This window comes from Coloeus monedula (genome assembly GCF_965178545.1).
Source record: "Coloeus monedula genome assembly, chromosome: Z".
Classification (NCBI taxonomy): domain Eukaryota; kingdom Metazoa; phylum Chordata; class Aves; order Passeriformes; family Corvidae; genus Coloeus; species Coloeus monedula.
In genome coordinates, this window is record NC_138822.1 from 84,964,740 (window position 1) to 85,095,716 (window position 130,977).

Sequence of the window (130,977 nt, forward strand, 5' to 3'; positions counted from 1 at the left end):
AAACAGCTCATTGAACAGGACTATCCAAATGCCTCAGTGTGAGCTGGTGGGATTGGTGCCACATCCTGGCAAGCACTTTGTGGGGTTGGAGCCGAATCTTTCACCCCTTTCAGAGGGATGCTGTTGCTTTCTGTGCCCGAGGATCTTCCAGGGTCTCCAGGTTAATATTATCCTTCTTCTAATGAGCGTGTTTTATTCAAGAACAGGTATTTCCTAAAAGATTTGATATGGGGACATCTCCTGAAGGAAACCACAAAAAGTCACTTTTCTCCCAAATCTTTATAGCCCTGTGCAGAAATGGTTGAAAGCTTCTTACACCTCCTTTCAGGAACACCTGTCAGTATTGTCTGACTTCACACAACTGAAACAAAGGCACAGAAATGGTAAAGCTCATTGCTGCTTTTGAGAGAGGGAGATCCAAAATCTCCCTTTTGGACAGGAACAAAGATGGAGGGGCTGAGATTTCTTGCCAAACCTCACTGAAGTAGTTTGTTATTAATTGTGTGTTTGTCACACTTTAAAGGGTCTAAAGGCCATGTCTTGGGGATCACTCCTGTTTCTCCTTCAGACATGGTCAGGTAGGACTGTGAGTTTGACCTGCCTTCAATTCCACAAGAATCAAAATCCTGATGTTGTCTGGATTTGAGGTAAGTGAATGAGTTCTCCTTTAGAAAGATGATATTAAAAGTAGGGCTAGACCTAATAATGTCTCAATTATTAACAGAAACTGACATCACTGCGAGGAGGGTTGGATCATCAAATTAACTTTCCTGGTTTCAACCCCCATGATTTTCCCCATCAATCTCTAAATTTCTGTCAAAAGTACCACTATATTCTGTGTTCCTTAGTAGATGGGAGTGGATTCAAGTGGCTGTAACATTTCTAATTTCTGAATCTGTAAGTGCTACAACAGAGGATGGAAAATCAGATCAGAGTACACCCGAGCTGTAAGAAATCCCATCAGACAAATTGAGATATCTGACTCCCTAAATATTCATGTGACCCAACCTGGACTTTTCATAGAACTAGTGGAGCTCACTGTGAGTGAGAGCAAAGCTTCAGGAGTGAACAATACAGTTACTGGCACTTGTAAATGTGCAGCTGCAATTACCCAACACCTGGGTGCTGCTTCAGGCACCGCCTTCCTGAGCACAGTGTTCAAGCACAGCCCCTCACTTGGTGTGAGCCATTTACCAACTGCCTGGGAGCAAGAGGCTCAAAAAGCTTTTCAAATCAAGAATTTCAGTGATTGGAAAAGCCAGTTGAATTGACTTGATTAAAAAAAACCAACCAAACAAACAAACAAAACAAAAGATACTAAAATGTATCTAAATCTCCTGCGTTATGTCAGTAGGATCTCAATTAAGAGTACCTGACTGACTGCACTTGGCTTTTATATTGGAGTAGTTCTAAAGTCCCTCTCCTTCCTGATTTGCTCTTAGAATCATGGAATCGTGGAATGGTTTGGGTTGGAAAATCAGATCTCCAATCTGATTTTTTGTGGGACTGGTATCCCTCCTCCCTGCTGTTCTGCAGAGTCCCCGTGCACACTGACCAGTTAATCCCATAATCCCAGTTGGAGATGAAAAGTAATGACAATAAAGTGGAAGATGTTAGCAAGTGTGATAGACTGAGGATAATGATTCCTCTTGCAGCAGTGTGAGAAAATCTGTCCTCATGCATCCAAAACCTGCCAGGAGGAGGAGGAGGAGGACTTGTCCTAACCTGGATAAACCTCCACAAAGCGACTGTGCTGCACTTGGCATTTGGAATGGAAGAAGTCATTCCGTGCCCAGCAGACACAGGAGAAATGATTGTCAGCTGCAACCCAAACAGTGGGGTTACGAAACCCAAAGTGCAGGAGAAATCTCCACCCTGAAACGAGATATGCATTCATGATTTGGAATTCCAATGGGACGGGTGGGGTGAGTGTGCTGATTACTGTTTGGGGCAGGAATGATAGAGGATTTACAAAAGCTGGGCTCCTTCCCAGAGCTTGCAAGTTTGAACACGGCAATGTCTCCTTAAAGGTCAGCAGAGAGGGATTTTAGTGCAAATTCCCTATTGATAATCCTGCAGAGAATGAGCAATGCAGGCAACAATCCGGAAACTTCCATGAGACCCAAATTCCTTTGCCCCTCTTCCCAGGGGCAGGGCTCCAGAGCTTGAGCTGACCTCTCCCTTCCTTCCCCCTTCCTTCCAGAAAGCATTGGTGCAGGATTTTCACTGGGGCTATGCCAGCCAAAAATACCCTTGAAGGATCCTGGACAAGGAATTGTGCCCTCAGTAAAAACATTTCAAGCTCATATGGAGTATCCCACCATGGCCATGTGTTGGGGTGGTGTGCTGACAGCTCTTGGGGTGGCACACCAGCTTTAGCAAGACATGAACTAAGAAAAGCCATATTTGGTGGGGTAGCCCAATGCTGCAAGTACCAAATCTGCAGCCAGAAAGTGCTTTACAGGAAGGTGCAGGTCTGTTGTCTCAGGGTTGTGTTTGTCAGGGCTCTTACTCCCAAAGAGCCACCCTGTAACGGGCTGGGAGGGGAGGTAAAGAGGATGAGGATTGCAAAGGCACTGCTTAGAACTGAAATGGATTGTTTGAAAGGTCCCACAGGTTAAGGAAAGCTGGGGAGCTTAGAGGGACTGGCTGTGCTATAGGTTTGCAGCAGGAAAGGGACTGAAGGAGGGGGTATGGGCCTGTATGAGCACAAATCTCTGGAGAAGATGGACAGCTGATACTTATTCCCTATGCACCATAATATAAGAACCAGGAGAAATCAAATTACATAGAATTATAGAGAGGCTAACAGAAGGAGGTAATTTTCCACTCTGGCCAGTTCCAGAGACAAGAGACCAAGCAAGATGAGTCTGAATGTTAATTACACCAGTCTTTTGGGTCTGGGGTTTTTCTTCCCTCAAGGGGTGAGCAGCTCAGGGAGCATTAGGGAGAGCTCCTGTCCCTGCAGTGGCCCGTGGTGTGGTGGAACAGGAGGGACAGCATTGCTAGGGAGATGCCCCAGAGATTAGAGGCTCTGGGCTTGACTCAGGCCCGTGTGACTCACCTGAACACCCGTATTCCCACGGAAGCTGTGGAAAGCTCCTGTGTCTCACTCTATCCCCAGCTCTCAACTCCAGGCCTGTTGGATGCTCTCCCTCCCTGCCACCTGCCCAGACAGGTGAGTGCCACACGCAGGTGGGACTCACACACTGCTGAGTGACCCTGACACAGTACAAATCTGAGCAACTTTACTTCCATAAATGCTTCAGGTTTCATTTTATTTTCCTCTTTTGCTGTCCTCCTCAGGGATGTCTTCCTGTGATTCTCAGTACCACACACATCCCAACAAACCCAAGGTGTATTAATACAGACAGAATGTGAAATACAAGTGAAAGAAACAGTCTGCAGAACAAATCTCATGGTATTTGGATTGCTCATGGGCTAAGCAAGGTAAAACATCCTCAGGTTAAGTACTGACCTGGAAGGAAAGCTCCTGCCCTGTGACAGCACTGCCCAGCTGGCCTCTGCCAGTGGCACTGCTGCCTGGGGACCTGGCCCCCCCACTCCCACACAATCCAGAACACTCCCATGCTGTGGGAGATGGTGAGCTGGAAGGAATTGTCTGGAAAATGGGCCACTGACTATATCAAAGGCCTTTTAGAACAATTAGCAGCCCCTTTCCAAAGGCTGTGGCACCACACCTGCAATTCTATTATTACTCTTTAAATAGCCCCAAAATGTTGGGTTTTTCCTTTCCTGTAAACTACCGTTTACTGACAGAGACACAGGACTTCTCTGGACTTCTCCAGGGTTAGTCTTTTTTTTTCTTCCTCGTGCCTGCAGTGTTATACTGTTACTGGGAACTGAGCAACAATTAACAATTTATGTTTTGTGGGAGCTCAATTCAACTTGGCTTGGCTTATAGCTTTAATGAGTTTTCTATGACATTCTCAATAATGCATTATAAAATACTGACATGTTTTTAAATAGTTATTCTTTTACTAATTTTCTGTGTTCTGAACCATGCTCAGCCCCCAGCCATTTCAATAATGCTTTAAGGAAGGTATACACTGAGAACACAGAGGCAATTATGTTAGTCCAACAGCAACCTGATAAAATATTAACATTTCTTATGAAATTTTTTCCAGAAGGAAGGAGAAAAATAATCACCAGTGAGAAGCTTTGCAGTGAGAAAAGCCTTTTTTCAGCAAAAGATTGTTAAGTAACACCATTAAATATTGAACGATGCTGAGGTGTGTCTGTACACAGCCTCCTTTTGGCTCGGTGTGATGCAGATTTTATTTCTTCCTCTGCAGAAATCATGAAACCCTGTTTTAAATCACGATGGAAGAGCCAATCAGATAAAACCTGTACCTTGCCACTACTACTTTTATGATTTGTTAAGTTCACTGGAATGAGTAATACAGTGTGAATAGAACATTTTAAATACCCCTTGGCAGTCACTGAAGTACAATAATCATTTAAAAGACAGGAATTACAAAACTCCATGTGCAGCTGGTGCCGCATCAAACCAAAGGGAGCCTTGTCTGGGTGATTTTCACCTCCTGAGTGGCTGGGGACCTCTGCACTCTCATTTTGTATTTCACCAGAGCTGTTGAGAATAAATAAATAATAAACTGAACAGCAAAAAGCAAGTCATTCTGAGCAGCCTCTGGCAGCAGTTTGCTCTCATAATGCTGTTTGGTGAGCTGGAGGCATCCAGCTCATTTCCTAAAGAGCATTTTCTGCTTAGGTCAGGGCTCTATTAATCTGTTCAAGCCAATTCTATAAAATCCAAACCATCTGTATTTGGGAAGATCATGGTTTATTTGGATTTTCTTTGTGTCTGCTGTCAGTAGATTATTAAAAGTACGAGGGATTTACAGTGTAAAGTCTCTCTATTGGCATGTTACAGCGACCTTCTAAGTAGCATCTCCCAATATTTGGGTAACAGCTGGTATAGTTAAGTCCAGCAGGGAAACGAAGAACAGCCACAAATACTGGAAATGGCTGAGCTTTGGCAGTGTAGAAAGGCTGCAAGGACTGGGGGATAGCTGTGCTTTCAGTGTTTCACCAGGTGTTTTATTGGCAGTTTCTGAAGATTCCTTGTGAAACACACCACAATGTCCAGGTAACATTTTTGTATCAGGGATGCCTGGAATTTCTAGGGAAGTGGTGAAGCAGTCACTGGAGATCTGGCCCAGCAAGCCATTACTTCACGTTGTCCTTATGCCCCCATGCCCAGGTGCCATCCAGCCCCATGCTGCGGGTGGGGCAGCTGCTCCTCCTCAATGCACCACTCGCAGGGGCTGCTCCCACTCTCCACTGCTTCCCGTCCTGCACAGGTGGATGGAGCGTCAGCTCTCATGGAGAATTGCCAGCCATAAGACATACTAAATCTATTTTTCTCAGAAAATTGTAAATAATTCATGGGGCTTGGTTCTATACAGAGGCCAGTTATAAATCATCCGAGCTGCACCTGGAGATTTCTGATGTCAGCATTATCACATGAATTACATCTCTCCAGGGCCATCTATTATTGTAAGCACAATTCCAAAGAGGAATTATGCATGTAACATGCACAGGCAAACAAACAAGTAATCTTCAGCTTGGATTTGATACTAAAGCCTTGCAATCCAATTGAGTTGTAAGTGGCACTAATTGTCATGCTCTGGCCTCAGAGATCCTTTCATTTTGCTCCTGTACAGGCGTATTTTTCCCTGGGGAGCACCTGTTGGTGGGAATGCTGGCTGACTGTACACCACCAGCAGCCCAGGTGCTGTGAGGTGGAAGGAAAAAGCCATGGATGTGATTCCAGAGGGATGTGAACATGTGCTGCAGAAAAGATCTGGATTCTGAGATTTCCATGTACCGCCACCTTTACAGTGCTGGGATTACAGTCCACTTACAGCTGTTGAATTACACCCAACTGTTTCTTTTTCATACTGCTCTTCAGAAATAGAAACATTCTTGAATAGAAACATGCCAGGTTCCTGATGGTATCCAACTCTTGGTGTCAGCACAGAAAGATAAGGGAGGCAAAGAACTGGGATGTGTTTATGGAACTGAATGAAAGGACTACTAAAATCCTGTGTTTCCGTGGTATCCCGGGGATGGGAGGTGGAGGAGATGCTTCTGTTAAGGCAACGAAGTAGGTCAGTGAAAAGCAGGGGGGAAAGCTACATCCAGAGTTGGGAATGATCTGCTGAGCTTGGAACAAAGAATAAAACTGAATCTCTCTTGGCGTAAGACCTGTGCAATGAGCCTGGTGCCAGGTGCTCCTGTGCACCCAGCCATCCCAGGGCTCGCCTTGGCCAGGCAAACAGGAGCATTTTGCCCCTGGTGCTGGGGAAGCCCCGGCCCGGCCGTGCCCGGCACTGCCTGCACCACGTGTAGTTTATGGCCAGGAGGGATCCGTGGGAGTACAAAGGCTGATGTCTCCCCAGGCTGGACTTTAACAGTTCATGCTCAGCTCCAGGGCACTGCTGTCTGGGCAGAGGTCACATCCTTCCTGCCCCAGAAAGGGCTTTGGAAAGGCTGGAAAAAACGCTTTCTGGCCTACAGACTGGTGTGGAATCTCTCCAGAAAAAGGGATCTCCTTTTTCCCGTTCTGCTCAGCTCCGTGAAACAGAAACAGGTATAAAGCACCTGAGCACACGGAGGTGGGCTGCTGAAGACAGAGCCAGTGGCACTTGTCCGAAGCGCACAGAACGAAGTGCACAGTGTGTTGGGCTGTGGTGACAGATCTGTCCCGTGCCAGTGGCCCCACGTGCCTTTGGTAACACACTGTACACTTACAAGTAAATGTAATAGAGCATAAATGTGTCTGGGCACCGCTGCCATCGAACTTCCTCATTAGCCTCCACTTAAGCACCACCGCACTGCCAGGAGATACCGAGAGATCATAAATGGGTGATTAGCACAGGGAGGGGCATGGCCCGGGGCAGAGCCAGCTCAGGGGCGGAAAACAAATCAAAAGCTCATTTAGAGCTAAAGCGAGACTTGATTTTGCCCAGAAGTGCCCTCGCTCCAAGTGCCCACTGTGTTTTGTTTCCCTAAAATCCGCGGTGGCGAGAGAAAAAATGCCACGGTGAGCGACCATCTCCCACTGCTCCAGAGAGCCGCGGGCAGCGGGGACTTTGCTCCTGCTCATCCCGGGCCTGCACCGGGACACCGGAGCAGGGCCCGCCGCCCGCACGGGGACACATCCCGGGACACATCCCGGGACACATCCCGGGACACATCCCGGCGCAGATCCCGCTGCCCGCACGGGGACACATCCCTGGACACATCCCGGGACACATCCCGGCGCAGATCCCGCTGCCCGCACGGGGACACATCCCTGGACACATCCCGGGACACATCCCGGCGCAGATCCCGCTGCCCGCACGGGGACACATCCCTGGACACATCCCGGGACTCATCCCGGCGCAGATCCCGCTGCCCGCACGGGGACACATCCCTGGACACATCCCGGGACACATCCCTGGACACATCCCGGCGCAGATCCCGCTGCCCGCACGGGGACACATCCCTGGACACATCCCGGGACACATCCCGGGACTCATCCCGGCGCAGATCCCGCTGCCCGCACGGGGACACATCCCTGGACACATCCCTGGACACATCCCGGGACACATCCCGGCGCAGATCCCGCTGCCCGCACGGGGCGCGGCCCCGCAGTCCAGGCCCGGCGGCGCCGCTCCCGCCCACTGGGGGGCGCCTGCCACACGCGCGTGCTGCCCCCGCGCGCCAGCTCCGCGCGAAGCGCCTCGCGCGCCCACGCGCCCACCCCGAGCGCGCGCATCCCTCGCGCACCCCTCGCGCACATCCCTCGCGCACCCCGCGCGCCCCTTTCCCACGCCCGTCCCTCAGGGCGGTGCGGCCGCGGAGTGCGGCCCCTCCCGCGCTTTGTGCCTCTCCCCGCCCGCCCCGCCCGCCGCCGCTGGGCCGGCCCGGCGCTCTCCCCGCCCCGCCGGCGCTCTCCGTCCCTGCGGCCGCGCTCAGCCCCGGCCCGCGGCGGCGGCGGCAGCGCGGGCGGCCCCGGGCGGCCCCGCCCCCGGCCCTTTTCCGCCGGGCTCGGCTCCCGACGCCTTCCGCCGCCCGCGGGCCAGTAGCAGCGGCGGCGGCAGCAGGAGGCGGCGGCGGGCGGCTCGGCGGGCCCGGGAGCGGCTCCATGGCGACCGCGGCGGCGGAGCCGGTGTACGGGCTCTCAGAGGACGAGGTGGGTCGGCGCGGACGGGCTGGGTGCGGGGTTTGCCGGAGCGCCGTCGGTGGGAGCCGCGGCGGAGGTTCGAGAGCTGGGCGAAGGTCGAGGGTCGGTCTGGGAGGGCAAGCGTTGCCCGCCCCGCAGGGCTCTGCGCCCCTCCCGCAGCGGCCACTTGCCCGGGGACGGCCTGGCCCGGGGTGCGCTGCCCGCACCCTCGGCAGGTGCGGCCGCCCGGAGCCCGCGGGTGCCTCGGCCGGACCGGTAGCGAACAAAGAGCTGCGGCCGGCGGTGCCGAGGGCGGGGGCGGCCGCCCCTCTCCGCCTCCTCCCCCCAGCGCTGCCAGTGTCCCCCGGGAGCGGCCGCGGGGCCGGAGCGTAGCAGCCGCCGGGCCGGTGCGCCGGGTACTGTGTCAGACACAACCTGGCCCCAGTGCAGATGGAGCTGATAGGAGAGGTAGGACCCGCGATAAGTAATCACCGTGTGCCGGCTTTATCAGCCGATGTCTTCTGCAGAACCAAAAATGTCACAGGCATGAGAACAGTCCAGTTTACTTTAGGTAAATGTTAAAAATCCTATTTAATGTCTTTTTTTGTTTCCTGGCCTTGGTCGGTTGCTCCTTTTCTTAGGAGCCAGTGTCATAGAGCATCAGCAATGGGCAAGGCTGCATTACTGGGCTGTGGTTTCAGGGTATCAGCTATTAGGAGCACACATACTGCTTTTATTTTTACAGGAGTGAATAGTAATTACAACAGCATTGCTTCCGGTTTTGTGGGGCTGAACACAAAGGATGATGTGTCAGTCTGTTTGTGGTGTAGAAGAAACTAACGTTAAAAACATCTTCTGCCTTGTGAACCTCACAGACAATGTTTCTTACCTGGTGTATTTTAGGGGCACCGAATCTGGATGACTGACTGTAACGTTTAATTCTCATTGGGAAGGAGGTTCCTGGGCAGGAGTGGGTGTTTTGGGGGGGGGGGGCTGTCATTCTGTTGTTGTTAAATTATAAAGCTGATTGCAAATGCTCTGCCTGTGTGTGAAGGTAGGGGAGAGGAGAGGGCATTCCAGAAGCGTTGGGTGCTGTAGATAGTGAGCACAACAGCAGAGGAGAACCTTCTCCTCGCTGAGCTGTTTCCATAATCCTTCATGTGAGCACAGCGGTGGCTGGCACCAGTCCCCAGGCAGCTTTGGGCCAGCTCCGGTGCATTGCCCGACCCTGCAGGTAGCCGGGCCCACTGCTGAGCCATCTGCAGGGTCCTGCTTGCTCCTGCTGCCAGCGGGCCTGTGGTGATCCTGCCTGCTCTTGGGCTGGTGGGGGGGGGTCTGCACAGGCTTAGGGAACAGTTAAAGGCAGTGGGATTTGCTGTCCCAAAATGGGCACCCTAAACCATTTGATTGGGGGTGCTTTTGTGCTTATATTAGCAAGTGTGATCTGTGAGGAAAAGGGAAACCTGGAGCCATCCTGCCAGGTCCCAGGGAGGTGGCTGAGAACATCATGCTGGAGCTTGGCTGCTGCCTTCTCTGTTGTGTGTGTGCTCACTGTGTCTTTTGTCCCTGCCTCGACATATGCTGGTACTTGAACAGAATGCTAAAGAGAAACGGATACAGGGAGAAATCTGCTGGCTTCTCTCACCTTGGCTCGGAGGTGGAAGGATCTCGGGAGAGCAGGGGCTGCTCCTGACGTGATACTCAACCTCAGCTGGTGCTGGGGACCTGGCCTGTAGAGCAGTGGGCAAGGAGATGTGTTTGTCACTCATCTCCTGAGGTAAAACCAAGCTGTTGGAAAAGGAGCTGCTGGGAAAAGAAAGGCTCTGGTCTCTCAGCAGTGACCCATGTCACAGCTGCAGTGATGACCACAGCCACACTGCCTGAGGGACAGGAGACTGTGCTTTGTTTCCTGCTTTGCCGTGCATCTGCTAATGCTGGACACTTCTCAGGAAGAGCAGTGACCATCTAAAACTGCGGTGGGAGTCCACAAATGGAAATAGGATGGGAGAAAGAGGGAACAGGGACTGAGGGAGGGGTGGCATGGAGAAGGGTGCAGGTGATGCAGCCTGCTGGGCTGTAGTTTCATGACCCTGAGAGCCTGACCTGCTCTTGAGTGTCTAGTAATGGATAGAGGAGAGCACAGAGGAGGGGAGGATGATCTCTCTCAAGAAGGTGGCTGTAAGGTAGCTCTAGTAAAGAGGGCTGAGGAAGGTGTGCTGACAGTTCTCTGCATGCTGGCTTGTGTGGGTAATGACTTCCCGCTAGCATTGGCTTGGACTTGGCTCATCATTTTTTGGAAGGCAGAGCTCTGTTAGCTGTGAGAGAGCTGTGAGAGGCTGAATTGTGTATGTGGACGTATTCAGCCTATTCATTTCCTTTGTTCCTGCCTGGGTTTGAAATGCTGTTTGCAGATCTGTTGTATGTGGGTTTTGGAGGGCTTTGAGTTGGCCTTGTGCAGTGCTTCCATTCCTGGCACATTTGCTGATTGGAAAATGAAGTGATTTGCATGCAAGCTGGACTTGCTGAGTGGCTCTCCAGAGAACCAGCAATCTCTCCGACAGACCAGAGGCACAGGCTTCCCTCCTGCTTGCACAGCTGATGTGTGTGGTAGGCGTGGAGCAGGCTCGGGCTGCGTGTGTGCTGGCGTGTCTGCAGAGTATGGGCCTGCGCTCATCCCTGTGGGGAGCTGTGGTTCACAGGGCTGCCTTCCAGGGGGACATTGTTCCGTTTTGCCCAGGGACTCTGATAGGTGTTGGGATGCTAGGCAGGTTGGGGATCTGGGGATCACTGACTCACAGGGTAGGAGCCAACCATTTTAGTTTGTCGTGACAGACCACGTTGTGTTCACAGATCAACCTCTTTGTAAACCTGAACTGTAAAGTGTTTTACATTAATTAGGTAAAATTAGTTGTAAATCAGATTCATATCCTGACAATTTTTAACTGTTGGGATGACCTCAGCACTGGGCCAGGCTGCCCAGAGGGTGTTGGAGCTCCATCCTTGGGGCTGTTTGGGACCATCAGGACACAGGCCTGGGCAGCCAGCTCTGGCTTAAGCAGGGGGTGGGCCAAGTGACCTCCAGAGGCCCGTCCCAACCTCAGCCTCTTTGCAATTCTGTGAAATAATATTTACACAGGCTCCTTGGAAGCTTAGGTGCTTTCAGGCAATCCCTAAATATCAGTATATATAAAAACTTACAGCCCTTTGTAGCTGAAAATATTTGTGATTTAAGTGTACCTCTCCTTTGTTTCAGTTTGGGTTTCTTGAGAGTCAAATGTTGCCCACACAAATCCACAAACATTTTGCTTTCTCAGTGTCCTTGGATGGAAGCAAAACTTGCAGCTCCTTGGATCTTGTTTGCTTGAACAAAAAATGGAACTTCAGAAAAAAGATCCTTGAAGAAAAATTGTCTTTTTATATTTTAAAATATTAGGGGGGAAAAGGTTCATATGTGAAACTGCTCTCTGCAGTTCTTCTCTTTTCAAGTTCTATTCAACTTCTGTGACTTGTGATTGAATCAATTGGAATTAGAAGCTTCCTACTGAGATGACATTTTGTCATGCCTTAGAAATTGTCAAAAGGATCTTATGTTCCTGAAAATATCTTGATGTGTGAGATACAATCCCATATGCCTCAAATAATTCTGGGTGTAGTCACTGCAGCCTAACCTTTCATCTTAGTTCTTGTGTGCTGTGCTGGGCAAAGCCTTGTGCCTGAGGAATGAATCCTGAAGGATTTCAGGACCTCAGGAGTCTCTGTGGTGCTTCGCTTTACTGAGACACACTTTGGGGAAAAGGAAACAAACCCAGTTCTGAGTGTGATGGAAATGGTTCCTGTGGACAGGATGAGTTCCTGAAGCACAGGCTCACCTGTACTGGATCTAACATCAGGGTAAGGAATAAGCCAAGATTTGCCACAGTGGTGCTGTGGGGAAGTGCAGCTTGTGCCATGATGGATAAACTGTGTGCAAACTGTTTCAGACTGAGGCATATGGGAGGCTGGCTTTTGTGCCTTGTGTTTACATGTTCCTGACGGATTTGTTGCTCTGGAATGATCTCCCTTGAGGGTGTCTCCTTCCCTGTAGTTGAGTGTCATGTTAACAGATCCATGAGATGGGGCTGCAGGGCCTCAAGAGGAAGATGTTATTGCTCATGATCAACAAGATTTATTGGGGAGGAAAAGGGCTGCGATTTTCCCTCCCTCCCTGGACTTGGTGACAGCAGTGACATGTGGGAGTTCAGTGTTGGATTTCTCTACTTTGCATTTGAAGCAAACAGTAAACTTTGGAAGTGATGACGATGCTGAGTTGTTGGGGCAGTGTCAGTGTTGTAGATGGTTGCAGTTAGATTTCAGGTGCCATTTCCTGTTGTGTTGCCTCGGTGGTGAGGCTGTACCTTGCTGCTCACCTGGCTTCTGCACTGTGCTGGCATGGCCAGAGATGTTTCCTGAGCCCAGGCCATCCCCACGGAGCCCCTGCCAGCACTGGTGCTGGGGAGGGCCTCCAGAGCTGTGTCCCTTCATTGTTCTGGTTCCCAGCTCAGCTCCCGGAGCAGCACTGGAGCATCGAGTTCTGTGGCACTGCAAGAGCGCTGGATGAAGGACCAGGGCAGTGATGTGCCAGAGAAGCAGCTTGTGGGCAGCTGTGGCTCCTCAGCTGCAAGGTGGGAAGGGGCAGTGTGAGGGGCCAGTCTGCCCAGGGGTGCACCCCTGGCCCCAGGAGCTCCAGCCCAGCCCACTGCATACCTGAAGCCAGAGTGAAAAAACCCTTGAGTTCCTTGAGAAGATGCACCTTTTGTCACCACCACTGAACACAGACCCTTTAAATGAGAGCTCTGTTGTTTCTGCTCTGAATGTTCTGGTTACATAAAGCCTCACTCTGCTTTCTGAGTGTGAGAGGGGCCTCCCTTGGTCACAGCACTGACACTGTCTTAGCAATAAGCAATTCAGAATAGTGACTTTTTTATTGACCCTGAATTGTTTTTATAGACACTAAGTGCACTGGCTTCAGGGATAACACATAAACCTTAAATGATGATTGAAAAGTCCAGGTAAGGAAACATTTCATAAATGACAGGGCTTGCGTGTCTACTTGTATGGCAGAATAACAAAATAGGCTGTGGTTCTCAGGAGGTCAATAGATTTTTATAAAAGCCTGCATTTTAAACCTGATTTTAATGAGTTATTGGCATGTTTTGGTCGCTAGTACTGACACTAAGTAAATTCTAATTTTATTATAAAATGACTGTAAAGACATTTAAGGTGGCTTGTATTAACATGAGGGTGTGAGGGAGAGAAGGAGTGTTAGTTTTAGCTATCCCTCCATTCAGAGAGGCTCTGTCTCCCCTGGCTGCTGTCCTGTCCTCTGAGGGTGGTATGCAGGCAGTGCAACCAGTGGTTCCGCTGCTGCCTTTGGGAAGGGGGGTAAGCATTCCTTGGGTTCCGTGTGAAGGGCTGGCCGTTGGAGGGCACTGTGTAATGGGAAATGGGAACTCGAGGTTCTCTGCTCCTGCACAGAGGCCATTTTCGTGGGAAGCAAACATGGACTGTGAGCCCCACACCCGCTGGTGAGCAGGCACCTCACCCCCGGGGCACAGCTTGTGCTGGCAGTTACGGTTAACACATCTCTGATGGGGTTTGCTGCGTTTTGTTTTGGAAATATCACCAGGCATGGTACGAATGCAGAACGAGCTTACCTGTCAGAAGGGAATCGGTGTTACATCTTAGGATGTAGTGGGAAGAATTCAGCCCTGCAGCTTCTAGGCTGGAGCTGTGTCTCCAGCCAGTGAAAGGCTCTGTGAGATGTAACACTTATCCTTTCTGAACCAAACACGGCTCCTGGTGCGAGGTGGGCTGCCTGCACAGATGCTGTAGGATCTGGAGGCCACATTGGAGGTGGTGCTGTGGGTGCAGCCTGTTGGCAGCTCACTGATTTCTGCTGGATTGTGCCGAATTGACAACCTCTCAGTCCCAGAAGATTGGATTAAGACCTTTGCTTAATTAAACTCGGTGCAATATAAACTGGGACTTTCTGGGCAAGCTGGAAACCTCCAGGCCTTGTAATAGCAGTGAGGGCTGGATTATCCAACAGCTTCAGTCAACAGAAAGTCGTAGATGTGATAACAATGTGCAGAAGTAGCTTGATTTAATTACAATTAAATTTTGGTGTTGGTAATGAGAAATCTCATTAACTTCCATAAATTTCTCCATCTTTTGCTTTCACTGCAACTTTCTCTTAAATATTTCATTGTGTTGAATGGGAAGGTTTTACTGTAGCAGTAGAAGAAGTGCTGCTGGGCAGCTCTGTCCCCTTTCGGAAAGAAGTGCAGTGCAATCTTGTGCACGCTGTTATTTTGGGTAAGCTGGGTAGGAATGTGGCGCAGGTTGGGTGACTCCTACCTCGAGCCCTGGGCGGAAGGAATGTGGTTTTACTGCTGGCATGCTCAGCTCAGGACTGGAGCTGCTGCCAGGTCAGTACTAACACCTGCCAGAGTTTACCTGGGACTGGAACTGTGGTTTTCAGAAGTATTTAACACACTATCATGCCAACTTTTTCAGCACGCGGTTCTTAAACTGCCCGGTTACTGGTGCTGGAGTGTTCCCTTCCCCTGCTCCCACAGTCTTTTCCTCTCCCTTGCCAGAAAGAAGGAAGAAAACCAAATCCTCAGGAAAGGGATTGTTTTCTGCAGAGAACTAGTAATTAATTTTAGAAGGAGAGATGTGGCTAAATTGCACAGGCCTGGAAGCTAATTGCAGTTAAAATAGTTAAAAATAAACCAATCTGTAAAAACAACTCAAAGCCCCAACAAAACAAATCTAGAAACTTGATTTCTGAGATGGATTGTGGAATGTATTGAGATGCATTATGTCTGCCAGGTGATGTCTTGACTGGGCAACAGACTTGGTGTGTATATTTTTAATTGTTCATTTTTTTTTCTCCCTCCATTTGACCATAATTCCTGTGCACTGGAAGGCTGTAGGTGTTTGCCAGAGTCCTGATTTCTAGGATTTGGGAACCTTAATCAAATTTTGATTACCTGTAATCAAAATAAGTATCTCTGGTTGTGAGAACACTGTCTATTCTGAGGAATCATTCCATGAATGAGTTGGGCTTTGCCATGAAGCCACAGTGCTCTATTGTTGTGCCTCACTGCATGGATCAGTGTGGCTGTGTTGGAGTCCTGCCAGCTCAAGTCAGGTTTTCCTGTTTCCATGTAGTTTATCTGCTGGAGAGGAGCAGAACAATTTGGAATGGGGAGCGCAACTGTGCCATCCTCTCTGCTTTGGCAGACCCTAGTGTTGAATAATGCTGGCTTGAGGGTGGAAGTATGTTCCTGTAATCTGTGTTGGTTTTAATTGAAAGCAATTCAAAGTCTGACTCTCTTTAAGCATCTTTATGTTATGTAGATGATCACACTGAATTCATGGTGGGATTTTGGAGAGATGGGAGTGATGAGCGGTGTGCTGGGAGGACTCCCTCATGGATGGTCTGTTCGGACATTGGTGTGGTGGGGAAAATCTGCTTTTGGCCTCTTCCTGGTGGGACTGGGCGTGAGGTTTGGAGCATGCTGCTCTGGAGGCTGTGGCCAGTGTCCGTGTGAAGGTGGTCATGGAGGTCATGGTTGTGTGTAAGTTCTCTGGAGAATGAAGAAGCTTTTTTCTTCCAAGAGTGAAGTGCTCTGGAAGGTGAACTAACAGCAAGGAAGAGCAGTTTGGGGGCGTGTTGGAGGGAGGAGAGCCCAATGGAATTTTGTTGGCCTCATGCTCTGCTTGCCATCCTCCCTCTCTGTTTATCCAGCAACTCCAATGAGAGACGGTCTGTCAGGTCTCCTTCACGCCGGGGAGTAACTGACATAAACTGTCTTCAACTTTTTACATAAATTAACAGACGTATTGGACTTTTTAATCACTGAGAAATTACAATAGAGACACTGCTTTACCTTCTCAGGGTTTGATTTTTTTTCTGCAGAACACCAACCAGGCTGCTTTTCTTCCCAGCTTTTGGTGTGTCTATGCAATCTTTGCTTATTGCTGCTGCTAAATGAAAGCTGAGACATTTCACTCAAATGTTTTTGCCTGTTTGATTAAACAGGCTTGATAGATGACCATTTTTTTACTTGACAAAAATTTCTTGGTAGATTTTATAACTTTTGGCGCACCCCTCCATAGACCAGGTAGTGATCAGGTGTTCTGTCCAGTGTGGGGAGTAAACATAATCTGCAGTCATCAGATCCCAACTCTATGTCCAAAAGAAAAACTAACCAAAACATCTGAAAGGAAACAATGGCTGACTTGCTGTTACAAATAGATTGCCTCATTCCCTTGGGCTGGAATTTGGAGTTACGGATTCACCTCTCAAAGGTCCTTGAGCCCGAAGTCTGGGTGTGATACCATGGTGATGTTGGCAGGTGTTGGCTTGTATCTTCTCTTTAGTGTTTGCTCGTAGTTCTTATTGGAAGCCATTTGCTGGCCCAGTTGTGCTGTTGGCTGGTGTAACTACCCGTGGGAGTTAAAGGATGTCTCTTTTGTCCTGGTTTTTCATATTTTATTGTGTACTTTTGTAACATACATCTCTAGAACTGAAATGGGAAAGAGTCTGCTCTGGACCAGGTGCTGCGGTGGGATGTGCTGGGTGAGCACATGGGTTCCCTGGGTGCTGGCACCCCCAAAGCAGGGCTGGACCCACTTGGTACTTTGGTGGGGGATTGCTGGGAAGCTGCTGTCACTGCCCAGCTGTCCAGAAGCCTCAAAGCTTTGGCAGGGGTATATGTGTACTAGTTTATATATGGCCTTGTCATCTTGGATCTCGGCTGACACTGTGTGTCTGGTAAATCACAGCATCGCTCAGAGGTGCTACTAAAGGCAAAATTACTTCTAAAGCTTTCAGTCCTACATGATGGTCAAGTGGACATGTCAGTTCCTGCTGGTGGGGAGGAGTTGGTGGAGGGAGGTGTGACCAGGTGGCTCCAACATACAAGCTCTGTGCCATGTGGACAAAAATGAAGTCTCCACAGAAGTGTTGGGTTTTGGGGTGGGAAAGAGGAGGCCAAGCTGAGACCATCGGTGATGTAGACAGCCCAGGTGCCTGGAAATGAGGCTGTACTGGTTGCTCCCATCAGAGGTATGTCAGCCCAGTTTATTAAAATGAACCAAATGTGGATTTATGGGTTGGGTATACTACAGGGCTGCCTGTTGTGACTGCTTCCTTAGCACTGGGCCCTTGTGGCACAGGTGGGTGTGTGGTATGCTGAGGACCTTCAGCTGGTGCTGGTGTTTGGTGAGTGCTGAGGACCTTCAGCTGGTGCTGGTGTTTGGTGAGTGCTGAGGACCTTCAGCTGGTGCTGGTCTCAGTGGTCGATCCCAGGACAGTTCACTTGCGACTCCACCCTCCACTTGGGCAGAGGGAGTTGGGGCTGATGGCTTCTGGAGCAGCCCACACAAATCCAGTGGATTTGCACTGCTGAAAGGGAGATGCTGCTTTCTCTTGTACACCCTGGGAACACCCGTGGCCCAGTACAAATCTGCAGACAGCCTCCTATGTCTTTGTGGGGCTGTTGAATTGCAGTAACTTCTGGAAAGGTGATCAAAGTCAGAGGTATGTGGCAGGAGCTGCTGGGGGTGATGGTGGAGGGTGTGTGTAGAGGGAGGGCAGGGCACCTGCTCTTTGGTGGCTGTGAGCTGTGGAGTTGGCTGTGTGGGTCTCGTGAATCCAGAGCTTTGGCTAGAATCCTGACCCTGATGAAGTCTGTGGTAAGTTTGTCTAAAAGCAGCTCATCTGTAGTCATATAGGAATGTTAAATGGATGAATTCCCTAACAAACAGGTGGAGCTTTTAACCTTTTTTTAAAGATTTCTTGAGTTTACCATTCCTGCTGTTTGTGGTGAGAGGGAGAAGTGGTGTGTGGACAAAACTGTGAGTGTGGGCTTTGTGCTTGTGCTGATTCAGCCTCATTAAAAAAGCAACAGCTTTGCTGCTCAGTGAAGAGCAAGGAGCAATGGACTTGCTTCTTTAGCCTCTGCTCTTGGTACAATGATGTTTGATGTATTATAAAATATTGGCTTGGCCATTGTTTGTAACTGTTGAGCTGAAAGAACTTGAAAATTCTTTCCCTGGACAGGTCTTGCTTTAGTGAATTGAGTGAGAGCATATGGCACTGATGTACATGCAACTCCATTTTATAGCTGTGGGAATGGCATCACTGTTTAGAGTTCAGGGCTGCTGGATCACCTCCCTGCCTCACTTCATATGTTCCTTCCCCCCGCCCCCTTTTTATTTTAAAAAGCAGTCTTAGAGCTAAAGTTTACACCCACCCCAGTGGATGGGTGGACACTTGAGGTGGAGAACTGCCTGATCCAAGGAGTGGTGAGTTGGGCAGCTTAGGTGCTGTGTGCCACAGTGAGGGGCATGTTCCTTGCACAGCCTGCGCTTGTTTCGGATAAGTGGTGGAGGCACATGTTTGGGTGGATGCCAGAAAGATCTCTGTATTTATCCTTGCTGGCTATTTGGTTTGTTTCAGTTCCATCTGGTCAAGTTTGGTCACGTACTATTTTATTCCTTATTTCCAGTGTCCACAGAAAAACATTCACTCCTCAGGGTCAGGTAAATTCCTGTGCATGCCTGGCCTGGACTGTGTGTGAATAACACCACTCCTGCTGCCATGGCCTGAGGAGGCACTTCTCCTTTCTATTCCCTGTGGGAGGGAGCCTTGCTGTGTGGTTTTTCGTGGCGGGGTAGGCTTGTCCCAACAGTACTGTGACACACCTGGGTCCTGACAGTGTCCGTGCTGGTGACTCACCGTCCTTGCTGTTGGAGCAGGGGCGTGTTGGGGAGCGCAGTGAGTGGGATGAACCTTGCTTCGTGCCTTCTCCCGTCGGCAGTGCCTCCTGGCCTCTGCACCTCAGCAGGAGGGCTGGCTTCTGCGCCATCCTCGCCTCAGTTGGCTGCAGTGCTGCTTCTCGCCCACAGTTCTGGGGCTGATCCTCTCCTCCCAGTCATGCTCGCTAAGAGGCTTGTAGGAGACAAGTGAGAGCATTCTCATTAAAAACCAGCTATTCCCAGGCTATTGGTAGCCTGAGAGTACCAGAGGTGTGTTTTCCTTCCTCATAAGCTGCTCTCTGGTTGTGGCCACGAAGTCAGGACTCCAGCAGTGCCGCTGAGTGCTCACTGGAGGCGCAGCAGCCTGAGAGCTGGGCAGGAACAGGGACAGGCTTCCCCTGGCCACCAGCGAGGCTGGCTGAAGGTCTGGAAACCAGAGCTAGATGTGGGCCTTTAGGAGAGATAATGGGCAGGGAACCTGAATGGATCGTTCTTCTTTTAAGGTAGCACTATGGATATTTTTTTCCAAATTTTCTTTTTTGTACAAAGTGGATTATCCTGATGCTTCTGATGCTCTCATATCCAGGAGCTACCTTCTCATTCTGTGATCTAATTAGCACAATAAAGAACATGTTGCATTTTCATCCCCTGTGTTGAAGCTGAGATTTCACTTGTCTCTATTTAAGCCCCAGCTGCATCCCAAGGGTGGTGGCCGTGCCACTCTGGAACTCCAGAACAGGAGAGGTGGGTGCAGCAGAGGCCAGCAGACCCCCCCTGTCATGCAGTTGCTGTGCTGGGCAGGTCTGGCCAGGCTGGGAGCAAGGTCAGAGTAGTGTTTTGTAGGGACATCCTGCAGCTGTACCAGAGGTTGTGCCAAATCAAGTCACACAGTCAAGTTTTGGTTTTGTCTTAACTAGTTTCTGTTGTAGTTTGAAAGTCAAACATTGTAAACCAGACTGTGCTAAGTGGTTACAGGCTGGGTGTGGGTTACCTGCCAGGTCATTTGCCACCGTGTTCCTGCATGCACCTAACGCAGGATGCTGATAGAGCCCCTTTGGAGGCTGTTGAAACCACGGGCCCTTCACAACTGTTAGTGACTGGCCTCAAAGTCTGCAGAGTTAAGATGCTGACGTTTGTAGCTAATGTGTTTTCAAGTCTTATGGTGACCTTCTCATATCTTGTGCCTACCTGTGTCACTTTTTTCCTTAGAATGTTGTCCAAATTTTGGCTTGGAACTAGTGCATATTTTTAAACATTTCAGTCAAAGCTTTAGTCACTGTTTTAATTGACATTGTTATTAAAGAAATGCCTCTTAACACTACTTGAATTGATTTATCAAAACCCTGAGTGGTTTCTTCAGCCTGCTGACATCATGAGAATTTACCTTTAATCCCTTGTGCTGCTGTCATGGAGCCTGATTTTATTTTGAGTCTGGTCAGTTCAGTTCTGAACTACTTGTACCTGCATTTGTATTTCTTCATTTTACTCCGCTGAGAGATGATCAGCTGTAATTCAGTGCAGACACCCGTACCCCAGGCCAGTGCATGCCACATGGCTTCCAGCTGCAGCTCTCGAGTGTCTGCCCTATAGAGAGTGAAGTTGTTGTTTCAAATTCCCAAAACTTGGACAGGAAGTAAAGCCTGTGTGAGAGGAAGGTTGGAGTTGAGTGCCGAAATGACTGCTGCAGCCTGTACCTGGTGAGGGAAATCACTAAACACTCACCACTTTAGGTCACCTCTGTGTGTTGGACACCAGGACTGTGGCATTTGGGAAGTGAAGTTGGGGTCCCCAGCCCGGTGTCACTGCAGGCTGGAGCGCGCAGGGGTCCCCAGCCCGGTGTCACTGCAGGCTGGAGCACGCAGGAGTCCCCAGCCCGGTGTCACTGCAGGCTGGAGCACACATGCCAATAGATAGCATTTGATAAGGCTGGAATGTGCTACAGAAGCTCTCAGTCATTGCTGACTGTTGCTGTGGAAACTGGCTGGTTTCGGTGGTTTAGCACTCGGCATCCTGATGTTTATCGGGACGGTGAGACGGTGCTGTAGCTGATCCCCCCAGCGTGGAATCGCACGCCAGGGCTGGTAGATGCCAGGGTCGTCACGCAAGTGTTGCTGGATGTGTGACCTGGAGTAGCTGCCGTCAGGAGGTCAGACAGGTTCCAGCTGTGTCCTGGGGCTGGCTCAGCTCCCCAAGGCATCTCCTGCTGGCTTATCTCTGGGGTGTTGGCCCCCGGGGCTGGGGCTGCCATGGGGATGGGCTCACCCCAAGGCACTGTCCCTGTCCCTGTCCTGGAGGCCAGAGCTGGCAGGAGCTCCCTGCCTCCCACAGGTGGCCTTTGGTCCAGACAGGTTGTGTGGGGAAGAGAGCTGGTCAGGAGGAACACACATTTTGTGTGTGTTCCCTGTGAGTGTGGTATGTCTGAAAATCTGGGACTGCTGTATGGAAAAAGCTGTTCACAGATCTTATCTAAGGGGACTTCCTGAATTCATCTTGCTCTGGCATTCACCTGGCTCTTGTGTTTGCCTAGCAACAGCTTATTCATCTGAGACACTTGGTTTTTCCTTCCTGTGGATTTGGTTGGTGGTCTTGGTTCTGCTGCCTATTGTCTTCTCACTCATGTCCCTGGGGCTCAGTGTTAAACTCAAGAGTGAGCAGAGGCTGAAGGGCCAGCATGGTGGTCTTTGCTGTGAGGGGCTTGTGCCCAGCAATGGGGGAAATTCTTGACCTTTGGATTTAATCTGTGATCTCTGGTTGCAGTCTGTGCTCTTCCTGTCTTAGGTAGAGGTGGTACTCCCTGCAGTTTTCAGGAGAGGTTTAAGCCCTTCTACACTGTCAAACTTGCCATTAATGCCTTGTCAGTCCTTGGAGTGATGCCTCTCAGACTGGAACATCCTTGCTGTTTCAATGACACTAAGGAGATTTTTTTTTCTGAGAAATCTAGAGTCTTCCAGTCAGATGGAAAGACAGGATTGTAGGTAATTGAGACAGAGGACAACCTGCACTGTGTGATCACCTCTGAAAAGCTTTTTCATGGAGAAGCTCCCCTTCCCCCTCTCCTCCCTAATATTCCATAAATGCTTTCAGTGCTTGAAAGGTGCTTTAGAGGCAGGAGGTACATGATGGCATAGGACAGGGAGTACATTGATTTACTGTTTTTTACAGTTTTGTGACCTTACTTGTAGTTTTTAGGGAAGGCTGGATGAGGAAAGAAGATGTCCAGATCACTGTTTGAGGGCTAGGAGTGTTGGAAGAGAGAGCACTTTGCTGCTATGGATGCAGAAAGATTGGATATTCCTATCAGAAGATAGTACCAAATTACATAGTAGGCTTTATGTGCCAGTGAAGGTGTCTGCTGGGCTGGCCAGCACTCTAATTATTAAATACAAATTACCCTTTTGCATTCAAGCAGTGAGTTGGGAAAGACTAATTGTGAGAATCTTTCATTATTCCAGCTTACTCTGGTTTAGTGGTAGCTCTCGGCGATTATTGGTTACATGGGAGGAACTGGTACTTTTCCTCTAGCATCACTCTGAGTTCCTTTGTTTGTCTGGGTATTGGAGTTTTGGGCGTTTGTGGGTTTTTTTTTCTCATTATGAAAATGCTTGGGAAGAGAGAATAAATCCCTCTGCAGGATACCTGTTCCATACAGTTGTTCCTTGGCAGGCTGTTTCTCAAGGCCAGTTACTTTCAGGCTGCTTCTTGACAAAGCGGGCTGCGATTTGTGCCACGCAAGTTGCTGCCTTTTCCTTTTCCTTGCCCAGGGCTGGAGCCACTCCTGTTGTGTCTGCAGCCTGTGTTGGAATGCAAGCTGGGATTCAGCAGATATTAGCTAGTCCAGCATGCCAGGCTGATTCTTTGGGTTAGGAGGCACTGCCAAGGCCCTGCAAGAGCATACTCTGTGCTCACTCATGTTCTTTGCAGAGCTTGGGATGAGAGGGGAGCTTAGCACACTTGGAAAACAGACTTTGCCTCAGTGGTGCTGTCTGTGTGTGTGGGGCTGGTTCTCTCCCTCAACACACTCTCTGAACTGGGAGAATGCTGCTCTTTGGGTGACATTCAGCAGGGAATGGGGAGTTACCTGCATGCTATAGCAATTGTGTGACGTTACCCGGAAGCCACAGCAATTCCAGGAGGGTTGGGGTTTTTTCCCTTTTTTGCATTGAACTTTCTGCTTGCTGAATAAATCTCAACACAGCCACCCTCATTCATATTTTGGGTCTTGTGCTTTAACACAGACTTAAGTCTTCATAAACCAAACTGCTGACCCCAGTGTGATGGTTTGGTTTGATTTAGTTGCCCTCAGGGCATTGCTGTGTCTGTCAACTTTGCTTCTTGATGACCACTTCAGCACTTTTCTTAGTGTCACAAGTTCCTTACCAGCATTTGTGTTTTCTGGAGCTGTTACCTGATCTTTGGAGCAGGTTTTGCTGTATTCAGTATAAGCAGCTGCAGTATGAGCTTGCATACAGGACAAATACCATGGCACGGAATGTCTAACGTTGTATGTTGCTGTGGAGCTCCATTGGGAGCCTGTTAAAGGAGTCAGTTCTGTACCATTGCAGTTTGGGCTCTGCAGCTCCAAGCTGGTTCTCTCCCTTTGCTTTGTACAGCATGGTCACCATTTAGAAGCAAAACTGGACTTTGTGTAGATCATCTTGTTACTTCTAGAAGGGGATGTGACTTCACTTAAACCTGCCTGGAGGAAACCGAGTTTGTTCTTCAGACTTTTGTTAATTTGTGTGGTCCCAAGAGCTCTTCACTACTGTACTTCAGTCACTGTAATATGCATTTGTGGTCTTGGAAGAAAAATCGCGTTCTTTGTTCCCGAGGTTGTTGACTGAGCTCTCTAGAAGTCCTTGTGGTGTCAGGAGCAACCAGCCCTGTGTGTACCTCATCATCTCTGCCGGTAGCAATGTGGTACAGGGTCAAGAATAAGCAGGTAGAAGCAATAATTTCTTTATGCAACTGATTGCTGTGGAAGCTGATCCATTGCCTATAACTTGCCTGAGGAATTCAGCATTGCTGTGCCCTCTGCTCCCTTCCTTTTCTGCCTCTTTGAGGAACATGCATCTGTGCTTCCCCAGGACAAGGTCCTGCTTTGGGATGCTGAATGACTGACCCTATTGCAGCACTTCTGCAAAACATGGATTGTGAATGTGCCTTTTGTTTGGGGCGTTGAGCCCCAGTTTGCATCCAGAATGCCTGGCAGGACACAAAGTGCAGCCTTTGTTTTAGATAATGAGTGGCGAATATTTTAATGAGTGTTTCTTAGTCTAGTCAGTGTCAAGTACCATTCTGGGAACAAGTGACTGAGCTAACCTCTGAGCTTGGTCCAGCAACAATCCATTTATTGATAGAATTTCACAAATTTTGAAGGAATTCCCCATAAGCAATTAATACAACTAAAAACCAAAACAAACAGCCACCCCAAATCCAAAAACTGATGCAAACAACACCCCAACCCCCCCTAAAACCTTTCCAGGCCTTCCACCATCAATATATGTACAGAAATTACTGATACAAGTCAAAAAAGCACTCAGTATCGCTATCACAGTATTTGTTTTTCTTTAGAGTCTGTTCTTTTACAGAGTGTAAAAGATAAGCATATTCCATTAAAAGAAAAAAAGCCTTTAAATTAAGATAGTACCTACTTTTCTTCCTCCTGAAAAGCACCTTCAATGCATGTATGCTTAGGAGAGAACTTCTGCAGCAGAATTACTCAGTCTCCTGCATTGGGCATATTCTTGTTAATTTTTTTTTTTTTTCCTCCGGTTATTTTTCATACCACCTTAAATTCTGTTCTCATCTTTGACTGTTCATAACCTATCCCTGTATGTCAGTGGATGCACTGGAGAAGGAGTGAAGAAGACGTCCACTGTGGGATTTGTCCTTCCAGCCAGGAGGGGCTGTGTTTGTTCCTGCTGAATTGCCCAAATCTAGTCAGCCTTAAGCCTGGATTAGTAACTGAACGGTTTTCTCTTTCTTTGTGAGACACCATAGTTCTCAGGAGAAAGAGCCTGCTAGCTCTAGGCTATCCATTTAGATGACAAATAAATACCCATAATGAACAAAGAGAGTCAAATCTTTGTCAAGGGCTGCTGTGTTTGTAAAGCCAGCAGGAAAGGAAGGGGGAGAAGGAGGTAGAACATGGAGTGTAAGTAGGTTGGAAACAGTAGGACTACAACCAGGATCCAAAAGCCTGACATGAGATGTTTCTGGTGAGAGTAGATGCCTTCCCCCTTAACTTGGCCTCTGCACTGGTTTGAGTGGCTGTTTTTTCTCCCCTGTTCTGGGCAGAGGCTGTAATGGAGTGATTCTTCCCCCAAATAAGAAATGCTTGGGGAGCAAAGCCTTAATGGAGAAGAGGTACTGCTAGAGGCTGTGACTTGTTATTCTTTTAAAAAAAGGAACTTGCTCAAGATGAAGAAGAGAGGCCAAAGGAGTGAACTGCTGGAGCGACTGACAACACCACTCACTGAAATGTTAATGTGTTTGGAAGAATTTCTTTACCAGGGGAGGTTGGAAACTCATACAGTAACATTAATTATTAACTGCAGCCAAGAGCTGGAAGTTCTAATTTAATTTATGGTTGGATAATAGGATGATTCATGCAACAAAACAAACTGTGTCAGAAATTGAAGTGTCTCTGTGAAAACTGACATTCCTGACTTCTGCTCTGAGCTTAAGCTACTGCAGGTAAGCTATTACAGCAGCTAAAAAGTGAAAAGTACAGGCTGACTTCCCTGCAGATGTCAGGCTGTGATCCATAGGAATTAAGAGTTACTGCCTTCTCCAGTCTGGGCAAACCCACCTCCCTCAGCTTTTTCTGCTTCTGCCCCCAGCACCCTTTGCCCATTGAGGCAGTCTCACACAAGTAAATCTGTTTTTCCCAGTCTGTAGAGCAGTAACAAGAGCAGTGGCTCACATCAGACACTCTGTGGGCTGTTGAGAGGTGACATGTGGGTTCTGGTATCCCAAAGTAATTGCAATGTAACCAGCTCTTCCCTCTGGCAAGCTCTTCTCCCAGTCTGGCACGTCCCAGCTGGCTGAGTGTCCGTCACCCAGGGTACCCGAGCCTTGTGTCTTTCTGAGACTGAAGAAGTTCAGAGGTATTTCAGGTTTTAAGAGTCACACTGGCATTTTCTTGTCAGTTGGTGTAGTTTTCCTGCTGTCAAGGTTTTTCCAGCAAAGCCTGTTGAAGCAGCTCCCTGTCCTGTCTTTCTCCAGGTGAAAGAGGCAGTGGTGCAGCTCTGGGCTGTGGGTGTGTGCCGTGGAATCAATCCCTGGAGTTATCTGGGTTAGAAATGAGCTTCCAATCACAGTTTATTGTTGGATTACAGTTTTATTGAATGTGTGTTTTGTCATTAAACAGTGCAGCCACTGACTGTTTATGGTCTGGAATCATTAAATATCTAACAAGAATATAGATTGTGGTTACGTAAACATGTTTGCATGATCTGTTGGCAACTAGTTGGGCTACTGGAGTGAATGCAGCTAAACCTCCGCTGTTTGATACAGGATCTTTGCTTGCTCTGCTACGCCTTCCTTCCACTAGACCAGGTTGCTTAAAGCCCCGCCCAGCCTGGCCTTGAGTTGGGAATATTATTAACCAGAGTAACATTGCTGCCGAATTCGGGCGTGGTGGTGGGGGTGTGCTTTGGCTGTATCAGGGTTGTGTGGCCACTACAGGAATGTAGGTGAGTTCAAGTTTGTCTGCTGAGCGTCTTCCTCCTTTTCCAGAAAAGGAACAAGTGATCATCAAAAAGCGGGTTTATTTCCTCCAAGAGGGAAGAGCATCCTTTAGAGATTCTCTTCTCATACTGCCCTTCCACTGTGAAAAACTATAGATAAACCTCTTCCTATGACTTATTGAAATGTATGATCCTGATCTTCAGACACAGCGAATCTAACAAAAAAACAAACCCCACAATCAGGAACAAACCAAGCACAAAACTCTGCAAACCAAACCAAAGTCCATCTCCAAGTGTCTAACAAAATTGTGACACAATTTGAGCCCTGCTGCCTGGTGCTGCTTGGGCCATGCACACAGACATTGTAACTTCCAGCCCAGTCGCCACCATCAGATGGCAAGTGGGGAACTTGTGCCTGCCAGTGTGGAGATGGGAAGCAAAGTCACAGGGCTGAAATCACACTGGTTCTGGTTGTCCTGGGCCCTGGTGGCTCGTGGTCAGGTAGTGCAGAGTATGTGTGACACTTGCTCTCTGGCCTTATTTTAAACAGTCCAGAGATGTACCTGGAGTTGTTGCTGTTGTGGCACAGCCCGAGACAGTCATTCCAATGAGTAACAGCCAAGTGCAGAAGCATCAGCTAAGCTTCCTTATTTTTTCCCCTGAACATAAGCACAGTGGTATACGTGAAGGGTTAACCAGACCTTATTCCAGCTCCATGGCTTTCCCTGTGCAGTTCACAGTCAATAAATTGCCCCAGACTCGCCAGCCTGGTGAGCCTCCCGTGTGGTTTTGAGCGGTGATGCAATGATGGGAGTATCTGCAAATTCAGTTTATACCAGTAAAGCTGGAGTTAGTAGGAATTTGGTGCTGTTGTGGGTGATGCTTTTGCCAGGCAGGAGGGTAGCAGAGCCCAGATACAGGTGGGCACTCCTAGCACCAGCCAGAGCTGGCCCTTGGCAGAGCAGCTTTCACTGGCATGGATCTGTTTGGAGCCGAGCACATCACTGCATTCAGGAGAAACCTGAGCTTCATATTCTCCCACCTGCCTGTTTCCCAGCCACAATTGTTTTGAAGTAATTTTTCTGGGAATTCCACTTTTATCTGCTTTCAAGTCTTCTCATTGTCATTTGTAGTGTTATTATTATTTAAATTTGCAAATACTGCCTTCCCATTCGTGTCCTGGTCTAAATTGCTGTCTGGCAGCACACTCTGAGATAGAGGTGATAGAATCCTCCAGAACTTCATCTGACCTCATTCTTTCTGGGAGGCTCTTTGAAGTTATGTCTGCTGTGTACTGATGGAGGCTCTTGGATAAATCAGTGGATTTTTGTGGGAACTGATAGTCTAAAATACAGTGTTACACTGGATTTGTGTGCCATTTCACATAGGAAAAATGAAGAGGATTGTATTAAGTGTAAGGTGTAATTTTTCACTTTTAAGAAGTTTGAATGTTAGGGCCCTAGTGCATTTCATGAGATCAAGAAACACCAGTTCAAGATGTTTAATGATTTTTAAAAAAAAATAATTAAAATACAAGTGTATCAGAGGTTTATTACTGTATCCTGCAGCCGTGGGGAGGAGAGGAGAGATCCAACAGGCAGGAATTGTGCAGCAAGATCGATGTATTTAATTATTTTGCAAACTCTTTCATAGACTTTTTTTCTTCATAGTCTAATTGGACAAAGGATCAGCCACCCCTGGGTGGATTGGCTAGAAATCCTAAACATCCATTGTCAAAATATTTTTCTACTGTACCATAAACATAGTTCTACAAGGTTGCAAGTGTTCATAGTTTATAGAACTTCTGCTAATCTCTTCTTGAGAGAGAAAAGTATCCCACGGGCTTTGAAACAAGCAAGAAAATTGTTGCTAGCAGCAATATTGTATCCACAGAGGTTGATTCAGTGAAAGGTAAAAACTTTTGTGTTGTGCTAGAGCAACTGCTTTGAAAGCAAGTCCTCCTGTCTGGTTCTTCTGTGGGTCCTTACTGCAGGCTGCTAATTGGGAATTCAGACCCTTTCTCTTTACTGGACGTGGTTGTCAGACATCCACTGGGGAACATGGATTTTTAGCGGTTCTCTTTTGCCTAATAAGTTTTGAAGTACTGCTGAAAAGTAATGGATCAGTGTGGGTCCTAACCTGAGGATAATGAGGATTTGAAATTAAACCAACCTGCCTTGTTCTTTTGCCAGTGTCAGGACCAGTGTCCTGTTGTCATCTTACACAGAATCATCATTCCTTTGTTTTATGGTGCTTTGTGCATGTCAGAAAGTGGGGTACTTGTTTAAATAAAACCTTGAGGTTGTAATTAATCAGTTTGGTTTCTCTATATCCAAAGGGAAGGAGATGGAGTTCTGTCAGATTTTTCTTCAGGAATTCTCTGTTGAAATTCACAGTTAATGTTCAGTTTGGATGCAGATGGTCTTGGTGCTGGTGTCTCATGCAATATTAAGATTGAGTGTGGTTTTTTGGGGTGGTTTCATGGTTTTTTTTCATTTTTAAAGCTAAGTTCATATAGGAGAGTCACTGTCAGGTCACAGGTTGCTGCAAGTGCACTACTTACTCCTAGTCAAAGCTTTGTTCAGGTTTTTAATAGCAACATGTATGAAATGCTTTTCCATTTCTCTTCTCCCACCAAAGATTAAACACTTCTCTTGTCCAGAGAAAAGAAAGCAGATAAAGGTTTCCTTTGGGAAGAGAACTTCCTAGACTCCAAATGCAAGGCATGTACAGATAATTCAGCAAATATACCCTCCTGCCACTAACTAGGGTGTTAGTGGGCATTGTGATATTGGGTTGAAGGTTGAACTTGGTGATTTTGGAGGTCTCACCCAAGCGTAATGATTCTGTGATTCCTGCATGAGACACTGGAGAGCTCAGTCAACAAGGTTGTGCAGAAAACAATGCTTTGCTTACATGAATTCTTTTAATGAGTGATATAAATAGCTCTAAAAGTTAAATAAGGAGACTAAAGTCTTGTGTGGTACAGCAAGTCCATTAAATTAAAGTTCTTTTGCATCTTCTTAGGTATTTCCAAAGCTCACAGGTGGCCTGGTTCAACACGCTTTCTAAAATGGCTCAAGTATATCTAACTGTGTGGAGTTCAGTGGGTTTCTATTAAAATAGATCACAATTCACTTGGAACACTTAGTTTTTTAAAATATGCGGTAAAAATACCTTGTAGGCAGATTTTCCTGAGGGCAGTACTGTGGTTTGAACCTGTTAATAGTGTGCTTTTAGCATTGGACTGGGCATCTGGAGTCCTGGTCCCACACACTGTCACTGATGTGCAGGTACCTTTGATCCCCATCCACCGCTCCTGATGTCTGTGTTTTAACTTGCTCATTCCAGTTTTGTGTGCTCTTTTCTGCTGGTTTGTCCCCGTGGGAGAGCAGCATCATGATAGTGTCCCTCTAAGATAAACTTGTGTCGTGATGAAATTCTGCCTAGTGTTTTTTTTTTCTGCTGACTGTGTTATTCCAGCCAAGGAAAACATGAATACAGTCCTCCTTCTTTAGAGGTCTGAAGTCCTAGAAATAGGACCTAAATCACTATTGTAAAACATTTAATATTTTTCTGTTGTATGAGCTTATGAATACCGTAGTTCTCCAAACTCTGCAGTTCTTTTTATGCCTTCTGGTGTTTGCTTCATCTTTTGATTCCCGCTGCGTGAGAATCCTTGCTCAGCCAGGAGTACTCTGGAGGACCATGTATGCTCCATGAACTGACCAATGCATTGTAGCCAGGAGGGTCTTTCTGATCCAAGCTGCACAGCCTTCTTTCCTCCAAAAGCTTTTAGGTTTAGTTGCTCTAGTTTTGCAGTCTCCTGTGGAGAAAATAATGGGTTTTTTACAAACACATTGCATCCTCCAGCAAGGGTTGAGAAGTCCGTGGGTAAGAAAAGGCACAGTTTGATTTACTCTTGGAGGGGGAGTGTGGCGAGCACTTGCAAGGACAGAGTTCTGAGCTGGGTTTCCAGGCTGCTTGTGGTGAAGCGTCTGAAAGGAGATTTTAATGTCCCTGCTTGAGCCAGATAAGTTGTAACCAAGTGACCTTTTAACTTTGTTTTCCTTTGCTGAACTTGCAGAGGAGAGTGGAGATGCGGGTCATAGCCCTGGTGCATGGTTTTGTTTGCATTGCACAACTGAGATTTTATCAAACACTGTTGGCAAAATTGCCACTGACAATTTCAAGATTAGTAAGATATTGCAAGAATTATAGTGAGACTTACTACATTGTGTTGCTATGGCCTTCAGAAAGTCCCTGTGATGTCATCAGAGATCAAGCTGTTTCCTTGGGGTGCTCTCAGCTGCCTTCCCTGGGCGTGATGGTGACAGCCCACCAGACAGAGCACCCCACTTGGGTTCTCCCTCTTGGGCTGCCCAGCATGGTTTGATGTTAGGGAGGACCCAGTCAGAACAAGGTAAACCAATTTGGGAATACTCTGTGCAGGAAGTTGATGTGGAATAGCTTCCTAGAGCACAGTTTTTTCACTCAGCCGTATGTGGATTGGTTTAATCTGCCAACAAATCAAAGTAAGAATCAGCTCAACTTTTCTGCCATTGAACTTGGTTTCAGTTGCTGGGAGATTTAGGAGAAGCCTCACATGGTTTTTAGGCTTGCTGTGGCCAACACTGGCCCTTAAGTAGATGATGCATACTTTATTTTACTTTGGAACTACAGATCCTGGTTGATTTTTTTCCCCCTGCAAATGTGGAGAATTAAGAGCAGTGCATGTTCGCGTGACTGCGTGTGTGTGGGTTTTTATTCAGGGAACCAGAAGTGCCACAGTTAAAACATTGAACTAAAGGTTTGTTGTCTTTTCCATTCGGATTTGTTTTGCCACCAAAACACTGAGTTAAAGATCTGTTATCTTTTTTAATATGTTATGTTTTGCAAACTTTCAGATATAATAAAACTAGAGATGAGGTGCTCAGTGGGTAAAACCAGATTCACAGAGTCTGCGTGCAGGTAACATTCCAGTGGGATCTGGTTTCTCTCCTCACAGTCAGTGGAAATTTACCTTGCTGAAGCCTATCATGGGTTGGAATCAAAAATGTCTCTACACAGAGAGAAGGGGGAAAAAAAGCCAAACTGAACCCAACCAACACTCCCCCACTGTGGCTCAGGCGAAGTTCTCTCCAGGTGAAACCCAAGCTCGCTGGCCTTTCCCCTTGTTGCCTTGGTGATGGTCATTTATTGCCTCTGTCAGCTGAACTTCCGCGTGCGCGGGCGGAGGCGGCGGGCGAGCGGCGGTGCCTGGCGGAGCTCTCGGCGTGGGGGTCCCGCGGTAAGTGCAGCTCGTGAGGGCCGCGGCGTGACAGCGGGGTGTGCTCTGCTGCCAGGTGACAGCCTGGCATCCCACACGGGCTGGCTGCGGCTGCGTGCGCCTCAGGAAATAGGAGAATAAATCTGCCCGTCTTGGGGTGCTTGACTCGGAGGCAGTTTTATATAGCTTTGGAAAAACACGTTAAATGTTTAATCTTCCTGGTCTGAATGGCAGCTGTTCAAATATCGGCTTGCATTGATCCAGCCGTTGTGCCTTTCACACTTGTCCGTTCATTGAAACGAGTCAACCTTCTAATTTTATACCCCCATCGATTGTTATTTTAGGCTGTTCTCTTAATGCGTACGCTACATGTGTCATGGGATTGTCTGTCCTGTTGGAAGTTGACATCTGCAGCTTTCCTTCTTACACCAGACTGGATTGCTGTGGCTTTCTTTCAGTGTGCATTTAGAACATACAGATGCGTATTCCAAAGCTTGTTCAGGTTGGTTTTACAGCACTTCCATGTGGGTTCAGCTGGTGTGGGCTGAGCTGCATCTCCTGGATCACCCTTTGAACGGGCAGCATTTGACCCTGCCGGTGGGGGAGAAGGCAGCTTGGGACACTGTGTTTGGCCTGTGTTCTTTCTCTTCTGCTGTCACAACTCTTCTCTAAACTCCCCAGCTCCAGGATATTTTACTGATCCAAGGGCAGGACTTAGTAAGTTTTCTTTTTGTGAGTGTTTTAAGGGGTGTTAGAAATTACTTGGCTTTTCAGAGCAGCTGGAGAAAGTGAATGTGATGTGTGTTTAACAAAGAATTAACAAAATGTGAATTGTACAGATAAATATACATACAAAAGTCTCCTAAATCTGGAAATGAATCTGTGTTCCTTCATATTTTCTGAGGTGAATTGAGGTTTGTTCACTGTTGATGAAGTCTGGGTTTTGATCTATAATAGGCTTCCAGTTCTACAGCTTAGTTCCACCTAAGTAAGCCAAGTCCTCTGAAACGGCACTGGGAACTGCAGCTAAGAGAACACAACCTGTGTAGAGGTTATCCTTCAGCAAAGAGGAGAACTCTGTAACCTTTGACATGTTTTGGGAAGGCAAGAATACGCAAACTTCACGTTAATGATTGGACAAAGTAGAAGTCAGCGTGGACGTGGGGAGCAGTGGAGCTCAGCACTAATAGGTAACCAGGCCCTTCAGGGCAGGCTGCTGCAGCACCTGGGGAGGCTGTGTTTGGGGGCAGGACAGGAGCATGGGCAGGGAGAGCTGCTGGAATGTGCACGTGGAGCTGCCGAAATGCTCACAGCCCCATGGCCATCCCCACCTGCAACACAGCCTCGCGTTCCCAGCAGCCTCACCAGTGGATTGAATCGCAGTGCTTGGGACAGCACTGCTTGGAATTCCTGGTTGTGTTCTGCGTTGTAGGCGCCAAACCCGAGCGAGGCAGGAATGGAACTGCAGCATCAGTTCTGGGGCTGCACAGAGCACAGCCTGGCCTCTGGAAGCAGGAGCCACCCAGAGTAGGGAATGGCAGCACCTGGAGCCCCTTTCCAGGCTCAGAATGCTACAGGCAAGGTTGAAATAGGATAGAAAAATATCTCTGTGGGGTGAGCTGAACTTCTCTTTCAAACTGTGCTTCAAAAAGCTGCTTAGGATATGTGCTTTACAAAACACAGGGAATTCAGGAATACAAAAATTGCAGAGTCAGGTGTTCACTTCCTGCACAGAAGGTGAATACAGTTTAATCTCACCACAAGTATTTCTTTCTGCTATATAATTTCAACTCTGAGCAGAACCAAAGATTCTTCCTTGACAAATGGCATCTCAAGTGGCAAGTGACTTCTGAAGCCTTGTCTTCCATTAACTGTTCCCAGCTCGCCGTTTCCTGCCTCTGTGATGTTGCAAGGAGGAAAATTTGGCTGCTTATGGAAGGATGGGGTGGGATGATAAGCAGATGAGGGTGGGTGCTGGTCTCTTGGGTGCAGGAGAAGGGGAAGGAGTACCCCAAGATTGTGTCCTGGAGCGTGCAGTTGCCTCTGCTGCTTGCTGACTCAAAGGGATATTGGATACTGTTGCCAGAAAATGGGAGTTTGTGTTGGGAAATTGCATTTTAAGAATGTTAGGTGATTGATCACTGATGGAAGTCTTTCAGTCAGGATACTTAACTGCCAGTAAATTGTGCTCTGCGGCTTTTGTGTGGATCAGGTCATGGTCTGGACAGTTTGAGGCTGAGTGTGTGCTCAGCAGTGTCAGCTCATGTGGGACCTGAAGCTGTTCAGCTGAGAGAACTCAGGGTTACGCCATTGCTTCTGGAATCTCTTTCCTTTTTAAGATATGGCTGGGCTAATTAAGCAAATGCTTTTTTAGAGTCCAACAGGAGAACCATCTTGCTCCAGTCAGGGACTCGTCCCTCATCAACTTTCACTTTGCATCTGATGCTTGGGGCAGGGTGCCCATGGTCGTTCCATGGTGCTGCCACAGGTGCTGGAGGAGGCCCTCATTTCCCTCGGCGCGCTGCTCCTGTGGTGTGTGTAGCTGCTTCCCTGACACGAGTCCCGCAGAGCTGTGCTGTGTCTCTGATCAGCCTTGTTGCCCTGCTTTGCTTGCTCGTTTGTTTACTTGCAAATTAGGACTCCAGCTGTATGTTTGTTATCCTTCAGCCTCACTGTCTGCCCTGTGTCAGTTCCCTGCTTTTTCTTAATCCTCCAAATCTGTCTCCTTATCCCATTCTCTGCTTGTGCTGGGGATCACTTTATTATTTGGGGTTTGGATCCTGGGTCTTCTTGCTCAGAATTTTTCTGTGGTTAGTGATCTTGTCTTGGCTACTCTCTGTCATTGTGCCCTGGGTGTACAAAAAAAATGAAAAAAATCCCAATTTTCTTGTACAGAGAGGGCTGTGTGGAAACCTGCATCAGGTAATTGGTGCTCTGTGAGTCTCAGGCTGTGCCCAGCCAAGCAATCCTTTACCTGATTTTTTGGTAGACAATGAGGTGAGATCACCTCGCTGTTGCTGTAATAATTTAACTCCTTTTTTACCTAGACACAGCACACTTGGAGATAAAGGAAGAAATTGGGGACACAAGGAGCCAGCAAAAGTTAATACATATGGTACATATGGTAGACCTTATCACTAATTGAGGTGGTTTAAATTTTTTTTTTAACATTACATATATATGTATACATATTTCATGCATATGAAAATTGGAACAAACATTTGCAAAAGCTCTTGTTCTGCTTGTTAAATTGGAATACTGAGCAGAGGCTGAGCGCCTCCTCGCAGGAGGGAACAGGATCATAGCTTCTGGGCTACTTAAAGTGGGATGCGACCCTTCAGGTGTGTTTTTGAGAATCTATTTAGATCACCTGGAGCATCATCTTTTGTATCTTGCAAAACTGATTTAGGGATCCTCCAGTAGTGGGACCTCCTCTTGCCTTGTTTTCTCTTTTAAAGATGGTGGGGGGGGGGTTGTTTGTTCATTTGGTTTTGTTTTTCTTTGATTTCTTTTGAATCAGCTAATATGCAGAAGTGCCCTCAGTGCAGGAAGAAGATGCCACTCTAGCAAAGTCGGTGTTGGACTTTGTTAGAGGGAATCTGAGTAGCACTGTTAATCTAGAAACAGCTATGGCAACTTCTCCTCTAGTTCTACCTCAGTGAGGTCCGAACAGTCTGGGTTTCTGCTTGGGTTTTTCTATACTGTCTTCTCTTATTGAATGAATTATCTTGATCACAATTTGCAAGTTCATTGCCTTTTGTATATTAAAAGCCCTCTAGAAAACCAGGCACATGGTACATGGGAAAAAACTTCAATATCCACTAATGTGAGTCCACTGAATTGTTCTTTTTCACATGCTGTTTTGTTCATCTCTCAGGTAATCTTTGGGCTCTTTTGGGGAAAAAAAAATCCTGTTCCCTTAATTAGAAACTACCTTGCAGTGTTAAGTGCTGCTGGGGAGAATACCAAACCACAGGTTTACAGGAAGGATTTCAGTCTCAAGTGTTGTTTTACGGCAGCCCTGTTCCTCAGGCAGGACATGTGCCAGGGTGGAACTTGTCCTCCAGACAGGTTCAATGGGACTGTTGTTTTCTGATCCCCTGTCCGTTCCTCCTTCCAGAGGGGTGAGTTTGGCTGCCCAGGTATGGCTTTTCTTCGGAGCTGGTCCTGACCTTCCTCTCAGTTGGAAAAATCCATGCCAAGACAGCTGACAAAGCTGTGTCTGGCTTTCAGCTGCCTAAAGCAAACAGACCAGGAGAAACCTGTGGGAAAGTGTGATTGTTTTCTGAACCAGCTTCAAGGAACGGAGTCTCAAGTTACTGTAATTGAATCCGGTATCTTGCAGCTCTGGGAGGCTTATCAAAGAAGAGAAGGTATCGCTGATATGGGGGACTGCAGAACCTGTTTCTGTAGAAGACTTTCCAGGTTTCATTTTGGTGACCTCTTTGTGTCGCTCAAGCAGGGGGAAAAAATAAAGTAAAAAAAAGGCCATTTTTACTGATGTTCCTCAGGCGCTTCATGTAATGAAGTGATAAACTGAGCATCAGGCTGATGCTCCAGTGATGTGCATCTGCAGGCCTTGCCATCTGTCACTGAACACTGGTTTTGAGCTCTCCACATACACCAAGGTGGTGAGACAGGCGTAAAAAACTCATTTTAAGGATTTATTTTAACCGTGCATCCTTGTTTTTTACACCACAGACATCTCTCATAACTAAAATGTTATGAATATTTTCCCTTGTGTTTGAAGACCTTTAGTGTCAATGCAGAATGAATTTGTGGCATACGGATCACTTAGGATGTGAAATGGCCCTGTTCAGCAAATCCTCTTCTACTTTTATTGCTGTTATTGTTACAGTGTTACTGCTGTGATGTTATTACTGTTATCTACTCTTACTCTGCCTTTGTTGAACTCTTAACAGCTCTGACTGGAGTCGAATATTCCTCATGGTTGGATTCAGATAAGCCTTCCAAGAGGTGGTTCTTTTCCAAATCCTCCCTAGGAGAGACTCCCACTATCTGTTAGCCTCTTGCCAACTGTTGATCTTCAAAGTGACCTGAATAATAACCATTAAACCCACTTTCTTTTTTTGTCGCAGGAGGAGTCTCGCGTCCTCAGGGTGAAGGTGGTTTCTGGCATTGATCTGGCGAAGAAAGACATCTTTGGAGCCAGGTGGGTGTTGTGCAGTGCCTGTGATCCTTGGAACATGATCAGCTTGGCGGGGCAAGGGCCCTGCGAGGGCTGCAGCCCCTGCAGATGCTGGGTGTGCATCAGCACAACTGTTAATGCAGCTCTGGCTGCTCCTGCCCTCTCCTTGCCTCAGCTCTGTGAGCACAGGAAGCAGCTAAAAGCCCAGGCTTGCAGAACCCAACCAGGTAATAGCCGGGGGAGAAGCAGATTCTGAAGCTGAAATGAACCCAAGCCCAGTAATTTTCTTTTTCTGAAGGTTAATTCAGGCTTGACGTTCCTGCTCTATTAAGCCTAAGCATGACGAAATGCTCTACTGCAAACGTTCCAATCTACTTAGAAGGGTTTTATCAGTTTGAAATTAGTGGTATCCAATTTTAGCTTTTATTGAAATGACTAATTTCTTAATGTATAAATGAGCCTCCCTGTGGGTTTTCCTGTATTTCTTTAATGATGCTTACAAATTGTTCATTAACTTGTGTATCTGCTTAAAACTACATGAAAGAAGCAATTTAAAGTTTAATCAACTTTGATATTTTGGGTGAAATTTGCAACAAGCGTTCCTTTGGTAGCTGTGTGCAGAACATGGTAAACCAAAGCTTTTTTATTTTCTTTCTCCAAATGGGCTGTTTTGACAAACAGTTTTTGATGCTGACCATAAGCAACATAACTTTTATCTTTCATAATGCATGAAGCTAAATCCAGGCGTAATTTGTACTGAATCGTGTTGATGTGGCCCTTAAAATATTTCAAGGAAATTGGTCTTGAGTCAGTAGGATTTCCATAAAAGCGGAGAGTTAAAAACATATTCCCTACATGTATTTTTAAATCTGTTTTAATCATTCAAATGAGTTAATCTACAGTCATTTGAAAACACGTTGGTGTTGCAGAGTTGCGGCCCCAGCAGCTCCTGTTCCTTAGCGTGGTGGAGCCGTGCAGGGCTTCAAACTGGGGCAGAACAGTTCCCGTGTTCCTTCCTAACTGTGAAAGATTAACTACAAGGCATACATTGTGTTTTGCATCTCAGTGGGTTGTCCTGACCATTTTTAATCAACTTTACCATTATAAAACACTGCCTGTGGGCTTGCAGAATCTGAAAGCCATTTCCTTCTTGATTAAATCTAAGGAAAGTCTCTTACCAGTGTAGAGCACTGGAGAAACTTGTACTTTTCTTCTGAAGATTGTAACGGTAAAGAAATCTCAGTGCTTTTGAGGGTGTTTTTTTGGGGGGGGGTTCTTTTTGACTTAGGAAATCATTTCCCTAGCAAGTAAGGATATCTAAGGACACTCAGAGGAAACCACCTTGCTCTCCACAACATCCTGACAGGAAAGTGCTGCCAGGTGGGGGTCAGGCTCTGCTTCCAGGGAACAAGAGGAAAGGGCCTCAGGTTGTGCCAGGGGAGGTTCACGCTGGGTATTAGGGAAAATATCTTTCCGAAAAGCACTGTCCAGCGCTGGCACAGCTGCCCAGGGCAATGGTGGATTCCCTATCCCTGGAGGGATTTAAAAGCCGTTTAGATGTAGCACTTGGGGACATGGATTTGTGCTGGACTCAACGATCTTAGAGGGTTTTTCCAACCTCACAGCTTCCTATGATTCTCCTAAGAGTTCAGGAATTTATGGAATTATGGTCGCAATGACACAAAGTAACTAGAATGTAGAGTGGAATAATAACTGTGAGCACCCTGAGGTGATGGTTAAATGTGGGGAATTTCATCCGCATAGGTGCAGTGGAGGTGGATGTAAGAGGCTGGTTGGTGTAGATGTAAGTGGGGGTCTGTGACCTGCTTTATATTTTGCCCTGTAAAATTACAAGTCTGTGATATGTGTACTGATGGCTAACAGATACTGCAGACTGGGATTTTGTGAATTTAATATCAGCTTGCATGTGTGAATGTTTGACATTTATTTCCTTTTAATTCCCTTCCAACTTCTTAATTGAAGTGTCTTAATAAATTTCATACAAGAATCCAAGTACTGGCTGGAATCAGAGATTGTGTGTATCCCATAAAGCTACAGCTGATGGGGTGCCTTAGTTGCTGTATTTTGCCTTCTAAATCATGAACTAAGGGAAAATTGTGGCTGTCTGGAAGTTGAAAAAGTAAAGTGCTTCTCAGTTAAAAATGTGGATGTTTTTCATTGTCAGGGAGCTGTGCCTCTAGTGACATAAGTTTGTTATGGGTTGCCTCTGGTTTTATTGCTTTTACCTGCTCTTTTCTGAAAAGCCCTTTCTCTGGTTTGATTTCCTGTGTCCAGGATCCATGATGGAGCTGGGTAAGGCAGGCTCCAGGCTGCTGCTAGGATTGTAAGTCATGCTGTATACTCCTGTTGTGAGCAAGGCTGCTTGAAATGTGGCTGAATTCTTTAATTCATGTGTGTCCTGTCACTGGTTCACAGTGGGAGGAGAGCACATGTGGCTGTGGCTTTGCAGGTGACAAAGATAGCAGATGTTATAGCTATTCTTTTAAGTCCGCTATCACTATTTCTAGTCTGCTTTGAGTTGTGGTATATCTGGTTTTAACTATTGAAAAAACTGTGGTGATAGCTGTACCCCTGGAGCCATCCCCTCCAGCACAGGTTGAGGTAACAGCCTGTTCCCCTTCTTGTACTGATGGCTCCTCTGATCAGCAGAGACAAATCCATTGAAGGGAGTTGCTTTCATAAATTAATCGAACCACTTAAAAAAATAATCTGGCTCCTGAATGCCTCTTCAAATGACCTGCCTCTTCAGCACTTGCATGTGTGCCGGAGGGAGAGTGCTGTGTGCATCCCGGCCGAGAGAGGCCCCGGAGGTGGAACAGAGCTGTGACCGAATTCCCAGAGCCACTTGACTGGAGGGCAGTTGCTCAAGTAGGAGAGAGTTCATATTCTGTTGTTACTTCTTCCTTTTTCTAGCTGATTTGCAATGGAAGTTTTTCCAGTGTAGTGGAAATGAACACATTATTAACAGTGTGGGAAGGGAAAGAAACCAGCTGAGAGCTTCCTGTGATCTAGCCCTAGCTGGACTTTGGAATGCGAAAGTGGCATCTGCACTGCTCAGCAAGCACACGTGGCTCGTGCTTTCCCTGTGGAATTAGCGTGCTCCCATAAAAGCTGTGGGGTGCAGGCAGGTGTTGAGATGAGCTCAGTCACTGCTGGATGCAGAGCAGGGGTGTGTCCCTGCCTGGGAAGGAGGGGAATGGGTCCCCACAAAGGCAGAGCCGGTGGCTTTCCAAAAGCGGCTGTTGTCAGTGGCAGTGCACCCCAGGGCACTTGACGGGCAGTCCCAGGAATGGCACGAGCCAGAACTGTCTGCTTCCCCCGTGGAAAATGCTCTGGGCTTGCCCGAAGAAAGCCCTTGACGGGACAGCGAGACGAGGACTTGCCTGAAGTGTGTGGCCGGTCTAGGAGAGGCTGCTGGGATAGGAAGAGATGAAAGGCTTCTCATCAGAAATATGCTGGATAATCGATAGTTTTATTTGTGAAACCTTAATGTTGATGCTCATACAGGTGCGTGAAATGAATATTGGGCCGGCAGGCGTGGGCACAGGGTATCGGTGTGGCCATTGCAGGGCGCAGGCTTGGATCGCGGGCGGGGCCGGCAGCCCGGCCTGCTCTGCGCTGTGCCTGGCAGCAGAGGGCGCCAGAGAGTGTCCACAGCTCCCGCCGCGAGCCTGGCGGCTTCCGAGCAAAGCAGGCTCTCCGGTTTTTCGCCAAAATTAACAGATTTTTACCCGTTTCTACGTCTTATGTTCTTTAGGATGTACTGGGTATATATTTCAGGAGCTGTAAATGGAGAAATGGTGCTTATTCGAGGATGTGGTCTTGCTGTGTAATGAGGACTTGGTAATAATTCCTGACAGTTATAATGTCATGGTGAAAAATAATTCTCATCAGATAATTGCTCAGTGGAAGAATTTCTTGGTACAAATACAGAAATGTAAAATGTTTCTTGTTCCTGGAAGAAAGAAGTACCTCTGTTCAGCTCCTCAGTCTTCCCACCTGCCTACTATCTACTGTGATCTGTGAGTTTACCTGAATCTGGTATCTTTAAAAAAAAAAGGGGCACGTCAATAAAATTATCTAAGGAAAACCCTTTGGTCTTAAATATTTAAGGTAGAACTTCTGTCTTTATTCCTCTTTGCTGTCACATAAAATCATTAAGGGGAATGGATTGAAATAATCAGCAGCTTCTACTATTTATATCTGTTAATTTTTCCTCCTAGACTTAGTGATCTTGTAATGGAAAGATTGTCCATATCTGATAGTTCCCAGGATGCATTGATTCCTTGGTGGCAGAAGGACCAGTTTGCCTGACCTGGACCATGTCATCCCATGGATGCTTTGACTGTGTCACCCTTCCTCTGAACCTGCTGCTCGGTTGCCTGAGGTGCTGCCTGAGGGCTGGCACTCCCATAAGCCATGACCCTGTAAAATGAGGTTTTGCTTGCTGTCCTTCAGCTGCTGTGTTGTCAGGGAGGCCTGCACATGCCCACCTGGGCTAGAGGGACCAGTGCCAGCTCACATCCCATCCTGTCATATGCTGCCCTTTGCTCATGCCTTGATCTGTTGTACCTCCTCTCACACTTGGGTTGTGCCCTCTTAAGCGCCAGGGACCATCTTTCTGTTCTCTGTCCAGCATGTGGAATTTTTGCATGTTTAATAAACACCATGGCAATCTTTTTATTCTTTTACAGAAATCACAATTGAACCAATGATTTATGTAAGCGAAGACAAAAAAATAGTTGAGGTTTGAGTGTCTCCTTGAGTGACAGTAAGGCGTGGAAACTTGTCATGAGACTAATCCAAATGCTGGGAGCCGAAGGCGACTGTGGCAGAAGTGAGGGAGCCCGGGGCAGCCGTGGGAGCTGTGCTGGTGCCCCAGCACAGGCAGTGGATGACCCAGGAGGGAACAGCTGGGGCAGCAGCAAGCCCAAGGGCTGGTGAAGGTGGTGTGGGGGACACTTGTGTCCCCCCAGACTGGCAGCTTTGCTTTTTGTCCCAAGCACTCACTCGCCCCTCTTTCAGTTGTCCAGATCTTCAGTAGTGGGTAAAAATTGCAACATAAATAAAATCAGAGTTGATGTTTTAGGAGGTAATAAATTGTGGATTACCCCTCTAAAGTGAATGTTTTGATGCAGATTTAAGCAGGATGCCGTAAGTACTCATTGCTGTTTCTGTCTCAGAAGACTCCCAGGCTGCAGCCATGGTGTTGGGGTGCACAGGCCAGCCCTTGCTTGCTGTCACTGCCCAGAGCAGGCTGGGGGTGCTGAGGGCAGTGTCTTGTTCTGAGAAATAATGTCCCTGAACTATTTTACCCGTAGAAGAAATAGTTAGAAAATACTTCAGTGACACTGATCAGGAAATGTAATGCCAAATTTTCAGCTTTGTAGCAAAAGCCCCTGGGTGGGTGGTAGAGGTTTGGCTCTCCTTTTCTCTTCCCTGCTCTTGCAAGCAGTATGAAGAGGAATGAAATTTTGGGCTCCTTTGTAAAGAGCTCTGGAGCAGATAGATGGGAGTGTGTTCTAGAACTATTATTTTGTGAATAAATATATAATACTCTAATTGAAAGTAAATGTGAGCAAATTGATGCAGAAACAGATCAATAAATAATGCAATGCTATCAAACATAGAAGTTATTTTAAGCCTGTGTTGGCTTTAAAGTGTTGCACTGTTGTTTACAGTTTGTCAGATGGTGCTGTTATTCTGGTAACAGGTAATACCTTTTTGGCTTGAATACTTTACCAGAGAAATGAGCACAGCCTTAATGCATGACTTCAGCATATCTGGATTTTAAGAATTTTCTTATGGTTTAAAATGTTTAGATTTAATTTAAAAGTTTGTTTCCCCTAATGTGGATTTGGAAATGGAAACCCAAGACCAAGGCTGTTTTTCAAGAGTTGATTCTAATTTGATGGTACAGAGTAATCCTATTGTTAGTGGATCCTCTTCTCCAGATGAGCAGACCCAGATGTCTCTGTCCCAGTATGTGCGGGTCCCTTAATCATCTTTGTGGCCCTTTTTTTGACTTTCTCCAGTGTGTCTCTGTCCCTCTTGCACTGAGGGCCCAACACTGGACCAGTCCTCCAGGTGTGGCCTCACCAGTGCCCATTATTAACACAGTAAGCTGTGTCACTTTAACATGCTGTGCTGCATGTGTGTGTTTTATAAATTTATGACAATTTTATAAAGAACTACAGAAAGTAGAAATAAAATGAAGAATGAGGCTTATTCAGGAGTCCTGTATTTGAGAGATAATGTCAGCCTATGTGATCTGAGTTGGAAAACTAAGCATTTTGAAAGATGACTTCTTAATTTCACCAGGAGATGTGTAACTGTTTACTGAGTGGGACACTGTGGGCTGATGTGAAACTGTCCTGTGGGGAAATCACTCATCCCTGCCTCTATTGTCCCTGGTACCTTCTTTGCCAGAAGGAGCAGTCTGGTAAGGGGAAGGTGTGTGGTTAATCTCATCAAAACCTCATTGCAGGTATGAGTAATAGCACACCAGAACAAAATTGAACTCCCCCTCCCAGCCTGTTTGATTAGTGTTCTTGGAGCTGTTGTTGGTAATTCCTGAGTGCAGCCTCCCTGTATGATCTGAGGGCAGCAGCCTTTTGTGTCACAGGAGGAGCTGCAGAGCTGTGACAGGCGGCCGCTGACCCCTGCACACAGAAGCTTTGCTTAAATCCGTCTCACTGAGCACATTCTGATGACAAATCACCAGCCTGGCAACCAAGAGCTTACTCTTAGGAGCTGACTCATGGCAAATTTCCTATCATCTCTAAATTAAGGAAGAATTTTCTTGGTTTGATTTGGTTTTGCCTTGGGAGCAGCCACCATCCCTGTCGCCCTCCCATGCGCTGCCCTGTGCTGCTCCCACTTGCTGGACCACTTCAGTTCCCTTAACCAGGAGATTTTTGGGTGGCAAATATGGGAGAAGACCACTTGTTATTAAGTTTAGTTGGCAGAGTTGTGTTGATGTCTGACAAGTGTCAGAGCTGACACAAACTGTAGTTTCTGTCAGTGTGGCTTGGAGCACAGAACTTATATTCACTGCAAAAATAGCTTAGTACAGGTGGAAAATGCTGTGGAATACTAAATAATCTCCAGAAAGTGGGTTTTCAGTGTATGGGTGTGTTGAATGCCCATGCCAAGGTGCTGCCATGGTGCTGTGGGGACCCTGAGAGCACTGGGGGCACCCAGGGCCAGTTCCTGCCAATTTGGGAACGGTTCTCACCAGTTTGGAGCATCAGTGCCAGATGGGGGCAAGGCAAGCTGGGCACCTCAGGAAGGGCTCCTGGAAGGAGCTGGACAGGCAGGGAGTGAGGGCAGAAGTGGGAGATACAGCCCTGTGAACATTCAGGTAAGAGAACCAGCACCAAAAGTCACTGTCTGGGGGTGGGGTCTGTTTTTTCCTTTTCTTTCAGTGCTGTGGTTGCTGAGGGTGACGGGGAGCAATGGTGACCCTCAGATTCCACAGGTGTGGGGGGACAGGATTGATGCTGCGGAATAGTCCAGCACCCTGGAAGTGGGAGCCTCAGGAAAGTTGGTGAGGAGATTAATCATTCAGCCTTCAGAACAGGACTGGACTCGGTGTAGAATGAACTGGGATGAAGCGAAGACTGGGCAGGCATTGTGTGTGAGGGGACGGAGGCAGGTGGGAGGTGACTGTGCCCTGAGGAGGACGGGCAGCCAGGCCCTTTGTAATGGCCTTGGGAGCAGAACAGCGGGTTTAATGTCAGCCTTTTTCATAGAGGGGGTGGGGGTCAGCTGCTGTCAGCTGAGGGAAGTGAGGTGGGTCCGAGATGTGGGGATGAGGGAAGGACCATCCCAACCCAGGTGTCCCTCGGCTGGGTTACACTGACTTGCACTGGCCTGATAGTTGGTGTTGTACTTGCAGTCGTTTAGTAGTAAAAAACTTATTTTTAATTAAGCAGACTTCCAGTGGCACCCACAAATGCTGAGTTTTGGGAACTTCTGGCAGCTTATGGTTCCTGTCTGCTCTTGATGTAGAAAGAAAATTTAAACTGCAGTCTCAGGAACTATCACATAGTAGCAAATGTGGGTTGTCTTGAAGCTATAGCTGTGCCTGCACCAAGAGATTAAAAATAAAAATTTTCAGGTCAGGGATCAGTTCTGAGCATCCCTTCCTCAGGGCTTTCTCTCAGAAACGCAGGAGATGCATACTTTTGAACGGAAGTTCAACCTTTCCTCAGACTGCTGGGTAAAGAGGAATGCTGCATTCTTGAGGAGGAACAAATGAAATGGTGTTTCTGGCCACAAGCACATGATACCCCATCTCCTGTGATGTCCTGGTGTTGCCAGCTCCTTCAGTAGTGTGAGTTAAAGGCTGGCTCTCCAAGGGTTGTGGCTGAGAGAGCACACCAGCCTGGGAAACCACAGCCTTTGCCAGGTTCAGGAAAGAAAGTAGTGGCATCAAATATTTCAAGGAGAAAAAGCAGAGTTTGACATTTACCTGGCAGCCAGGGGAAACAAAAATGTTCGTGTTGTGTCACAGTTTGGGCCTTCTGCTGACTACAGCTGCTAAAGGCTTGTGGCACAGGGCATTTAGGTGTTGATGTGGCTGGGCTTGGCAAGTACCAGCAAAGGATGAGGCTGCCCAACCTCTGCTGCTGGGACTGTGGCTCCTTCAAACAGTGGAGGCCAGGTGTCTTCTGCAAGGTGTTTGTATAACTCTTCATCAGTTGCTGGCACGGTAACTGCTGGGGAATTTAATTCATTAAACCCAGCCCTCGTTCCAAGTTCCCCTCCTGCGGTAGAGGTCAATGGTTCAGGTCTCTTAATGGCAGGGCTTTTGTGCAAGGCAGAATTTGCTATTACCCCAAGTACACAGAAGAGTAAGAAACTTTTCCTTCTGCTGCTTTCCTTAAAATTTAAGCATAATAGAAGTGTCTTTTGCCGTTTGAACTTTTGCTTTATGTCTCCATCTGTGTCCTCTCTGCCTGTTGAAGGCCAAGATTTAAAAGATGTTTTTGTGTTGTACGACGTAAATAATTAATTCTTCATTCTTTGCTGTATTTTTGTGTCATTTGTGCTTATATTCAATATGCTACATTGGGATCACCCCGAATCTTACTACCAGTAGCTTGTCTCCATTGAGTGTCCTGAATGCTTTATGTGATTTCACATGCTGATGATCCAGCTTACACTGTGCTCCTGTGGAATTAATAATACCGTGAGTTATTTAACACTGAGGAATGGTGTGTCCAGTCAGATGAGCAGTTTCAGCACTGTGTATCTTTAAATTGAGGCTGTCCTCCAGTTCTTTGTTTCCTTTCTTTAAGTGAAAATAGATTTGGTACATCAGCTGGAGTTGAAGGTGAGAGCAATGGATCAGGACAGAGGGTCTGCAGGGGACTGTTCACTGCTGGTGTTAAGTTCCTGAATAGTGCTTTTATTCCTTTATTTATTTATATTTATTTTGTTTCTTTATTTTGCCTGTTTGGCATTTGACTTGATTGTATACAAACCTTCTGTGGCTGGTTATAACAAGGCATCTCTCCTGTTGCTACTGCTGAAATACACCTTTTTGGTTAGAAAGTGACACTGGATTCTGAGACCATCAGTATGTGGGAGTTTTCTGAAACTGAGATCCGGTTTTTAGTGCCTGGAAATAGATGTAACATTACTGGTTTTATTGATGCTCACCTGAGTTCATCAGCTGGCACTTGTTCAGTTCATTTTGTGCACACTGAGGATGACGCAATGAGAAACACCATAGCTGCTTCTGCAGGGTATTTGCTGGTGCACTTGGCATGACGTTTTCAGTGATTTTCAGTGGTTTTCAGTGACAAGTTGGAAGTCTTAGCATTCTAGGCTGTCCCATTAGAAGTTAAGAGTTATTTGGGATCTAAGGCTAAATTTCATTAGGTGAGGAGTCTTCATTTGCCCTTTCCATGTGACTTTATCATCCATAAGACTTAGAGGTTTGAAAAGATAGTCCCTTTTGCATCACTATCTATCAGACCTCTGTCTTTTTCGCTTTTAGCAGAACTTAACTTGTTTCTGTTGCTTTTAGGATAGATGTTCCCAGTGATCTGAAAGCACTCCAGGTATGTCCTGCAAAACATTAGCCAGGCTGTGAGCTGAAGCACAGCATGCTGTGTGTCTCTCAGGCCTGAGCCAGCCCTGGGGGTGAAGATAGCTGAGCTGCCTGCACACCTCTGGAGCTTGTGGTTAGAGCTGCTTTCAGGGTGGCACCTGGGAAATGTCTTTCCAGGAGTAATCACATAGCAACACTTTGCTCTTTGGGACATTGTAGGATACAGGTTTGAATGGGGCTGAAAAAGTGGAGGAATCGCTGTGAAACCTGTGTGCTCTTGGTAAAGCTTTCCTATGGGAAGGGGATAAAATAGCTGGAAAAATAACCTTCCTCCCTGCCTGTGAGGGTATTATTTCCTTACCTAGTGGCATGTTGCACAATGAAGATCGGTGAATATATTTAGATGAAAGATTGCCAGCTCCTTGTTATGCACCAAAAATCTCATGTTTAGCAGACTGTCCTGAGTTAGCTTTTCTTTTCAGCCCGGATTCAGGGTTTTTTAAATCAGAGGCTGCTGGAAGTCTGTCCTTCACCATGGTCTCTACCACCTAATTCAGCCTTGTACTAGCAACACAGTGATGTGATTCTCAGGGGTTTGGTTTTACCTCAGTAGCTGAAGAATAACATGAGACTTCAGGCAAGTGGATTCAAAAGGTTTTGATGTAATTAGCTCATTACTCTTATTATGCACATGGCCAGTTTTGTCCCTTTTGAACCTGGCTAATTCCTTAACCACAGTGAATTCCACAGACTAATTACAGATTTCCTTTGCTTTCTGCCTTCTTCTGTTGTCAAATGCCATTCTGTTGCTGTGCTTGCCTGCAGCAGCTGAGGACACGGTTCTGCATCCGTGGGCGGGCGAACAGCTCGGTGTGAGCCATGCTTTCTGGGAATGGGATGACAAGTTACACCTGCTAAATCCATGCTGCTGAGCTGTGCTCAGACCACTCTTGCCTCTGCTGAGCGCAGAACCTGGCAAAAGTCGCTGACAGTGCTCTGCAGTTGTGCCCTGTGCAAGGACTGCCCTTGGTCCACACGAAGCACTTGTGAGGTGCTGCGGTGACTGAGATAAGGACCTGGCCTGGGATTAGGGCAGCCCGGGCTGAAGGAAGGAGGGAAGGCTGACCCAGGTTTAATCCACATTCACTTCCCCGCCTGTTTCATCTCTGCAGTGCGAGGTATGTGCTTGCTGGCAGAGCAGGGGACAGGATGGGGACAGAGACAGGGTGGGTGGTGAGTCAGCTCCAGCAGCAGTGCTCACTTAGGTCCTTCAAAATGCCTTGGGAACTGGGGCCTCTGTGTAACAGGCTGTGCTGGCTAAGCCTGTTCCCAAGGACAGTCCATGCATGTGGCATTCATGGTCAGGGATGCTGCCTGGAATTCCTGTGCTGAGTTTTTCTGTTCCAAAAGCCAGGTGTCATGGGGTTTTCGCTCTCCTTCCCCACCCCCGCTGGATTTTGGAACTTGTTAAGATATTTTGGGAGTGTGAAGTGGCATAGGAAAATCTATGCATACATCAGCCCCTCAGCTCCAGGGGCTGATGTATGCATATTCTGTTAGAGCATTTATTTAACCTTTGGAAAAAAACTGGCCTCAGGGAGGGAAGAAACCCCATATTTACACTTCCATCTGTTTTGGAAGATTAAAATATTCTTTATGCTCTGGGGGTCTTCCAAGAGAGCAAGAATACAAAAGGAATCCATCTCGTTACCCTTTATTAGAACATAACATGGTAAAGGAAGGTGGAGACACTGGAGGTGGGGTTTGAGGTATAATTTTTAACTCCTTTTTTCACCCACAGGCACTTCTTCGCAGCTGTCTATGATGTGAGTCATTATCTCTAGCGCTCTTTGGTAAAACCTTGCTACATTTCTTGTAGAATCAGATGACGTGTGAGCCTTTCTTTGGGAAATAAAACACTAGAAGGGAAATGGGAGGTCTGTAAAATGACTCTGGGATTTGGCATGGAGGAGTGAGATTTTGGGATGCTTAGGCACAATGGATTGCAAGTTTGGCTTTGCGGTGAAGGGTAAGGTAAGGTTTTGTTTTCTTTTCGGAAGCTGATGTTCCTGTATCCTTGTATGATCAGACACTTCGTACTTTGCTTTAGTCACAGGACCTGGGACTTGTATGACAGTGAGGTCAAAATCTTCCTTCTCTTTGAGAAAAACTCCTAATGGATGTTACTCAGTACAGGGAGAAAGATGAAACCCAGAGGGCTCGTGCTAAAATAAAACCAGGGAGCACACACAGCCGATATGCTCTGGAGCATTCCTTGTAGTTAATTGCTGTGTACTCTTATTGTACTTCTCCCTTTTTACAGTGCAGGAGTGGGGAAAGTCACTGGGGCAATGGTTATTGGGATAAAATGATAGTGACTGTAAGAGGTTCTGCCTTAGAACTTTATCTTTACTGCTCTCTGTAAAACTTGGTTAGAAGTATCTCATTATAATTCTAATCTTTTTTAATGATGCATGTTTTGGGCTTTGTTTCCCTCATTTCTTTGAATCTGAAAGTGACTAAGCAAAACCTTGGAATTTAAAAAAATCTTTGGAACTTTTTAAGCTCCACTAAGTGCATGCACAGACAGAGTTTCTCTAAGTGTGTTTAAATTATTCTGAAAAACATTTTCGGGTTCACAGAATTTCCTCTCGCCAAGCATAACCTGCTTTTCAGCCCTGATATTAACTGCTGTCCATGGGGCTCCCATAATTTTCTGGAGATTCCTTGAGATGAATGTTCTTGAAGGTGGTGTATGTTGCTGATCTGAATTTGTAGATGGTGGTCTTGAAGGCATATTGTCTGTAAAAGCACATTTCCAGTAGTACAGGCTGCAGTCTGCAGATTTACCGGAGTGTCCGTGCAGAGCAGGTTGGCTCCTTCAGTGCTGAGCTGCCGTGGGCACCTGGACACGTCTGCCTCTGTACCTGCCCATAGGTGGAGGGACCCCCAAACCAGGCAAACCCAGAGCCCTCAGCCATCCCAGTGCCATGGGAAAGAGGTGGCCTGAGGTCTTTCACTGTTCTTGACAGAAATCTGAAGGTGATCATTTTGGGGAATGTTGAAACATTCAACTTCTCTGACTCGGGTGTACAGGGAGGCACGTGCCTTAAGGGCTCGGTAAGGATGTTTTTCTGTGTATACCTGCACTGACGAGAACGCAGGTAGATTGGATGGGTTGAGGGGGTGGGAAAAGGGGATGGATGAAGATTAACCGACAGCCAAATAGAGGACCCCTCAAGACCAGGGAAAGAATCAGATTGGGATGTGGCTTCAGGGAAGAGGCTTCTCTGCCTTTGTGTTGGAGTGTGCTGGTATTTCTGTAGCCAGAATTACAGGAGCTGTTGATTAGTTCTTTCACATATGTGAGGCAGAAAAGGGGCAGCACAAAGGGAATGGTTTTGTGTTTCTTACAGCAGCAAAATTATCTGGTGCAAGACTGTTCCACAGAAACCAGTCAGGCTATTTTGAAATGCAAAGTTTGCCCGCACATGACAAGCCTGGCATTCACGCACTTGCATAACAACTGTTACTAAATTTTATATGTGGGGAGGCGGTTTCAGCTTTTAAAATAAAAATAGAGCCATGTAGGCCTTAGTAGTTCCATTGTTCTTTCACGTGTGCCTGTGCTCTCCACCCCCTTCTTTTGGAGCTTAAAATAAGTAAATAATACATCATGTCACTGGCAGAAGCTAGTTTGAGACTTGCTTTCAAAACTGTTTCAAAAGTATAGAGCAAATGTGATTCCAGACTCAAGTGAACAAATACGAAACTATTCATGGGCCCCAGTTTCACACTGCTCCAAAGTAATGTGATTTTTAAAGGAGGCTGATGTTCCTTAAGATTTTTTGCTGGAGTTTTTAAGTCATCAGTGCTTTTGTTGTCTTCCAGAAGAAGAGCTGGAAGCTGCCTTTTCATGCAAAGATTCACATGAAAGATGATAATTATGTATCTACAATTGCTTGAGCTTTAAGAAAATGCCATACACTGCAAGGTGGCAAATACGTGGCAAATAGCTAGTTCGGGATGTCTGAGGGATTCCAGAGGTCAGAAAAAGGATTTCTTAAGACCTCAGATTGTTTTGATGGCTGTTGTTCTGCCAAACTCTCTTTGTACTAACTTGTGATTATGATTAACATAACTTTCATTATTAGCATCATTTTCTTAGGATTCCCTTTTATTCTTCAGAGAGCTGTTATCAGCTTCAGGGTTCTCCTGATCTTGGCAGGCACCGATGTTCTCTTTAGGTTTTGGCCGATCATGTTGGGATAGATGACGTTTAGTGCTTTTATAATTTTCAATTTTATAGCGAGGAGCATTTTAGATAGGTGTTCCACAAATCAACTCCCCTTCATCTCCAGTCACTGGTATGATGGTGACTGGGCTTGTTTCTCTTTTAAACACTACTTGGTCCTTTGAATGTCTGATAATACATATGAATATATGCACTGACTTCTCCTATGTGATGGCATTGTCAGGTGTAAGAAGTGTAAAGCATTAAATACTGTACCTTTGAGATTGAGTATAGCTGTGCCTTCACTGCACATGGAGCGGGTTTTACCTGCCTTGTATTTTGTTGTTGCATTTTATTACGAAGATTTATTACCTGGATAGAAGGAGCCCTATAGTGGGTAAAAGAAACCTGTATTTCCCCTCCCCAGTAAGCCTTCACTGCAAAACCAGCTTCTCTTTCACTGAGGAATACCCTCCCAGGTAGAGGGTGTTCTCTTTGTTGCCCTCAGTGTAGGTTTACGATGTCCCGCACTACAGTTGGGTCACCTCTTGGGCACAGCGACCTCGCTGCATTGGGTGGCTCTCTGTCAGTCTGTCATGTCCTGGTGTTGGTGTCCCTGTGGATGCAATACTGTTTGAGTGCTGCCAGTGTAACTCTGGGTATGGGCTGGCCATCTGTAGTGTCCCCAGGCTCCAGGCTTGTGGTTCATTTTCTGTATCCATTTCCTGGTATTGCAGGGGTTCTACCAGAACACCCCATAGATTCTACCTGGATATTTCCTACATTAACAGCTTCCTAGCAGTCCATGACTGTCAATTTGTTGTGCTGCAGGTTTCATTAAGATGGCATTTTAACACTGGTACCAGTGTAAAAATTCATATAGAGGTAGTTTTCTACTTGTAGTTTTCTGTTTTGCAACATTTCCACCTTTAATTCTTTATCCTCTTCCCCAGGCAAACCCAGTACTTTTCCTCAAAGCAACCTCTGCAGCAAGTTTCCCTAGCAAAGTGCAGAACGATTGGTTCCATGTGTCATATACATGATGTCATCCACAAGAGTGGAAGGGCTTCACTCTGCTCATCCAGTGTCACACTCCTAAGTTTTTCCAGCATCCCCTTTTAAATCCTGATGCAAGTCAGCAGTTCAGGGCTGAGACTGACATTCACAAGGAACTGTGGGATGAGCTGCTTTATTTTCCACTTGTATTTAGAGCACAATGAAAGTATTCATGCATCACTTGGAATGGTGCTTTTCAGGAGTGCCATAAGGGGGGGGTTTATAGTGATTTCTTGAGGAGTGAGTGAGTCTGCCGGAGGAAAGTCAAGAAAGCAATGTTTCATTTTAATCCCTGTCTCCCCTGCTTTTAATCAGTCAGTTTCAGGGTGAGAATATCTGGCAGGTACAACTCCAGACCGATTCAAGTCTGCTTTCTGTGCTCAAAAGTTAGAATCATAGAACCATAGAATATGTTGAGTTGGAAGGAACCCATCAGGATCATCGAGTCCCAGCTCCTGGCCCTGCAGAGGACATCCCAAGAATCTCACCATGTGCCTGAGAGCATTGTCCAAACTCGTCTTGTTGGTTTGTTGGGGTTTTTTTGTGCTTTCAGCAGGTCTTATTTATTATTGTGTCTTCTGACACCTGAACCATCAGGATTTTCTTCCTTTTACACATCTGCAGACACTGCTGTCAGACAGGAATCTGGTATTTTACTGCTTGTCTTCATGTCTTTTTCATTCCAATTTGTGGATAGGTTTTCCACTGAATTTTAACAGACCAGATGCTTTATTTCTTTGTTTTGCAAGTTTTCCTCAATTTTACTGATGTTCATGTTTTTGTCTAATAACTCTTCCATGTCAGTACTGATTTTCCCTTGCAAAGATGCCGTGTTTATCTGGAATACTTGCTGTTAGTTGGGTTTTCAGGGTGCAATTAACCATGGTAAAGTTCCCTCAGTGTTTCTGCTGCTGCTTTGACATGTAGTGTCTGTTCTCTGGGATCCCAGTCATTTTGTTTTGCTGCTGTAGTTATGTTCTTAATTGGGGTTCTGCCTTCTTCCATTCTGTGCCCATTCTCCGATTCCTTCAGCAGTTTGTCAGTTACAATGTCTGCTCCCTAGGAAGTCTCAGCTGCTCTGTGTTATTTTCCTGGTAGCTGTATGGATCCCGGGAGCAGTGCTTGTGTTACCTGCAGAGCAGATGGCAGACCAGGATCCAAATAACTGGGGCTGTCCAGACCCCTGGATTTCACCTGAAGCTGCTCAGTTAATGGCACTTGCAAATTAGACTGCTTATTTAGTTGTTAGAATCTGAGCCTGATTCTAAGTAATAAGTTTCTTAAAAGCTTTATGATGTTTTTTATTTACTGACTTCTACACGTAAGAATTTTAGTATTGATCAGGTGCTTTCTAGTCACTAAGAGCTCCTGTAACTGCAGCGTGAAGAACTGTCTGACTTGTACTGATGACTTCTGTGTTCCCCATGGCCTGATGGGGCTGGGAAGGGACCCCTGCATTCCTCATGGCCCATTGCCTTCAGCTGGTACCCCTCCTCTGCAGCGTTCCCGTGCAAGCTCTGTGAAGAGCTGTTCTGCCACCGGGGGTGGGCAACCTGGGGGGCAGAGCAAGTGGCCGCAGTGCAGGGCTGTGTGGCACTGCTCCACCTGGGGCAGTGTCAGCTTTCCTTGGCCTCCAGTCTCTGTTCTGCTACGTGTTTGTTTTAAGTAAACAACTGTGTGGAAGTAAACAGTCTCAAATATCCAATTGTTCGAGTAAACTCCAGCCTCACCTTCAGGACCGAGAGCTTGGCTAGACAGCTCAGTCTGACGCACTCTGTCCTGCTTTTAGAGCAGGCAGACATGTCAGTAGTCTGTTCAGTAAAGGCAAAATTTCCTTACTGAAATTTGTAATAAACTTAATTATTCTCTATTTTTTTAAAATAGAAATAGATGGGAAAAAAAATCTTCTGTGCCACTTCCATGGTTTTCATTTTCTGTAGGCAGAAGATTCATCCTAAAAAATCTTAGCACTAAAAAATTGTAGTATGTCTAAGGGTTCCTGAAAACAACATTGCCCAAATATGGATTGATATCCTAAATCTGGGGGGATACCTGTAAATATTAGCACGGTACATCAAGCAATTCAAAGCAGCATCAGCATTTCTTTATAATCAAAGTGATGCTTTGCTTTCTTCTAAACCTTGGTGCTTAATGCTGAACTTAATTGCAGTTTAAGCAGGTGCATTTATGTGCATGTACTGATAGAAATAATCAATCCAACATGATGTCTTGTTTATTCTTGTTTCCACCTTTGTGGCACTTTATATTCCAAGTACATGGAGTTTTCAGTATAATGAACATGCAAGCACTGATTGTTCTGTAGTGATACTGTCACAAAATAGTTCCTTAAATTTAAAAACTATCAGAGAATATTTTGATGGCTTGGTTGGTAATCTGAGTGTCTGGTGGTATTGTGAGTGTCTCTTGTTGATGCTTTCAAGAAACCTTGGATCAGCATTAAGCTGAGTGTGCTGCAGCCTTGAGAGGGAAGCACCAGAGCAGGTCAGGGTCCTGGTTTTACTCAGGCACCCATTTCCTCCCTTCAAGCAGAGGCTCTGCTCCAGTTCCACTTCCTGACATTGTACCCGTGTGAAGTTCATCTGTTCCTGCAGGATGCTGTTTCTCCCAGTTTAGAGCACAGAACCATGGAATGGTTTGTGTTGGAAGGGGCCTTAAAGACCATCCCAATTCCACCCTCTGCCGTGGGCAGGAACACCTTCCACTAGAGCAGGTTGCTCACTGCCCTGTCTGTCTGAATCACTGCAGCTTGGTTTTATGGCTCAAAACAATTATAACCACTGCTTCAAAATACTTCCAGTTGCACTTCCAGTCAGCCGCCAGGGGTTAGTTACAGCCAGTCCCTTCCAAACCTCATGGCTCCTATTTTTCCCTGACTGGTTTTAATGGACTACCATGGGCGTGCTCGTGGGCAGGAGCTGTGTGGGAGCAGGCAGTTCTTGCCCCCAGCAGGGACAGAGCTGCAGGGAATGATCTCTGCTGTCATGGGCAGTGTTTAACTGATCACATTCCAACACTTATTTTCAATGTGTGAGCAGCTTACTAGAGTTCCGAGGTTTCACTGAAGACAATTCCACTAGAAGTGTTTGGAGGTGCTGTTGTCATCCAGTTAACTGAAAAATTCCTTCTGCAATGCTCTTTGGCTGTACAATTATAGGCCATTAAATCTTATGTCTTCTTTTGCAGTGACCCATATGTGAAACTTTCCTTGTATGTAGCAGATGAGAACAGAGAACTTGCTCTTGTGCAGACAAAAACTATCAAAAAGGTATGTAGATACTCTTTTTAATTCCATGGCTTTGGAGTGATTAAGAACACGGGCACACAATTGTATAACACAATGCAGCACTAATTAAAATCGTTATGTACATGTATAGCAACTGCATAATGTGGTTTTTCTCCAAACCGAAATGAGAGAACGAGTGCCTGCAACCTCATTGTGTCTGGCCTGGAGACACCGCCTAACATGTTCCATATTGTTCCCTAAAGCTTGGCTTATCAAATCCCACTGCACCATTCACAGGTTCTTTTATCAAATTCATATTTCACTGAAAGACATGGCTGAAATAAAGGACTGAGAAATTCTGCTTTAATTATCATCTATCTGACTTTTAGCAAAAATGATCATTCTTTAATATGTCTGTTCAGAATTTCCATTTTCAAAATTATTTTCTTAATACGGGAATTTAAAACAACCAGATGACAGAACATATGCTGTAAGAAAAGCCTGGGAATTCTTACATTTTCAGGTAGAACCAAAATTGAGTTTTATTTCATTTCTTAATTTCAATCCTCACAAACAAAATTCCACCAGGGGATATTTGTCATTATCAGGACCTAAGATTTTGTAAGGATATATATATTTTTCGAATTTGCTGATATTGGTGGCAGAGAGAAAAAAAATCATAAGCTATATGAAAAGGGAAAATAATGAGTTGTCATTTTTTATGGAGGTATTTAGAATCAACAGGGTTTCAGTTGAAATCATTGCTGCAAAACAGAATAGTGAGGAGAATTTTGTTGTTGAAAACACAAACCAGGATGATGTGGTTCTAAAACCCCAGGACATTAGGTGTCATGAGAAGACCACTGTGAAATCCTGGAGGTGTGTAAGATCCAAGCAGAACTTGTCCTGGAACCAGGGCATATTTGATGTGGAAAAGGAATTTTTCAAAGATGTCCTGGTTAGCCGTTGGTGCTTGTTTCATTGCCTGGACTGCATCTGCCTTTTTTCACTGTTTTGTCTCACTGAGTCACTTAAAGCCTGGATGTTCTCAGTCATTTCTGTAACACTGGTATTATCTCATATGTTGGAAAGTTGTAGTTGGTAATTTCTGGTTTGAATTGTTAAATTCCATCTCAAGGCAGAGTTCTTCCTGTGCAATTTGCAGTCCTCTCTCTATTTTGTAAATAGCAAACACTATTATCTTATCTTGGTTTTGAGTTAAAATCATTAATAAAAATGTACTGAGTACAATCAATCTGAGGAATGACTGACTGGCAGTTACCTCCTTCAGCTCTGTAACTGTGTCTAACCCTTCACAAGTTTCTCATTTTTCTCCTCGTTTTTGTGTTCCTCAGTTGAATGGGTAACTTTGTGTGGCACTGCCTTGCCAGGAGTGCCTTTGGGAAAGCAAAAGGAACTGCAGTGTCCCTTTTTTGTTCTCCTTTTCCATGACCTGTGCTGTTGTCTGATCTGTATCCTACTGCACAGCTGGACTGTGCCTCTGAGAGTGCTTCATTACGGCCAAAGGGGTTAAATGCACATTGTTTTCTTACTCTGAAAAAATAAAGTTACCAGAAGAATGTCAGCTTCATGTGGCATGACCTGCCTGGGTTGAATTTCTGAGGCTTTTTGTTTCGATTTATCTCCCTCCATTGTTAATCCAGCTGTAAGGTTTGATTAATGCATTGTACTTCCTTTTGGAGCTGTGTTTGGAATGCCCTGCTGGAAAGGATGTCTCTGTAGTAGGGAAAGCTGGATTTGCTGTTTGCTGCCTTCTGATCCTGTAACATGGTCAGTGTGTGCTTTAAATTCCTGCTGGAATTTAAAAGTTTGGATGAAAATTATCCAGTTTCTTCAATTTCTTCACCTTGACTGCGCTGAGCTCCAAAGACTTCTACCTTTCCCATATGGAATATTAAAAATAGTTTTCTGTCTCTGAGAATGCTCAGTCTCCCCATTGAGCTCCAGTGCTCAGGAGCATCGTTTATCTCCATGTCCTCATTTTCTGTGTAGGGTTGAAAACCCTTCTGGAGTACCCGAGGAAGGTCCAGTTCAGCTTGGCTCCTGGCAGTCCTTTGTGCAGCACTTGCCCTTTTTAGGATGTAGCTCTTCTTGAGGTTGAGTTTCTGTTATTGTTGCCCTGCTCATGTCCTGTATGGAGCTATTGCTGCAATTCCTTCTCCTTTGGTGGCACTCAAGTCTTTGCACTTTCAGCGTTGGCCCACTAAGAGTGGGACCTGTAAAGATGGAAGAAATTTCTGTGAGTTACCAGGCATTTACCAAAGACTGCTGCCTTTCCATCAGATTTCCCTGAACTTTGTGGTTAAGCATCATTAGGAATTAATGGGTTATCAATGGGCAGTAGTGCCCTCAAATTCAGTGTTAAGGCAGTCCTTGCTTTGGTAAATTGTATGTACCCTCTCTTGCTGACAGCAGGAGCATTTGAGGAATACAAGTGTTTAAAATGTAGCATTGTTTTTCTTACTGCTTCATTTTAATTTCTATTTTTCTGAATACATTTGTGCTCCTTCAGGGAAAAAAAGCTGGAAGTTTCTTTGTGCCCACAACCCCCATCCTTACCCTTCCCCTCATCCATTCACCTGCCCTTTACAGTGATCTTTTCTTTACTGAAGTATTTCCTGCTCTGCCATGAGGTCCTGTATTCCCAGTTTGCAGAGAGATGCAGTATAGTCAGCCCCCATGGCCTGCACATGAGGAATCTATTGGATCTATAGCAAGGAGTAAGATAAACAGCCAAGATTCCCCTTCTCTGCTAGAACAGAATTGTCGTGGGTGTAGAGCCAATTTTTCCTGTCAGCTCTGCCCGTAAATCTCTGCTGTGTGAGAGCATGAGGGAATGATTTGGCATGAGCACAAAAACATTGGACACATTGTCCAATTGTTTTTATACTTACCCAAGCTTGAATTGTCCAAATTACTGTTTGTAGTTCTCATCTCTTTTTTTAATCAATTTATTATGTCATGCTTGAGCTCACTTCAGCTTGCAATCTATATGCACATTTATTCTGTGCATTTTAGTCAGGTTGTTAAAATTAAAAACCTCGGGCTGGGAAGAGGTTGGAATAATATCGTACCTATTCCAAGGAATAACCTTTTCTTTTGTTCTTTTTTTATTTTTCTGTTTCTTTCACAGTAAAAATCTGAGCATATTTTTGTAGCCTTAAAGTTACCTTTGTGTTTAAAAAATACTTTTTTAAAAATTTGGGTTTAAATTAATCTTGAGTATGAAATGTCTTCAGGTTTTATTTCTATAGGTTCTCAGTGATTTTTCTTTTAATCATCAAACTCTATTTATATTTAACATCTATTTTAGGATCATCTGACTCAAATTTTATCATCCCATGTTTGGTTTACTCAATAGAGAATTTCTAGATGGCAATATATTTTTCAGTTTCTTTTATTACATGCTTTTTTTTTCTCTTTTATTTCCCTAGAAAACTGTCATTTTCATGCATGTTTTTATAATTGCAAACCAGAAAACCTAAAGAAACTTTAGTATGTAAATACTGTTATTTCTTTTACAGACACTGAACCCAAAATGGAATGAAGAGTTTTATTTTAGAGTAAGTGTCTCTTTATTTGCGGTCATTATCAGAACATGCACAGCTAATCTTATTTTATATTTGTTGTTCATGTGTTTACTTAAAAGACCTGCTTGCCCTGATGTACTTGCTGTTGTGTTTCTGCAGGGATGGAATGCTCAGCAGGAGCTGGCACCAGGTTACTTAGAAACAGTTTCACAACCTGCCATTATGTAAATGTGAAGGACAGTAACTTCGCTGCTTAGTTGCAGACAATATTTTTCCAAAGAGGAATGGTTGAATTTTAGTGTAGCTGTAGCTTCCACCAAAGCAGGTCAGGTAGAATTTTGGGGGGTTTCAAGCATTAATCTTGAGCAGCTGCCCGAGGGCAGATGTGGCAGATTGTTCTGGGCGGGAGTTGTGCCGGACACGGGGAGCTGGGAGAGCAGTGCCGTCAGTGGAATGTTCAGTGCACGGGCCTCAGCTTCATGGGGAATGCTTATTTGTACACATGTACCAAACAGCTTTTCTGGGGTTTGCAGCTAAGTAATACAAATCTAAAATCTCAGGGAAAGGGAATGCACAAAAGTGCTGCAAAACCTCTGGTATGGTTCATAGAAGCTCTGTTAAAACATCTTGACAGTCCTAAGCAATAATGGGACCTGTCAAGTAATTTAGACCCTATTTTGTGTGTCACAGTTCTCTGATTTTCTCAAAACTGACAAGTCCATCACCAGCCCATAGCATTATCAGTGCATTGTGGTATATTATTTCTAAATTTTCTTAATTAAATGTGCTGGTCATAGTAACCTGGCTTGCAAAGGCTTTCTGAAAAAATATATCAACTGGATCAAACACTATAAAACGTTTTGTTGTTGAATAGCAGCTGTTTTGTCTTCCTGACAGAGTTCTTTTTATTTTTGTTTTTGTCCTTTTAAATGTTGGCAGTCTTTCTGCTTCAATTTAAGTAAATGCAAATAAGTCTCTGGAGGTATATTTGCTGTTTTCAGGTGTTGGGGAGACTTCTGTTGAGTGTTCCAAGACCATGTATGCTAAATGGGCTAGAGAATGGTGAGCGATGGACAGTCCGAAACTTATCTGAATGTGAAATTCTGAAGGAAATTCAGCAAAACTCTGCTCCTCATAAATCAATCAATCACTTAGTGAAGGAGCCCTGATAATCTGTCCAGCCTGGGACTGGGGGTCCTCTGCCAGGGAAATGCAGTAACTGAGCACAGCAAATGAAAGCTTTCATGTCAACTGCCAGGCCCTTCCCAGTTGCTGCAAGGTTCTGGTGCTCCAGTTTAAGTAAAGATTTACATCAGAGCTGTTAGTCCTGTCCTGGTTGCCTTGGTTTAATTGCTGCCTGAGCTAGTACGCAGACACTGTTATTGTCCAGCTACTGAACTTCCAGTGACATTTGGATTTTCTCCCAGGTAAACCCAACCAACCATCGGCTCCTGTTCGAGGTGTTTGATGAAAACCGACTGGTGAGTGCTTGTCTTGGTTGTGTTACACCAATCACAAGGCTCTGTGTGCTGCAGCTGATAGAAATACAACACAGCTTAAAGGTGTCTTTAGTCTGTTGTTTCAGTGAGCGTGCCAAGAAATGCGGATAGATGCATAAAAACCATTTGGGTTTGGGACTAAAAGGGCACTAAAGTAGTGCCCTGCTGGGTCAGACCAAAATAGTCCTCCTCACCCAGCCTTCTGACTGCAAAACCCTCACTCTATCCTTCTGTAGGCCTCTCCACTGCAAACCAATTAAGTCCTGACCTTTTTAGTCGCTGATAAAGCAGCTCCTTCAGCCCCTGACCATTTTAGTGTGCCTTTGTAGTCCTTTAATGCTTCTGCATCTTGCTTTGGGAGGTGGTTACCAGAGCTGCACCTTGTGCTCACGAGGCACGTGTGAAGGTTTGAGGTCGTGGCAGAATGATGCTCTGTTGGGTTTCAGTTCTCTGCCTCACAATGCTCACGTTAGTGGGTTTAGTCTGCCTGCATTTGGCCGATACAGTAGCTCTTCTGGAGGAGGCTTTTCACCTCTGACTTCTGCTTGCTTTTGTTGTAGTTATGATTCATGGGATAAGTGACAGTGTTCTCTGTACATCTGGGGTTAAACATGCCGGTGCAGTGGCACACTGGTGGATGGCTCTTGGGGGTTTGCCTTTTGAACACTTTAACACCATCTCTCTGTTCATGAGCTCAGGAATTAATGTTCTCTGGGCTGGGGGCGGTACAACCTTTACTAAACTTGTTCACTTTCTGAAAATTAGGATCAGAGTTGCAAGGATACTTTCATTTTTAAAAACCCAGTGTAAAAACATCTGTCTTCAACAAACAGGTTCTTGCCTTCTGACTTGCTGATAAATAAAGAGCAAAGGAAACCACACAGGCTGTAATCTGGGGAGAAAGAGGACTTGGAAGCCGAATGACTCGATCTTTCCTCAGGAGGAAGTAAATTGGTGAACCAATGGCACTGTGCCTCTACAGTGGGCTGACTGGGAGTGTATTTATTTGTATATAATGATCATAAATGACCACTTGCACTGTTCAAACTGCCATGTGCCATTGGAACGCAAAGGTGCCATGGGAATGGGGACATGGGTTAGAGGAAAAATTTGTATACAGTGACAGCTGGGGAATGACAGGTTTGAGATACCCATTTCAGGCATATTCCTTTGGGTTTTCAAGTTTGGGTGTGCAGTACTGGCCTTGCCCTGGTAGTTTCAGCACTTTTTATTGTTGAACCAATTTGTGTGTGTTCTCCTTCTGGTCCTACCTCCAAAGTCAGTCTGTCCTTGGGCTTGGAACCTCCTGGCCAAGGCAGCACCTGGGGTTAGGAGCCATTGCTTTCCTTCCAGGAGGCCTATGGCAAGGCAACTACTTTGGGGAGTCTGGAGTAGCAGGCTTCCATCAGGTTGTGTTTGTAGAATGAGGAGACACTGAACTGATTATTTTGGCTTTACTCTGACATACTTATTGTCAATACTTAAATGGCTCTTACTGGAAGGACTTTGTTCCCGCTTCCCAAATTACCAAAGTGCACTCTATCTCTGCAGGTGTCCTTGCCTTTCTGTTCCCCAATCTCAACAGAGTAAATGTGATGCAGCTTCATTTTGGGTGCAGAGAACGTGTTCTTGAGTAATATGTTTTAGCTGAAAAATAAGATGAAATGATACCAACACCTGTGCTTCTGCAAGGCAATCTCCAGGACCATTGCTGCGTGGAAGCTAGTCCCATTTTTGTTGTGGCTCATAATCCACATAAAAAAATGGGGGATTGTGCTGGCTGCTGGCAGTTTGATCAGTTTGAGCTGCTATTGCTCTTGGGATTGGTAATTTTCTGGCTTTTGAAAGCAAGCTGCTTGCAAGTGGATTTCATTTGTCTAGGCAGAGGACTGACCCGCCACAAAGATTTTCAGAGCTGTTGACAAGATTTAGGCTTTCCAGTTCTTGCAGGGAACAGCTGTCCAGGCCCTGAGATGGAGCTGCGCTTATGGGTAACCACTTTCTTTTCTGGTATGTGCTAAGAAGTGCACGCACCCTTCACGTGTGAGTGCCCTCGGGGCACTGAGTATCTGCATTGTAGCAGAGCCGACTTAGGGTGACCGGTTCATGTTCTGGTGTATCCTGTCTGCCTGTCCTTCTCCTGAGCTCTTCTGGCTCTCAGAGAACGTAACTGTGCTCCGTGCTGGCAGTGCCACATGTGGTGGCATTGCTGACTCCCTCACTGGAGGCCAGCCAGGAGCGGGCAGTTCTGTGCAGGGTCTGAGACAAATCAGTACAAATGGGCATGCAACACCTAGCTCTGCTTTTCCCTCACCTGTGCTGCCTGGTAAATCTGGAAAAGGAGCTTTGTGTCCTGCTGTCCTGCACATTTCTGCTGGTTTTACTGTGTGAGAGATCTTTGCCATAGGTATGGTTGCTTTGTTTGTAGTTACTCAAAGAGCAGTGCAGGTTATATTGCTGCTGGGGCTTTTTAAAGGGAAAAAGGTTGTTGCTTAATTGTGTTATGAGCATGGTTAAAATTGAAAGCATAACCATGCTATATTTATTCCTCTTCTGCCATGACAGCCCAGAGCTGTAACGCACCAAAATGTTATGCTTGAAAGAATTGTCCTCGTTTGCGTGTGGTGTTGACTTAAACTTTTAACACAAAATGGAAGTGGTTTTGTTGTAGTTACATTTTTCTGCGAATGCTTTCTCCAAGTGTGCTGTGTGAATCTGATGTGGTTTAGATTTATAGCAGTGCTGAGTGTGTTTGCTGCCTCAGTCAGCTGCGAGAGCTGTCCCGCTGGGGCTGCTCCTCCCTGATGGAAAAGGAGCAGCTGGGAAGGTGCTGTTTCAGGCTCTTGCTGGCATTAAAAAAAAAAAAAAAAAAGGAAAAAACAAACTCGCCACACGCTTACATTGGAGAGGGGGAACCAGGCCACGTGACTCCCACCATCCTACCCTATGTCACCGTGTGTGTAGGAGCGCTGACTGCTCCTGCCCAATCATGCCTGGAATGCTGCTTGCCACTTGGGCTATTTCTGCTATCTGTCGCTCCCAGGGCTGCAGTGCTAACCGTTTGGCAGATGGGACACTTTTTCTTTGAGTTTATGTCTTTGGTTTTTAACTTCTGGCAGTGCCTGAATTGTTGCTGTTCTCCCTCTCCTTTTCCCCTCTCTGTAAAACCATGGCCCATCGGCTGCGGTTTCATTTTGGCTCTGGGAGAAGCAACACAGCCCCTGAATCGGAGATCCTTGCCCGGGAGAGAGAAGATGACTTTTTCATGGCATTCCACACCTTGCCGAGGAGAAGCAGCCCTCACGTGTTCTCGCGGCACGGAGCGGATTACAGCGGTGACGGAGATTTGCAAGAAGTGGGCTCCTTGAAAAGGAGCACATCCATGTTTATCCCGCAGCTGCTGAACGGCATCGACACGCGCCCCACCAGGAGCTCGTCCATGCAGATCTCGCTCCAGCGCAAAGCTGCCAACGGCTGCACCGACGAGTGCACAGCCCTGGAATCTCCAGAGGAGACGCTTCCCTGTAAATTCTCGGACTTCAGGGAGCATTATGCATCCCCTGTTGAAAACCACTCTTCTCCGAGCAGTCCGCAGGTGACTCCTGAAAGTTCTCCACCCAGGCCGATGGAAGAGTTGGGGCAACAGACAGATGGAACTGTTTCCTGTAACCGTAGAGTATTTCGTAGTATTCCTACTAATAACCAGAGCGAGGAGGCTTCGCTGGCTGCCCAACCAGAAGAAGCAGGTGAAGCGGCTTCAGGTTTAAACATAAGTGGTGTGAGGATTCAGCATCGGGCCTCAAGTGCGGATGTGCCTCAAGTTACTCTACTTCCCTTTGGTCCTGAGGCTCCAAATAACGCTCCCACCCCTGAACCCCGGCGTTGGTCCCTGCAGCATGTGCCGGATCTGTCAGCAAATTCAGGGAAAAAGTTCTTTGTTCTCCAGTTACAGCAGCCACAGACAAGTGGTACAGGCTCAGGAGGTGGATGTAACTTTGGCTTTACTGGAACAAAAGGGGACAGATTGGTCAGGTACCCTCGGATACGGCTGGAAAGGAGTACTTCCTACCCTGTCCAGCCACCAGCAGAAGCAATTAGCCCCATAGCTGATGGGCTGAATTCGGAACTGCCTGGAAATGGCAGGAACAGGGCAGAAATACCTAGAAGCAATTCAGTAGAGCGGATGCCTCAAGGGCAGGGATGCTTGTTTAAAATCAGACCCGATCAAAACACGAGGCAGCAGCACTTCAGGATTCTTGTCACACGTGGGCCTGAAGAACAAAGTCAGGGTGTTGGTAAAGAGGGTCACAGCACCCCTGGTCCTACAGCAGCTGGCACTGCAGTAAGTACAATGCTGAGTGTGCTGTGCTGGTAAAGTACGTGTGCTGGTAAAACACGGATTGCCTTACAAAGGCTGCCAGACTAGAGCCAACTGCAGCACTTCCATTGTTAGTGCTGGAATGTTCTGCATTTCTCTGGAGCAAGCCACGAATCATCTTTATTTCTAATCTAATGTAACTTTGCTCTCAGTTATGATTACATCCAGTGTAATATTTTCAGATCTTACTGTCACATGTTTCTTAATTCACTGTTACGTCAGCTGGAAAGATTTTTTAAAATCAGAGCCTTCAAATAGCAAATTAAGTGTTCCTGTTAGTTTAGTTGGCTGAGACCTTGCTGCATGAAGAACTATTCATGCAGTCTTGGTTTTAAAAACAAGTACTTTGGCACTTTCTAAGTGTGATGAACACACGTGTACCTCTACACACTTTAAAAATTTGTATTGTAATGAAATAGTTGCTAAGACTGTGGGAATCTTAGGGTAATTTCAATCAAAATACTGGCTTAGTTAAGGTACCAAGAAGTCTGGGGGGAAAAAAAAAAAATCTTTGTTATAGTAATTTCTTTTTGTCCTCCTTCTGGAAGTGAAGAACATGTCATACTTTTTGTATGCCACAAGTCCTGATCCAAGTCCAAGTGGCTTGGCACAGCTCAGTAAACAGTCTTGTTTGGATTTGCCTTGATTCGGTGTTAGGATGGCAAAATTAATCTCCTGTGTTTGCTTTGTTACAGCGGGTGAGGATTGATGGTTGATGTTTTCCAGCCACTTTTTCAAAGCCCAAAGTAGGAACGAAACTGAAGGGTTTAGATTAGTCATTTGCTTAAATTGCTTTGCCGTGCAATCCAACACGGCCCACTCGAGTTCCCAGCTCAGAGATGCTGTATTTAGCATAGCGAGCTCCGGCTCCAGCTGTGGTACAGTCACCGAGGAGATTTCAGGCTCCATGGCTCCTGTGCTCTCAGGCACTGAAATGCAGCACAGGGACAGCTGCTCCCTGCAGCAAGGCCAGGGGTGACTCTGCAGCTTTCCCGTGGAAAAGCTTATGAGCTCCATGTTTTTCTGGTATAACCTTCTTTGGAGCTCTTCAAAAGAGTAAAATAAAAAGAAATCCCTTGCCTGGTACAGGTTTGGTTTCAGGACACATCAGGGAGCAGATAAAAGTGTGCCTGATTTTCCCTTTTCTATTTATTATCCGTTGTTCCTCTCCAAGATCAGCTGTTCATGGAGACCCACCACAGCCAGTTCTATAAGTAGCTGTGGGATGCCAGACCTAGCACAGAGGCAGCAGAGGTTTGCAGAGATGTGCCCTGGGGCCTGTGCAGCAGTTCTCATTTTCTTAGAGGATCTCCCCCGCAAAGTCCCTGCTTTCAACCCCCTGTAGTAACAATTCCCTTACCAAAGACATGCTCCTGTGTTTCCAGAGGAGAATGAGGAAATTTGTTCCTCCGTGCTCTTGGTTTGAGCGACCGTGAGGAATGGATTGAGGCAGCCGTGCAGCATGGCAGGCACAGAGGCACTCAGCCCACGTGGCACTGTATCCTGCAGGGCAAAAGCTCTCAAAGGAAAAGAACTAATTGAAACTTAAACCTTTTTTGTGGTGTTTCTCATCTTTGTAGTAAATGCAGAAATACTGTGGGTAGAGGTGACGGACTGGGCAGGATGTCATGGGTAGTGTGGGGAAGAGAAGCATTTTGGTGCAAGTTTTGTTGTATTTTTTGACCACAGAACATTCCGTGTTAAGGTGCCATTTTTAATCTGTCCCACAGAAGTTTGTTTGGAAGATCTATGATGTGAGTATCAGGAGTGCCTGAAATATCTGATTTCTTAAGCTGAGGGAAGAGGTTGCCATGGTTTACAGTTGATAGCATGAAAAAAATAATTGTGGTGTGTCCCAGTGCAAGAAGTTTGTGTATGTGATTGATATAGGGCCTGGGCCAGGGCTGGGAGCAGCAGCTGCTGCAGCCTGATTTATCTCAGAGCAAACATCTGAGCGGGCGTCTGCAGTCCTGCTGCTCCGAGTGGTTGTGACCTTTCAAATATCTGCTCTTTTAGACAAGTGCTTTGGGGCAGGCAGGATGTCTTTCATTACCAGGCAAAGTAAAATATTAAGTAAAGGCGGAGCTCACGTCAAACTGTGAAAAATTTTATTTGGAAGCCTTGTTGCAAATTCTTTTGCCTGCTCTGATTTTTTATATTCCATGCAATAGAATGTCTGTGCACTGTGCATATCCCACATACTGCTGTTGTTTATCATTGGGGACTGTGAGTGCAGAGCTGGATTTGTGGGAAACATTTCAAAAATGTATTGGACAACTGTTGGAGAGAGCTGACAAAGGCATCTTTGTGAGCAAAATACAACGTGCCGTAACAAAGTGTTGCAGGAGTAGGACTGAATTATATTTAGTAAACAAACAGAAGCAGCACCTCTGCGTTCTGCAAGCCTGCATTTCTCACAGCTCAGCTCTTCCTCTCCTTTCTTAGAAATGATTTTAGAATAAATATTGTTATGAAAGTACAGAGAATCTATTTATGCTCCAAAGATCCCAGCTGGGATTGTGATGCATAAACCAAAAAGAGCAAGCTCAGATAAGGGGATGGGAACCTTCCTCTAGTGGAAGCTATCCCTGCCCATGGCAGAGGGCTGGAACAAGATGATCCCTTGCAACCCACCCCATCCTGGGATCCTCCTGTAAAGGCAGCTCAGCAGTCGCAAAGGCCAGAGTGCCGCATTGCAGCGTACCTGGCGGTCTGGCGTGGGGACACCAAAGGTGGCTGCCTCGTCCCAGCTGTCATGGCAAACCAGAGACTGACTGCCTGAACTCTGGCTAAAACACTGCTCTGGCAACACTTCCTTTCTATCAAAGTGGAAGCACGATTGGGTGAACATGTGCCATGCACATGATGGCTTTCATACAGACTCCATGGAAGTGGTTAAAAAATTCATTTGAAGAATGTGGAACTCAGTGGAATTAAGGTACTGCATGTGCTGCTCCCAGGCTCTGCCACTCCCAAGGGCTGTGACATCCCTGGACAAGCCTTGCTTGACTTGAGATGTGCCAGTGGTGGTCAGAGGTCATTTTTATCACCCAGAGCAGAGCCAGCTGCTGTTAACAAAGCTGTGTAGGGGAAAAGCTGTGTTTGCTGGAGTCCTTCTCTGACAATTACATGACTGCAATGGAGATGAGGAAAAACATTTACTCTTTTTCAGAGTCATATCATAATGTATTCTGTTCACAGTGGATTTTGACAGTTTATTTTTCTAGAGGGGATGGATGCTTTCTTAGTCCTTTCATTCCACTCCCCATTTTTGTTGGTTTCAATGACACCCCTTCAGCACAAAAAGGTTGCTGGTAACTTCTTTGTGCCTATGTGACATCCTGTGGTTTGGAAAAGACTTCTACCAGGGCAAAACGTTGGAAAGAATAGATAGCAATTCATGCAGAAAATCACTACTACAAGGCAAGTTTAAAACCTGGAACCATCCTCTTTTCTATCTCACTGTGAGACCTGTGAGTGGAATCAGTTTATTCATATTGAGGTTTGTCTATTTGTGAGTTTGACCTAAGAGAAAGTAGGTCAGTGGGTTTTGCTGATGGACTTAGAGGAGCTGCTGGGGACTGTTTTCTGGTGTCCAGTGTAGTATGTTATGAACATAGTATAGCTAATGTTAAGTCATGAATATCTAAAATAGACATGTTTCTGCCCTGTCCAGGATTAGAAATGTCTAAAGAACTCAGCACTTCTGTAGACTTTCTTGCACAGGGAAAGCTTCCTGCAGGATTTCTGCCTTGGTTGGACTGTGGTTGACATCAGCTCTACAGGGAGCTCTGTTCAGGAGTGCGTACAGATTCTTCCTGCAGAATAGGCTGTCTAGCTGGCCCATCAGCTGTGGATGTAGTGAGGAACTGTCAGGAAAGGGATGTGATTGTGATGTACTATATCACATATTATCAAATGAAAGGGAAAACATGCCTAATAACTCACCCTATACATTGGTGTTTACTGTTAGCCTGATTTGGGTCAAAAGCTTTTGACGTGCTATGCTCCCAGATATTCATAGTTTATGATATGGAAGCCTTGGGGACAGCATTCTCTGTCCTTATCCATGTGTTTCCAATTTCTTGTCTTTCTTGGATCCAGTGGGTTGGAAAAGAAGAATTCCGTAGCAAGCAGTTCCACCCCATGGCTCATCCAGCTGGAGTGATGAGGCAGCACATGGCTGTGCTGGCCCTGTGCTCAGACGTCATTTTTAAAGCGCTGCCTCTGGGGACAATTGAAAGGGCAGCGCAGTAACAACAAATCAAGTTTTTCACCAGTGTCATTTGCAAAGTAAGAGAGATATTTTGGTTGGTATGAAATTCAGTTCCAGGTTAATATTCTGTTTTTCTACTTTAGTACATAAAGTGAACAGTGTGATTAAAAATAAATGTCTATGTTTCAGAGTAAGCTCTGGCTCTTTCCTGAGTTGTTACAAGACACCAAATGCTTTGTGTTTTGCTGATCAGCACAAGGAAAACTGATGGGAATCTTCATTGATTCAATAAAACAAAAAGGGATTTTCACCCCTTCAAATCACCATGACCAGTGGTGACTGTTATTTGGTGGTTAATGCAGTTTAGGGAGGGATCTTGGTTTTCTCCTCTAGTGTTGCCCTTCTTGCCTGTGCCACTCCCGTGGTCAGTCACCAGCAGTGTTCAGCTCTTCATTTAAATCATTCATCTCCTGATGTCCAGAGACGCTGGTCCCCTGCCGGTATGCTTTTAGGAGTTGAGTTGGTGTGGGTTCGTGTACGGTTCCTGAACCCCAAATCTAAATGTCTGCCAAGTCCAAGGAATAAATAGACAAAAATGGGACAAATCCTATTCCTAAGGAACTTGTATCTAGCTGCTTATCTGCCTGGCCTGTTTCCCTGTGGATGATACTGGAAGCAGCAGTTACTCCATTAGGATCTGACATGCGGAGTGAAAGCAAACTGGTCTTTGGAGACTTGCTCAGGATCAGGGTGGTTTGGGTTGGAAGGAACTTTAAAGTTCATCCTGCCACAGGCAGGGACTCCTTCCACTGTCCCAGGCTTCTCCAAGCCCTGTCCAACCTGGCCTTGCACACTTCCAGGGATCCAGGGGCAGCCACAGCTTCTCTGGGCACCCTGTGCCAGTCTCACCACCCACTTGAGCAGAAAATTTCTGCCTAGTATCTGATCTAAATCTCTCCCCTTTTAGTTTAAAATGATCCCCCCCCTTGCCCTGTCACTGTGTGCCTCTGTAAAAAGTTGCTCTCCCACCTTTTTGTAGGCCCTCTTTAGGCACTGGAAAGGGCTCTGAGGCCTCCCTGGAGCCTTCTCTTCTCCAGGTGAGCACCCCCAGCTCTCCCAGCCTGGCTCCAGAGCAGAGGGGCTCCAGCCCTTGGGGCATCTCCATGGCCTCCTCTGGACCCACTCCAACAGGTGCACATCTTTCTTTCACTGAGAACCCTAATCTGTATGCAGTACTCCAGGTCTTCCTTCTGTCAGTGTGTCCCTTCCAGGCCAGCTGGATTGGTACAGCTCACCTGCGCTCTGACATTCTTGGGAGGCAGGTGTGTGGCAGGTGCTGGGCACCATCCAGGGGCTGCTTTCTCCTCAGAGCTGCACAGGACTGAAGCAGCTCAAGGGCTTTTCCTTCTGGATTGCACATATCTGAGCTTGCAGTCCTACTTCAAGGGTTGGTGCCTGGATTCTAACAGGCATTTCTAGAAAATAATTCATGTGGCCTTAGCTGGAGGTTTAAATGGTTTAAATGAATAGTGCTGTGAATTTCCTGGCTCTCCACTTGCTCTGCAAGGAGGGCAGATCACCATCTGGAGAGCCTCTGCTCTCTGTGGATAAGGACTTTGTTGACAGCTGCAGATAGAGGATGATGAATTCCATCCCTTGGGTCTCTTTAGCTTTTCTGTTAAGGACAAAATCAGTTCTTCTCTCCTCAATGAGGAATCACATGCTCCTCTTCTTAATTCTAGTGTCCATCAACTTGCAGATCTGTTCTGAACCATTCTGGCTGTTGGGGAGGGGGCAGGTGGGCATGCTCAAACCCAGGCAGAGCAGGAGGTGGTTTTCAAGATGGGAAGTACCAAGGACCTGAATAAATTTTGGTGGTTTTTTTCATCTCCTATGAGCAGAGGACAAATAATTCATGGCAGGTAGTGTAAATTAGCTTGCAGAATCAAGAAACTCATCTGTAATTTTAGTAAGGTTTCGGAGAGTCAAGAATTTGCAGTGCTGTCTTTTTACCTCATCCCTCCACATTCCCAGAGCTCCCTGGAAAACTGTTCTGAATTTTGTGTCAAGCATTTTTCTTTTTCTCCCTGAAAACTGTATCTATTGATATTTCTCTGTGAAGAAACCAGGATGAAACTTTGAGCAGCAGAGATGGAAAAAGTATCACTTTTTAAAATAGCAGTAATAAACTCTTTGCTCCTGCATGGAAAAACTGTATGTGAGTTTGGGTACCCAGCAATCTCTAAAGTGGGGAATTTATAATGGAAATGCTGACACGGGTTTAACGCTGCAGGTGCCAGCCAGAGCTGCCTTGGTGCAGATCTAGCCACAGAAAATTACAGATAAGAAACCAGACAGAGAATCTTGATTGCTTTTTGTGCTGTTCAGCTGGTTTTCTATTTGAGAAAAGCTGTCAAGTAATGATGAGTTTGGGAATATGCATGTTTTGTACACATAAACAGAACAGAAGTTGTGCACGTGAACCGAAGTTTCTATTTCAGCATCTATTCCAAAGCTTAATCTACCCTGTGTAGTTAGTTTCCAGATTAAATCTCATTGTAAAATTTATTAACTGCATCTCTTCATCTGAAGTCCCATGCTTTTATCCATCTTTTCATCTACCGGAAAGGCACTGGGAGCTCCCAAAAGTCAGCAGTTATGTACAGAAAAATAAATTAATTAAACCAGCATGATGACCAGGAGGGTTTTTGTCTCCAAAAGGAATGAAAAAATTAAAAGGGTGTGTGTGGAAGAAGCTAGTTCCAGAGCTGAAGGCAAAGGAGTGAGATGAGTTGCTCAAATAAAATAAAAACTGCACCGTGTTCTGTGGTGTGAGTCCAGAGCTGTCGGTGCTCTGGTGGAAAGCTGCAGCTTCCCTTTCAGCCTGGGTTGGAAATAGCAACTTCCAGGCTGTATTTTATGGATTCTAGAGAAGAATTTTTACAACTTTGTTGTGAGAGTTTTATCTTCAGTAAGAGAGAGCTTCAGCTCTGGATGTCCATGGCCTGACGTATCTGTCAGCTTTGTCTCGAGTGTTGTCGTTCATCCCTGTGGACAAAGGGGAAAGGAAGATCCAAACCCCTCTGAGCTGTAAACTGAGCTTTGACCATGCCTGTGTGGGAAAGAGTGTTGTGCAGGAGTGCTGCCAAAGGAAGGGAATGTGCTCAGGACGGTTGTGCATCTGGAAGAACAGTCTGTGCTCCCAAAAGGTTGCTTCTATTTGCATGGCAGCCATCAGGGAAGGAAAACCTGCAAATCCATCTGCATTTTCCTGGTGTTCCTGGGGCTGATACCCCTATGCAAAGACAGGCTTTGCTGGTTCTGTGGCAGTGAGTTGGCTATGTACTGAATATTTGCTTACTCTATTGAATTACATTTGGAAGTATGTTGAAGATTTTCTCCTGATTCCAGGATGAACAGTACTGTGAGATTGTTGTTCAGCAAGCACCTCGAAGATGTTTTATTTAAAGACTAATCTTCTGATCATGAATTTTAGAAAACAAATCTGATGCCAACTCTGTGGTTGCTTCTGTCTCTTACCGTGTGTCCATCGAATAGTCAGTGTCTCTCCTTGTTTCTGCCGTTTTTGCTCACCAGTCAGTGATGTGCAGTCACAGCTACAGCATTAAAAAAGAACAGGTAAAATGAGAAATATTAGGAATTGCACATCAAGTAGGTTAAAACGTAATTAATTATTAGCTTGGATGTTATCCAGGGCCTAAATATACTTTTGTGAGTCAGCTCTGTGCATAAAAATTGCATAATGAAATAAATGATATCTCCCTTTTTGAGCGGTTGCCTTGTCTCTGATGTAAGGATACCAGCAATTTCTGAAAGGGTTTAGTAACACATGAAGAACGCAAAAGAGGTTTTCAGAAATCACTTAATTTGTAGTGACATTATTTGAGATCTACTACATGTTTTTAATTTACTGTGTAAAAATATCTGATCTTAACGGAGCAAGTGAAATACAATTTTTTTGTTGTTTGCAAATGTGGCTGAGTAGGGAAAACCTTCCAGGAACCATTTCACTGTGGGAACTGGTTTTAATAGATTTGTTTTGGTCTGATGTCACCATTCTTTAATATCTTTTTGGCCTTGCAACAGTGCCCTAATGCAAATGTCTTAAAGGAAGCAAACCTTACCTGCTTAATATTTAGTGAGAGAGCTGAAATCAGTCTACTCTTGCTCTTGCCATCCCCCCAGTTAACCTCGCAGTGTTTTTTCTTCGGGAATTAATGTTGCATTGTGTTGGGGTTTGGGTGTTTTGTTGTCCCTTAACCAAGGTTAAATTAAAAAGAGGAGGGGGAGAAGGGTTTCTGTAGGGGCTTTGGTTGCCCCCCCCCCCCCCCCCCCCCCCGTCTAAGCTTGTAAATCCTAAGAATTCAGTGCAATTAACCAACTGCCCAACTTTTGCCAGCCTATACATAAAAATGTAAGATACTTTCATTTCCCATTGAATTGATGCATCTTTGTCCCACTGAAGGACCTGATCTCTTTGAAATGTCTCAGTCATGCCTGTTTTTCCTGACAGTTCCCTGCCACTGCTCAAGAAGGCCTGGGAGGGGATGGCAGCCGAAGCAGGTGGGACGGTTCCTCGTGCCCCCAGGTGCCGAGCTGGCTGTGCTGGGCAGTGTTTGTGTCTCCAGCAGTTCCAGAGGGCCAGATTGGGCAGCTGACATCACTTGGGTTCCTTGTGCCAGGTGCAGCCAAAACAGATGCGGGAAGAGGAGGGAGGAAAGAATGCGGAGCCGCCAGTTGTCAGCGCCGGCTCCATTCTCCACGGAGCTGATGTGGGAGTTGGCACCGTGTGTTCCCTGCCCAGCACAGGCAGGCTCCTGCAGAGGGTTCCTGAGAGCTTGGAGCTGAACAGAGCTCTTCCTTGCCTTTTGTTCTGCTCCTGAATTTGATGGGGATTAGCAGTTCTGACCAGACATTTGCAGCAGATAGTCCTGGAGTTCTGGCTTTTCTGGTTTTGGCTCTAATCAAATCATTGTGCAGAATTCCAGAATACAAACAGATTTAAAAAAAAAAAAAAATGTGTGTAACAAACTTTTCAAACTTTTTCCTGTGTTCTTTATTTTTCACCCAGAGAGTTTATATTACCAGTTACCCACTGGATTTTTAAATGACTGCAATTTAAATTACCCACCATAAAAAATCTGGCAGCAAATATTAGTGACTGATCCACATGAAATAGTCAATGTAATCTTGGCTCTCCTTTCTGTTACAAACAAATGTGTTGTTTCTAACCTTGAAGATTGAGCAGGTGTGAGGGTTCTTGGTCTCAGCAAAGAAAAAGAGCTTGAACATGTTTAGGTGTAAACGATGATTAATTTTCAGATATTAGGACTAGTTAATGTCCACTAATTAGCATGTCGGTGGCCTAAGCGTGAAGTACCTTACTGTTCTGGTCAGGGCACAGCCACGTTTCCCCTCAAGATCCTGATTATTACCCAGCAGAACGCAGTCTCGTGTCACAGAAGTGGCCTTTAGAATTCTTAGAGTGGATCTTGTTTTTTTCCATAACATTAGGAAAATCATTAAAGCAAAAATAGGATGTCACATATTGCCAGGCCTAATGCCTTCTTGAGTATAAGTGCTGCTGGGATCAGCCAGTTGAAAGAACGTACTTAGTACCTTTAGAAAATTCAGGCTGAATAAATGTCAGCATGCCTTCCCCGATTCCATTCCAGCAGTCTCATTTCCCTGCCTGCAGAGCCTTTCACGACTTTGATTTCCCTACCACCACTTCTCTGTTGTTTAACCTCAGCCCACATACCTAAAGCACTGCATCATGATCCAGAAAAGTGTGGTGATGCTCCTGATGTAACAGAGCTGGACACTTGGCAAAGGTGCTGGCTGGGGCTGCTGCTCCCGGTCATCCCTGGCAATTTATAGGGCACTTGCATGCTGTTGGGGGAGTAGAGTTTTTACAGCACTGCTGCAGTTTTAGGATGTCATTTTTAAACAAAGGCCTAGTCCTACATTATTACTGAGGTTGACTTAAACTGCAGTTTTCTGGACTGTTGCTAATAAAGATGTGCACCCTCAGCTTCCCCAGACACGTGTTCAGCTCAGCACACAGGGAGCTCACTTTGTGAGCTGGACACAATCACCACACCAGCATGGGAATCACAGCTTGTATAAATGTGAGCTGTTGTTGGTGTGCCCCTAAGGGTTTTATTGGGGGTTCATGAGGGGCCAGATAAACATTTGGTTCCAAACTGTCCCTGGTCCTGTGAGCTTGGGGTGTCATGCTCAGGTTACAGTGGGGATTACTGCGGGTGTTTGAGGCTGTTCTGAACTGTTGGGAGTGGCTGATGCCCCAGTGCGTGGTGTGGATAAGGAGAGGGTGGAATGGCAGAAATTAGTGTCTCTGCTGAATGGAAAACTGAGGACTTTTATTTTGCCATGAGTCATTTTATATTATTTTAGTGCTGCTGTGCAATAAGCAGTGTACATATCAAGGAGAGCAAATTCAGGAATAGTGCTCAGTAATAAAGGATGTTACGTCAGTGTGATGGGTGTGATGGATGACTAAAATTTCATTGTTCTTCAGGAGCAGTTCTTTTCTGCAGAGTTCTTGACATGAGAATTATTCTAATTTGTATGAAGAATGCCAGTAAATTTGACTAGAATCATGGAAGAGCTGCAGAGAGAAGAATCAGTACTTAGAAAATTTCCAAAGTGCATGGTTTTGCTTACTCAGTGTGTCTGTGCAGAATTTATACACGTTATGCCTCTGGAAGTGATGCACCACTGATCCCTCTATTTTTCAAGCTGTTTATTAAAAACAGCAGTTCCATTTTTGACTAATTTTAAGAGAGAAATTATGGATTTCTTCAGTTTTGTCTCTGTTCAATTCCCACAGAAGTCGCAGTCTGAACATTTTTCTTCTTTCTCAGCTGCCTTCTTCAAGAAGCAAGAGGAGGTGAAAGTGTTCCCAAAGAAGGTGATGACCATTTTTAACCTTCCTGTTAAAACCAGCTATCCTGCTGCTCATCTTCCAGCACACTTGCAAGAGCTGCATATATTCTGCATCTCAAGTCCTTCAGATCTCAGTTGCTGTAGTTCTCTGGGATATATTAGAAGCAGTGGAATAACTTTAGGGGGAATACAAATCCCCCTAGCACACTGGAGCACTTCTAGTCTTACAGTACTTGGCTTTTCTGAGGGTTGTATTTATTAATTGCTTTCTGCCAAGAAAGCACTTACACAGAAAAAGTGGTCATGACAGATGTATAGTGGAATCCAAAAGTCTGAATATATCCAAAAATCTGAACTGCTGTTGATGAGAAAAAGAAGCAGAGAAAGTAGGGCATTTCTTCGAGCAGAAGGAAAAGGTAGGATTAGATTAGTGCAGAGGAGAGAGGAAGAAATGGTAGTGGAGACAATAAGAGGTCTGTTTGAATAGTTCGTGGTGTCTGCAGCAAGACAACATTAATGGGCAATTTGCCAGCTAATTATACTCCTTTTGTTCTGCTCAGTGCTGCACAGCATAGCAGAGCTTCCCCAGCCTCTGTCACCTGCTTGCCAGGATCTGCAGGAGCAGGTCCTAGCTCCAGGTGCCCTTCCCTCTGGGAATGCTTTTTGGGAGTCCTTGGGTTTCAGGGGCGCTGTGGGGCAGCCGCATTTGCTCTGCAGGAGCACGTAGTGCTGCAGTGTGCTCTGGGCACCCCCCCAGGCAGGAGCAATGCCAAGGATGAGGCTGAGCAAATGAAGAATTTGGGGACCTCTGTGCAGGTTCCAAGTAGTAAAATGCAGCTGTTTGTGCTTTGGAGAGCCACCAGCCCCCCTTCCTTGGAACAATCCTCCTGCTGTAAACCTGCCTTCATTTTGCTTGCTGGCTTTACCAAGCTGGCCTCACATCTACAGTTTCTCATCTTGGAATGCCATGTTTTTTGAAATTCTGTACCTTTTAACTCCTCAGCTGTCAAGAAGTATGCAGGTGTTTGTGTTACACACCACGTGCTGCAGCTCTGCACGTACTCGATGTACTTTGCTGCTGCTTCATAAAACACGTTTCTTCGCTCTTTTGAAGAGCAGCATTTCCCAAACTTGATATGAGTCTGTTACTTTCTTCCATTATGTTCTGGCTCTGTAACTCAGGTAAGGAAGGTGGCTCGAGGGCTCTGAGCAGAGAGTCTCAGCCAGAGTTCTTTGGAAAACTGTTCTTGGAGCGGTGCCCTTCTCCTGCCGTGACAGAAAGTGCATGGAGTGGGCAGGGGAAGGTTGGCCTCTGCTGTTGCAGAGCTCTGCGCATGAACTGCCACACGTTTACGTGTGGGTTCAGAGACATGAGCTTCTCTGGCCATGTCAGCAGTGTCCTGAGGTCTGTGCTCCTGCCCGTGCTGCAGCTCTGGGACTGTTATGGGGGTGCTGTGTGGGTATCACAGGCTGCACTTACATGGATTGGAGACGGCAGGGGTTTCTGTTACTCCGCAAAGCAGATTATTGTGCAGAATGTTTAGAACTTAGTGGTGCTTACTGACTATTGTATTGGGAATCTGAGCCCATTCCATTGTGCCTCAATATTCTTTCTTGTGAAGTTACAATGAAACTTCATAAGAAGATCGTTTAATTTTTGTTCTGAGAGGTTTTTTTCAATAACTCCTTAATTTCTTACAGAACATGGGATAGAAGCTGTCCTAACACATTTACTTTGTTCTACACTTTCTAGCTGTTCTTTCACTTCTGTACATTGAGTCTGTTCCTATTTTCCACATACTCTCACAGCTCAGGTCTGTCTTAAGTATCTTGGGCATCAACTCCTTCTTCCTGCCATGGCTACTCCTTCTTCCGTATTTGGTCTGTTCAGTGTCTAAGGAGGAATGGATTCCCATCTTTCCAGAGGCTGTTGGTAATGTGGCAATGGTAATAATAGTAGATATTTGCTCTGTCTGTCACAGACAGGGAGGCTTTGATAACTGAGAGCGAGGAGCAGCCTCCTATTTGCAGCCCTCCTGTGTCTCGCACCTTCAATTACAATGGGCAGCTCTCAGTAGGAAGCCATTTTCCTGTAGTGAGCAGAATAAGGCTGAACTGGTTGCTTTTCCCCTGACATTGTCCAGAGTTTTTTTGGCTGTTACTGTGTTTCAGGAGTATATCAGATCTTGGCGTAGGTGCTGGGTGGTTTTCGTTATGTTTAAATAAGCAGTGGCAATGCAAGAGAAATAATTCAGAATTTGAATAATTGATGCTTATGTCTTGCAATTTGCTTAATCCGTTTAAGAACTGATCCAGTTGTGGTTGTCCATGTGTGCGAGGAAGGAGACATTTCTCCCTCAGCTGTGATGATTTTGGAGCACCACTGCCTCATCTGGGAAGTTGCAGCTGAGGACATAATTCATAAATCTCAGTTCTGGTTTGGCTCCCGGGGCTGCCTGCGTGTTCCCTGGTTCTGTGGTGTCCCAGGCTGGAGAGCCAGGGGTGTGTGCGACACTGGGAGCCTCCTGCAGTGCCTCGTCCTTCCCTGTGCTCAGTGCGTGGCACTGACACCCCGGTGGGCAGTAATTGGGTCGTAAAATGAAAGTTGAGAGGGAAGGCATCAGGGAAACTGTAATCTGACACTGTTGTATTAAGCTGCCTGGAGGAAAAGCCAGCGTTTGTTTACTCCGGTAGGAAGGAATAACAGGAGATGGTTTTTTAGGAAATAACCCACCTGTGTAGTTTGTTCTACCTGCGCTTAGAGGTTTGGAATAGGCAAACCACCCCTACACACACATCAGTTAGGGTTTTTTCCATGGTTACAGTGCAGTATTTTTGATTAAGAAAATATCAGTAAAAATATCATAGCCGCGTTGCAGAGATCCACTGCAAAAGTATAGTAAGTTGCCATTATTAGCAAATGAAAAATGGAATTTTAGTTATGCTTGGGAAATGCTGCTGAAAATATTTTGCTTAAGAAGGAAGCAGTGATAGTGGCAAGTGGCAGAATTTCTGAAAGTTTATATAAATGAAAAGAGTTTTATTGCAGTTCAGTTAGTAAGAAGAAAAATTACTGAAACTTGCCAGCTAAAAATTTTAGTATTCATTTCATCAAATGATAGAGGAATATCATAAAAGTATTGTTGTAGCTTTATTCATGAGAATGAGATCTGGGAGTTGATAAGCCTTAGATGTAGAGAGATATCTGTGATGGCTAATTAATACTTTAACATTTTAGTCAACAGCAGTTAAATTTGCTTTGTTTCAATTAACAAAGCTGTGTTTTGCTGCTAGTTTTTTGGGGTTTTTTTAAATAATTAACAATACTTATGTGAACAGAAATCCTCTTTGGTTTTTTGGGGTCCTTTTCACTTTTAAAGCCTTTGGTAAAGGTACAGTTCAGAAGAGTTTTCTCTCCAGGTGAGATGTGTGATTTCCTGTAGCTCTCTGGGAAGGCAGCAGTGTTTTCTGCTCTTATATTTTTCCTGTTGATGTGTGCAGCTCTGTTGTATTTGTGCTGGGAAACGTGGTGCTGTCTGAGCCAGACAGTCTGGACTGCTCCTGGAGCAGTTTTCCAGGACTTGGCAGTGATGGCACATCACATCTCAAGTGCAGGGTTTAAGTACTATATCAGGAAAATTGGCTTAATTTGTGCTTAATTTTTCACTTTCATTCTACCAGGGTGGCTGCTGAGTGCTCAGTGGAGGTGGGGATGCCCTCTTGACAGCCTGGGATTTGGCTTTGCCAGGTGGGTTTATCCCACTTTGCACAGTGCCGTTGGCCTTTGGCTGTCAGGATCAGCAGGTTAAAGGCAGCTGCCATGTCCCCAAGGGCTGGCTGGGTTCCCTGTCCCCCTCTCCTGTCTCCCACCAAACCACTGCTGGCACACATACCACGTGGTGTACCCATGAGCATCCTTCACAGCTGCTCTCATCACATTCAGTGTTACCCACCAGGACTGCAGTGATTTGAAAAGTTTGGGAATAACATGGCTGTAATATATTTAGAATAAATGTGAAGAGAAGATGGACTCTGAACCTCAGCAGGCTGTTTCCACCTGGATAATAATTTAGGCACATAGTTGTGTACTGAAGCATGGCACAGGGTGGTTGTGGTCTGAGAAAGGTGCAAACTCTGGTTTACTTTAAGGCATTAAAAAACCAGTTAGATTTACTGTAGGGATCATGTCTGCCTGCTCTGAAATTAAGCAATATCTGGGTTGGAATGCGACATCTGTTTAAACAGTGCCCAGAAATAGTACGCAACAATTTTCAGGTCAGGAAGCTGGGAACATCCTGATCATCTCAAAATGCCAAGGGAACTGTAGGTGGGTGGAGTGTTATTACCAGCCTGGTATCTGGACAGGGGATCAAAGCACCTCTGAGAGCGCTGTACCCACAGTGCTCCGGACTCAGCTCCACATCCCTGGGGTGTCAGCTGGCAGCAACACAGGTTCTGGGGGACCTTTTAGCCTGTTCTTCTTTTCAGTTCTTGTCCCTGTCTCTGTCCAGTGCTTCAGTTTGGATGGGCCATGGCTCTGTGGTTTGCAGGTGTTGCTGGTTCCCAGGCCGAGGTGATGACGTTTTCACACAGGGACGTTCCATGGGAGCCCCTTTGGGATCATTCCCAACCTCCCACTCCTGCTTTGGCTCCTGCTGCTGTGCTGTGCCACCATCCTTCTCAGTTATGCCAGTGGCACTGTTCATGGAGTCAGTCTGGAGGACAGCAGGCAGTTAATGTTCTGGATTCAAACCCAGCTGCATTTCTTGGTGTAGGTGACGCAAGAGCGAGGGAAGGTGCAAGGTGCTGCGGTGCCAGGGAGGACACCGGCAGAAGGCCTGGGATCAGGAATCAGGGATGATCCTGCTTCTGTCACTGCATGCTAACTGCAGTGATATAAATGGGGATTTCCTTGCATGGACTGGAACTGGCATCTCAGTCAGGCCTGTATCTAAATGATTTTCTTGTGTTTACTCAGTAAATGACTGGATGCAGCTGTTTATACACTATTTGCAGTTTCTTGTGAACACCTGAGTCACACAGTTCTACAGTCACCTGCCTGCACCAGTCCCATAACAGCCCCTTGGTGCTGGAGGTACTGCACGCCAGGGGAGAGCTCCTAAAGCACTCACAGTACCCTGGCTGGTGCCTCTACCAGTCTGTGTCACTGATGTGAATCCACTGGCATGGAAGAACAGCCTTCAGATTCGCAAGAGTCCGTTGTGCGGCTGGCAGAATTAAGTGTATATTTATCAAGTGTTGCTGCAGCGAAAATTCTTTTTTTTTTTACTGCTGTTTGGACATTATGAAATTTTCAGGCACTTTCAGGAGTTTGTTCTGCACTGTTGGTGATCAGTTGTAACAACATGGTGTGTTGGTCCAGGTTTGGAAACAGGCAGGAAGAGTCCAGGACCAGGGCTGCTGGGAGAGCTGTCCTGATGTTGGTCTTAGGAACCACCAGACAAGCACAGGATTGCAGCTTAGCCTGGTACTGCATGGCAGCAGTAGAGCCTTTCCTTGGGAGAACTGCATATGTTGGAGGTGTCAGCTTGTGTACACGTTTGGGGGGGCTTAATAGTATTTTACACGTAGCTAAATGTTTTAATCTCGGTGAGACCTGCCCACTCCTGCAGATCCTTCACGTTGTTTGTGTGACCTTTTAGTCAAAGTCCTGACCGACCTGTTGTAGCTCTGCTGTTTTCTAACTTCTGATTTCTATTCAGGCTGGAATAAAGCTAAGTGGACTTCAGTTGCCTGTTGTAATTGCTCGTGTGCTCAGCTATTGCCTAACTGTAATGTCTGTTTTACCTTATGGTGAATAGTACATTTCACCACTCTTAGAGGTCAGGTTAAATAAAGGGTGCGCATCTGAGGTAATATTTACCTTTTATTCCAGAGCTGAAATGAGCAAGCCACTAACAGATGAGCTGTTAACTATTGGCACTTTCCCTTCTGGAAAACAACAAGCTTCAGTGTTTGAAATGAACATCAATACAACAGTTTATTCGTACTTTTCTTCTAAATGTGACTCCCATTTTGTGTCATCCCAAGTAAAGCTGAGGTGCATGTATACAATCCTGAGGCTCAGCTAAGTGTACTGCTTTGTACCGAAGTGTCAAGGGATGTTTTTCCTTTCTCTGCTGTTTTGGAGACTAAGGGCTTTTAGGGTGCTGCAACTTTATCCCAGACTTTTCTTCCTGGCTTGCAGCTTGGATAGGTGCCAAATTGCAGCCTAATTTTTACATGGATTTGGCTTGGGAGTGTCACCTTGTCACCTAAATCTCCTATGCTGAGCAGTTATTTCACATTCTGAGGTGTTTGGCACAAGTTAGAATTTCCAAGTAGTTCTGTTGGATTTTAAAGCTTTTTCAGTCGCTGTCTACTGATTACACTTAATGAAGTGTTTCCTTGTCCCATTGCCCTTAGTGATGGCTGTCTTCTAATCTTGATCTTTAATGAGATCATCAGTAAAATACATACAAACTCTACTACAAAGGGATATTAAACATGTATTACTTGGTCCAAAATCTATTTTAAGCTAGTATCTTTTTTCTTCCAGCAGTTATTACTTATGCTACTTGTCCTTATCTCCCTCCATGGCACACAGATGCTTTTCGGTATTATCTGTGTATCTAGAAAGAAAGTCAGGTGCCTGAACCCTGCCACTCCTGCTGCTCCCAGGAATGGTCCCTAATCCTGATACCTGCTTCATTCACAGATTGATCTGGAACATTTAAACATCAGATTATATTTTAATGTAAGATTGACTTATTTGAGTATTCAAGTTGGACTGTCTCACTTTATTTTTCTTTACGTTGGACATGGCATAAAATACATGTATTGTGTTGGATGTGTCCCCTGGACCTCACCTTTTTTCCATTGTCTTTCACTGGACAGCTGAGGTGCTCGGCTGTTCTTGGGATTCAGTGATGACCATGTTTCATTGCAGTGTCTCTGCAGGTGTGAGGGGTCCCTCACACACTCGGGAAAATTCAGCACACTGAACACCCGCCGTGCCTGGTGTGTGTGAGCCTGATGCTGCTTTCCCACAGGATCAGTGCATGAATGAGCGAGGTGGTTGGACAGATTTGGGTTTCCTGAACTGACAGGGGGTATTTATGTCTCTGCAAAAACACTGAAGTGATGACCTTCCATTTCAAGAGAGCTCCTTGGGAAATAGGACAGTGTCTGACTTTCTCCTCTTCTACAGTAAATGTACGAAACCAACCCAACAGGTGCAACAGGGGATGCTGAAACTTTGTAAAATTGCTCTGGAGTGTTAAAGGCTAATTAGGAAATTTTGGGATGGCTTTTATTATACTTGGGCTTTGCAGCAAGACTATAACAAAGCATCCGAGCCCTGCCCTACCCCTGCCTGCGTGTGCTTGTCCTGCTACCCACACAGAGGCCACGTTCCAGGTGGCACAGGAGCAAAACTTAGGGAGCAATAGCATTTGAGGGGTCACTCATTCTGGTTGGGAAAGTCCAATTCAAGCTATAGCTCAGTGAGCATCTGCATCCTGTGCCTTTGTTGTGGAGAATGGATTACTCACTGTCTAGGGGGGATCAGACTGGAGCAGGAGTTAGCGGTGTGATACTGTGAAACACAGCGGAGCAGGCTGGTGCCTTGGGTGGCTCTCTGGATTTTAGTGACAGAGAGGTTCTCGAAACACACATTGTTATAATGAGAAATTGGAAAAAGAAGGCAATGGAAAAAGTTCCTGTGGCTCATGAGATGCCTTTGCTGGAAGCAGGAAGCCCCAAAATGAGAATGCCTAAATATTAGGGCAGTGGAGGCTTGCAAGAGAAAATTCTTTTCACAGAACAAAAATACTGAATACTAATATTAATATACTAGCCTCCCCCCCGTTTCTTACAGATGTATATGTACAGTCAAGTGTTACATAAAGAGTGAGTTTTATAAGAGCCCTAGTTCTGGTAAGGGTGACCATATCGATGCAGAAGTAGATGAGGAAGTAATTCCACTTACAGAGATGGCTGGGACTGAGGGGTTTCCAGTTCCACTGTAAGCTACAAACATATTTTGTTGGTTCAGCGTCTTTGGCTGTTTCTAACCTACCTGAACATTTCCTGTATCCATGAGTTGTGTTTTTCTTGAGCTAAATGCTGCAAGAAGAGATGTAGCAATAGGTATATTTTCTTCAGAGTAGTTATTGGAGTGACTGTATTGAAGCAGGGGTGGCAGGTACTTGGGTGATACTTGGCAAGTACAGGTGCCAGTATTAAGGGGAAAATATGTTAATTCCCTAAAAACGGGGCATGCTACCAGGTTTTTGTAGTATTTGCTAGGAAGAAGATTAATAGTCAAAGTTCTGTAATGAAAAATCTACTCACTGTTTTTACTTAAAATTGGAAGAACTACGGTCTCCTTGGTGCAGATGTGCTTTCTGTGTTGTTCCATAGCATCCAGCACAGCAGAATGTGTCCATTCTGTGGGGATCATGAAATGTCATCCTATCTTTGTAGTAGAAACAGAATTCTTATGATGTTATCATATAAAAGGTGAATTTTAATATTAAACTTAATGCTCTGCTATGAGAAATATGTAAACTTGGCTCTGCAGCAGCAGCATGTACTTCCTGGAATTCCGTGCATAGCATGGTTATAAATAGGCAGCAGGTTATTTGGGAATCACTGGGGCTGGTATCTGGTGTCGCAAACAGTATCTGGGAGAAACTGTGTTCCCTGGTAGACGGTTGGGTTTGGAAGAGTGCAACTGCTTGATCTTGAAAATTCCTGTCTGAGTGAATCCCAAGTGTCCCTCAAGCACAGGGCCCGGGTCCCACAGCAAACACCCATCTGCCACTGGCGTCCTTTGGCCTCAGCTGCTGCCAACATTTCCATGCTTTGCCTGTTGTGAGTAACATTCGCTAGACCCAAATGCTGGAATTCATCCTGTTTGGGTGAGCTGCTCCCACAACAGGTAAGTGTAGGACTGTCAGTCCATGAAGGGTGGCTTGGATCTGTCCCCCTTCAACAGGAAACCACCTGGGGCTCCTCAGTGCTTTGGAGGGGTTCTGGGTTGGTTGGGGTGATTTCCCCCCAGGCAGAATTGTGTCAGCACCACCACACGTGCCTTGGGCTCAGGAGCCTGTTTGGAGTGTCACAGGAAATCATGTGCTGAGATAAATGAATTAGAGCAACAAGTCATGGGCAACAATAAGAGGGTAGAAACCGGTGATTCCTAAAATAATGGTACTCAACCATTGTGACTAGGTTGATGTTTATAATTTTTTGCTTTTCTGATGTAAGTTTACTTTCTGTATGACAGACCAGAGACGACTTCCTGGGCCAGGTGGATGTGCCACTCAGTCACCTCCCGGTAAGCACCAGATCTCTGAAAACCCCTGGGGCTATGTACAGTTGATTGCACACTCCACTTACATTCTCCTAAAGCAAGTGCTCCCAGCGGAGCTTAAAGGAAACTGTTATGGACAACCAAGCCTCACCTGCACAGGGACAGGGAGATGCATCAGCTGTGCATGGAAGGGATGCACTTTCTGTGCAAAAAAAGCTTTGGGATAGCAAATTTGCTTCAGCAAATGCATGGAGAACCAAAAGGCTGCCAGAACTATGTCATCTGTTCATTATTTTAGCTGAAATCGAATTCTTTGCCAGCAGTAAGAGTTCAATAGCAATCAATTGAAAGTAATTAACACAGGGTTTGAATCATTTTATTGTCTGTTGAGGTGTTTGGTTTGAGGGTGGTAATGTTTGTTTCTGTTTCTTAATTAATGGAGGAATTCAGCGTAAAGCTGGTTCTGTAACTCTGTAAAGCTCCAGTTGTCTGGTTTCCCCCCAGCAGCCAGGATTCTGCATGGACTGCAAAATTAGAGGCTAAATTGAGTGCAATTCCTATTTATAGATTTATAACTAGGAATCAACAAACGTGTACATATATGCAGTGATTGCTTTAGCCTTGGTACAAACATTTCTGTTATTATATACTGTTTTGGATGACTAACATTGACTGAATGTAGTTAATATTTTTTAAATGTTGTGCACGTTAATCTTAACATCTGTGACCTTGCAGGGCTTTTTATGTGTGAACGGGTGAAGTTATTGCAGTGTTTACATCAAAATAAGGTGTCAGTTAAGCATAACTGGCTTTTTGTGTCTGGTTTTGACTTGTTGCTATTGATGTATGCTATTGTGGGAGGAAAATGGCTTTGTAATGACTTGCACAGTGATGCTTGTTTAGAAGTATCTTTTATGGTTGATCTCCAGTCAGCACATGGTGTGTGGGGTTATAAACTTGTAACAGTGGAAAGCTACAAGGGAAGGATCACGAGCACCTTGTGGTTACAAATGCATCGTTCCCTTCTCATGGGAGCTTGTGTCATCCCAGCTGTGTTGTGCAGGATTGCTTGGTCTGTGCTTGTGTGGATATCTCCATTTGGTATCCTTATGCACAGACATGACCTAAATAGCCCTGATAGTAAATAATAGGAACAGTGGAAAGAGTCATTTTCCCCTCAGATATTTTCCCTGCCGAAGCTGCTGTGTCTCGGAGCAGTCCTTTCTTCAGTAGCTGTGGCCTTGTGGGACCTCCCACGTGCTTCTCCACCTGCTCCTGCCCTGCTCCAGGGAGAGAGTTACCTGTTGGGAAGATGTGTGTGCACACCGGCTCAGGGAAGCACGCTGTACATCTTCAGTCATCCTTCCAGGACCTTAATAGGAGCCATTGGGGTGTATTTATTAACAAATTCATAATCAGCTTTCTAATTCTGCTGATTTGTTTTGTCAAAGTCCTTTTTTTCCAATACCAGCTAATTACTATTGACAGAATTTGGGTAAAACATACAGCTCCTCACTGGGAACACGTCCCTTCCAGCTGGGCACTAAACAGCAGTGCTGAATCATGCATGCCTTGGTGCTGGTGAGCTGGTTAAAATCTGCCATCTCTGAGCAAAATGGGCAGCGTGTCTCTCCCAGAGAAAGTGGACACTGGCAGGGGCAGAGTTCAGGCCGGGAAAGGAGAGGCTGTGTGGGATTTGGCTGCCACGTATAACATAGTTCATGCTTCCAGTTTAGAATAAAGTTCCCCAGACAATCAACAGAAGTGTGCATATGGATTCATCATCTTTTTCCCTTGGCATCTGAAATTCCTACTTCTGTACCTACAGCAGCTGTGTGTTCACACATGTGAAGGATATGACTTACTTGGTAAGAAAGCTGAAATTCTCATGGAATAGGAAGTTTCCAAGGTTCCAGGCTTTAGGTAACTTAGGATTCAGTGGACATCAGAGATATAATCTGTCAGCCTGATGTGTGAATGTTTTTTATGTGGCTGGACTTGTGGGGAAGCCCTTTAATTTGCCATTTTCTCCACTGCTTACAGACTGAAGACCCAACCATGGAGAGGCCGTATACATTTAAGGATTTCCTCCTCAGACCAAGAAGGTGAGGGGAAGGACCTTTAAAACATTTGAGGACTTTCAAACATTTCTTACTTCATGATTTTTTGATTTGCAATTATTTAAAAATGAGTTATTAAATGCAATGTACCTCCTTGTCTTGTAGCCACAAATCTCGCGTGAAGGGTTTTTTGAGACTGAAAATGGCGTATATGCCTAAAAATGGTGGCCAAGAGGAAGAAAACAGCGATCAGAGGGATGACTCTGAGGTAAGGCTGGGTCCTCAGGGAAGGATTCAAGAAAAATTGTAGAGTCAGCTGTATTTGAAGGATAAAGCCCTGAAAACAGAGTTAGCAGTTGGTTCTCTTTGGCACTCAGCCACCAGGAGAATACCCAGCCACCTTTGGGAATCCCTCTTTAACAGATTGCTGGGGATTTAGCTCTTTTCTCATTGCAATGAGGTGCACACTGTAACCACAGAGGTCTTTCTCCTTCATTCCTAAGCATGGCTGGGATGTGGTGGATTCCAGCGATGCCGCATCTCAACGTCAGGAGGAGTTGCCACCTCCTCCGCTGCCTCCTGGGTGGGAAGAGAAGGTGGACAACCTGGGGCGGACTTACTACGTGAATCACAACAACAGGACCACCCAGTGGCACCGACCCAGCCTCGTGTAAGCGGCCGTGGGCTGGGGGCTGTGTGGGATGGAGAACCAGGCTGGAGCTCGAGTCAGAAAGGAAACCACGCTTTATGCCTGAAAGAGACTTCCTCGCCCCCAGCAAATCACAGAGACACAGAGTACTCTGAGAAATTCCAGGAAGTCTGAGATGGGAGGGAAGGCAGTACGTTAACAATGCACCTTAGAATATTAGGAGACAGATAAGGAATTTTTCAGTAAGTAATTTAACAGGAATAAATTACTTTGCTTATAGAGACTGTTGAAGAGGTAAGGAAAAAAGTCAATTCTATTAAGCTTTAATGAAGTTGAACAGATTAGCTTTGAGGAGATCCTGGTTATTATTCTGTGAATAGGCTTCATTCCCTGGATGTGCTATCAGAGAAGTCTGCAAGCCGTGGGAATATATTCTCCAGATTAGATTTAGAAAGCTGTGGCAAGCTTACATTTTACAGAGTGTGAATAACTGACAGTGTCAAGAGTTACACTAAAATCACGTATTTAACCCAGCACTGCCAAGGCCACCACTAAACCATGTCCAAGGAAGTGCTGGATTCCCCAGCACTGGACCCGTTCAAGGTTGGGCTCCACAGAGTGCTGGGCCATCTTGTCTAGGCCATGGTTTCCCTGCCATGAGAGGTTGAACCAGATGATCCCTGAGGTCCTTCCCAACCTGGTGTTCTGTGACATTTGTGAAGTGCTTCCAGTTTTACTTTCTTTCGACTGAGGGATTAAACAATCTCCTAATTATGAAGCTGGATATATGCATGAATAATGATTTTTATAATCAAAAGCATTACCAAGGTTTTGAAGGCAATGGACAAAGTGGGGGCTTAGCTTAACTTGGGTTATTTTCTTGTTCTTTTCTCCTTCCCATGCTGTGTTCCCCCCTCTGCAGCGACGTGGGATCCGAGTCAGATAACAATATCAGACAGATAAACCAAGAGGCAGCTCACAGGCGGTTCCGCTCTCGGCGCCACATCAGTGAGGATTTGGAACCAGAGCCTGTGGAGAGCGGAGACATTCCTGAGGTATGCCCAAGCCTTGGGCCTAAGGAGCTGACTAAACTTCGAGCTGCCATGTTTCTCACACGTGAGCCAATTACTGTGCAACACAGAGAGTCGTGGTTTTACACAGCATTTGTGGAAATTACATTGGGAAAATGCCAGCAGCACAATGACAGCACAGCCAGAGCCACTCTGCCAAGGTCCTGTGCAGCTGCAGCTGCCTGGCGGCCCGTGGACAAAGCTGAGTCCTAAGTAAATGCTGGGAGAAACATTTATCATTCCAAATTGCTTGTCATATGTACATTGATAGAAACACTTTCATATTCTGCTCTGAACAACAATGTAGTAACTTACAAAAAGAAGGGAAGTGGACTGGCTGTAACTGCCCTGTGCTTCAGTTTTCTGTAGTGCCTTGATTTAGGGGGAAGAGAAGCTGTTGTTTGTGTTGGGCACAGTGAGATGATCACACAGAAGGCAAAGGGAAAGAAGATTCAGTCTGTATAAAACCTGAACTTAGTTTCTTCTCTTTCATTAGCCTTGGGAAACCATTTCAGAGGAGGCAAGTGCCAGTGGGGATTCCTTAAGCTTGTCACTGCCACCTCCTCCAGCATCTCCAGTATCCCGGACCAGTCCTCAGGAGCTATCTGAGGAGCTGAGCAGAAGACTCCAGGTCACTCCTGATTCCAATGGGGAACAACTCAGCTCTTTGATTGTACGTAATGTGTAATCTGTAAACCTCTAGTGCAGAAATGTGCTCTTATTTGGCATAACCTGAATCACTTCATGCATGGGGAGCGATTGCTGGTCTCAGGAAAACCTGAGCATGCAGTTAAAATTCCCTTCCAAGAAATGCATCACAGTTTCACCATCGAGCAAACTGCCTCGGACAACAGAATTCCTCAGTTCAGATTTTAAGTGTTCCTCTGTGTGAGTTTCACTTCAGATTCTGCTACTCTTAGACCTTTAGTGAAACAAACTATATGAGAGTAGACCTAGGAATTTTCAAAGGAAAGGGAAAAACAGAAAAATGGTCTCTGCACTATCCATTAGTCAGAATGGGGATACCATAAAAAATCAGGATAATGTATGTACAAGTGGGGGAATGTTTTCTGTCTCTTTGATTACAAAAATAATTGTAAATATTAAACAGAACATCGTGCTCTGATTTATTTATTTTATATTCTTAGTATGATGCTATCAAGGTACCTCTGCAGTTCAAGAGATAAGAAATCATATTTACTCTTGTTCTCATCAAACAGAATCTCGATTAGGTGCATTTTTCCCAAAGAGCCAGTGCAGTTGGTCTCTGACTGATGGGAATGTCACCTAGAGGTTGGTCAGCAAGTGACAGCTCTGATGCTCTGCTGGATCTGCATGCAGAGGCGCTTGGGCTTGTGTTGAGAACTGCAATTTTAGTAGCCCTCCACTGGTTTTACTGCAGCAGTCAGTGCTGTATTTTCCTGAACACTGCTCAGCCCTGGAGTGCCCAGCTGGACTGGCAGGGAGGAGCTACATTGTAGTGTCAATCAGACATGATGCGTATCTGCTTTTTGAGGGAGGTGTTATTTCTAGTTCACAGTCATGAAGGATGTGTCTTGGGAAAAGACACAACTAATTCAGAAGTTAGAAGGCAAAGAGGAAAATCAAAACTGATTTTTTTTTTTTTTTAAATACCATGAATTTTTAAGTAAATGAATTTTTAAAAAAGACTTTGAGCTCTCATCCATAATATTTGATTTTGGATTTATTTCTTAATGCCTTATTTTTTCAATAATTCATGAGTTTATTCATGTTGACATTTCTCCTTTAGAAAAATGAATGGGCCCTTTTTTTTGTAGTGTATAGGAAGCAGAGAAATGGGATATACCACTCTGTGGTAAAGCAGAAGTAGATAATTGTTTACAGGAGATTTGCTACAAAGAGGTTAGTACCTGTAGTTACTGAATTTTCTGAATAACCATCATGTTTTCATGTTTTAAGACACCCTAACTTGGATACTTTTTTTTTTTTTTTTTTTTTTTTTTTTCAGCAAAGAGACCCTTCTTCACGGCTGAGGTCCTGCAGTGTAACAGACACCGTCGCTGAACAGTCCCAGTTATCCCTGGTAAGCCAGAGGTCCCTTCTATTTCTTCCTTTTTGGGTGGACATTCTCTGATTCTGAATAACACCTTGCCTTGGGTCAGCTCTAATCAGACACGGATCAGTGACCAGGGTGGGCATCTGATTGTCCCAAACAGCAACAGAGACCAAATTCATGTGAGCTAAAAAAGGAGGACATTCCTGAGAGAAGTAAACATTTGGAGACTGAGCAAGTCCCACTCTCCTCAGTTGTTGAACATGGAAATTTAGGTTACCGCACTCCTATGTGCAGTCAGTGGAGAGAGAAACTCCTCCAAGGGGTGTTCCCAGCTGGGGGAGGAGAGGGCAAGAGAACCAGCTCTACCTGGAACTGGAGCAGCCGCAGGACTCTCACAGCAGGTGTATTCCTGTGACCCATAAGTTGATTTTACTTGCAATATATAAATCTGTCTAAAATCCCAAAGGATTGGTGTTTTGCCTGGTTGTAGTGAAAATGAGGCTTTTGGTGATAGTCTGGTATGACATACCTGGGTAGAATTGCAGTTCTTTAATCTGAGGGTCTTAGGGAAGCAACTTCTGCAGGTTTATTTAAGGAGATTGTTCAAACAGGAGAAAATACAAAGATGTTTTGTCAACAAAGCTCTTCTCTCCCTTCAGAACCATGCACACCTCTGCTCCAGCTGACAGAAAGTGGTGCCTGTCCTACAGCCCACATGCAAGAGTTGCAGAGGTGGCAGGTTTGTTCTCTCTGCCACCTCTCAGCAGTAGGTACAGAGACCACTTAAAATAGGAGCGTGCAAGGTGTGCTTTTGAGTAAAACTAGTCAGATTGCAAAAGAATATTTTAAAAAATTATATTTTTCTTCATCAAGAGTTTTGTCTTCATTTTTTTTATTATGAATGTGTCCCATGTGAATCTGCAAATAGAAAACCTGTGCATACCAAGAAGTTTGTTACTGAAGCTGCTTGTCTGTGCATTGCTTGTTCTCTCTGCTGCTGCTCTTGGGCAAACACTTCCAGAAACCATGGAGGTTTTCTCTTGGCTGGATTTTTCCTGTGCTGTAGCAGTTATTTAGTGTAGCTGAAGCATGTCCCTGGCTCTGGGGGTGAGCAGTGGGATGGGTCCCAGTGCAGTCGTGCCTCAGCTATTGCTCTCTGTGCCTGACTGTAGGGGGAACAAGGGCTGCTGTGCTGCTTTATTGCTGTGTTTAGCACTGCTGGAGCCGGGGGCTGTACATGGGCTGGCAGGTGGGGCTGGGGAGAGGCCTTTCTCCTGCTTCTTGAGGGACACTCATTTCCTGAGCACATGTTCAAATAAGTAGCACTGAGAGCATTGCTCTAAAACATCATCTTACCTGATCTTAACCACATTTCATCCTTCCTGAGCTAATGATCATTTCTCTTCTGGCAGCTAAGTACATGTTCTTCCTTAATCCAGCGCTCCTCTGGGATTCTGGCTTGGTTACTAGTGATTGATGACTTTCAGATTTGCTATTATCCATCTAACTGCTCTCTCAGTAAATATGTCTGATGCCTTGCTCCTAAAGATGTGACAGTAACTTGTGACGTTCTTCAGTAAATATGTGTAACATTAATTATCATTCAACAGCAGAGTGGTCCCTCTAGGAGAGCTCGTTCTTCAACTGTCACAGGTGGAGAGGAGCCAACGGTAATAAAACCCTTTATCAAGCACTATCTCTAAACAAAATGGGGGGACATTTAGGTCTTGTACAATGAGGAAGTTTTGGGTTTTTTTTTTTCCACAAAGCAAGCATTCATGTATTGAATGAAATACAGCCATTGAATGTTACATTTTTTTGTCCCAGATTTTCTCAAAATTTCTCAAAACACTGCTTGCACTCACATACTGGCATGGTTTAGGGACATGGATGCAACATTGAGTTATGACGAAGCTGTGCACTAGGGAGATGCTATGGGCTCCTGAAAAATGAAAGCTACAACAGCTAATTCTTTAAAAAGGAATACTGGAAGCAGCAGGGATTAGAGACATCAAATCATTGTACGTGTAGCTGTGTTTGCATCTTGCATCTGTCTTTCCTTCCTCTCCATTAGACTAATTAATTTTAATTCTTAAAGTTGGTCTTAATTTGAGAGCCGTGGGGGTACAGTGATATACCACAGAGCTCTTAATGGTCTTACTGAATGCCAGTTTCATTTTCCAGCAGTTCCTCAGCAGTCCAAGACTGTAGTTTGATCATACAATAAAATTCTTGACGTGCTTTGCTGAAAGTGTAATGCAAGGAAAGGGGGTTTAATCTATATTGAACTTTGTCCAAAAAATCCCATTCTTTAACCTAATTAACTGTTAGTCTGAAGTGAGTTATTTCATGGAAGTCATTTACAGTAACCTATCATAAAGGGCTTTTATTAATTTATGCCCTCCTAGAGAATTTGTTTCAGAGAAAGAAATTTAATTTATACTTGGTAGGTTTGCTGTTTACATCTGGGAAATAAATAAATCTTACTTTGGGTGTTGATGCATTGTTCTGTAATACTGTCTATATTCACTGGTTTTTTTTAGTTTTAGAACCAGAGGAGCACACTTGCAAATAGCAAAGTCTAAATAAAATACCTGACTCATTAGTGGTTAGTTAATTGTGCTAGATGAACCTGCAGTGCAGTGGTACTCTCTTGGCAGAGCATCTTGTCTTGGTTAGACTTTTTAGAGCAAAATATTAATATTTTCCTGCAAAAAGCTGAGTTCAAATATCGGTGACTCATCATTAGTGCAGCTGTACCAAGATGTTTTACCTCACCATGCTGCAGTCACTAATCCCCTCTTGTCTTTGTTCAGCATTTACACCCAGATCCCAGATCTGTGGAGGAATTGGGACTTACACAGGATTCATGGTCTAAATCCTTTGTCTTCAGAGGTTCCATACTCTTGGGTCTTTGGGCGCCTGAGGCTTGCAGACGAACAACCTGTCAGCAGTAAAAGTCTCTGGTCACCTTGGTTTTGCTTTCAGAATCCCTACAGACCCCCTCCTTGGAATGGGACCCACAGGCTCAGGCCCAGAAGCAGTATCCTTCTCCCAGTATCTGAGTTGTAACTGAGACACTGTGGAGTGATTGCAGCTCTTACTGTGGCCTTCCTGACCCCTGACTGATGGATTGGCAGCCGCTGGCACAGCCTGGGCAAGGTGCTCTCCTCACTGCCTGCCAGCTCTGTGAAAACCATAGGGAAAATAGCCCTTGGCTTTTCAGGAGAGAAAGAAATGAGTCTGATAGTCTGTACTTGGATTCTTCATCTGTTTCCCTCTGTTTTCTATTCCCTGCTGGAGTATGTCAGTTTTCTGACCCATCCATTATCTTTTCTCCTTTCCTTTCTTGATTATCCCTGCAGTTCTCCAGTTCTTTGTGTCAACTGTGTTCTGCTCTTAAACAGCACCTGCACTGCCTTCGGCAGGAGCTTTGGGAAAGGTTTCACAGAGATGAAGCAAGAACAAGAATTAAGTTCATTATCTTGCTGGAGCAAGGAATATAGAGGATAGGAAGAGAGTGTTCTGGATTTCAGTGGGAGCCTTCAGAGGCCTTTACTGTTTCATGGCAAAACCCCAGAGCTTGTAGTGCATCAGCCTCTGAATTATGCAGGTCCTTCATCCCACTCGGTTCCAGTTCCTGGCTTGTGTGTATGAACTTGTGCTTGGGTATTTTGCGGACAGGAAGGGCACAAAAGAACATCAGCCACACACAGGAACATAGTTCCTGTGGGCAATAGGACGTGACTCCTCTGCTACCTGTATGCTTCTCTTAGAACAGGGTCTGACTTGTGGAGCTTTTAGTAGAAGTTCTTGTCATGCTGAAGTCAAGGCTCTAGTTTGGGGTTATCTCGTGTCGTCGGGACATGGAGCCCTGAGTGCAGCATTTGTGACAGAGCAAAATGGTTAAAATTAACTTTCTAAACCCACAGTAGTTTCTGGCAACTGATTCAAGACACCCTTGGGTAAAGAAGAAAACAGGACTTGGGAGATCTGAACTGCATGGTTATTTAACTCTTACTTATCCATTCTGATGAAAGGAACAAACCCCAGCTTTCTAAGGAAAACTCATTAAAACATAGACTTCATTTTTATCATTATGTGTAACGAAATAGAATGTTTGAGGGCGTATAAGCTTGTTTGCTGGATCTGTGTTAAACTGACCCAAAAGATTTCTTGGGAGAAAAAAGTTATTTGATTCAAAGGCACATGACAAAGAGCTTGAATTAAATTAAATCAGAAACTGGATTTTTCCGTATGGTTTTTGTGATTAAGAAGAGTGTAAGTTAACAAGTTGCTTTTTTTTACAAACAACAGTTTGAAATGTTTTTTAGCTATTATAAAATAAGAATTCAGTGATTTCTTGCCTGAGCAGCCTTCTGTGGCCTATGTGCACACCACGCCTGGCTTACCTTCGGGCTGGGAGGAGCGCAAGGACGCCAAGGGTCGGACCTACTACGTCAACCACAACAACCGGACCACAACGTGGACACGGCCCATCATGCAGGTACCCTGCTGCATCCAGGGAGCGAACACTTAGCTTGGCTGAGGGTCATTTCAGTTGAAGCAGCTTCCAGAAATCTGAAATTTAAAGGAAAAATCCTAAGCAATACAGATGAATCATAAAAAGCTGCAACAATTTGGGATAGTTTTGGTTACTTATTTTAACTGTCAAGGCACAGGTTAAGCTGATTGCTGCAAGGGAAGGAATTTCCAGAGGTTCAGAAGAACTCTTAAAAGGAGGCAAATGTGTTCTTAGGCTTGAATTTGAAAGTTGGCTCAAGTCATTAATAGAACCATATGTTCTTGGTCCTTCCAATGGAATTACATTAATTACTTGGCCTTTAGGGAAATAAGTTTAAGAAGAATAGTAGTGATGATAACAATGACATCAGTTTTAACATGTCCTACGTGTGGGCGGTGTTTGTGACCTGGCTTTGCTCTGGCGCAGCTCGCCGAGGACGGGATGGTGGGGCCGGGCGCGACCAGCAGCAACCACCTGAGCGAGCCGCAGATCCGGCGGCCCCGCAGCCTCAGCTCCCCCACTGTCACCCTGTCAGCACCGCTCGAGGTGAGCCCCTCCCGACTGTTCCCGACTGTTCCCGACAGCCTCTCCTCAATCCTTGTCCTTCAAATGGGGGCTGCATTTCTTTTAAGTCTCTCTCTAAGTAATTCCAAGTGCTGTGGACTGATGTTCACTGTGACATGGCTACAGAATAGCTGAAGTGGCTCCTTACATAATCAAAGCCTCTGTGTGTTTGACTTCTGACGGTGTGATTCAAACTCTTGCTTCAGCTACTCCTGGCTGTGCTGAAGAGAGCCAATTCTTCAGATTTCCTCTTTACACCTAAGAGTTTGAAGAGCTGTGGCTCACACAGCCTTGCACTAAAAGGCTTTCTTGTAAATGAGATACATTGCCCCTGAAGCACAAAACACTGCTTTTGTCTTTTCCTTATAAAATGAAATATGGACACATCCAGGGTAGGTGCAGGGGAAGGTACAATCAGGTGTAAATACTGGGGACACTGTCATTGCAGAGGAAGGCACAGAACACCTTGTCCTTCACAGCAAAAGACTGGGTGTGTTAGAAGGCACAGATAGAGCTAATTAAGTTCTAGTAAATCAGTCCCAGCACTTAATTCTAGTATTAATTACATCTGGAATGAAAAGCTATTTGCTGTGAAGCTGAGTTGGATTGGTTTTGCAGCCCCAAGTACCATGTGAGCAATGGTGCTGTTTCCTGCTCCGCAGGGCATGAAGGACTCTCCGGTGCGCAGGGCGGTGAAGGACACCCTCTCCAACCCTCAGTCCCCACAGCCGTCCCCCTACAACTCCCCCAAGCCCCAGCACAAGGGGGCCCAGAGCTTCCTGCCCCCGGGCTGGGAGATGCGCATCGCCCCGAACGGCCGCCCCTTCTTCATCGACCACAACACCAAGACCACCACCTGGGTAAGGGCACTCTAGCCAAGGCACCGGGGGCCATGGTCCCATCTCTGTCTTCCTGCCTGCATGCCCCCATTTTGGCATGGCACTTTGTGTTCTTAAGAGCCAAAAATGTGCATGTGGTTCTGAAAGCCCTTGTGGAGTGCAGGCATCCTAAGAACAGGGCTGTGGTTTTTGAAGAATATCCCTGGACATAGCACACTTAGTGGAGTCAGGTCTTACATCATCCTAACTCACTCAGCACTGGAAAATTCATTGCCCTGTAGGAATCCTAATAAGGCATGTTTTGTTTTATTTTCTGAAAATAAAAGAGTAACTGTAACATAGGAAGATTTCCAGATAAGTCTGTGCTTGACTTAGTTTGTAGATCTACCTTGATCTGTTGGATTTACAGTTGCATACCTGTGTTTCAGGAGGATCCACGGCTGAAGTTTCCAGTGCATTTGAGATCCAAAGCATCACTGAACCCCAATGACTTGGGCCCTCTTCCTGTAAGTGATGCTGTGCCTGTGTTCTAACCTACACTTGCTGTCGCAGGGCTCTGCTCTGTTCCTGGGCACAGGCTGCTGCAGCCCTTCTCCAGAGGCTCTGGAGCCCTGCTGTGAGCTGGGGCTTGCTCGGGCTCTAACTCTTGGCCTTTGTCTGTGCTAATGAAGTGTTGAGCTTTGCACACACTTACCTGGGCTGTGTCTCTGACTGTGCTTTTAAATAATCATTTACTGCTTAAGAAAAGCAGAGCAGATTGTGGCAAGCAAGCTCTTATCAGTACACCAGCATATTTTAGCATTTAGAAATCTGAATAAATTTTGATTTTTTCAATGAAACCTCCATGTTTTGCAGAGCAAATAATCAATTTCGTGTCAGAAGTTTTTGTCATACTTGTAACCAAAGAATAATGGGGATTTACAGACATGTCAAATGCAGAACATTGCTTTGTTTTTAAAATACTCCCAGACCTTAAAGGCAGAAAGTAATGTGTGAAAGCTGACACATTCCTGGTCACAGCAGCAGGAATGCTCTTTTGCTTTAGGAAGCAGCTGTGCTTTTGCAGTTGTCCAGGTACGTGGGGCGTGTGTTAACCTTGGGGGCACTGAATTTGTTCTTTTAACTGCGAGGGGTGAGACATGCAGTGAAACCAGGGTAGCCTGACTTGTCACTGGCAACAGATCATTAGTAACAGATTTCACCTCAGTTAAAGCCCCTGGTTTGGAGTGAGGTTGGGCTGACTACAGAATTTAACACAAGTTTCTCCAACAAGATTAAAGTGAAATGATTTCTGCTCTGTATCTTCTGGCAGTCTAGGCTGGCCAGCATTGCCTGTCCCTACAGCCTGCCGTCCTCTCTCCTTTCTGCACTGCAGGCGCTTGGGACATGAGAAAAAGGAATGGATGAGAAAGGAAGCACTGAGGACTAGGTTAGAACATTCTTGTCCCACTGTACAGGGAGCCTGGGTTACACATTTACAGTAAATAACCCACATAGCTTTCAGAAGTAGGAGCAGAAACTTTAAAACTAAGCCATGATGGACCATCTGTTCTCTGTGATTATTTGCTCACAGCAGGAAATGGGTGGGAATCCTGAGGGAAGAGATTTCCACTTCCAAGCTTTAAAAATACTCCCTGCACGGGATGCAGTCACCTATATAAGATCTAGGTCTGAGTTTGCCTGGATTTCTGACGTTGCCATTATGCATCTGGTCGCTTGGGGTTTCCTACCTCGTAAGCATTTTTGAGACAAGTCCAGTAGGTGTGGGCAATGCACTGCTTCAGGCTGTGTGAGACTGGTACTATTTCACTTACTCTCTCTTTTGTTTGTTTTTATTTCCCATTTCCAGCCTGGCTGGGAGGAAAGAATACATCTGGATGGAAGAACGTTTTATATAGACCATAGTAAGTAAGCACTCAGGTACTAGAGCAAATAGACAAAGGGAGGTACTAAGTATTGAAGTGAAAGCTTTGTGATTTTACTCTTCATTTAGGAAGCCAGGTGTTGATATGTGGAGACATTGATACCAGAGACTTAGTGCCCTCCTACGGTACTGTACATTCACTGGAAGCTTGCTTTAATTGGCTCATCAAGCTTTGTCCCTCTCTGACTTGTGAAGCATTAACATTTCCTCTCTGTGGTTTCTTTTGTTCTTGTTGATATTTTGGATTTGTTGTTGTTGTTGTTGATGATCCCATGGCTTACTTGCACTTAATAAATTAAAATATACACTAGGAATAGAAAATAAGATGAGAAAAGATCGTGTAGCCACAGCTCCACATATAGGCAGTGGAGCAGTTAGCACTGAGAAGTACTCTCCTTTGCTTTCAGGTCTGTGGCAGTGCTGATTCTGATCTTATTTCCTATTTAGAGCATGTGAAACTGCACCAGCCCATTAATATTCTCCAGTTCTGTTAGTGGAGTTCTAGTGTAAGTGATGTTTCATTGTAGATTTGTCTTCCTAGAGCATCTCAGAACTGCTGTGTGAGTTTTGTTGGTGTTTGGAAACAAAGCAGCCCACAAAGGCTGGGCTGAGTCTTCTTACTTTTTTTTGGTTGTTTTTTTTTTTCAAGATTTTAAGACTTATAATGAGACATTTCTTCACAGCCATAGCTAACTCTCATAACCATCAGAGGAGGGTGCACAGAGTTTAGGTTTTAACTTACCCATGTTTGACAGAATTAGGTTTGTCCCTCAGTATCACTGGCTCCCATGCTTGTCCACAGAGGTGACAGTATTAAGTCATTATTAAAAGACTGCCTCTAAAGTAATTCCAGTTTTAAAATGGTATAAATACTTTTAACTAAACATTAGAAATAATACTCAGCTAGCACCCAATGAACCTCTTCCAAACTTCACTACAGAGTTACTATCCTTTATCCCTTCTGTAGTTGTTTTTCCCAACAGAGATCTGGAAATGTAACTATGGTCAATGATTCTAAACTGCTGCCACTAAGGAGTCACAGGATAAAACTGTCCCATTTAAAACAACTGTGTAACTGCTGAGCCTCCCAACCTCTCTTAAAAAGCTTTAATTTTTCAGTCTCCTAAAGCTATTTGAGCATGTGTTAGTCCCTAAAATGGAATGTTAAAGTCATACATTAATTAGAATTCCTCAAAGAATTTGTAACTGTAAGGAAGCAAAATTTATTTGCATCTGAATTTTCCCTCTAGTCTTTTGATCTGAGTGGATTTAGCTTCTTATATAGCAGTTTTCACAAAAGTTTAGGGAAGCTTTTGGTAATGCTGCCTGTTTCCAGCAAATGTCCCTTTGGTCCCAGCCTGGTGCCCGAGCACTGCTGTGGTGGGTGGGCTGGGGGGTCTGGAGGGCAGGGGGCTCCTGAACAGTGCCACTGCCAGGACACAAAACCAGCAGGACAAGTCTGACAGAGTCAGCTGCTGGTCATGTCCTGCTTCCCTGCTACGTTTTGTAACTCTGCTGCATAATTCTCCAACGCTGTTTGTCCTATTTTTGAAATGTTTTTCTCATCCTTGGGAGAGACTGCAAGAGTCTCCTGCAGCCAGCACAGCCCCTCTGCTGTTACACTGGCACCAGAAACACTGAGTACTGGTGCAGCACACAGGGATTATTGGTACTAGAGGCTGTGTGTGACAGTGAACCCCTTTCCCTGGCTCTCTGGGCCCTCAGCTGCCCCAGTCACCTTACCTTCCATGGAGACACTGGTGTTCCCTGTTCCCTGCAGCACGCACACACTGCTGCCATCCCTGGGAGCCTCCCAGACACGTACTATCTACCTGTTGGAAGGGATCAGGAGGGAAAACAACCATTCTGCAACCATTTTCTGAACAGTTACCAGTGATTCGTGGACAAGGATACACTGAATGGGTTCCCCTCAAAGTCTGTCCACATCCACCAGTACATGGTGATACTCACAATATGCATCAGTGATTTACACAAGGAATTCAGGAGACCCACTCCTTAGTTCAGCAGGAAGCAGCAGGGCAGGAGAGGGGAGGGGCTCATTGGAATGGGATGGGAAGTCAGAGTGAGTCTAACAAATGGCCACTGCAGTGTGCAGGAAGAGGCTGCAGGAAGACGAGAATTGCAAAGTGTTTCTCAGAATGGGAATAATTAGTGGAATTTTGGTTGAAAGGGGCATGAAAAACACCATCACCTGGTCATGAGTTATCTCACCCTGTCATGTATTGACAGGAGTGCCTAAGTCCAACCTGGTGTAACCCTCCTGATGCCATCAGCACTGGGAATGTCTGGCTGTGAGGGTTCTATATCTGGCAGGGGGTCCCAAACTTCAGGGAAATAGTGGGCCCCTTGGAAAGGAAGGGAAAAGAGGAAATCATCAAAGGCCTGAGAGCCTGATTTATGACAGAGAATTGTATTAATGGGAAGACTCAAATTTTTGAAATTTTTGAAAATGTAGAGACTTTGGAAAATGTTCTGCAGAAGGATTGAGTTTGTTATCCATGTCCACTCGGGATAAGACAGAGAATCCTGAGCTACCGTTCCAGGTGGAGTGGTTCATGCCAGACCCTTGTAGCCCTGGAGGACCATTTTTAATATGAAGTCCCTGTAAGATTCTGAAAATAAAGACTGAGATTCGTTGGTGGCATTGCACACTCTGAAGTACAGAGAGCAAAGAGCTGACACACTGTCAGTCATTTCCAGTTGACCTCCGATTTCACAGAAAACTGGCACTGTGATGTGTGGCTGTTGGTGTCAAAAAGGTGAACAGAGAACTTTGTAGAAGGGAATTCCAGTGAAGGGGTTGAAGATGGAAAGGGCTGGGCTGGGTGTCCTGCCTTGACGGCAGCTCTGCTCTGTGCATCTCTGGGGTCTCTGGAGCTCAGGCTGGCAGCCCTCCAGCATTCCCGTAAGTGATAAATAGCCTTAAAGTGTGGAGATAAATAAAATAGTATTTTACTATTAAATTAACTGATAGATCAAATGTCTTGAAATGTGCTTGCAATCCTTTAGAATTTTCTCCAGTTAACATTTGCTGAATGACCCTTTTCAGATCCCAGTCTCTCTTAAACCAGGTTGGGATGCTCAAAACTTACAGGGCTTTTCCAGTTCTAGCAACATGGAAAAATGCAATCTTGACTCCTGATACCCAGTTCCTAACCCAGAACAGTAACAAACAGAGAGAGGGCAGGCCATGGCACCTCACCATTGCAGGTGGCACCTGGGATGGGGTTTGGAGCATTGTCTTATTGTTGCAACACCATTGTTTTGTTGTGATTCCGTCGTGTTCAGAATCTTGGGAGGAGCAGCTGTCTGGAGGCAGGGAAGGGGAGTCCCACCATGGTCCTGTAGAACCTTTCCTGTCATCCTCCTGGTGCTCTTCAAAGCTGTAGATGGAAAGAACTGGGCTGTGTTGCGCCACTGCCAGCATCTCCGTTGGTCATAACTGGGTGATCTCTTGCGCTAAAACAGGACAGTTCTGCCTCCCTTTACCTTCTCATTAAATCAGAGTATAGGAAAAATGTTATTCCCTCCAAATTTAAAAGTATGATACTTTAGCAGTCTGTGCAAAATTTCCGAACAGTAACTTACAGTGTCATTGCCAAAGTTTTGGGTTCCTTTACCTGCCAGGCCATGTATCTCCAATCCCAGCCCATGTTCAAATGAACATGTTCACTCACTCCTGCAGACATTGCCATCAAAGCAGTGCAAATTCCCTGGGTTCTGGGATAGTTCTGTGTTTTTGAGTGAATGTTTTCAACTAAACAGTGTGTTGGGGCTGGGGAGGATGAGGGGACACAAGCCTTTGCTAACCCTGACAGAGCTGTGCAGTGCTAGGGAGAAAAAACCAACAGAAATTCATAGTGTGGTACCAGACAAGCCATGGGATCATTTCTTTTGTTATTTGCAGATAATAAAATTACCCAGTGGGAAGACCCCAGGCTGCAGAACCCAGCCATCACGGGCCCAGTAAGTACTGCTGTGGCATTTTCCATTAAATGCCCTGACTCGGGTACAGCTGGAACCACAGCAGGCCCTGCCTGCTCCCCGGATCAGGGATGGGCAGCCTGGGAAGCAGAAGCTCTGCTGGTCCACATCCTAAGTCAGAAGAAGTTGGGAATGTTGCACCACGTTCTGGGGAGCCTCCCAGATTGTTAAGGGTTTGGGGATGCCTATGGAGAAGTGCTCCTATTTACCCACTACCTGGGTCATTACTAACAGTAGGATTTTACTGAGCTGACACATCGTTCTATTCATTTTGGGATCTCTGGGCAATAAAAAGCTGTTGCCACTTGGGAGGAGAGAGGTGGGCCTATGTGGATTCAAAGTGTGAAAAAAAAAAAGACAAAAAGTGGATCTGTCAGTTTAAGAGACGTAAAACTTCTTGCAGGTAAACAGAGATTTCAGAATATCAGCCTTAGAAAAAAATACACACCATTTTACTTCAGTATCAGATTTTAAAAACATCAAAGAGTGACTCTGACATTCTAATGCTGGTTTTGTGCTGAGTTATGCCCGTTTATGCCATTTTATGGTATTCTGACTGATTAGACTTCCAATCCCAAGATGTTTCCTGGTGCCAAGAGGATATTTTTATTCTGGGTAAATCCTCGGGACCTTTAAGAGTTTCAGGACACAGCAGATGAGCCTGCTGCGCGGTGTAATTCCAATTGCTTATTAATAATATCAGTAATAGTCACTTGTTTGACCATGGTTGCTTTTGGAGGGATTTACCCATTTGTCAGGCATTTAAAACTGGAGATCCTCACAAACGGCACTGTGCAAAGTGTTAATAGGTCTCTCCCCAGAAATGCTGAGCATAAATGGGAGAGACTATTTGAGAAAGTTTGTTTGAAGGAAATGAGATGGTCATGGTCCCCTTGAGTGACTGACAGTGGTTTGTTTGTTGGTTTTTAAGGGAAAGCAGGAGCTAATCCATTTCACAGAAGCACTAAGGATTCATCTGAATGCTTTCAATAATAATATTTCTGGTGCCATGACAAACAGAATTACTTAAATAGCATTTCATGTTGTGTTTAAATAAAGGAAACATGTAAAAAGATTATTTAATGGCTGTAGTAAAGTTATATTATCATCAGAGTAAAATGATGTCATTTTGTGGGATTTTTAAATCTCTCCTGGCTGCTCTCCATCATGGGTGGGTTTAAGGGAGCCCATGGCACAACGTGTGGGTAGCAGGGCTGTACGTTCCTTTTAAATACTGTGGGGTGTCAAACTGCTGAGTAGCTGGAATGATGTGTTCTCCTGCTGCTCCCAACAGGCAGTGCCGTACTCCAGGGAGTTCAAGCAGAAATACGACTATTTCCGCAAGAAGTTAAAGAAACCTGTGAGTAGAACCAGCACGGGGGGGCTGCAGGACACACCTGTCAGGTTACTCCATTGTGCTGCTCCTGAAGGGCTCAAGAAGGAGCCAAAAACACAAAGCAAAGTTTGAATTTGATGGATTTCTCAACAAAAAGCTTTTCTAAGTCTTTAAGACTCACATTTTTCTAGATGAATGCAAATGCCCTTAAAGCAGAGCACACTCAATCTTTATCCCTTTTTTTTTGTTTGTTTGTTTGTTACTTTTCTTGTTGTTTTCATCAAATATTTACCATGGAAGTCTGCAGCACTGTTCTGGAAGTGGCCCAGTTCCCCCCATGCTCTCAACCTGTGGACTGAGAGAGCTCTGGGAAATAAAAACATGGGGAACGGGAACACCAGGTGTCTGATCTGTCATTGAGCTGTTACCAGTCAGCAGTTCGCCCAAAGACTTATTTCTTGAGACTAACAAGGATAATCTAATCTTCTTTGACACAGGCTGACATACCCAACAGATTTGAGATGAAATTACACAGAAATAACATTTTTGAGGAGTCCTACAGAAGAATCATGTCTGTGAAGAGACCTGATGTACTAAAAGCCAGGCTCTGGATTGAATTTGAGTCAGAAAAAGGACTTGACTATGGAGGTGTGGCCAGAGAGTGGTTTTTTCTCTTGTCCAAGGAGATGTTTAACCCTTACTATGGTCTCTTTGAATACTCAGCAACGTAAGTGTCCATTAAATATTTCTATTCTCAAGGGATATACATTACATTTCGCATGAGAGGCAAAGTTGCTCTGGGCAGAGGTAGCTCCTCCTTCCCAGGGTGCCCTGGGCAGCACCACTGCCCTGTTCCTTCTGCCCTTCAGAGAGCCTTTGGAATGGTCCTTGAGAGCCTAGAAAACATTTCCATTGCTCAGACAATATCCAGGGCAGCAAAACTGCAGTTTTTGAGGTCAGTAATGGTGAAGGGACCAGTGTCATAGAAAAGCCTCTTTCCTCTGCTGCCCAGAGTTCCAGCGCTGCTGTAGAGCAAGCTCGAATGCAGCTGCTTGTTCACACTGCAGGAGTTCCCTAGCAGTGGCCTCCCAGAACTTTAAACTGGGGGCTGCCCACCTTTAAAATCTTGGAGCAATCCGTTAGTGCAAGGGAAAGAGGGTGTCTCTTGCTCACAGTGGGTTTGGTTTCCTGCTGCGTCAGCCCTCAGTGGCTCTGTGGTGGGAGCACCAGGCTTAGGCCCCTCTGGGGGGTGTGGGACAGACTGGAAAGAACTTGGACACAGCCCCATGACACTATTGAAGGGAAATGCCCCAAAGCTCAAGTTACTTACTAACATATCTGAGTATCTGCTTATTTAAAGACTTGGTTCTTTAGCTATTTTTTTTCTTTCCCCAAAAAAGGGACAACTATACACTTCAGATTAATCCTAATTCAGGTCTCTGTAACGAAGACCATCTGTCGTACTTCACGTTCATTGGCCGGGTGGCCGGCCTGGCTGTGTACCACGGGAAGCTGCTGGACGGTGAGTCCTGCTCCTGCCCTGCTGCTGCCACTGGGCTTTGGGGAGGGAAATGCACCTGCTTTAGAGCCCCAGGTTCTGGGGACAGTCTGGGACTGGACCTGTTGGGAATTGAATGGTGATTCTTGAAATGGGATAGTGTCCTGAGCTCAGTTCCCCATCTTTTGGCTCTCTCTGCCATTGTTAGGGTGGTCAGTGGAATGTGGTAGTTAGTGGATAACTGTTGAAAGTGAAAAATGGGACTTTCTGTAGCTAAATAAACCTGAGCTGCTGTGATGCTGTTGCAGTTGCAGGGCTGTTACAGTCAGGAGTTAACAGGAAATGCCAGGGGTGGTGCCCTCGAGCAGTTGTGCAGGTGCAGGGCAAGGCAGGTAATGTTTTCCTCTCCCTCACAGGCTTCTTCATCAGACCTTTCTACAAGATGATGCTGGGGAAGCCCATAACTCTCAAAGACATGGAGTCAGTGGTAAGACCCCATTTAACCCATGCCAGTGCTTGCAGGCCCTTGGGTTTCTAGAACTCTGCACTAATTGCCCCTTTTCAAACTGCCTAATTGTGCTCTACCCTAGGATAGCGAATACTACAACTCTTTGAAGTGGATCCTGGAAAACGACCCTACGGAGCTGGATCTCATGTTTTGCATAGATGAGGAAAACTTTGGACAGGTATGTAAAGGTTATTTACATCTTAGGACTGCTTGTTGCCAACAAATACCTCAGTACTGAGCAGTCTCGTGGTGGTGAATGTCACTGATCAGCCTTCACCTCTCTGTGTTTTCAGCTGGGACTGGGGGTGTCACATTGCTGTCAGGGAGCTGTGACATCTCTGGGACAAGCTGGATGTGCAGCTGAGTAAAATACTTGCAATGAGGAGGAATAAAGGTGTCCCACAGTCCAGCTGGAAGATGGTCAGAGCCCAGGGACTGTTTGGGTTTCTGAGGTTGCAGGGAGGTGCTCTCTGCAGTGCCTGTCGCAGAGGCAGCTGGTACGACAGGGGGAAGCGGTCAGGTTTAAAAGGGTCACAGTCTATGGGTATCTTTCTCCATTACAACTGAAAATGTTGTAGACATTAAATTAAATTAACTTGCTTAGAGGCTTTTATGGTCTTTTTTAGCATTTTCCCTTTGTTTACTTCTGAGATTTGTTTACTAGATCCTGGCTCCAGGTACAACTGGACCTGGGGATTACAGGGCCTTTCATAAAAACTGACTCAAACGTTTCAAACCATGCACTCAATGTCCTGTCAAAAACATTCTGATCCACTTTCCAGTGCTTACTGCCTTTTTCCTGAAGCAACATAAGGTTTATGGATTACATGGAGAACTAGGGAGAGTATTGAAGCCACAGGATGGAGAGGTTTTGTAATACACTGGTTGGGTTTTGGGCAATTTCAATATGTGATTTAACTTATTATAAATAATAACTATTATAATTTTGTATATATAATGTACATATTTTTATAAATATATAACATATATAAAAATAATAATTATAATAAAATTATTAGTAAATAGCCAGCCTCTCTGCCAGTTTTCCCTTCTGTCAGTGCCACTTTGTTCAAAAGGGTAAATCAATTTACTAATGATTTTCTGATACTGCTTGCAAAACGCTGCTCAGGGAGAGTGGGTTCTGGGAGAAAGATGTCCTCAAATAACAGGTTTTTTGGTCTTCCAAAATACAGACATATCAAGTGGACCTGAAGCCCAATGGGTCTGAAATCATGGTAACGAATGAAAACAAGCGGGAATACATTGAGTAAGTATCATTGTGAAATATGCATGGGAGTAAGGAAGAGCAGTTGTACTTACAATTGACCCTGCTGCAATTCCTGTAGTGTGTACTGCACAAGAGCATCAGGGATCGTTGGAAAAAAAAATCTTACTGTTAACATTGTTTATATCCAGTCAGATACAAGAACAAAGAGTAAATTAAATTACATGCTTGATTTTCCTGAAATTCCCCCCATGGAAATGTGCTTCTCCAACAAATGGCTCAAGCTCAGATGAGCCAGAAGGTGCTCTCCAGCCTGGCCTTCATCCCATTGTCCTCCTCTGCCAGTCACAGACCAGAGCCAGGATTCCAGTGCCAGTGTTCCTACCAAAAATTGGCCAAATCTGAAATTAGGCTTAATTTTCAGCTTTCTCAGTTTTTCTGCCTACCAGGATGTAAAATGCATAATTCAATTATACCTGCTGGCGTTTTTCATCAGAGCCTTTTCCAAGATGAAAGGCATTAAAATTGCTACATTCGTGTAAATTGAGAATTCATTTCCAATGCCTGGACCTGGACCAATTCGATTTTTTATGCCTGCACCTGTGAGGTGTTTGTGCTGTGGGTGGCTGGTACTGAAAGCAAGGTGTCCCTTTGATGCTGCAGTTTATTTCTTTATTTAGATACGAGGTGCTGTGTCCTGACAGCTCTGCTCAGAGCTTGTAGACTTTTCTGGGAATTGTTAATTACTCAGTGTTCTGGGAAGAATAAAATGTCTGGTCACTTAGGTACCTACAGGAGTGAAAATATTCCCACTGTGATTCGGTCATAGTCACTGGGGTTTTTGGTTATTTCTTCAAATTTCCATCAGTCACCAGCCAATAAATTGGAACACTGGCAAAAGCTGCTCAGTTTCCTGAACTTGCTGAAGTTGCAAATGACAAACTGAAAGCACTGGGATTGCTGAAACCTCAGAACACTTGGCTGAGACCTGCTAATGAGTTTGTGTTTCTGATGGGGTTTTGTTTCTCTTTGCAGCCTGGTCATCCAGTGGCGGTTTGTAAACAGAGTGCAGAAGCAAATGAATGCCTTTCTGGAGGTGAGACTCTTTAGCTTCTTTCTTTCACAAAAATAGGGATTTTTTTTCTACTACAGGTTTCTTACCCACTGATGTCTGTGTGAAGGGAGCAGGGAGCTTGGCAGGGAATGCAAATGGAATACTTACGTTTTATGATTTTACAGTTTTATCTTGTGTAAGAATGTATCATCTTTCCCTTATGAGAATAAGGTCATTCTCTTTCATGTTTAATTATTTGAGCTTGAAGTAATTTGGTCATGGATGTTTTTAATTAGGATTTATGTGGGATGAGAGTTTTAACTTGCTGTTCTTCTTTGCAGGGATTCACAGAACTGCTTCCTATTGATCTGATTAAAATTTTTGATGAAAATGAACTGGAGGTGAGTCAATTTGGTGCCCCAAGCTGACAATTCCCTGACAGATGTGCCATGTTCTGGGGTCTTCAATCATCCATCCCTCTCCCTGAGAGAATGTGCAGACAGAGCTGCCTTGCTCAGAGTTGGAAATTAGATGTTTCTTCCTAATTAATAAATCTATTCATGACATGCAAAGAACTGCACTTACTCAGGGAGGTGGTTGGGGGTGTACCTGTGAAAGCTCCGACTCTCCACTGTGTGTGCATAAATGACTGAAGGTCAGAGCCCTAAGGAGCAGTGACACCTTGTTACCCTGAGAGTGCAGGGAATCACACCCTCATTAACATCTCGCTGTTCTGTTTCCCTGCAGTTACTGATGTGTGGCCTTGGTGACGTCGATGTCAATGATTGGAGACAACACACCATCTATAAAAATGGTTACTGCCCAAATCATCCTGTTATCCAGTGGTTCTGGAAGGTAAGACTGGGCACCACCTCTGACTGAGGTGTTGCCCTGTTTTGCAATAATTTTTTTTCATGAAAACTTCTAAGAATGGGGGGGGGTTGTGCTGGGGGGCAGGACTTGTTCCCACCTCACTCAGGCAAGGGCAGGTGTAGCTCCTGCCAGAGCAGCCCACAAATGGGACCTGGAGCAGAGAGAATCCATTGTGTCCTGAGGGTTGGCTCATACAAAAGGTGATTCATGTTGGCTTTGGGCTGCTCTTTAGTCCTGCCCATCCAGGCCAGGGCAGGAGGATGAGGCTGATGGTGTCCGTTTTCCAACAGGCTGTTCTGCTGATGGATGCTGAGAAACGGATCCGGCTCCTGCAGTTTGTGACCGGGACGTCACGTGTGCCTATGAACGGATTTGCTGAACTTTATGGTGAGCTGCCTGTGGCACAATGGGAAATCTAGCCAACCTCTGACCCCCACGTAGCACTGAGTTTTAAATGCTGATGTCTGAGCTCACTTCCTTGGCATTACACAAGCTCTGAAACCAACTCACTGGGCTTGGAAAGAAAGAACCATGTTCCTGTTGCTTTAATGTATCTGTAACAGGTGAAAAATCCAGCCACAATTGATGCCAACATTTCATGTTAAAAATAATGTTTAGGCAGTGTCCAGCAATTTCTGTTTCATATGCTTTTCATTTTCACACAGGTTCAAATGGTCCTCAGCTGTTTACAATAGAGCAGTGGGGAAGTCCTGATAAGCTGCCCCGAGCTCACACCTGGTAAGTCACCAAGGCATAAATTCCAGAGCTACTCCTGCCAGAAGGGCCATGCTGCTGACCATGCTCAGCTCTGCATCAAACAGCATTTGATCCTGTAGGTCCCCAGTGCCTTCACAAACTGAGAAACTGAAGGATATTGTTTTATTCCCCACATCCTAGTAAGTGGATGTAATGAACTACAGCAAGTCAGACATCATCAAACAGCCATAGAAAGCCCATAAATCATTGGAGAATTCAAATCAAATGTAAGGTTATAAGATAATTTAACCCTGGATTATAGATTTTTGCAAACATTGAAAGCATTCAGTACAAATCTGTCTTGCTCTGTTACATTTCAGGAATGTGGCTTTTTAAAGAAAAACTGTGCTGAGTTGGAAAACTATTTTGTTGACTATCAGTACAGACTGGTGATCTTTCTCTGTGAAACTAATCATTCTATAGAGTAATGAGCTTTAATAAAAAAACCAAACCTGAAAACAAAAGCACAAAGCCCCCCACCAAACACAAACACAACAACACTACCCTGAACACACTCCAGAATCAACCCATCCTCTTTGGGTTCCAATTCTCTGCTAGCTTTTACCTTTGGAAGACTTTCTCTTGGATGTTTAATCTTCTTTCCCCGCAGAGAGCAAAGCGTCTGTTCACTAAATCCAGAATATCTTTGCTGAGCCTCAAGAAATCAGTCTTTTGACAAAGATTGTTTTCCATCATCTAACACAGTGAGGGGCTTTCTGTTGGCTTTTTTCCTGTCCTAAGTGATTTTTACCAAATTCCTGCTTCCACCTTTGCAAAGGAAGGCAACACAGTTACTGGAGAGCTCACCTTGGGCAGGTGTGAGGTGTGCGGGGAACACTGTGGACCACAAGCTGCATTCTTAATCAAGACCCCAATTATTTAACCTTTTCTAGTCCTTTAAAACTCTGTTTTTCCATGGATTATTAAGTGACTCTTTCCTTGTCCTTTCTAGCTTTAACCGCCTAGACTTACCTCTGTATGAATCTTTCGAGGATCTGCGGGAGAAGCTCCTCATGGCCGTGGAGAATGCCCAGGGGTTTGAAGGGGTGGATTAACTTTGCGGCACCCGTTCCCTCTCCAAGCACATTCTGCTGGCTTTGGCACCTGCCTGAGGGACTCCAAGGGACTGTGGCAGAGCAGTTGCCCGGCGCTGGGCTCTGGAGCAGACCCTGGCAGCGCAGAGGCGGAGCCCCGAGGCCAGGACTGTCACCTGGGGTGGCCTTGCTGATGTTCCCACAGCAGCTGAGAACTGATCACATTTCAGCAGGACTTACTCTATTTATGTTGTGCCTCTAGGCAAAACCCTTAATAAATATTTTACACAATTTCTAATGACAATGAATGGAATTAATCATTTTACAGGTGTAGTATTACAACTCATGTTTACTTCTTAATTGATTTAGACATTTTCAGATTTTATTTCATTACAATTAAATATCATATACTTGGAAAAATGAGCATTTTTCTGAATTTAATACCAGACTTTTTTTTCAAAGCACGTTGAGCCTTGTTTTCCTAAGCCATTAGGAGAGTAGGAAAAAGCTCTGTTGGAAGCTTTCTCTCCACAAGCTGTCTCTCAAAAGCAACTCTCTTCATTAAGCACATCACTATTGTTCTGTATCCAGAAATATGGGCTGGATGTTGCATTTTTGTATAAGTACTAGAAGAATGTCAAGGCACAGGAGAGCCCTGACACAGCATGTCCAGATCTCTGTTCTACCGAAACTGCCTCATTACTGCCAAGCTGTACATGTGCTACAAAGCATCTGGGCTGGGGCTGGCATTAAGCCTTTTAGGAGAACATGCTGAACCCTGTCATTCTCTCTGTACAGTGATTTGTTTTCCATCCTTTCCTCATTCCTGTTTGCAATGGAGGCGTTCTGAATGAAATCTGGCACTCTGGAACACAGCTCTGTTCTGGCTCCTGTTTGTGTGCACTTGCTAATGAACCTAATTAACACTGGGGTTGTTCATTTCTAACTGCACCAACTCTAAAGGCGCTTTCTGTACCACCAGGAAGGTAGACCTGGTTTGAGCATAAACATTAATGGGATTTTACTCCTTCCCACTGCACATGTCCTTCTGGTGCAAGATCTGTCCCCTGGTGAATTTGGCTTCTGCTGTGTAAAAGAAAACCCAACCAGCTCTAGACCTGAGCCTGCAGACATGTTCCTCAGCAATTTATTTCTGTGATTTCTTTTTTACTAGCTCACAAAGATTTATTTAAAATACACTGCTATCTAATCCATTTTGTTACCTATGACATGTTGCATGCCTAAACTATAATGTCTGAGTTGCGTCTGTTTTGTGGCGGATTAAAGGTGACAGATTTGTGCTTGCCCCAGTGCAGTGACATGGTGACAGCACTGCTGGAGCAGGGCTGGTTCCACTGACCCGCAGCTCTGCCCTGGCCTGTTCCCCAGCATCCACACAAAGTGACAGCACTTGCCAAAACAAACTTGCATCTCACTGCCAACAGTTTTTGAGCCCTGCCCTTACCTTTGCGTCCAGCCCGTGTCCAGCCATACTGCAGAGTCTTGGGTACAGGAACACCCAGCTGGGAAGAAGCCTTACTGCCAGTAACATTCAGCAGTTATGGTCCCAGGTGTCTGAGGAAGATTAGGATAGTACTTCAATGCAGTTCAAGATTCCTTTTCTATTAGATATGTTTCCTGACATTCCTGCCTGACCTTTTCCATCTGAAGAGAAAGCTGCAACGCAAGACAGTGGCTGGCATCAGAGTAGACAGGGAATGCTGGACTGACTGCTTGGCTCTGGGGAGAGAATAGATAAATCCAGGTATTCCCACTGACCTGTACACTAAGCACAGCTGATTCTAACATGGAATGCCTTGAGAGAAGTGTCATACTCCAAAATTTGTTTTATCTTCTCCGGGAGGATTTTTGGTGAAGTCTGATGCCACTCATCAGAACATAGGGACTGCTGGGCCTGTTCTGGCTGAGAACCGCCCCAGCCCAGCCCCGACCTCCCCCGGGAACCCCCCAGTGTGATGTGGGGAAAGCCGGAGCCCCGGCGGTGTCGGGCGGTGCTTGTGAACTGCATGGGGGGACCCGCCGAGCGGGTCCGGCCCCGTGGGGACGCATCCAGGGAGGGGGCGCCGCGCTCCGGCCCTCTGGGCTTTATTCTCCGGCGCCCCGAAGCCCCGCGGCTGCGGGGGAAAGAAGGAGAGTGGGGATGGAGGACGGGAATAGCGGGGCAGAGGGGCGGGTCGGAGTGTGCAGGGGAGAGGGGGCAGGTGGAGGTGTTGCGGGGGAGGAAGGAAGGGTGAAGGAAGGAGGGGGAGGATTGAAGGCAAGTGGGGGGGAACGGGGGGGAAAAGGGGGAAGGTGGCGGGGAAGGGGAGCAGGGAGAGGGGGCAGGAAAGGTGGAGAGGGAGAATTAAGGGCAAATGGAGCAGAAGGTCAGGGTGCGAATGGAAGCAGGGAGAGGTTGGGTGGGGGGGAAGGAAGGGTGGAAGGAGGAGGGGGAGGATTGAAGGCAGGTGCGGGGAAATAGGCGGGGGGAGAAGGGGAGAAGGGAGAGGGGGCAAGGGGGCACCAGGCCGGGGGGGGAAGGAGGGCAAGGGAGGGGGGATTGCAGGAGGAGGGTGCGGAAAAGGAGGAAGGAAGGGGAGAAAGGAGAGGTACAGCGGAAGAGAAGTACAGAAGAAAAGACGTACAGAAGAAGAGAAGTATAGAAGAAAAGGGATATCGAGGAAGAGAGATCTCAAGCCCGGCCCGGCCCGGCCCGGCCCGGCCCGGCCGCAGCCGCCCCCACCGGGCGCCCTGGGGCAAATGGCACCGGGGGCCAATTCCCGGGGCTTAAATCCCCTCGGCCCCGCCCCGCGCAGCCGCTCTGGGGCCCCGCGCACCTGTGCAGGTCCCGCCCGTCACACCTGTGCCGGCCCCGCCCCGCCCAGAAATCCCGCCGGATCCGCGCTCGCTCCGCTTTGTGCGGTGGATGCTTATCTCGGGATGCGGCTGGACCGTCGCAGCCGGAGCAGGAGGGGTAGCGCCGGGCTCGGCCCATCCCCGTCCCCATCCCTCCTCGGTTCTGCGCGCCCGGGGCGGGGGTCGGGGTGGGGCCGGGACTCTGGGGCGGGGTCCCGGAGGGTCCCGGGGGCGGGTCCCGGGGCTACACGGGGCGGGGTCCCGGCTGGTACCGGGGCGGGTCCTGAGCGGTACCGGGGCGGGTCCCGGAGAGTCCCAGGAGGCAGGTCCCGGCCGATACCGGGGGCGGGGCCGGCCGATACCGGGGACGGCCCGGAGGGGCCGGGGGCGCGGCTTCAGGGGCGGGGCCCGGGACCGGCTTCAGGTGCGCGGGGCGGGCCCGGCTCAGGTGCGCGGGGCCCCAGGGCGGCTGCGCGGGGCGGGGCCGAGGTGATTTAATCCCCGGTAAGCGCCTCACCGGCCATTTGCTCACTCCGGGCACGGTGAGGGCAGGAGCTCGCTGTGCGAGCTCCGCAGGTGAGACGCGGGGGCTTCGGCCTCCCCTCCTGTCCCGTCCCCCCCCCCCCTTCCTCCTCCGCCCCGTATTCCCCTTCTTTCTCCCCCTTTCCCCTCTCCTCTCCTGTCCCAAACCCGACCGCCCCACACTCCTTCCTCTCCTGTCCCTACCCCGCTACCCCGTTCTATTCCCCCTCTCCCCCTCCTCTGTCCACCCTCCCTCTACCCCCCCCCCGGCCTTCCCTTCCCCTCCCGCTTCCCTCCGCACTCCGACCCCCCCTCCCTACCCCTTCTCATTCCCCCCCTTCCCCCCCCAACTCTTCTCTCTCCCCGTCTTCCCCTCCCCTTCTTTCTCCCGCAGCCGCGGGGCTTCGGGGCGCCGGAGAATAAAGCCCAGAGGGCCGGAGCGCGGCGCCCCCTCCCTGGATGCGCCCCCACGGGGCCGGACCCGCTCGGCGGGTCCCCCCATGCAGTTCACAAGCACCGCCCGACACCGCCGGGGCTCCGGCTTTCCCCACATCACACTGGGGGGTTCCCGGGGGAGGTCGGGGCTGGGCTGGGGGGGTTGGGGGGGGGGTGGGTTAGGGAGGGCCCCCTCCGGAGGAGGGGGTCCCTGGGGGGGGGGGGGTCAGGGCGGACCCTCTCCGGAGGGGGGGGTCCGGGGGAGGGGAGGGGTGGAGGGGGGGGACCTCCCCCCTCCAGTCCCTGCCCCCTCCTCCGGACCCCCTCCTCCGGACGGGGTCCGCCCCCGGCCCCCTCCCCGGGACCCCCTCCTCCGGACCGGGGCCCCCCGCGGGGGGGGGGGGGGGGGAGGGGGGGGGGGGGGAGATGGGGAGGGGACGTGCGTTTGGTCATTTCTGTGTTCGCGCTGCTGAGTGACGTGACCCCCTCTGCTTCCCACCCCACCCGCCGCCCCCCCCCCCCCCCCCGGGGGCCCCGGTCCGGAGGAGGGGGTCCCGGGGAGGGGGCCGGGGCGGACCCTCTCCGGAGGAGGGGGTCCGGAGGAGGGGGCGGGGACTGGAGGGGGGAGGTCCCCCCTCCACCCCTCCCCTCCCCCGGACCCCCTCCTCCGGAGAGGGTCCGCCCCGGACCCCCCCCCAGGGACCCCCTCCTCCGGAGGGGGCCCTCCCTAACCCACCCACCCCCAACCCCTCCAGCCCAGCCCCGACCTCCCCCGGGAACCCCCCAGTGTGATGTGGGGAAAGCCGGAGCCCCGGCGGTGTCGGGCGGTGCTTGTGAACTGCATGGGGGGACCCGCCGAGCGGGTCCGGCCCCGTGGGGACGCATCCAGGGAGGGGGCGCCGCGCTCCGGCCCTCTGGGCTTTATTCTCCGGCGCCCCGAAGCCCCGCGGCTGCGGGGGAAAGAAGGAGAGTGGGGATGGAGGACGGGAATAGCGGGGCAGAGGGGCGGGTCGGAGTGTGCAGGGGAGAGGGGGCAGGTGGAAGTGTTGCGGGGGAGGAAGGAAGGGTGAAGGAAGGAGGGGGAGGATTGAAGGCAAGTGGGGGGGAACGGGGGGGGAAAGGGGGAAGGTGGCGGGGAAGGGGAGCAGGGAGAGGGGGCAGGAAAGGTGGAGAGGGAGAATTAAGGGCAAATGGAGCAGAAGGTCAGGGTGAGAATGGAAGCAAGGAGAGGTTGGGTGGGGGGGAAGGAAGGGTGGAAGGAGGAGGGGGAGGATTGAAGGCAGGTGCGGGGAAATAGGCGGGGGGAGAAGGGGAGAAGGGAGAGGGGGCAAGGGGGCACCAGGCCGGGGGGGGAAGGAGGGCAAGGGAGGGGGGGGTTGCAGGAGGAGGGTGCGGAAGAGGAGGAAGGAAGGGGAGAAAGGAGAGGTACAGCGGAAGAGAAGTACAGAAGAAAAGACGTACAGAAGAAGAGAAGTATAGAAGAAAAGGGATATCGAGGAAGAGAGATCTCAAGCCCGGCCCGGCCCTGCCGCAGCCGCCCCCACCGAGCGCCCTGAGGCAAATGGCGCCGGGGGCCAATTCCCGGGGCTTAAATCCCCTCGGCCCCGCCCCGCGCAGCCGCTCTGGGGCCCCGCGCACCTGTGCAGGTCCCGCCCGTCACACCTGTGCCGGCCCCGCCCCGCCCCGCCCAGCCCAGAAATCCCGCCGGATCCGCGCTCGCTCCGCTTTGTGCGGTGGATGCTTATCTCGGGATGCGGCGGGACCGTCGCAGCCGGAGGTTCCCCGCAGCAGGCGCTGGATCGCGGCTGGAAGCGGGCGAGGCGTGGGGAGCGCCCGTGGCAGCCCCGGGACCCCCGGCGCCGCCGCTCCCTCAGCGCCGCCCTCCCCGGTGCGCGCCCCCTGGCGGACACGGACGGGCGGCGCGAGCGTGCGGCGGGCCCGGCAGCCCCCGCTGCGCTGCCCCGTGCCGGCCCCGCCCGCGGGGATGCGGAGCACCCCCAACCTCGGCACCTCCGAGGCCACCGCAGCCCCCGGCAGAGCAGCGCCCGTGGCCGCACCCCTGGGGAACGCTGCGGAACGAGCGGGGGTTCATCGGCGCGGGCGGGAGGAGCTGCTCCGTCTCTGCCACTCCTGCTCCGAACGCGCCCGGGCTGGGACCGGGGCCTTGTTCGGGCCGCTCATCCGACACCTGCCGGATGAGGGCTGACGCTCTCCTTCCTCTGCCTCCCTTTCTCTGCGGCTCGCGCTCTCCATCGGAAAAACCTCTGAGTTTAAAACGCCAGGGAAAACTGTTTCCTCTTTATTTCCAGAGCACAGGATATTCTGAGTTCGAAAGACCCCCGAGGATCATCAAATCAAATAATGAGAAGTGATTGGTCCATCTGGGGACTGAACTCAAAATCTTGGCATTCTCATCACCTGAGCCAATTTTGGGATCACGGGAAAGGGCTGGGATGGGAACGGCTGCTCCTTTTTTGCTAATGCTGCTTAACACACCAGCCTCTGGAATGGTTCTAGGGCAGAACTGTCTGGCACCTGATATGACAGCACAGAACTCCTCCAATAACCCTGAATTCCTGCCTTTTCCAGGATTTCCCCAATGGCTTGGAAGGTGCAATGTCGTTTTCCAGGGAGAAATAAGCAAAACAAGTCCTGAGGGTTCACTTGGTCCATGGCCATAATCCCAACAGAGAAATGCACTGCTATTGTCAGATCTGTTAAAAATTCCATGACGACACTGGGATGGGATTCCTAGGAACCTTCTTAATGCTCTTGTCTCCATTTTTATTGATTTTTAGTCCCTCAACTGGCAGCTTGTAGAATTTATCCTGGGATTTAGAGGTGAAGCAGGGTTGGCTTTGGATTGACCTTCACCTCTGGCCCCAGTTTCCGTCAAAAACATTCCCTATTATTCCATGTAGATTAAGTCTTTACCTCCAAAATTTCCCTACCTGTCCACTACCAGTGATCCCATTCTTCCCCTCAAAATATTCATTCTCCATCCTGAAGAAAACATCCATTTTTACCCCCAAAATTTTCACTCCATGTCCCCAGCTGATGACTTCACCTCAGGATGTTCATTCCTGAATCTCTGGGGATTATTTCACTTCCCCCTCTCAAATTTTCCCTGTCTGTCCACTTCTGATTTCCTCATTTTTACAAGACAATATCAATACTCTACTCTGAGATTATCTCCAGTTTTACACCCCAAATTTTCCTTACTGTCCACAATTTATTACCTTATTTTTACCCAAAACTACTTATTCTCAGTTCTTAGATTTTTTTCAAGTTTTATCCCCCAAAATTCCCCTACTTTTCCACCACCAATTCCCTCATTTTTACTTCAAAATATTTATTTAATAACATGGAACTTTTCTCAAGATTTATCCCCACAATTTTCCCTACTTGTCCACTACTCATGGCCTCATTTTCCCCATTTTTCATTCTCTTCTCCAGAGAAGAATGGACTCTCTGTCCTCAGAGGGAAACACAACCTGATGGGACACAGGCACCACATTTCCTCTTGTTCCTGCTGTCCTGGAAAGGCCCAGGTAAATCCAGTCCCTCAGACCTTGCATCCCTGAACACCAGGAGAGCCGGTGTTTTACCCAGATCCCAGTGCCCTGCACGGCTGCGCTGACACGAGCGCAGGCCGATCGCTCCGCCCAGCACCATCCCTCATTCTCCTCCCACGGCTCCCCAGGCGTCCCCAAAGCACCCCAGCGTGTCTGTGCCGGGGCCAGGGCCTGCCCCGAGCCCGACCAGAGGCTGTCACCCAGCCCTGCACCAGCTCCCACCCCTGGGGGAGAGCTGGGAATGCACCAAGAGGCTTTGCAGTACCCCACCAAAGATGGTGGCTTGACCAGAAGTGGCTTCTGTCAGAATCCAAGATGGCAAGAAAGGCAAAAGTTCCAGACTCCACACCAAAGACGGCGGCTCCGGCACCCAGATTAGCATGTCCTTCCAAAGATGGTGGCATGTGTTTTGGGTTGGGATGAAAAAGGGAGTGGCAGAAGGCCCTGCTCCTCAGAAAGGCACCTATTCGGCTGCCTGACCCCAACCCCAATCCCGACCCCAACCCCTCGTTTTCAGCAAGATTTCCTGTGGCACTATGGGTCAGAGAGAGAGAAGGGAAATGACTTTTTACGGGGTTGAAATTTCTCCAGGCAGGAGTGGGACGTCGTCTTGCCCCTCCCCAGAGCCCTGCAGGCGCATGGGAGTAGCTCAGTGCCGGCGCAGCTCTCTGAGCAATAACAACGCTTGGGAGGTTCGGGTGTTGATAACAGCTCTCCTGTCTCCTGGGGCCAAAGGTTCGGTCTCATGGTCCCGGACCGGTGAGGGAGAGAAAGAACTTGTGCTATTCCTGGAAAAGCTTCTGTTATTCCTTGTGCAGCCTTTTAATTCCATGTTCTAATTGACTGTCCTCTATCTTTCTAACAGGACTTGTCAGAGATTCAGATTTAGGAATTGAATTTGGGTCCGTTCACTACAGAATCTTGCCTAGCCTGAAGGCCTGGGTGATGACTGCTCTCAGCGAGGGCTCTTTATGAATCCTCTGTCAGATTTCCCTCAGTGCTGGGCAGGAAAGGCAAGGGTTTGGATTAGGAATTCTGCAAGCAGGGCCTGTGTGACCATTGGCTTCCTGTGTGTGTGTGCGTGTCAGTGAGCCAGGGCTGGGACAAGGACTCATGCTGTAGCTGTTGCCCTTTGGAGCTGTCAGGAAAACATTTTAAAGGTATGATCCTAGAACATTTTGGAGGCTGTTTCCAGAGCTCCAGAGCTTCCAGAGCTGGATCTCCAAGTGCAGCAGGCCAGGTGAGGGTTCTGACCTCTCCAGACCTGTGCTCAGCAAGGCTGCAGCAGTCGCTGGCACAGACTAGGGCTGAGGCAGGTTTTCCAGGGAACTGGAGATCAATAAGGACTGGTGCTCTGGAAAGACGGGACCTGCAGGGATTGGCTTTTGCAAAGCTGAGATGAAGTTAGTAAAAGTAGCCCAAAATTCGAATTCCTGTGGGTTTTGTGGAGGATGTGAGATCAGAACAGGTTTTTGTGGTAAGAGGGTCTGAGGAGCTGCATCCCTACATTTGGCACGATCTGTGTGATTAAAATGAAGTCCCAGCCCCAGAGGCTGATGGTTTCTGCTCATTCCTGTCCCCAGTTGTCCCCAGCATGTTGCTGATCTAGAGGGATCTGCTCTGGTTTCAGGCTGTCTGTGCCCTGGTCACTACAGTCCCCAGCGCCTGAGACACAGAGAGAGCCCTGGCCAAAGTGGCCAGTGTCACTTAAATGGAAATGAAATGTGCCAAATTTGCTGTGGGCAGGAACTACTCTGTGCTTAAGTTTTAAAATTGTGAGTGAATTTTTGATGCATAATCACTTAATTCTGCCTCTAGGGAGAGGGATTTTCTTCACCCCTATTTACAGATTGTTATATGCACACACACATAACTTTATTAAGAAAACAGGAGGTAAAAACCAACACCCTCTGTTACATTTGAGTATTTTTTTCCTGTGGCCATTTATTTTGTGGTAAACCTGCTTTTCTCAGTGTGCTTTGGGGTTTCAGATATTTGGGAATCATTTCAGACGACTCTTTGCAATGAAAATATGAAGGTGGGGATGAGTGACCAGTATCCTGGGAAGGGCTGTGGGTGTGCCTGGGTTGGGAGCAAATGGATAGGGCTTATCTTCTCCTGGTTTGAGGCTACGTCTGGCAACACTACAACATTCCAAAGCAGACTAATTACTTCCTCCACTTTGTCACTTGTCCAGGCTCTCTGCATACTGCCATGTATGTGGATATACCTCTATGCCATAGGGGCTTTCTGTATGGGCTTCAAGGCTTTCCTCCAAGTAGTGGTAAACTCAGTTTTCATTTTACAGACCTCTATTGCTGCTGGATTAGTTAAAGGACATGACCTCTCTGTGAAATCAGTTTTTAAACAAAAGGTAAACTTTGAACCTTGAACTAAGTCTAAAAGATAACAGAGATGCACACTAGATCAATACTTGGCAAATATTAGTCATATGCCATGGGCAGGTATCTCTCTGCTGTACCTCTACATGTTTTAGTGTGCTGGTGCAGCACAGATCTGTAGTTTTAAGGGGTTCTTTACAGAACACAACCATTAAACCCCTAGCTGCTTCAAAGTGGGGTAACATAGTGTAAAAGTCTAGTAATTTCCTTCCTCGGCAGCCCACCTAGAGTTCAGGGAACTGAGGGCCATCCCTTCGCACAAGTGACAGCATTTTCCCTACCATCCCAGTAACTCCCTTTGCCCCAGTGCTTTACTTCTGTGAACAGCAGCTTTTAAGAAAATTGTCAAGTTTGAAACAGTTCCTCTTCCTCACCAAGCACGCTGCTGGTTCACAGTCTCCAATTATCTAATAATAATGTAAGTACAAATTGTGCTTCCATGTAATATCAATGGCTGGGCATGACACAGACATTTTGGACTCAGCATTTCCTGATTGTACCTATAGGCTAAAAAAAAAAAAAAAAAATAGGAGCACACAATTCAATTTTTTTCCCATTTTATAAAGGACTTTGCTATTTGATAGTGAGACAGGAAACATCTTCCTGTTGCTCCTTTCTGCCTTCGGTTTGTAACAACAGCGCTGAGCCCAACGCAAGAGTTTGCACATCAGCCAATATTCCGGGAGTACGAATCCCCAGGACAAAGGGAGGTGGTGTTACATGCCAGGGAAGCAGCCCAAGACAAATCAGTGTTCCTCAGGAACAACCCAGATGTGACAGATGCTCCTGCCCTACACGTGGGCAGCAGCTCAGTGCCAGGAGCACCCAGAGCGCAGCAGTTTGTGTGCAGTGCAAGGGTCCTGGTAACAGCTCCAGCTTGGCAGCCTCCTGGCACAGGAAAGCACTGGCAAGAACAGCAGTCCAGTAAGAAAATGCAGCTACCTTGAGATTGCTTTGGATTCTGAATTCACAGAGCAACAGAGCTGCTGATGTCCTGTTTGGCAAGGACACCTCTGATGGTGAGCTGTCAGCAGCACTGTCATTCCTTCAGCAGCTTTTAGAACCCAGAGAAGTTAATCAGGACTTCAGTGCAGAGACAAACACTAGACAGAGGCAGAATTGCTGCTTCTAAGCACAAGTTTGGACTACAATTTGAATCTCCACCAACGTGCATTCCTGGAAGCAAGTTTTTACTTCATCTCTCACTTAGATTAAAAAAAAAAACACCCAAACTGCCCCTGCTTCCCTAGGAGACCACGTTTCCTAAGGATTTTGTGCTTTTCTGTCTAGTGTCTTTCAGGGCTTGAATGCAGGAGCCAGGAAACTCAGCTCAGAGCCAGTTCCTGAATCGCTGGCCTCTGATGCTTTCACCTGAAGCATGGTTTGGGTAACACATACCCACTATATAGTGAGAAATTTATTGTAAATAAATATAGATTTGTGGAGTACACAAATCATCTCAATTCACCTTATTCTTACTACCAAGTCATCATTTGTCACGTGGCAAACAGAGTCTTCTATCAGCATCAGCACAAGTGCCCAGTTTGGAATTTTTCTTTCTGATGATAAACTCCTATTTCCTCCACAGGCAGCCACTTGGAGCAGTGCGCAGCCAGGCCTGCCTCTGACAATACAGACAAAACATTCCTTCCAAGTCTGCTTAATATTGCCTTTCAGAGCTTTCACCTGGCACCACGAGAGAAAGAAAGGCACTGAGAAAGTGCCACATCCACTCCTGAACTGATTTCAGCTCAGCAGTATGGAGTCTGCTCATATCAGCAGGGAAAGGGACTGCTGGGGAAACGGCATAGGAGAGGCACAAGGCAACGCGAGGCCTTCTACACCTCCTCATACACAGAGGGGGCTACCCCAAAGAAGCCAGGACATGTTCTCAATTTACTAGCACGGCTGAGGAAACTTTTCTGTCAATAAAGTATAGTTTCAGACATAGCACAGCACCAAAATAATGATTAATCTGGTACTGAAAAGAAAACAGTGCCTTCAGAAAGTGCTGGAAAAAAAAGAAGGACTTAATCCAGCACCCATTACTTTACTAGGTGCTGGATCAGCAAACTCACATGAGCAATACATAGTAACCCTCACTCAGTTTCCTCCTGTTCTTGTGCTTGAACCATACTATCTAAAGCTGACTTTAAAAAAAACCCCAACCACAAAACCCCCAAGACTTCATGCAAATAAAACCATAACTTTAAATGACACTTAAAAAGCAACGTTAATTCAAACTGCAATACGCATGCCAGCCTTCAGGAGTTAAATAAAAATGCGGTTACAAAATAAAGAGAAGCTTTTTTAGGCGCAAAATTTTCAGCTGAGTTGAAACATTTTGTCAAATTATGCATTTCAGGAAAATTTCATTTGATGAAAAATTCCCTATTTGGGGTAAAGGTGAGTCAGCCAGTTTTCACAAACCTGTGGCTGCCACTGCCTGACTTCAAGAGAACTCCATCCCATGCTCCCAGCAGGTACAGTCATTAATCTTAATGCTTTTCAGTAAAATCCTTTAATTCATAAAATAACTGCTGCATTAGTACATACTGGGTGAAATTCAGGCCCTGTAGAAACCACCAGGAATTATCCTGCCAGCAGTGCTGCTGTTCCTGTTAGATTTCCTGCCACTGATGATTGCCCCATGTTCTACCTATCTAGATCCCTCTGCAAGGCCTCTCGTCCCTTGAGCCCACAGCACCTCCCACTTCAGCATTCTCATCAAACTCACTCCTGGTGCATTCCACTCCTGCACCCAGATCCTGGAAAACAGTGTTGAACAGCACGAGCCTTTGGATTGAGCCCCAAGCACCCTGCTGGCAAACCACAGCTCTCCTCTTCCTGTGACAGCTGGCCTGGCTTCCAGAGAGCCAACAGCAGTGTGCCCTGTTCAGCCAAGGTGGCAATCTACCCCACCTGCCTGGCTTCGGCCTGAATGGCATTGCCTCTCCTGCACATGCATCATTAAAACCTGACCAGCACTCGGGGCCCCCTGAGGCAGCTCCTCAGGGGACACGGCCAACTGCTCCCTGGCAAGCTGAAAGTTTGCTCTCTTGAAATCCAGGGTGACAACTCTGCTTTTTGTAACAACACCAAAAAATTTAAACCCAACCATTTCATGACCACTCCGAGCAGGACCATCACTCCTGCCATGAGTCCTCTATTCCTCTATATCCGTGGCAGAGCACCTTTCTTAGCTGGCTCGCTGAGCACTTGTGATGAGAAATTATCCTCAACAAACTTCAGGAATTTCTGAGACTGCTTGTCACAGCAGTATGCCACTCATGTCTGGTTAAGTTACTTCCTGATCCTAAATTAAAACTGGACTTTACGTTCCACTAGCACTCAGGAATGTTCTACTAGCACTTAAGAATTGTGAAACATGGGGAGTCTTGCCACACTGACCACTTAACTTCAAATGTGGCCCCAGAGTGTTGTTCATTGACCTGGGTAAAACAGAGCCCTGGCCCACACCCATAGAGGCCTGAGAGGAATGATTAATGTCTAACATGCTACAGCTCACCAATGTGAAATACCTCCGACATGCCAGCCATGGGCAGATGGTACCTTAATTCACCACACACACTGGGAACACACCAGCTGTGCCACCAGCAGGCATGTTTCACCACACCCACACATGGCCCTGCCCACATCTGTGTCCCTGCCACCCTGGAGCGAGCACAGCCTGGCTTGGCCCGTGGTCAGACCCCACAGTCACAGCCCCTCTCAGCCAGGCCCCAAAGATCTTCATCCGTGTGTCCCAAACAGCTCCGGGATGCTCCTGTGCCAGGCGCTGCACCCGCCACAGGTGGTCCATCCCAGGGCACTGCCTTGCCCGGTGCCACCTGGGACAGCCCATCCCAGGGCACAGAACAGCCCAGGTGCCATCCCTGGGAACACCACCCACGGCACGGCCAGAGCTGGGGCAGTCTCCTGGGATCATTCCCAGAGCCCAGCTCCAGGAACAGTCCATTCAGCCCTGCAGCCACATGTGCAGCTGGAGGCTCCACCAGGGACCAGGGCCACCCCATCCCACACCAAAGGCAGCTCCATGGTCTGGGCAGTGGGAGCAAGCTCTCACGTAAGTTGGAGAAACACCAGCTGATATCTGGAGGAAATAACTCACTTTCCACTGGGGATAAAGATTCAGATTTGTGTATGTGGTGTTTTGTTTTTCCCAGTCAGAATAAACTTCTGAGGAAGAAAACCAAGTTTTCAGGAGTATTCTAGGAACAGCAGGTGAGTTCTAAACTTCAGTTCATACAGAATTAATCCTGCAAACATTAATTAAAAGTTGGGGTTTTTTCTTGGTAAGCAGAGAGAATAATCTCTGAATCCCTGAATAAGCCTTGGAAGCAAATAGGTTGAAATGACTGCAAATTGCATTGTTTAAGGGTCTTCATTTGGACATGAGATTAAGTAACTGTTTCTTCATCTTTAAATGGACACAAGCCTATCTCCTATTTAATAAAAATAAAAATTAATTCACCGAGATCACTAAAACAAGAATTGCATATGTTGAATTGTTTTCCAATATAACAGAAAAATTCCAAGAGGCTGGAAAGTGTTTTGTTTTAGAGCCTGTAGAAAGTTTTAGCTTTTAAAATAAAACACTCCCAAATACAGCAAGCTGATACCAATGATTCAGCAAAAGGGAGGTCCCATGCAGCATTGAAGGGCTCTACAGTGGCTGTGAGATACAACCCCTGGAGGGACTAACATAGACTGATAGAGCAGGTATCTTTGGTCCAAAAAAAAAAAAAAGACAGAAACATCTCATCTCCAAATAAGAATATCAATATATAGATATTTAAAGTGGCCATTTGTTGGATATCAAACAGAATTTTCCTCCCTTCTCCCTCATTTTGTGTTTCATTAAAAAAAGAAAAAGGTTACTTTTCACTGTTGAGTCTCATTTCTCCATTAAAAAAAAAAAGAAAAAAGAAGAAAATTCATTTAACCAGCAAACTAGCTCCTCTCTCAAACACTAATACTACTAACACTGTGAGACAGTAAGAAATGAAACACAAAAAAGGAATTCTGAAAATAATTTTTCTTTTAACTGTATTCTGAGGACAACATTGTGTAACTGGGAAACCTTTATGAGGTTATGGCAATAGATTTCAAGCTCTGGTGAGCTGAACTAGTATGTGATTACACAGGCAGGTTGTGCATGCAGTTCCTAGTGGTTAAAGACAGCCAGATGTTTCCTTACAGAGCTGGGCACTCCTCCCCTCCCACCCAACAAGAACCTGTGTCGTTTTAAGCCCAGCTCAGCCCTGGCCAGCCCCGTTTGCCCAGTGACATCTCCACGGTGTGCGGGACAAAGGCGGACACGGAACACCAGGTTAGTGACTGTGTCTGTTTTCACAGCGAGGGAGAGGAGAGGCTGTTCTTTATTCTCTAAAGCCAGCAAATGCATGCTCTGAAGCTTTATGGACAGCCCTTTACCCACAGGAGCATTCACTGCCCAGGGGACAGAGCCAGCAGCCTGCGAGGTCACCCTGGCCCCATTAACCAGGCAAGTGCCACAATCCCCAGGGCAGCACAATGTTCCACACGGGCCCTGCCCTCGTGCTGCTCTGCCTCAGCCCCCTGAGCACCCTGAAACCACCTGGAAACACAGCATGGCCTGCAAGGGCTCCCAGCCCTCCCTCAGCTTCACAGCACACCCTGAGTGGGTGCCTGGTGACACCTGGCACTCTGCAGCCATCCTTCAAACCTGCAGTTACAAAGCTCCTGCCAAGGACTCCCGAAGCGGGGAGAAGGCGATCTCTTGTCCCAGTTACTGGGACTCCAGTGTCCACACTGGTCCTGTTTCTCATACACTGAAGCTGTAGATGCTGGTACAAACATCACATGAGGGTTCTGAAGTGTGGGGACATGAATACCTTAACCTAGTCCATAACACAGTACTTGGGATTACACTTCAGCTAAATACTTTTGGGGGCTCTGTGCCACGCTGCTGAGTGAGTACAGGGCAAACCCACTGATTTCCAAGAGCTGATCTTGAAAAAGCCCTGGAGCACAAAACAGGCAGAAGTGTCCGGGATCCAGACAACATCACCCTTGATCATCCAGAGGCTGAAACATGAGGCCATCTCTGATTCACTAACCACTCCCTTTTTCATTTCTGTTTTTCTGTTTCTAAGCTATCCTCAGAGAGCAAAAAGATGCTGGCAGGCAAGGGAAAAGTTTTCTGGCAATTTCTTTCTGATCAAGCACATTTCCCACAGATAATCATTCTATAAAGTTCACCAAATCTAATACATGCCAAGGAACACCACCACCTATTTTAATTGCCAAGTACAGGAACCTCAGAGTCATCCTATTCCAACCACAAATTAGAAATCCACTTACTTGTCAGTTTTAAGTTTCTCCAGCTGAGTCAGTTTAGAAGAGCAGTCTCGGGAACTCCAGAGCTATTGTTACCCAGTAAATTTAATATCCAGTGCAACGGGTAAGCTTCTCCAGCTTGACAAAACCAATTCCAAACCCCTCACCACACTGAGAATCACTTTAGACTAAAAAACCGTTACAAGGTCCCTGCGCCACCCTCACACCTGATCTTAATTAAGACTAATTAACTTCCAGCATGCCTGAACATCTGTGTAGCTCTCACACCTGTTTCTACAACCTGTACAGTTGATTAATAATTCTTTTTTCCATGTTTTTGATATGTAATGTTGCAATTCCCAGCGCTAGGTCAGGAATTGCCAATGCTCACTTTATTTCGAGCTCAAGATCCATATTTCAGCCCCCTGCTGCTTCTGCTTGCAGGGTCCCTGCAACACAGCAGCCTTGCAGCACATAAGGGGCTCACAGGAGGGCTAGGGAGGGACTTGGGACAAGGGCCTGGACTCACAGGACACAGGCAAACAGCTTCCAATTCCAGAGGGCAGGTTTAGATGGGATATTGAGAAGAAATTCTCAGCTGTGAGGGTGGGCAGGCCCTGGCACTGGGTGCCAAGAGAAGCTGTGGCTGCCCCTGGATCCCTAGTAGTGTCCAAGGCCAGGTTGGACAGAGCTTGGAGCAACCTGTGAGAGTGGAAGGCATCCCTGCCCATGAGGGTGGCATGAGAGGGTCTTTAAGGTCCCCTCCAACCCAAACCATTCTGGGATTCCCTAGTTTTGACACAGAAACTTCCCAGTTATCCCTGGCCAGTTAACAAGTGCTCAGGCTGCCACTGACAACCAGCCTCTGCCCACTGGAAGCAAATCCTTTCTGGAGCATTCTCTAGTTACCAATGTTATAAATAAACTTTCCTTGTGGAAAGAGAGCACTTCAACTCTCACAAAAGCTGCTGCCTCACTTTCCTCCCCTCTTTAGTCCTTCTTTTCACTCAGAACTATCTTTGAATGCCTAACGATGCCTGATGCTCAGCACCTGCAGCAACCTAAGTAATTACAGAGCAGCTGCACCTGAGAAGCCGCAGCCTGCCCCATCCAAAACTCCTGGTTTGCATTACCCACAATGACAGACTGGGAAAAAATATCAGCTTCTTTGTCTCTGAGGTCTTGAAATCAGGATTTCGTGAAAAATGCTTTGGTTCAGCAGAGCCACGGCAAACAAGACTGGAATAGCCATGGGAAATGCAATTTCATGCTACATAGGGTGGTAAACAAGTTGGTAAAACAGATTAGACTACATATGAAATCTGTGTGAAGTTTCTGTTTAGCAAGGAAAGTGCCTGCAATGTCACATAAAACACTCGATGGCTCATTCTTTGTTACTTTGTCACCACTGTCTCCAGAACATTGCCATCACAGCTGCACTGTTTTTCTGTGTAATTGGGGAATTAGGAGCAGATGAATATAGAAGAGGAAAGCCAAGTCCAGCCTGTGCCAATCTGGGTTTAACTGGCCTTATCTTGGCTACTTCTGGGCCCTGACTTTAAGCCCTTCTGGTGGCCAGGCTAGCTGTGGGGAGCTCCTCCAGTCACCACTGGGCCGGGGCACGTAGAACACCAGCATGCAGTTATAAAAACACTATAAAAACTTTGTCTTCACGATTTTTCAAGGGGCCAAACTGATTTTTTTCTTTTCTCAAATGAGCAAAACTAGCACCTGTGTGAGATGCTGGCAGGCATCTCCCAAGGCACGGGAGCCATGCTGGGACTGCTCCCTGCTGCACTGCAGCGCTGCAATTAAAAAAAGTAACTGTTAATTACAGCTGGCTGCAGCAGGCCAAGGGCACCAAGTACCCTGTCCACCCCGCCCAAACTGCCTCAGACCTCCCGCAGGCCTTGGTGCTGGGGCTGGGCTTACGGAGGGACAGGGACAGGGCACAGGGCCCCTCAGCAGAGCCACCCTCAGCCCCGAGCACAGACTGCACTAGGGACTGACAGAGTTCAGGTCTCCAAAGTCTCTTCAAGTTCCAAGAAGTGGATTTAAGCAGGGTTTTTACTTACAGAGCCAAAAAATCAATACAGTTGCTTATCCTCATGTGCATCCGAGCCCCACACTGTGCCCTGTCTGATGGTCCAGGTGTGGCTCAAGGGACACTAACAGAGCTGGAAGTGCTCCCTCAAACCCACCCCAGGGCATCCCTCACATTCTGGTGTGCCCAGCACACCTGTCTGCAGAGCCAGCAGGTCTCCTGGGGGGAGTTGCCCTGAGGGACTGGTAAATAAAAGTTTTATGTGCTAGCCTTCCACTTACAGCAAAATTGCTTAAATTCTGCCCACAACTATTTTGCTGGGGAAACAGCAATGTCATGGAGGATTGTCAGCCAGACTTTACTCTCCTAATCTGAAGATAATCCCCAACCCAGATTCTCTCTGTCACTGAGAATGGTTACAGGAAATGCCAGGGCAATCCAGAACTGATGTAATGAGTTTGATGATTGGGAAACTCAAATCAATTTCGTTTACTGAGCCCCAGCATAAATCAGAAGAGATCATGGCTTCCAGGTTAAAGACCTTTGCTCAACTTTCTGCTGCTCTGAGTTAATCTTTCTCTACCCAGCAGTCGGAGTGACCAGCACAGGTAATCTTTAACCAGTGGCCATTGACTGACAAGGATCACAGCATTTCTCCTCGGGGATCTGAGCTGTCCCAGCACTCGCAGCCCTTACCTCTGTCCATGAAATCGTGGTAAACGCGCCCCTTGAATGTTGCAGTACTCTGGGATAAGTTGATAAACACCACCTTTGTCTACTCTGAGCCTAAGAATCCCTGTAGCAATGTCCTCTCAAAAATTACACAGCCATATCCAAAAGCAATGTGAGTCAGCATAGAGTCACTGACATTAAGAAAGCAAAGGGATAAATTCAGTTCCACTGTTGGATAAGTGTCATTCTTCTCCATAGAAGATTCCGGCTTAAATCTCTGACCCAGCTTTGTCTGGAAGTTTAAGCCAAGGGAGCCATGCCCATGGCTGGTGGGACCATAACAGGATTTTTCCATGGATGAAATAGCCAGCCCCAAATCAGTTGAAGAGTATTGATTATGTGCTGGAGTAAAGCCACAAAGATACAGCTCAGTTTATTAACCCTGCAGCTATTCCTTCAGTTTTGAAGCTGTTCTCCCACTGTTTCCACACAGAAAAGACACCATCCCTGTGATTTTCATTTCCCTAACATATCCTCCACATTGT

General features: G+C 46.4%; 1 protein-coding gene across 5 annotated transcripts; it reads left to right on the forward strand.

The window, feature by feature from the left end:
• The first annotated feature begins 8,110 nt into the window (after positions 1 to 8,110).
• Positions 8,111 to 111,888, forward strand: LOC309585200 (E3 ubiquitin-protein ligase NEDD4-like). 5 transcript variants are annotated; one of them, XM_082301752.1, is made up of 31 exons: positions 8,111 to 8,224; positions 37,066 to 37,139; positions 55,694 to 55,775; positions 59,279 to 59,317; positions 60,712 to 60,765; positions 85,600 to 85,650; positions 87,670 to 87,731; positions 87,852 to 87,954; positions 88,190 to 88,356; positions 89,258 to 89,390; positions 89,902 to 90,078; positions 91,396 to 91,470; positions 95,819 to 95,950; positions 96,395 to 96,514; positions 97,195 to 97,392; positions 97,800 to 97,877; positions 99,221 to 99,275; positions 99,365 to 99,421; positions 103,224 to 103,282; positions 104,595 to 104,660; positions 105,134 to 105,363; positions 106,037 to 106,158; positions 106,551 to 106,621; positions 106,725 to 106,820; positions 107,836 to 107,909; positions 108,903 to 108,963; positions 109,263 to 109,322; positions 109,669 to 109,776; positions 110,085 to 110,181; positions 110,460 to 110,532; positions 111,503 to 111,888. In XM_082301752.1, the coding sequence occupies exons 1-31, from the start codon at positions 8,177 to 8,179 to the stop codon at positions 111,603 to 111,605; spliced, it is 2,925 nt and encodes a 974-aa protein (XP_082157878.1). In that variant the 5' UTR covers positions 8,111 to 8,176; the 3' UTR covers positions 111,606 to 111,888. The 5 variants fall into 5 exon arrangements, with proteins under 5 accessions (XP_082157878.1, XP_082157879.1, XP_082157876.1 ...); XM_082301753.1 differs by lacking the exon at positions 99,365 to 99,421; XM_082301750.1 differs by lacking the exons at positions 8,111 to 8,224; positions 37,066 to 37,139; positions 55,694 to 55,775; positions 59,279 to 59,317; positions 60,712 to 60,765 and adding exons at positions 61,643 to 63,190; positions 63,903 to 65,125.
• The last annotated feature ends 19,089 nt before the right edge of the window (positions 111,889 to 130,977 follow it).

Bases quoted from the DNA above. Each gene is read 5' to 3' on its own strand.
- LOC309585200 (XM_082301750.1), top strand. From the start codon at position 63,953: ATGGCCCATCGGCTGCGGTTTCATTTTGGCTCTGGGAGAAGCAACACA. The intron at 97,393-97,799 runs GTAAGGGCACTC...CCTGTGTTTCAG, and splicing joins ACACCAAGACCACCACCTGG to GAGGATCCACGGCTGAAGTT. The intron at 110,182-110,459 runs GTGAGCTGCCTG...ATTTTCACACAG, and splicing joins CGGATTTGCTGAACTTTATG to GTTCAAATGGTCCTCAGCTG.